Raw genomic sequence first — 133,398 nt, 5'->3', positions numbered from 1 at the left:
TTATTTCATTAAGCATAACGTCCTCAGGGTCATCCGTGCTGTGGCATGACTAATGTCCTTGATAAGGAAAAGAGGAAAAAATGTTTTTTGCTGGTCCCGGATTCAATCCAGAATTCTTACTGCATTCAGTTGTCATGCCTCTTTAGTCCCCTTGAATTAGGAACAATTGCTTAGTCTTTCTTTGTTGTTCACGGTGCAGATACTTTTGGAGGGTGCAGGCCAGTTGTTTTGTAAAACGTCTCTCCGTCTGATTTGTTTGGTGTTTCCTCACAATGAAATTCAGGTTGTGCGCTTCGGGCACGTTGGGTCCTTGTGTTGCAATCACATCAGAGCCACCTGTTGGCAGTTTGTCTCATTACTGGTCGTATTAAGGTTGGTCACTCGGTTAAGATGGCGGCCAGGTTTCTCCATCGTGAAGTTACAGTTTTCCCTGTTGTAGTATCCTGGGGTGAAAGAACTGGAGACCATCTACAAACCCTGTTTCTCATTAAATTTTCACCTCCTGTTGTAGCATACATTAATGATTCTTCCTGACAGGATTGTTACTATGGTAGCTCCAAATAGTATTGTCTAATCCTATTATCCATTCATTAGTCAACATTCTACCATAAGGAAGCGCTTTCCCTTCTCCCTATGTATTTAGTTTTTTATTTACATGATTATATTCATCTGCACTTGTGGATTCTTACTTTGGGTTATGCTTATAATAGAATCAAGGAAGAATAGTTATAATTTAATAATATCATTATCTCAGATTTTCCAATGGGAGCTGTCCAAGCTTTTGTCCTTCTAATACCTTCCTCAGATCCTTTGAGCACTTCCTCACTGTCTGGAAGAATAATACTTGGGGGGCACATCATGTATCTTTTCTGCCTGAACCTTGAAACCGGCCATTTCTCTTTGGAGTTCTGATTCCTTTTAATGGAGCACAGTATTCAGAACCTCCAGATTTGGGCACTAGGTAGGCATCAAGTCCCTCTTAGTGGGTAGAATGGGAGATGCCAGCATTATCTATATGACACTTAGCTTTTACAGATGACTTCTCACATTTCTGGTCCTCAGTTGACTGCTGAGCTACAGATGTTAAAATCATGAGTTCATTCTAGGAAGTGGACTATAGGTGACTGATTTTCTTTTTTTCTTTGGCCACAGGGCATGTAGGATCTCACTTCCCTGATCAGGATTGAACCCTGCACTGGAATTGCAAGGACTTAACCACTGGACTGCCAGGGAAGTCCCTGGATGGTCCAGGGTAATCACCCATCTCAAGATTCTTAATTAATCACATCTGCAAAGTCTCTTTGGTTTTAGTTTGTCAGAGGGGTTGGGAGTGGGCTAGGGTTGGCGGGACCTCTAGCAAATGTACAGGTTGTCAGTGGGCATCTTTGGAGGCCCATTATTCTATTCCCTGTATTTTATGTGTTGTTATTAACAAATAATGAACACAAATTATTGTGGTGATAATGTCAAGGCTGTATATTGTCACCCTGCTTATTTAACTTATATGCAGAGTACATCATGAGAAACGCTGGGCTAGAAGAAGCACAAGCTGGAATCAAGATTGCTGGAAGAAATATCAATAACCTCAGATATGCAGATGACACCACCCTTACGGCAGGAAGTGAAGAAGTAATGATGAAAGTGAAAGAGGAGAGTGAAAAAGTTGGCTTAAAGCTCAACATTCAGAAAACTAAGATCATGTCATCCAGTCCTATCACTTCATGGCAAATAGATGGGGAAACAGTGGAAACAGTGGCTGACTTTATTTTTCTGGGCTCCAAAATCACTGCAGATGGTGATTGCAGCCACGAAATTAAAAGACACTTGCTCCTTGGAAGGAAAGTTATGACCAACCTGGACAGCATGTTAAAAAACAGAGACATTACTTTGCCAACAAAGGTCTGTCTAAGCAAGGCTATGATTTTTCCAGTAGTCATGTATGAATGTGAGAGTTGGACCATAAAGAAAGCTGAGCGCAGAAGAATTGATGCTTTTGAACTGTGGTGTTGGAGAAGACTCTTGAGAGTCCCTGGGACTGCAAGGAGATCCAACCAGTCCATCCCAAAGGAAATAAGTCCTGAATGTTCATTGGAAGGACTGATGTTGAAGCTGAAACTCCAATACTTTGGCCACCTAATGCGGAGAGCTGACTCATTTGAAAAGACCCTGATGCTGGGAAAGATTGAGGGCAGGAGGAGAAGGGGATGACAGAGGATGGGATGGTTGGATGGCATCACCGACACAATGGACATGGCTTTGGATGGACTCTGGGATTTGGTGATCGACAGGGAGGCCTGGCGTGCTGTGGTTCACGGGGTCCAAAGAGTCGGACAGGACTGAGCGACTGAACTGAAAAACAGTTATAAGAAAGAAAGACCAAAGAGACTGCTGCCCTCTCGCTCCTTCCTCAAGTCTTGATGAATCTGCCACCAGCTCCTGAAGCGTCCAGCCACTTTGGCAGAAGAGACAGCAACTTGTGACAAAGAGTCCCAGTCTGGCCTCAGAGGCGAAGCCCCAGGGTCACTGCTGGGCTGAAATACTCCAGACCCCTAGAGGCTCTCCTTTCAACCCCCAGCTCCCCAGTGGCCGCCTCTTCTCCTGTCTCAGATTCATGTCAGGGGAGCATTTTAGAGGCAAACTCAAGACCCTGAGGGGCGCCTGGGACTGGGTTTCTATCTGAGTGGCTGCGTTGCGAGCGCAGCGTGGAGTTTAACCTGTCCCAGCGCCCTCCGTGCACAAGGCGTCTACACGCGTCTACACTGCTGTCTTCCTATGCAATCCCTCCGCTGGCTCTCCTGGGCCCATCCGGCCCGGCTGGGGCCCCACGTCATCCCGGGGCCCCCAACAGCCCCCCACTGTAGCTCCCCTCCGCCTCGCTGCTGCTTTCTCCGCTACCCCCATTCCGCAGTGCTCCGGACGCTGCTGTTTGCTTTTCTCCCTCAAACAAACATTGTCTTTCCGTGAAACTCCCGCCCCCGGTCGCCCCTTTGATTTCAGCCAGTTCGTCTGGGAGAGACTAGAGGGTTCCGCTGACTCGGCGCCCCTTTCCCTGCGACCCTCCCCCACTCCCGGGAGGCCCTCGGGGGCATCGCGCCCACGCGAGGACACCACCTCCCTCGGCCCCAAGGCGCCCGCGGGTCTCCTTTCTCCTCCCGCAGCCGGGGGTCGGCAGCCACCCCGGAGCGACCCGATCCTGGGGTTGCCGCGGCAACCTGCGCCCTCGAGAAGCCTCTTCTGGACTGAGGGTCCGGTTACGGTTGGTTCCGGGAGTCTCCCGGGACGGCTGGGATGGCGCCTGGGGTCAAACGCCTTCGTTAGCGTCGCTGTCCCCCTTTCCCGGTGTCCGCAGCCCTTGGGGCTTGGCAGGGGGGAGAGGGCCCCCTGTAGCGGGCATCCAGCCCCCCCGGGGGACGCGGCTAGAGGCTCCTCACCCACCCTCTGCCGCCCCCAACCCCACCCCACCCCAGCCCACCCCATGGCGGGGAAGAGAGAAAAAGGAAAAGGGAGCCTTGCAGAAAAGGTGACCAAGAGCAGGAGTCTGTTTCTAAGGCGATTTTCTTGTACTGAGAACTGTTAGACCATGTACATCCCTCCAAGGACCAGAATACCCATCTGCAGTACTCAGAGGACAATTAGGTTTAACCTCTTTCCTGAGACATAACTCACATAACCATGCCATTCATCCACCCAAGTGTCCACTTCAGCGGTTTGTACCTTCACAGAGTTGTGCCCTCACCATCACCATCAATTTTATAGGATTTTCCTTCCCATGAAAAGAAATCGATACCCACTAGCAGTGGCTTTCCATTCCTCCTTTCGCCCGCTAGCCCCTGGCAACCTCTAGTCTACTTTCTGGGTCTATAGATTTGACTTGTTATTCAGTCTCTGTTGTGTCCGACTCTCTGTGACCCCATGGACTGCAGCATGCCAGGCTTCCCTGTCCTTCACCATCTCTTGGAGTTTGCTCGAACTCATGTCCATTGAGTCAGTGATGCCATCCAACCGTCTCATCCTCTGTTGTCCCCTTCTCCTCCTGGACCTTTTATTTAAAGGAGATCATATAACACGTGATCTTTCGTGGCTGCCTTCTGTCACTGAACACAATGTTATCAAGGTCCATTGATTCTGTAGCATGGAACAGCACTTCCTTCCTTCCATCACCAAATCATCTTCCCTGGTGACTCAGGCGGTGAAGAATCTGCCTGCAATGCAGGAGACCAGCGTTTGATCCCTGGGTCAGGAAGATCCCCTAGAGAAGGGAATAGCAACCCACTCCAGTTTTCTGGCCTGGAGAATCCCATGGACAGAGGAACCTAGAGGGCTGCAGCCCATGGGGTCACAAAGAGTTGGGCACGACTAAGCGACTAACACACATAGAATATTCCATTGTATGGATACAGAACCTTTTATTTCTCCATTCATTAGTTGATACACATTTGGATAGTTTCCACTTTGGGGATATTATGAATGATGCTGTTATAAAAAACATTTGTGTATACATTTTTGTGTGGACATGTGTTTTCAGTTCTCTTGCCTATATTCCCAGGAGTGGAATTGCTGGGCTCTATGGTAACTCTGACATTTCAAGGAACCACCAAAGACCTAATTCTAGATATCTGGGGAAGGTGGGGCAAGGTCAAAAAGCAGATGAATAGACCTGCCACAGCACAGAATAAATGACCTCCCAGGTGTTGACAGAGAGCCTCCTATATGGAAAGCCTACTCTACGGGGACCTACGAGAGGAATAGCTCACTAGACTGAGAGGCATAAGACCCAGGTCAGGGAGGGTTCTGCCTAGTGTCGGCATCCTCCTCCCGGTGTTGGGGAGGGGGCAGACACCCCAACTCTCAGCTGTCACCCTTTTACACACAGAGGGCAGAAATCCACAGGAACGCCCAGCAGTGGCTGGTTGGAGAGGGGGGTTCTGGTAAGGGCATGGGGAAAGCAAGCTGAAAGCTGAAATAATATTTGCCTCCACCTCCAGGAGACTTTGCAGCAGGGCGGGAGCTCAGCATGAGTGAAAGCCCAGCTGTGGGAGAGCGCCTGATGCACTTGGCCATGGGAAAAGGAGGACCGGAGTGGGGGAGATGGGCCAGGGGGTGGGGAGGGGGAGACAGTCCCGGAAGGCAGACTGGGACCTGACTCGGATGCCGCACTAGGGAGTTTGAACTTGGATCTTTAGGTCCTGGGAGCCACTCCAGGACTTGGAGCTGGAGGGGGTGGTCAGCCCATGACCTGGAGCCCAGCCTTGGGAGGAGAAGAGGGCAGGGGGCTTGCCATCAGGAGAGAGGGCAGGAAAACATGGGGGCAAAGACCCGGGAGGGAGGGTGGGGAAAGTGAGGAGGAGGCAGATGGGGACCGGCACAGCCTGGGGGGAAGGAGAGCCACCTGAAGTCATAAAGGTTTAGTCGTTTATTTCCCAGGGAGAAAGAACGGCTGTGACATTGGCAGCGCCCAGGGCACATACGGTCCCGGTGGTGCTAGTGGCAAAGAACCTGCCTGCCAGTGCAGGAGACACAAGAAACGCAGGTTCGATCCCTGGTTTGGGAGGATCCCTGGAGGAGGAGATGGCAACCCACTCCAGTATTCTTGCCTGGAAAATTCCACTTCAAAGGAGCCTGGTGGGCTATAGTCCATGAAGTACAAGGAGTCGGGCACAACTGAGCGCACATGCACACACGTTTGTGTCTCCCAATTGAGCTACAATAAGAAAACAGCTTCAGATGAAAACTCAGATTCTCCTGGTTTGGGACAAAGTCTTTACTATCCATCTGCATCGAGGGGGGCAGGAGTGCCCATTACGTGGGGCACCCCCTTCTGTGGCACACAAAACACCCCGAACCCATGCCCAGCCCCACATTTGCAAACCCCTCCAGGCTCCTACTGGACAACTATTTAAGGGTCACCTTTGGATCAGCAGAAATGTGAAAAAAAATATTCATCTGCAGAAGCATGCTTTTTCTTTCTTCTTTCTGCGATCGTCTGTTTCTGCAGCTCTCCTCTCTGCTCCCCTGTTTGTCTGCAAGCACTCAGAAGTCCAGCTGCCCAGGATCTCTGCAGCTCCTGTTCCCAGGGCGCTGTCATTTCTTCTCCAGCACTAAGGTTCAAGCACAGGTCAGGGGGCTGCAGAAAGGACCCCTGACTCAAGGGATCAGAGGAAAAAACATTCCCTAAGGATGGATGAAGGCAGAAAAATCTGGGCTGGAGGCAACAGAGGAGCAAGGCAAAGCACTTCCAGGATGCCGAAACTCTTGCTAAGGTTCGAGGCATGCTTCATTACCTACCCTTGGGGGTCAACTTCAAGGTCAGAGAAGACTGCTAGTGCAAAGGCTTTGCAGTGGAGGAGGGGAGCGTGATGAACTTGGTGAGGGTGAGTAACCGGGCAGGTGTGGGGGCAGTTCCCAACTTCAATGGTTCTGCATGGTGCTTTCTTCCCAGGGAATTTTTGGAATTAGCCCAAACTAATTCCAAACGCTAATTTGTTCTAGGTCGCTTCAGTCGTATCCGATTCTTTGCAACCCCATGTACTGTAGCCTGCCAGGCTCCCCTATCCATGAGATTCACCAAGCAAGAATACTGGAGTGGGTTGTCATTCTCTCCTCCAGGGCATCTTCCCGACCCAGGGATCGAACCTGCATCTCTTACGTCTCCGGATTGGCCGGCATATTCTTTACCACTAGTACCACCTGGGAAGCCCAGACTGTAGAAGTGGTCAGATGTCAGCATAGCCCTGGTCCTCACCCAAGTATTCCTCCTTAGGGCCAGACTGTGACAAGCTTTGGCAGCCCGCAGTGACGAGAGGGCCAAGTCTGAGCGGTGGGCACAAAGATTATCCCAGCCTTCTCTGTACCTTCAGCTCCAGGGACCTTCCAGCATCACAGTCCCAGTTCACTTTTATGTTCAGCTTTGCCCGCATCCTCTTGGGAATGGGATCTCATCATTATTCTACAACATTGTGAAATGTTTAGACATCAGGAAACCTAAGGGAGTTGACATACAATTAGATAATAATAGTACATTTAAAAATAGCTGATGGATTCGCATTACTTTTCTCTCAGTTGATGGTTAAACACTCCATAAAAATTGCAGGGTCAGATTTCTCTGGCTCTTCTATGAGTGGTTTCTGATAGTTTTAAATAAGGATTAACTGCATCAAAGCTGGACTGAATGCAAGCTTCTAATCCAAAATAGATCTTTAGTCTGATTTCATCCAGGTTACAGTTTCAGAGCTGAGAGCTAATTTAATTCATGTTTACATGAGCTTTAAGCATTATTTCCAACAGTGTGGTGCACTGTGACACTCACGGGCCCACAGACAGGGTCCTGGGTCCTCCTTCCTTTGCAGTATGATGTTGCTGCTCTTCCCTAAATCAAGAGAGGAGACCTCTGTCTCCACCCCTTTGACTCTGGACGGATCTCCTGGTTTACTCTGGCCAATAGAATGCAGCAGAAGTGACTTTGTGCAATGTTGGAGCTAGGCCTTCAGAGGGATTGTAAATTTTGTGTTCAGTGTCGTGGAACAGCCAGAGACCATGTGGAGAGAGAAGCCCATCCCGCAGCCCAAACAAGGTCCTGGGATCTGAGGCCACCTGTGACTCCAGCCTCAGCATCTCCAGCAGCAGTCTGACCCAGGGAGACCAGCAGAAGCTTGACAAACAATACCTTGTTGCTTTAAGCCGTTACAACTAGGATCCTAAATGGTGGCAAGATGCAGTCCTTTTCTATAAAAATAGACCTCAGTCCTAAAAACATTTCCCCACTTTGCTGTAAGGTAAAGTAGCGTTTTCACCTTTGAAAGAAAGAAAGAAAGCTACCAAGTGGAGTCATTCAAGAAGGTCTGTGCCTTCTGGTTTGAATGCCAAAATATAATAATATTTATTCATTAAAAAAAAAATTAAGATTTATTATTCAGACTAAGAGCTATTAATTGTTGTAGTGAAAGTGTTAGTCCCTCAGTCATGTCCGACTCTTTGAGATCCCACAGACTGTGGCCCGCCAGGCTCCTCTGTCCATGGGGTTTCCCAGGCAAGACTATTGGAGTAGTTTGCCATTTCCTTCTTCAGGGGCTCTTCCCAACCCAGGGATCAAATCTGGGTCTTCTGCATTGCAGGTAGAGTCTCTTACCATCTGAGCCACCAGGCAATAGTTAGGGAGAAAGAAAAGGAAATTGGGGAATGGGTTCCATGACGGCCCGGTCAGTGTTCTGCTGGCTTCCAACTCGAAGGATTTGGAGCCTGCCCTCCTGGCACCTGACTTTGAATGCGCAGAACTGGGCTGTCCCTTTCTGCCCTCTTTCCACGCTGGTAGATACTGCACCTTCACCCTGACACCGTGACCTTTCTCACTTGCAGGAATTTAAATTAAAATGCATCTCCCAATACCTGGTTCATTGGCCAGATAGATGCACGACATGCCAAATGCTGAGAGGCGGGAGTTTGCAGCAGAGAAACACTTTACTCACGGGGCAGTCAAGCGAGGAGAGTGGAGAACAAATCTTAAATCTGCTCCCCCCAAAGACGAAGGGCTGGGGATTTTATGGGATAAGCGAGGAGGCTGGCCTGAGGTGTGGGGAGAGATGATTGGAGGCAAGAAAAAGGTGACCTAATTGGTGTTCTACGAAGGCGTAACTGAGTTACGTACTTCTTTATGGGATGCATGTTCAGGATACGTCAGTGTTAGCCTGATCTAAGGGTGGAGTTCTTGGCTCTCTGACCTTAAAATTCATGCTTTTGACTCGAAGGCTCAATTGGAGGATTAGTGGTCCCAACCAGCCTTAATTCATTCAAAGTTGGAGAGCTATCCAATTCCTGAGAAACAACTTAAGTGCCCATTACCATAGTGAGACCGTGGGTCAGAGTTATCATCCAAAGGGAGTGTTAGAGCGATCTTGTGACATGTTGTCTAAGCTACATGGAGCTTGGGGGAAGCACAATTTATAAAAAGAGTTAAAGCGAGGTATGTCAGTTAAGACAGGTTAGAGAATGTTACTTATTAAACAAGTTATAGTTTAAGGGCTATAAGTGAAGACTGCTTCCCCTGTTTCAGGATTTCAGGAAGGACCTCTTTACTATTTCACTGAAAAAGAAACATGATGATAATACTCCTTTCATGGGATTCTCTTGAAATTAAGGACTTTGTTAACAGGATTTATTCAATTGTTCGCCAGAATACTGGGCAACAAATACTTACAGAAAAATATCCAGGTAAGGAATTATTGCTATTTTTATATTTGTCTCCTTATACATTTTCAATTATTTTAAGTGTACATACTGTAAAATGCACATTTGCTTTTGGTACACAGCTGCATGCATTGTATCATATGTATAGACATGTGTATCCACCACGATCAGGATAGAAAACATTTCCAACACTGCAGAAAATCCTCTTGGGTGCCCTTTCATGGTCAAACCCTCTCCCAGGCCCCAGCCTCTGGCAACCACTGACTTGTTCTCTCTTCCTATGGTCTTGCCTTTCCAGAATGAATAGCGTGGAATCATGTTCTGTGTAACTTTTTGAGACCGGCTTCTTTCACCTATTCATATGGAATGAAGCCTCTATATAAATCTGAAAGGACAGGATTCAGAGGATTTGGGTTTGGTCGACATGTGGGGGTTGGAGAGAGTGCCTGAAGCATGGAAGTTCACTGCCTGCCCCCGTGCCTTGCCCTACGTATCTCTTCTTCTGACTTGATTCCTAATACGCCAGTAATCTTGTGAGTAAGTGGGTTTTGCTGAGTCCTGTGAGCTGCTCTAGAAAATGAATGGAACCCAAGGAAGGGGTCACAGGAACCTCTGATTTATAGTCAGTTGTTCAGAGGTACAGGATACAACCTGGACTTGGAACTGGCATCCTGAATTGGAAAGGTCATTGGAACCTCCCGTTTGTAGCCAGCTGATCAGAAGCACAAGTTTCCACTGGAGTCTGAGGTGGAGAGTGGTCTGGTGGGACAGCCCTTTACTTATGGAATCTGCTTCGATCTCCACGTAGACTGAGTTGAATTCTTGGACACTCTACAGGCACCCAAGAATTGCTTGTTGACATGGGGAGGCATCCACACACAGACGTGCACACACACATTCAGACTGGGTCCAGGAACCCTTTGCAAGATGTGTAAATAATATGTTCCTTCTTATGAGTAGTATTCCCAAGTGAAAAAGTACCATTGTTTGTTTATCTGTTCACTCATTGAAAGGTATTTGTGCTGTTACCAGCTTGGGGAAATTATGAGTTGAGCCGCTGTAAATGTTCCTTTACTTAGATTCATTAACTGTAATGCTATTTATTTCAAAACTACTTTATCAGCAGAAATGTGAAACTGTAGTTTATGATAGTTAATTTTATCTGGTGTTTATTCTAGTAATTTGGAGGGTTAATTAACATTTCTTTAGCATTCACTTTTATTAAATAAATATATAATAGTTTACTAAATAACTACTATGGCTTACTATGGGCTTCCCTGGTGGCTCAGATGGTAAAGAATCTGCCTGCAATGTAGGAGATCCAGGTTCGATCCCTGGGTCAGGAATATCCCCTGAAGAAGGGAATGGCTACCCACTCCAGTATTCTTGCCTGGAGAATTCCATGGACAGAGGAGCCTGGCTGGTTACAGCCCATGCGGTCAGTTGGACATGACTGAGTGACATCTTTATGACTTACTATGTCCCCACAAATTAAGACAACTCAAGGTAAAGATCAAGTGAATATAATGCTGCTGCTGCTAAGCTACTTCAGTCATGCCCAACTCTTTGCGACCCTATGGACCATAGCCCACCCAGTTCATGCTTACTTGTACCACATGGTACAAGATATTTAGTAAAGGAAACAAGTGACTAAACTTAAAATGACTCACCATGGGGCATCTACCATTATGTTCCCCCTGCTGTCCTACAACATGAAGTTCTTCAAACAACCTATGAAGACTCTTGCCAAAAATGTTTAACCTAAACCTCATCAACCCTCTAAACTTACCCTACAGTTTACAGGAAATGGGGGGGGGTAGTTAAATGTATACTGCATTAGTTAACTATTGCTGAGTAACTAATTACCCTAGACCTGAGCTACTTAAACAACAATGAACAGGGATTTCCCTGGTAGTTCAATGGTTAAGACTCCACACTTCCAGATTCCTTAAAAAACTGGAAATAGAACTGCCATATGACCCAGCAATCCCACTCCTGGGCATACACACTGAGGAAACCAGAATTGAAAGAGACACGTGTACCCCAGTGTTCATCGCAGCACTGGTTATAATAGGCAGGACATGGAAGCAACCTAGATGTCCATCAGCAGACGAATGGATAAGGAAGCTGTGGTACATATACACCATGGAATATTACTCAGCCATTAAAAAGAATGCATTTGAATCAGTTCTAATGAGGTGGATGAAACTGGAGCCTATTATACAGAGTGAAGTAAGTCAGAAAGAAAAACACCAATACAGTATACTAAAGCATATATATGGAATTTAGAAAGATGGTAACGATGACCCTATATGCAAGATAGCAAAAGAGACACAGATGTAAAGAACAGAGTTTTAGACTCTGTGGGAGAAGATGAGGGTGGGATGATCTGAGAGAACAGCACTGAAACATGTATATTACCATATGTGAAACAGATTGCCAGTCCAGGTTCGATGCATGAGACAGGGCGCTCAGGGCTGGGGCACTGGGATGACCCTGAGGGATGGGATGGGGAGGGAGGTGGGAGGGAGGGTCAGGATGGGGACACATGTACACCCATGGCGGATTCATGTCAATGAATGGAAAAAAGCACTACAATATTGTAAAGTAATTAGCCTCCAATTAAAATAAATAAATTTTAAAAAAAAGACTCCACACTTCCAACGTGGGGGACATGGGTTCAACCCCTAATCAGAGGACTAAGATTCCACATGCAGCACAGCAGGTCCAAAAAAAAAAAAGTAGTCTGCAACAAAAATGAACAATATCTCACACAGCAGTCCAAGAGAAAACAAGGAGAGAATCACAGTGTCTCATATGACCTAGTCTCAGCACAAGCTGTCACTTCTGCCATATTCCATTTATTAAAAGTGAATCCATGAGGATGGTGACTGCAGCCACAAAATTAAAAGACACTTGCTCCTAGGAAGAAAAGCTATGACAAGTTTAGACAGTGTATTAAAAAGCAGAGACATCACTTTGTTGACAAAGGTCCATATAGACAAAGCTATGGTGTTTCCAGCAGTCAGGTATGGATGTGCGAGTTGGACCATAAAGAAGGCTGAGTGCCAAAGATTTGATGCTTTTGAACTGTGGTGTTGGAGAAGACTCTTGAGAGCCCCTTGAACTTCAAGGAGATCAAACCAGTCATTCCTAAAGGAAATCACCCCTGACTAGTCATTGGAAGGACTGATGCTGAAGATGAAGCTCCAATAATTTGGCCACCTGATATGAAGAGCCAACTCATTGGAAAAGACCCTGATGCTGAAGTCATAGAAGTTATTTTGAGGACAATTATGCTTAGTGAAATAAGTCAGAGGAAGATACATACTTATGCTATTACTTACATGTGAAATCTAGAAAGTAAAACAAATTGTTCAATCTAACAAAAAAGGGGAGGGGCAAATGGGTAAAGGTATTAAGAGGTACAAATTAATATGTATAAAATTAAATAATAGGGAAGCCTGGCATGCTGCAGTCCATGGGGTTGCAAAGAATTGGATGCAACTCAGCAACTGAACAACAAAGATAAAATTAATAAACTACAAGGATATATTGTACAGCACAGGGAATATAACCAATACTTTATAACAGGTATAAATGGAGCATAATCTTTAAAAACTGTCAGTCACTATGTTGAACATCTGAAACCTAGGCAATATTGTAAATCAACTCTCCCTCAGTTTTAAAAACAGAGGACATAATGACATGATGTCTACGAAAGACTTGTTTTGGATATAAAAACATGAAGATGATTGAAGTAATGGAAGATAATATATGCACCTTGCTAATTTAAACTTTAAAAAACTGGTGTTGCTATATTAATGTTACTCAAGTAGATTTCAAGATAAAGAGTTTTGCCAGAGATAAAGAGACCTATTTTACTATGATCAAAAGATTGTCGATAGAAAAACATGAAAATCCTAAGTGTGTGTGCATCTAATAAAAACAGCTTCAAACACAAGAAGTCAACATTGAAAGGAGACACAAACAGATCCACAATAACAGTTGGCGAGGCCCTCCCAGGTGGTGCTAGTGGTAAAGAACCCGCCTGCCAATGCAAGAGACATAAGAGATGCGGGTTCAATCCTGGGGTGGAGAAGATCCCCTAGTGGAGGGAACGGCAACCCACTCCAGTATTCTTGCCTGGAGAATCCCATGGACAGAGGAGCCTGGTGGGCTACAATACACAGGGTTTCAAAGAGTTGGACACGGCTGAAGTGACTTAACACACACAGTTGATGAGACTGACATGAACATCTCTTTCTCAGGATATTTATCTACTGAAAGAAAAGAAGTAAACAAAAATTAGTAACAGTATAGAAGACCTGAATACCATTATCAGCCAATTTGATCTAACAAACATTTATAGATTGCAAAAAGAAAAACAACATAAAAGAAAAAACCCATAAAAGCCATTTTGAGTACACTTGGAAAACTTACATGTGAAATAATTAGTGTCCAATTCTTTGCGACCCCATGGACTGCTGCACGCCAGGCCTCCCTGTCCTTTACCAGCTCCTGGAGTTTGCTCAAACTTATGTGCAATGAATAATTTTTCATACTTTCAGATATTTTCAAAATAAAAATAGGTAAATATATTAGGATAGTTTGGTGCCAAGGAATGAGGGTCTCAAATTCAAGACTGAGGAATGAGGTTGGCATCCTTGGTTTGCCGGAGAAAAGGGAGACCCTCTACTTTTTAAGTATATGCTCTTTTTTGTCTAATATTCTGGCAAGTGGGTGCCACGTTAGCTTCAAGGAACTCTCCTCCTGAAAGAGACACAGGAAGAAATCTCAGCTGTGTGTGGTGGGCTTCCTCTGTGAAAGCAGGCAAGAAAGCCACTCTGGAGGACTTCAGGACATGCAGAAGCAGCAGAGCCAAGCAGAAACTGCTGTCAAGGAGAAAAGCAGAAGTTCCAGGACCTTCCATGAAAGTCTGAGATGGAGGAGGGGTGGAGGGAAGGAGGTGGGGAGGAAGAGCCCCCTCAAACTTCCAGCCGGGGATTTCAAAGAAAACCACCAAGAAGCCTCTGTTAGCCACTGAATTGAACTGAACTGAGGTACAGCAAGGCCAACAGAGCAGAATATAAGTGCCACTGAAAACACAGCTTTTTATACTCCTGCATCCCAAGAGAAAGGAGCTCACCACACACCCTGCACCACTGGTGAGTTCTGTTTGGAATCACCTGAGTCAGTTAGGGGGCAGAGGGAGCAAATGGAACATGTGGGCAGGAGCCTTTATTGTGGTTTCTACGGAAAAAACAGGCAAAGCAGGGACAGCAGGCTTGGGATTGGCTAGTCTGAGTAATTTCAGTGGGTTCTGGGGCACTGGGGCTATCTCTAGGTGTCTGGTCCCTGGCCATGCGGTGACTAATGCAGGTAGACAGTGGTCCAGAGTGTGACAGCCTGATGGAGGAGGTGGTTGCGGAGTGGGCTCTGGATTAGTTGGTTTGTCTATGAAAGGCATGTTCTTTCTTTTTTATTTTTAATTTATTATACAATTTTTAAAGAGTCTAAGAAAACTAAGATCATTCAGAAAAATAAGATCATGGCATCTGGTCCCATCATTTCATGGCAAATAGATGGGGAAACAGTGGAAACAGTGGCTGACTATTTTTGGGGGCTCCAAAATCACCGCAGATGGTGACTATAGCCATGAAATTAAAAGATGCTTACTCCTTGGGAGAAAAGTTATGACCAACCTAGACAGCATATTAAAAAGCAGAGACATTACTTTGCCAACAAAGGTCTGTCTAGTCAAGGCTATGGTTTTTCCAGTAGTCACACATGGATGTGAGAGTTGGACCATAAAGAAAGCTGAGTGCCGAAGAATTGATACTTTTGAACTGTGGTGTTGGAGAAGACTCTTGAGAGTCCCTTGGACTGCAAGGAGATCCAACCAATCCATTCTAAAGGAAATCAGTCCTGAAAATTCATTGGAAGTACTGATGCTGAAGCTGAAGCTCCAATACTTTGGCCACCTGATGTAAAGAACTGACTCATTGGAAAAGACCCTGATGCTGGGAAAGATTGAAGGCAGGAGGAGAAGGGGATGACAGAGGATGAGATGGTTAGATGGCATCACTGACTCAATGGACATGAGTTTGAATAAGCTTCGGGAGTTGGTGATGGACAGGGAGGCCTGGGGTGCTGTAGTCCATGGGATCGCAAAGAGCTGGACACGACTGAGCTACTGAACTGAACTGAAGGTCAAGCTTCATTTACAGTTATTACAAAATACTGATTATATTCTCTGTGTTGTACAAAAGGTCCTTGTAGCCTATCTTAAGGGCCTCCCTGGTGGTTCAGATGGTAAACAATCTGCCTGCAATGCAGGAGACCCGGGTTTGATCCCTGGGTCAAGATCTCCTGGAGAAGGTAATGGCTACCCCCTCCAGTATTCTTGCCTGGAGAATCCCATGGACAGAGGAGCCTGATGGGCTACAGTCCATGGGGTTGCAAAGAGTAGGACACAACTGAGTGACTAACACTTTATGTGGCTTCATATCTTATACCCAATGGTTGTAATTCCCCATCCTCCATTCCTGTATTGCCCCTCCTCCCCTCTCTGCTGGTAACCACCAGTCTGTTCTCTATATCTGTGAGTCTGATTCCTTTTATTAGCTTGTTGCATTTTTTTAGATTCCACATATAAGTAATATCATATAGTATTTGTCTTTCTCTGTCCAACTTATTTCACTTCGTACAATGCCCTCCAAAGCCATCCATGTTGCTGAAAATAGCAAAATTTACGGCTGAGTAGTATTTCATTGTATATGCAGCACATCTTTATCCATTCATCTGTTGATGGTCAGTTCAGGTGCTTCCATGTCGTGGCAATTGTGAATAGCACTGCCATGAACATTGGGGTGCATGTATCTTTTCAAGTTAGTGTTTTGCTCTTTTGGGTTATACTCTATATCTAGGAGTGGAATGGCTGCATCATATGGTAACTCTATTTTTGATTTTTTGAGAAACCTCCATACACTATTCCACAGTGGCAGCACCAATTAACATTCCCATCAACAGCATACGGGGGTTCCCTTTCCTCCACATCATGGCCAACACCCGTTATTTGTGGTCTTTTTGATGATAGTGGTTCTGACAACTGTGAGGTGATATCTCATTGTGGTTTTGATTTGCATTTCCCTGATGATTAGTGATATTGAGCATCTTTTCACACGTGTCTGTGAAAGCTGAGTTCTATTCCCCGGGAATTGGCTAGCCTTGGGAGGGGCAGTCTTTCCAGGCCCCAGAGATCAGTTCAGTTCTGTTCGGTCACTCAGTTGTGTCTGACTCTTTGGGACTCCATGGACTGCAGCACGCCAGGCTTCCCTGTCCATCACCAACTCCTGGAGTTTACTCAAACTCATGTCCATTGAGTCGGTGATGCCATCCAACCATCTCATCTTCTGTCATCCCCTTCTCCTCCTGCCCTCTATCTTTCCCAGCATCAGGGTCTTTTCAAATGAGTCAGCTCTTCACATCAGGTGGACAAAGTATTGGAGCTTCAGCTTCAGCATCAGTCCTTCCAATGAACACCCAGGGCTGATTTCCTTTAGGATGGACTGGTTGGATCTCCTTTCAGTCCAAGGGACTCTCAAGAGTCTTCTCCAACACCACAGTTCAAAAGCATCAATTCTTCGGTGCTCAGCTTTCTTTATAGTCCAACTCTCACATCTACATATGACTACTGGAAAAACCATAGCCTTGACTAGACAGACCTTTGTTGGCAAAGTAACATCTCTGCTTTTTAATATGCTGTCTAGGTTGGTCATAACTTTCCTTCCAAGGAGTAAGCATCTTTTAATTTCATGACTGCAGTCACCATCTGCAGAGATTTTGGAGCCCCCCAAAATCAAAACATCTTAATACACATGGTTAATACACATAGTGACTTTAAAGTTTTAGTGTGAGGGTCAGGAATCTGGGCGTGGCTTAGCTGGGTGGCTCTGGCTCAGGGTTTCTAGGTTACCATCCAGATGCTGGCAGACCGCGGTCATCTGAAACTGGATGGGGCCGCAGGATCTGCGTCCAAGATGGCCCAGGCATCTTGTTTTCTCTCTGTTGGAAGGAAGCCTCCATTCCTTGCTGACTTTGGCCAGCAGCCTCGGTTCTTCACCACATGGGCCTCTTCAGAGGGCTGCTGGCTTCTCCCAGGGCAAGCGATCTGACGGTGAAAGAGATAAGCCACAAAAATCAGTTAATATCAGAAGTGACATACCATCACTTCTGCCATGTGCTGTTAGTCAGACAGACTAACCATTGTGAGGGGAAGGGCTGGACACAAGATGAATCCCAGGCAGGCGGGATCTCCGTGTGCCAACTTGCAGACCACCATGGTCCACCAAAGATTTGTATCCTTCCCACGTGTAGAATACAGTCAGCTCCTCCCAGAGTCCCCAGAAATCTCACCCTGAGATAGCATCTGCTCAATGTCCGCAATCTCACAGTGCACATCAGGTCCGGATGTTATCATAGTTCCTTAAATCCAATTGCTCCATTCCAGTTCTTCTTGCTAAGTTATCTGCTCCACCCTAACCCCCTCTGTATTAGTCAGCTCAGGCTACTGAAACAAAATCCCACAGACTGGGGGGCTTAAACCACAGACATTTATGTCTCACATTTCTGGAAGCTGGAAATCCAAGATTGGGGTACCAGTGTGGTTAGGATCTGGTGAGGACTCTCCTCCTGGCTTGGAGCTGGCTTTTTAAAAGAAAAAATTTTTTATTGCCTTTTTACTGTATCCTCACACGGAAGAGAAAGAGACAGAACTAGTTCTCTGGTCTCTTTACAAGGATACTAATCCTATCACGAGAACCCCACCCTCATGGCCTCATCTAAACCTAACTACCTCCAAAATCCCCACCTTCAAATACATCACACTGGGAGTTAGAGCTTCATAATGAACTTTAGTGGGCCACAGATATCCAGTTTGTACACCCTGCCCTACTGAACATACAGTGGGACAGACACGGAATAACCGCTCTGGAAAATCCTGCTCATAAAGGGAGAAGATGAGAGCATGGAGCAGTTGCTGGTCCATACAGGTTCCAAGCCAAGCAAGTTCCTCAATTATGTCTCAGGGTTTGGGAACCATACTCCAAGGCTCTGGACAGGTATACATATAGCTGAGTCCCTTCGCTGTTCGCCTGAAAACATCACAACACTGTTAATTGGTTAATTGGCTATGTGTGTGTGTGTTAATCGCTCAGCTGTGTTCGACTCTTTGTGACCCCCTGGACTATAGACCCCAGACTCCTCTGTCCATGGAATTCTCCAGGCGACAACACTGGAGTGGGTAGCCACTCCCTTCAAGGGATCTTCGTGATCCAGGGATCAAACCTGGGTCTCCTGCTTTTGCAGTCAGATTCTTTACTATCTAAGCCACCAGAGACTATACCCCAATACAAAATAAAAAGTTTTTTTTACAAAAGGGAGAGGATGAGAGTTTGAAGCAGTTGCTGGTCCATGAAGATTCCAAGCCAGGCAAACGTCATAAGTTCCTTAATCATGTCTCAGGGCTTGGAAACCATACTCCAAGGCTCCTGACTGCCCTCTGGGCTCTTGGTCTTTCCCTGTGACTCATCCTTCCTTTTTCATGAAGGTATCATGTGTTAGCAGCTGGGGAATATTCTCAGCCTGCTTCTTGTCAGTAGAACTTTGAAGGTCCAAAGACCTCCTTCTATCTTGCACTACCCCTGTCCCTTTCAGTCCAAATCAGTAACGATTCTGTGCATGTAATTCTCACAAAATCTTTATGGATTCTCTGCTAATCTCCATGGGATTTCTTCCATTAGACAAAGGCAACACTTCCGAATCTCTTCGAGATGAGACCTTCCCACAAAGACAAGGCTTCTGAAGACAGCTGAGGGGCAATGAGCTGGAGCTTCTGGGAGCACTAGGAAATTTTTTGGCTGCACCGTTTGGCATGCAGGATTTTAATTCCCCGACCAGGGATTGAACCTGTGCTCCCTGCAGCGGAAGCTCAGAATCTTAACCACCAGGAAGTCTCAAGGATCACCGTCCTTTGATCACGAGGGTCTGTGAGTGTCTTAGGCCACTGGGGCTGCTGTAACGAAACACCACAGACTGGGTAATTGATGAACAACAGATATCTGTTTGCACAGTTCTGGAGGCTGAAGGGTTGAGTCCAGGGTACCAGCTTGGTTGGCTTCTGGTGAGGGCCCTCCTCCAGGTCGCAGACGCCTCCTTGTGCCCTCACAGGGTGAAAAGGGCTAGAGAGCTCGGTGGGGTCTGTTTTATAAGAACGCTAATCCCATGCAGGGGGCTCCACCCTGTCAACCACAAATTCACACTGGGCATGGTGCTTGCTGGACTTCCCTCATAACTCAGCTGGTAAAGAATCTGCCTGCAGTGCAGGAGACCCTGGTTCGATTCCTGGGTCGGGAAGATCCCCTGGAGAAGGAAAAGACTATCTGCTCCAGTATTCTGGCCTGGAGAATTCCATGGATTGTATAGTCCATGGGGTCCCAAAGAGTCGAACACGACTGAGCGACTTTCACTTTCATGGTGCTTGCCATCTACCTCCTCAAGGATTAGGTCATGTACCACTGCAGCTGCTGACCTCCAATACCCCTGGAAGGGGTTCAGGGTGGAGAGCAGAAATGAGGCACTCTGTGCTCCCAGAACACTGGCAGGATGGGTCTTCAGATAATCTGATATTCTTAGGAGCTGACTTTATGAGTCCAATTGTTGTATCTCCTCATGTCTAGAAAAGCACTAAAATCCTTCATGGAGATGACTGTTTCTCATGACTAGCAGAAGCTTCATGAGACCAGTAGAAACATTCTAAAAAGTAAACAGGCTTGATCGCATATGTTCTCAGTTCAGTTCAGTTGCTCAGTCATGTCCAACTCTTAGTGATCCCATGGACTGCAGCACGCCAGGCTTCCCTGTCCATCACCAACTCTTGGAGTTTACTCAAACTCATGTCCACTGAGTCGGTGATGCCATCCAACCATCTCATCCTCTGTCGTCCCCTTCTCCTCCTGCCTTCAATCTTTCCCAGCATCAGGGTCTTTTCAAATGAGTCAGCTCTTTGCATCAGGTGGCCAAAGTATTGGAGTTTCAGCTTCAGCATCAGAACAGTCAGGACTGATTTCCTTTAGGATGGACTGGTTAGATCTTGCAGTCCAAGGGACTCTCAAGAGTCTTCTGCCTTCACCTAAATCACACATATACCGACCTTCCCCCCTGCCTCTTTGGAGCAGTTTCCCAGAGCTATCTGAGGTGCTATCTCCCAGGCTGCAGTCCTCATTTTGCCCCAGATAAAACTTAACTTGAAACTCTCACGTGCATTTTTTAAGTTGACCTAAGCACCCTCCAAATGCCCCACCTCCTAATGCCATTATGCTGGGGGGTTGGGATTACAATGTAGGAATCTGGGGGAGACAGGAGCATTCAGGCCACAGCAGTGAGGCACTTTTAATCTCATTAGAGGGCTTTATGTCTGGGGGTAGGGCTTTATGTCTTTCTGAAACCTTTCAAAAATGACTTACAGGCCCAGTCCAGGGTCTGTCACTGGACCACGGTTTTTCTGGCAGGGCTTTGAATTTGACCTTTCGCTTGGAAGCCATTCCTTGATTCTAGCATAACTTGTCTTCTGGCCGAGCTGAAAACCATCCAGTCCGAGCTCCTTTCTGCTTAACGGCCTTTCCATTCATTTCTCTCTCCCCCGACATCTTATTATGAGTAACTAGCGGAAACCAGGCAGTCCTGGCTCCAAATCTCCTTGACTAGATCACGAGTCCACTGGGTGCGTGTTCCTCCGTCCACGTGACTGCAGGCAGTGGCATCACCAGCATCTCCTTCCTCCAGTTTCTGACAACACTTCCCTCACTTTCCTGCCAGCTCTCACCTAAGTCTTTACAGGCCTTGGCTCTTTTAAAAAAAAAAATTACTTTTTTTTAAATGATTGCCTTAAAAAATAGAGGGCTTCCCTGGTGGCTCAGAGGTAAATAATCCGCCTGCCAATGCAGGAGACATGGGTTCTATCCCTGGGCCAGAAGATCCCACATGCCCTGGAGCAACTCAGCCCAGGAACCACAGCTAATGAGCCCCTGTCCTGCAACTACTGAGGCCCGAGCACCCTAGAGCCTGTGCTCCGAAACAAGAGAAGCCACTGCAGTGAGAAACCCCTGCACACAGTGAACAGTAGCCCCCAATTGCTGAAATCAGAGAGAAAAAACCCATGTAGCAGCAAAGATCCAGCACAGCCAAAAGTAAAAATAAATTATTTCCAAAACTATGTATGTATTTATTTGGCTGTGCCGGGTCTTAGTGGCGGCAACTTTGGTCTTCCTCATGGCATGCAGGCTCCTTTAGCTGAGGCATGAGAACAGGTGGTTGTGGCGTGTGGGATCTAGTTCCCTGACCAGGGATTGAACCCAGACCTTCTGCGTTAGGAATGCAGAGTCCTAGTCACTGGACCTTCCCTTGTGGCTCAGCTGGTAAAGAATCTGCCTGCAGTGCAGAAGACCTGGGTTTGATCCTTGGGTTGGGAAGGTCCCCTGGAGAAGGACAAAGGTTACCCAGTCCAGTATTCTGGCCTGGAGAATTCCATGGACTATATAGTCCATGGAGTCGCAAAGAGTCGGACACGACTGAGCGACTTTCACTTTCACTTCAGCCACTGGACCACCAGGGAAGTCTCAAGACATTGACTCTTTTATTCACAGCTTCTTCGAGGGGCTCCAGGCTTTCACCAATACTCTCAACACAGCCCACTGCCCGGTGTGAAAGCCACTCCCACATTTTGAGTTTCCGTCACAGGACCCTGCCTACAAATGGATACTCTTTAGGCTACCAACTTAGCCCAGAACTGTGCAGCTTAAAGCAGTAGAAATTATTACCTTGCAGTTTCTGAGGCTCAGGTATCTGAGTGGCTTAGCCGGTGGTTCCCATGCAGGGTCTCCCAAGAGGCTCCCGTCCAGACGTTGGTGGGTGTTGCGGTCATCTGACCCTTGACTGGGTCTGGAGCATCTATGCTTTCTTTGCTACGAGGGCCTCTCCATGCGGCTACTAGTGACTTGGCAGCTGACTTCCCCCAGGAACAAGTGATGGGGGGGAGGCGGGTGGTGCAGTGAAGACAAGATGGAAGCAGCCACGTGTCTGTTGTAACTTAATTCCAGATGAGACCGGCATCACGATTTCTGTATTCTACTGGACCAACCCCATACCATGCGAAAGGATGTGAAATCCCAGAAGCACAGAGTATTATGGATCATTTTGGAGGCTGACGGCCACACAATTATTTAGGGGCAAAATGTCATGTTGTCTATAATTTACATACTTCCGCAAGAAAAAAAAAGAAGCAAACAGTAACAATACAGTGAAGTCCCTTCACATGAACCTTCCAGTTGTAAACTTCAAAGATGCGAACGTGCATTCACATGCCCAATCATGTTAGCTGGTTCACGTGTCTGACGTACATTGGGCTCACTCCGCTCCTGGAATTTCGGGATGTCACATGCTTGCATCCTCTGCAAGGGGCTGGGCTTTTGTGTACTTAACTGCATAGTTCTGTATAGTGTACAGTATGCAGTATCTTTATTTCAGGCCCAGGATGTTAAGAAGCAAGCGTAAAAGCAGCGGAGATGTAGCTTGGTGATCGGGCGTGAGTGAAATCGTAGCTGACCCTCCGTCTCCTGTTGCTGATAATTCTTCAGCTCTGCCATCTCCCACCTTTTCTCCCTGCTCCAATCAGTAACCCCTTCTTGCCCGTTCTCTTGATGCCAGCCCGTGTGCCAGCCGTAGTACCGCACCACTGGACTTTTCAAGGTACAGTACAGTAAGATTTAAAATGTTTTCTTTATTTTTTGTGTCTGTTTTCTATGTATTATTAGTGTGAAAAGTATTATCAACCTATTATGTGCATGCTCAGTCACTTCGGGCATGTCTGGCTTTTTGCAGCCCTACGGACTGTAGTCCACCAGGCTCCTCTGTCCATGGGATTCTCCAGGCAAGAATACCGAAGTGGGTTGCCATGCCCTCCTCCAGGGGATCTTCCCAACCCAGGGATCGAACCCGAGTCTCTTACATCTCCTGCATTGCTGGTGGATTCTTTACCACTAGCGCCACCTGGAAGCTCCGGTTAATAGTACAGGAGCATACAGCCGACTGTGTTAGTCGGTACCTAGGCTAACGCTTTGGACTTGTTAGCAGATTGCAGTTACTAACATGCTCTCAGAATGGAGATCCTTTGTTTGTAGAGGCATTACTGTATGTGACGCTTTGTGAAGAATCTATGGACTGTAGCTCTCCAGTCTCCTCTGTCCATGGGATTCTCCAGGTAACAATACTGGAGTGGGTTGTCATGCCCTTCTCCAGGAGATCTTCCTGATCCAGGGATCCAACCTGCATCTCTTGCATCTCCTACATTGGCAGGCAGGTTCTTTACCACTAGCGCCACCTGGGAAGCCCCAGGGGACTTCCTGTAATTATATCTAAATCTATGGGACTTTATTGAGCTTTTCTTTCACTTTGCTACATATTCGCACATTTTCATAGTAAAAAGTAAGAGAGAGAAAAAGCCAATTTAGGTTTTCTGTGTGGGGGTGACCAGATGGCTTACTGGTTCACGAATCATCTAGAAACCAACTTTCCTTTCTACCCAGCCTTCCGACATTCAGCAGCGAAGCCTGCCCTGCACAGAGGACTCAATGCTTTCCCAGCTGGCTACCTGCAGCTGAACACACAGGGGGTGGGGGGCTGAGTCAGCAACACGGCCCAGAAATAGGAGCAGATGAACCGCAAGACGCTCTCCCCCAGGGATTCCTGGGAGATGTTCTCAACCACACCAGCACTTTTTCTGATTTTGCTTCTCAATTTCTTTAGAGGAGCAGTTACACGGAATACTTTTCCTGACCTTGCCTTCAAGGTCACTGTTGATCCCGGGGCTTTAGCAGAGTCAGCAGTCTTGTTTAACGTTGCCTTTGCCCTGCTTGTTAATTCAGCTTGGGTTCACTCAGTTCCTGGAATTTCGGTCCTGATTTCATAATAATAAATAAAACAACTTTGGAGGGATAACCAGCTGTGACGGTTGAGTCACAACTCTAATTTATTAAGGAACTCTGTGAAATCCCAGTGTTCAGTAAGAGTTCCTATAAGAATAGAGTTATAAAAGGAATTCTTTTTAGAGTTAAATATTAACTTGTGATCAATTTTCCAGAGGAGTTTGGAACTGAAATTGGTGAAGGTGAAAAACTGCCCTTCGGGGTGTGGCGAGCAGTTTGTACATTTTAAGATAGAAGCAAACATTTATGTTTAGAGTTGATCCTCAATTTGTTCTGGGTGATGATACTTTGGTGAGTTCTTTTACTTATTCAGATATTTTAAAAAATACCTACACATTATTTTGGAGAAATCCTGAGGCAGTGAAATAATTCAATTGCAGATGTTTCAGATTGGCATGTGAAGGGTTCTGTTTAATGTTAAACTGGTGTATCTCTAGCAGGACACCTTTGCAGTGGGGAGGATCAGAAGGGTACCAGCCATAGGGTGATGGTTTGCTAGCTCAGCTCTATTTCCCAGGACTCCTTTTCTTGTATGTTTCCAGTTTGATTGGGCTATTGAGTCAGGCAGTCGTGTTTGATTCTTTGTGATCCCGTGGACTGTAGCCCACAAGGCTCCTCTGTCCATGGGATTTTCCAGGCAAGAATACTGGAGTGGATTGCCGTTCCCTCCTCCAAGGGAGTCTTCCCCACCCAGGAATCGAACCCATGTCTCTTATGTCTCCTGCTCTGGCAGGTGTGTTCTTTACCACTAGCTCACCTGGGAATGATCTCTGCTGAGCTATAAGAGATATTTTATCCTGAGAGTTGCACCTGCCTTCCTCCAGCCAGGCTTTCCTTGCCAAACAAAATCGTGGAAGGTTGACACTGGCATGGCCTGTACGGGTTACCTAGTTCAATTGGGTCCTAAAGCTGGTCCTTCATAAGACTCATCTGGGGAGTATTTTTTGAAATATGGTTTCCCTAGTACCACCCTGGAAGATTCCAGTTCAGTAAATAAGCTCAGGTTTATCATCTGAATTTTATGAAGTCCTTAGGTGGTTAGAATGGTCAGCTAAGTGGGTTTGCTGGTCATTGCAATGTTCAAAGTGTGGTCTTTGGACCAGGAGTACTAGCATCATCACCTAGAATCTCGTTTTGGACACACAAATTTCTGCACCACCACCCACCCCTGCCTTGGACCTTCTGAATCAGAGGATCTGTGTTTGGGGGCCTGGCACTCTGTGCTTTAACAAACCCTCCAGGGGATTCTGATGCTTGATAAAATTTGAGAACCAAATTGATTTTAATCCCTCATTTCACAGTTAATGAAACTGAGTCTAAAGAGAAGGGACACATCTTTGGCTTAATATAAGGAGATGAGTCACTCTTTCCACTTTCTGGAAACAGTGACAGAATTTTATTTTCTTGGGCTCCAAAATCACTGTAGATGGTGACTGCAGCCATGAAATTAAAAGACACTTGCTCCTCAGAAGAAAAGCTATGACACACCTAGACAGTGTATTAAAAAGCAGAGACATCACTATGCTCAGGAAGGTCCATATAGTCAAAGTTATGGTTTTTCCAGTAGTCATGTATGGATGTGAGAGCTGGACCACAGAGAGAGCTGAGTGCTGAAGAATTGATGCTTTTGAGCTGTGGTGTTGGAGAAGACTCTTGAGAGTCCCTTGGACTGCAAGGAGATCAAACCAGTCCATCCTAAAGGGAAATCAGTCCTGAGTGTTCATTGGAAGGACTGATGCTGAAGCTGAAGCTCCAATACTTTGTCCACCTGATGTGAAGAGCTGACTCATTTGAAAAGACCCTGATGCTGGGAAAGATTGAAGGCAGGAGGAGAAGGGGGACGACAGAGGATGAGATGGTTGGATGGCATCACTGACTCAATGGATATGAGTTTGAGCCAACTCCAGGAAATAGTGGCCAGGAAAGCCTGGTGTGCTGCAGTTGATGGAATTGCAGAGTTGGACACGACTTTGTGACTGAACAACAACAACAGCAAGGAGAGGAGAAGAGTAAGCAGCCTCTTATGGCACTCAGGTATTTTGAGGAGAGAATACTCACAGCCTGTGTCTTGAGAAACCTCGGGTAACTACACTTGTGAAAGCAAAGTTGTCATCAACTAGAATATAATACATGATTCAATGAGCCAGTTTGTAGTCCAAGATGCGAAAGGAATTGTTTTTTAGGAGTGCATACTAGGGAAAATCAAGAGCTGTAGCACTAATGCAAACTTCATGGAGAAGAATTTTAAAAGCTGGAGAGGATTTGCACAAATGGAAAAAGAGAAGGCGGCTCTTTCCCCAAACCACAGGGAGGAAAAGGCGGAGAAAGGAAAATTGCAGCCAGGCTCAAGTGGAAGGTGCAAGTTAAGACAAAGAGAAAGCTTGTGGGCTGGATCTCGAGGATTGTTTTAGGAAAACTGGAGGGAAACAGTAGATACAAACTGTTCTGAATGTAGTTGTTGTTCATTCGCTCAGTCGTGTCCATCTCTTTCCGAACCCATGAACTGCAGCACACCAGGCTTCCCTGTCCTTCACTCTCTCCCGGGGTTTGCTCAAACTCACATCCATTGAGTCGGTGATGCTATCTAACCATCTCATCCTCTTGCCCTGTTCTTCTCTTGCCCTCCATCTGTCCCAGCATCAGGGTCTTTTCCAGCGAGTCGGCTCTTCGCATAAGGTGGCCAAAGTATTGGAGCTTCAGCTTAGGTAGGAGCAGAGGTGTATTTCACATTATAAGTCTGTCTTGTAAAATGTGAATCCGCCACACAACTTTGCTAGTTGGGGATGATCTGGAGACGTTTTCCCAGGTAGTAAAGAATATGCTTGCCAATGCAGGAGGCACGTGTTCGATCCCTGGGTCAGGAAGATACCCTGGAGAAGGAAATGGCAACCCACTCCAGTATTCTTGCCTGGAGAATCCCATGGATAGAGGAGTCTGGCGGGCTAACTGAGCATGCACATGCACATTGATCTGGAGGATACTTTAAAACAAAACAAAACAAAGCTACTTTTAAGTATCTGTGTCAGTTTAGCACTGGGTTGGTAAGTTTTGGCAAGACATGCATAGAGCTTCGAATATGAAATCCATCATGTTAATTAATGTTAATAAATAATAAGTCACTAATGATGCTTGGAGAGCAAAACTTAGCAAATACAGGAAAAATGATGCCTAATCAGTCACATCTAATCCTTCCTTGTAAATGGTACTTACAAGATGCTTAGAAACAGTCTTATAGAAATAATTTTGTGTTTCCATGGAAATACATGCTTGTGTAGAGGTCACCCTTCAGGCTGTCTGATTTTTGTCTTTCAGTGTCTGGGAGCTATTTTACAATTCAGTGAGTGGTATGGAAATGACAGATAAGCACATTGACCTTTGCCTCTGTCTTGTGGGAAAAAAGCCAGTTTTGCCTTCGTCTGCATTTTCCTTTCAATGTTCCTTAACTCCACATGTGTGTGGACTTCCCAGAAACTTTCTCTTGAACTAGTTTTAACATGTGCCTGGTGTTCTCATTAATTCCTGAATATTGTAAAACCTTCAACACATGTCATTTTTATATCTGTGTGAGCATCGTTTTCCCTTTTTTGGGAAATTATTCTTTAACGCTCAGATTAAGTCTCACAAACCTTATTGCTGCAGGCTTTTTATATTATTGACTCATCGTCCCCCTGTGGAAAAAAGGTCTCATGAAAAAGGTCACCCTTAATCTGAATTCACAAGTTTTCCAATTAGAAGCACCTTAATTAGCAAGGCTCTGGTCTCTCTGGCCATCAGATTTTGGATGAAATTTTTATGGGGTCAAAAAACTGCTGTTCCTTTCCCCTCTGCCACTTATTTTCTTAACCCTCATTCCTTCCTATTTTCTTTCTCAACCCTCCTCTGTGGCCAGCTGCATTGGCTATCACTCTCAGGTGACCTGACAAAAAATGGAGTAAAGGCAGAGGGCGGGAGGTCAGGTATGAATACCTAGTCACCTACTTTTTAAAACAGCCTAATTTTGATTTATATTAAAAAAGCCACCTCAGTGGCTCAGATGGTAAAGCGTCTGCCTGCAATGCGGGAGACCCGGGTTCGATCCCTGGGTTGGGAAGATCCCCTGGAGAAGGAAATGGCAACCCACTCCAGTACTCTTGCCTGGAAAATTCCATGGACGGAGGAGCCTGGTAGGCTACAGTCCATGGGGTCGCAAGGAGTCGGGGTCGCAAGGAGTCGGACACGACTGAGCGACTTCACTAAGTCACTAAAGAAGCCACAAGCGAAGAGGGCGGACAGAGGATGAGATGGTTGGAGGGCATCACCAATCCAATGGAGGTGAACTTGGGCAAACTCAGGCAGATAGTGTGGAGAAGGAAATGGTGACCCACTCCGTATTCTTGCCTAGAGGATCCCGTGGTCAGAGGAGCCTGGTGGGCTGCTGTCCATGGGGTCGCACAGAGTCGGACACAACTGAAGCGACTTAGCATGCATGCATGCCTTGGAGAAGGAAATGGCAACCCACTCCAGTATCCTGCCTGGAGAATCCCAGGGACAGAGGAGCCTGGTGGGCTGCCGTCTATGGGGTCACACAGAGTCAGACACGACTGAAGCGACTTAGCAGCAGCAGCAGCAGCAGAGGGATAGTGAGGGGCAGGGAGACCCGGCGAGCTGCACAGTCCATGGGGTCGCAAAGAGTCAGATACGACTTAGCCACTGAACAACAACAAAGGAGTCACAGGCCTCCGGAACCAGGAACACATGTAAATTTCAGGGGCTCGCGGTCTTCATCCTCCTGGTCGTCCTCCCTCCTTCCCCCATCCCTCCCCGCTCCTTCCCCCATCCCTCCTCCCTCGCCTGTCCCCCCTCCCCCTCCCTCCCCCTCCCTCCAGGCCTCCCCGCCCCGCCCCGCCCTCCGACCCGGGCCTTCCCGCAGGCTGGAATCCTGGACTGCCACTGGCCCGCCGGGATCCCGCCGCGCTTCGTCACCGCGTCCGCTTCCGTCTCGGCCGAAGGCGCCTCCCCGCTCGGCTGGTCCCCGACCGGCTCCCCTGGGTCCCGCAGGGCTGCGGCGCTGCCTGTCCGGTCACCTCCTCCTCCTCGCGGGGTGGACAGCGGTCTTCAGGCGGCCGGAGGAGGTAAGTGTACTTTGCTGACCCGAGGACTGCGCTGCAGGTCGGCGCTGCTCGGACTTGGGTGCGTGCGCGCGCGCGCAGGAGGCAAAGGAGGTCTTTGGCTGTGTGCACAGAAATGAACCCATCCAAGTCCACTCTCAGCACCTGCTTTCAGCAAAGCAGGACATTGTCCCTTGCAGGACCGCCACCCCGCCATCCTGCTTTGGAGTGTTACCCTGTACTACACTTTCACCATACATTTTGAAGAGAAAGTTGAACTCATACTTTGCATAAATTTGTAGTCTTTTTTTCCCCCCATGAAACACCATGTCACAATCCTTTCCTACATGCTATTAAGTACTCTTCGTGACTGTGTGCCTACAGTTGAACATTTTGGTTGTAAAGTTCTTCCTACTCATGTAAAAGTACGCGGAAGAGAAATGAGCATACCGGTGTCCAGTCCGTTCTCCACACTTTGAAGCATTTATTAAGGTGTGATGGAGAAGGGAATGACAACCCACTCCAGTATTCTTGCCTCGGAAATCCCATGGACAGAGAGGGGCCTGGCGGGCTACAGTCCATGGGGCCGCAGAGAGTCGGACACGACTGAAGCGACGTAGCGCGATGTTAAAAGAGATGGGGGCTGGTCTGGGAGTGCGGCATCCTGCGTGCCGGCTGGGTCCTGCCAGCAGAGACTGTACAGTTCCCACCGGGCCACATGTGTCAGGAGGCGAAGCCCAGGCCGTGCTGACACTGGGCCCTGTAATTTAGGGCCACTTGCTGATGGGAATGCCACCTGTTGTTTTCAAAGCCCATTTAAAGTAAGGTGGTCAGAAGTGAGTCTTGTGGGTATCGGGGGGAATGCCATCTGGGCTTCGCCACAGTCCAAGAAAAGGCCAAAGGCAGGTGTCTGGTTGCCAAGTTCACAGGCCAATCTAGCCGCATCCCATCTTATTTTCTAGTTAATGTTCTCAAGACTGTGTAACCCTAGGGAAGACGCAGCCCTGATTGTGTGTGTGAGTTAGTCGCTCAGTCATATCCGTGTAGCCCACCGGTCTCCTCTGTCCAAGGAATTCTCCAGGCAAGAATACTGGAGTGGGTTGCCATTCCCTTCTCCAGGGGATCTTCCAGACCCAGGGATCGAACTCGGGTCTCCTGCATTGCAGGCTGATTCTTTACTGTTTGAGCCACCGGGGAAAGCCATGATTACTGAAAACCAACAATAACTGGAGGAGTTGATGTTCACAGAACCATCTCTAAGGATAGAGACTGAAGATCGATTACCCTGCAAGTGCCAACGTTTACCCTTAAAGGAAGCACCCCAGCCTTTCCCAGCAGCCACCTTCATGGTCCTATAACATTCCTGTGTTGCTTTTGATGCCTTTGCAGGGGTTTCCATGTCTAAATCTCTGAGGCTGCTGGCACTTTATCCCTTGACTTCTTTGCTAGTTACATTTCCCTCGATGCCCGTCTGCTTCACTCCTCGAGACCTGCTTCTCTGTCTCTGTTAGAGAGTCTTCATTGCTTTGGGAAGTGTGACTCCTGAGTTATTTAAATCCTTGGGAATATGAAAGCAGGAACCCACACTAGCTTTACCATCCATTTCTCTCGCCTTCTGCTCTCCAGTGAGAAAAGGAGAGTGTTCAGTTACACAGTTAAAGGATACTTTTCCATGAAAGGCAAAATCATGACTCTGGTACAAACATGAGCATGTGCTAAAGACTGTGGTTTATTCATTCAAGAGGGAACTAGGCAGGTGTGATCATTGCTTCAAAAGAAGAAGTCAAGAAGCACACATTTGTATGGAGTAAAAGAATGCCTCCGGAAGGTGCATCTTAGGGGAGGAGGACAGCAGCCCCTTGGACTTTGCAGATGGAACACACCTCAGGGATCCCCGTGGGTCTAGACTTGGTGGGGACATTTGGTGTGTGAAGGAGGACTGGAGGGCGTTAAAGAAAAAATTATTCATCCGTGCTGCTTGTTAAAAAACGGTAAGGTGGGTTTATTCAGGACCATCGTGATAGCTGTAGGGACCCCTCCAGCGGGATTTTGCAGTAGGAGAGAGGCAAGGGGCTTTAACTCCGAATGTCATGAAAAGTGGGAATTTCTAACCAGGGAGTAGAGTAGGGGTCAGTGGACGAAAACCAGGGGATTCTGGTTTAAGCTGACCTAGCAGGATTCTTGCAGAAGACGAGCCAGGGTGAGCAGACATCCCCTGGGGGGCGGTGGAGGAGGAGGAACCGAGTCAGATACGGAGAGTGGGGGCTGAACCGACTTAGCCCGCAGTCTTATTTTTTTTTCCATTTATTTTTATTAGTTGGAGGCTAATTACTTTACAATATTGTAGTGGTTTTTGCCATACAATGACATGAATCAGGGAGTCTTATTAACACTGAACGAAGCCCAAAGTCAGAGCCTGGCTGAGAAGAGAGGTCAGAGGGTCCGTACTGGAGTCGGATCAAGGAGAGCATCTTTATCAAGGGATGAGAAAGCCGGTCTGTAGAGGGTGGCTCTTGCAGTCATTCACAGTTGTGTGGGATCATGCATGGATGTGGTGGGTAGATTGTGGGTTTCAGTGCTGCATTTTGGGTGGCCTTGCCAAAAAAAATGTGCCCCTCAGGGTCTCCCCTGCTGGGGTCTGTCCTGGCCACCCCTGGTGTCATACAGAGGACTCCAGCTTCTGGAGACGTCCGCGGTGAAGACCACAGACCTGATCTTGGCGTGGCTGGCGCGTGTGGCCAAGCCCACCTGCCTTGATCCGGAAAAGCTCTTCTTGGTAGGTTTTGTGAGGCCCCCACCATAGGTGTAAGCCCACAGTCCGATCCCCTTACAGGAGGAAACCTTATCACTCACCATGACCTTGTCATGTCATGGGAGGAACTCTGTTTCAGTGGAAGAACGCCTGCCAGCGGTAGCACACCCTTCTGGGCTGTGTGGTTCCAGCCTGTTCCCTGTATTTGAGCTGTTCTGCAGTTCTGTGAACACTGGGGGTAGCTGATAGGTTTGTAAGTTCTGACCTGTCTGGTGATAAACTAACTGGTTTCCTCCCCTCCTGGGGAAAAATCGATTTGGTCTCCACGTACAGTTGATCTCAAGATCCCTCTCCTGGGTAGACATCTGTGCCCTTTCCTTTTCCCCTTAGGCCCAGTTACAGCATCTGCTCTATTTCCTGTTATTACACGAGTAATACACAAGCCTTAACGTGAAGTCATTTTGATAACTCTTGGGGAGTCATAATAATTTTCATTTGTTTCCTGAAAATTATGCTGTAACAAGTGTGTACTTGGGGGTAGGGTGAGGGAAAGGCCCAAATCCTAAAGTGTCTGTGCAGAAAATTTATGTCTAGTACAGTCAGTCGAGTGTCAAGGGCACGTTTCCCAAGGCTCTTGTCGGCAGGGAGACTGTCTGCCCTGCCCGCCGTGGCCTTGGGCTGGGGCACACAGCCTGGGCGGGCTGCTCTGCCCCGGGAAGGCTCTGGCTGGAGTCCAGCCTTCGTGTGTGGCCTGGCCAAGCCTTCCCTGGCCACCAGCCCTTTCTGCGGGAGAAGGACCTTTCGGGATCAGCCCAGAGAGTGGCTCTTCTGGCTGTAAACATTCCCTTTGGAAAGTGGATAGCGGGTTGAAAGTCAAGTATAAAGATTCTGATTCGAGGTTGCTTCTTCTCTGCTGCCTTGCATCCTCATTGGAAAGCCCAGGTAAAAAATCTGCCAGAGGAATTGCTTCTCAAGAAATTGTGTGCACTGGGACATGAAATACACTGCTCTTGATTGCTCTGACTTCTCTTACTAATCTTCGTTCTATAATGTAATTTATGGAAGCAAAGCTGTGAAAGATACAGTCAGATTTTTCTACGATCCAACGACTAACTGTTCGTATTTTTTCTGGTTTCCAGAGCTCTGCTTAGCATGCAATCTTGTTGTTGTTGTTGTTTTCAGTCTGACTTTTTGCAACTCTCCGTGACATTTCCCAGGCAAGAATACTGGCGTGGGCTGCCGGGGGATCTTCTCCGGGGGATCTTCTCGACCCAGGGATCAAACCTGAGTCTCCTGCATTGGCAGCTAGATTCTTTCCTACCGAGCCACCAGGGAGGTCGTCAAATGACTAACTCTTAATTTCTCTTTCCTTAAAATGTATTTATTTCTAGTTATGAACATTTAGAATCTGGTAGAAAGTACAGGATATAAAGTAACAGCCACCTATAGTTACATGACCCAGATTTAAGATATGAATATTTTGTCCTATGTACTTGAAACCAGAACTTAAAAAAGAAGGCAATTTTGCTTGTTTATTTGATTTTGGCTGTGCTGGGTCTTCGTCACTGCACAGGATTTTCCATCGGCGCCGCGAGTGCGGGCTCCTCTCTAGCTGCACTGGGAGGGCTTCTCGCTGTGATGGCTTCTTGTTGTGGAACACAGGCTCTAGGGTGCTCGGGTTTCAGTCGTTGCAGTCCGTGGGCTCAGGAGTTGCAGCTCCTGGGGGCCACAGCACAGGCTTAGCTGGGTTTGTGTGCACGGGTTTAGCTGCTCCGCTGCATGTGGGATCTACCTGGATCAGGGATTGAACCTGTGTCTCCTGCATTTTCAGGCAGATTGTTTACCACCGAGCCACCAGGGAAGCCCCAAATCAAAGCTTTTTGAGGAAATAAGATGTGCCAACTACAGTTAAAACCAACAGTCATCCATCCCTTACCCCCTGACAATAACCACTGTGTGATGTGTGGTGTGTTTTATTCCCATGTGTTACACTTTTCCTACAGTGTATTTGTTCATAGAGTATTATTATTTGGAGGTCTTAGTATTTATTTAGCATCAAAAAACCATTGTCTTTTTATAAAGCGTTAGATTTCGAGATTGAACATTTTGGTACATATGTATGGAGTTTGTTCACTGAACTTACAGTGTCCTTTATTAGAATGGATTAGCTTCCTGCAGCTGCTATAACAAATCACCACAAACTGGGTGATTTGAGACGACAGAAACTTACTCTCTCATTGTCCAGAGGCCAGAAATCTGAAATGAAGATGTTGGCAGGGCCATGCTCTTCCTGAAACCCGTGAAGGAGAGTTTTCCCTTGTCTCTCTCCTGGCTTCTGGTGGTGGCTGCGTTCTTTGGTGTTCCTTGGCTTGTAGATGCCTCACTCTAACTTCTGCCTGTGTTGTCCCATGACTGTCTCTCCTGTATGCCTATATCTGTACCCAAATTTATTTCTCTTCTAAGGACACCCATCATTAATTATAGTAACACCCACCCTCCTCCAGGATATTGTTGTTCGGTCCCTGACATTTTATGACCCCGTGGACTGCAGCACGCCAGGTTCTCTGTCCTTCACTATCTCCTTTGAGATAGCCAACTCCTTGAGTTGGCTCAAACTCATGTCCATTGAGTTGGTGATGTCATCCAACCATCTCATTCTCTGTCGTCCCCTTCTCCTCCCGTCTTTCCCAGCATCAGGATCCTTTCCAATGAGTTGACTCTTCCCATCAGGTGCCTAAAGTGTTGGAGCTGCAGCTTCAGCATCAGTCCTCCCAATGAATAGTCAGGGTTGATTTCCTTTAGGATTGACTTCCTTGCTGTCCAGGGGACTCTCAGGAGTCTTCTCCAGCACCACAATTTGAAAGCATCACTTCTCTGGTGCTCAGCCTTCTTTATGGTCCAGCTCTCACCTCCATACATGATTACTGGAAAAACCATAGCTTTGACTATATTGACCTTTGTTGGCAAAGTAGTGTCTCTGCTTTTTAATACACCATCTAGGTTGGTTATAGCTTTTGTTCCAAGGAGCAAGCATCTTTTAATTTCATGGTTGCAGTCACCATCTGCAGTGATTTTGGAGCCCAAGAAAATAAAGTCTGTCACTGTTTCCATTTTCCCCCATCTATTTGCCATGACGTGATGGGACCAGATGCCATGATCTGGATTTTTTTGAATGTTGAGTTTTAAGTCAGCTTTTCCACTCTCCTCTTTCACCTTCATCAAGAGGTTCTTTAGTTCCTCTTCTTAACCTGGTTACCTCTGCAAAGACCTTATTTCCAAATAAGGGCACTTTCACAGGTTCTGTGGGTTCAGAATTAAACAGTATCTTTGGAAGGGGACATGATTTAACTCATGACAGTGAGTAAATGACAGTGTATCCCATTCTTCTCCTGATGGTCCTTAGATTGCTTGCATAGGTTGCTTGAAATTATTGCCACATCTTGATGGCAAGAACAGTTTTCCACATCCTCTGTGGGTGTGTGCGTGTGAGCACATACACACATATGCATGAATTTCTCCAGGGAATACACCCAGTGGGGAATTTCTGGGTTGCAGGGTGCGTTCATTGTTGCCTTTGCTGACCTGCTTCCCAGAGTGTGTAGCAGTTTTTACTCCCTTCCTCCTCCCTACATGGGCATCAACTCTTGGTGCTAAAAGACTTAATGCTGATCTGCAGGAGGTAAATGGTATGTTGTGTTGTTCTTAGTATAATTTCCTTAAATACCATTGAGGTTGAGTATATTTTCATATGTTTATGGACCATTCAGGTATATCCTGTTGTGAACTGCCTATTCATATCTTTGGAACATTTTCTATTGGAAGTTGTCTTTTTCTTGTTAATTTCTAACAATTCCTTATGTATTTTATCTGGATACTACAGCCTCTGCTTTGAAAAGAGTAACTTCGTTTAGTCTGTATCTTGTTTTCCTCACTTTTTTTTTTAATGAAACCTTTTATCTTACAGTGTTTAAAATTTTAATGAGAGTTTGAAAGCTTTTTGTTGTGGAACATCTAAAGGGTGTATAAATGTCCAGAGACTAGTACACTAGACACTCCTGAACCCCTCACTTCCAGCACTGTCAGAACTTGGACACTCTCTGCCACCTTCACGGCCTACTGGGAAAGCCCCAGACTTCTGGTCATTTTACTGGTATGTGTGTTAGCATGTTGCTATAAAAGATAGGACTCATTAAAACTGAAACAATTGCTGATGTAATGCGATTCCTCTTTCCCTTCCTCCCCCCCACGCATTAAAAGGATTCTCAATATCATCAAATACCCAGTCAGTCGATTTTCCCCAGTTTTTTTTTCAAATATTTGTTTACTTATTTGGCTGTGCTGGGACTTAGTTGCAGCATGCGGGATCCAGTTTCCTGATCAGGGGATTGAACCCAGGTCTCCCGCATTGGGACTTCGGAGTCTTAGCCACCGGACCACCAAGGAAGTCCCCTCAGTTTCTCATAAGTGTTTTTTAGACTTGGTTACAGCAGCACCTTCTTGCACTTAGAACAGTAGACAGCACCTCAGCACTTCCCATGAAACCACCAGCAAAAAAGCACAGAATTACAAAAGACGTGGCCCTAAATAGACCACGAGAAGGACGCTTGTTTACAGCAGGAGAGCTGAAGCAGGAAGTGAGTGCAGCCTTGTTCAAACTTGGCCGGGAACGCGCATCTCAGTGGCTCAGATTTATTGCAGCCCTACACAGACCTGCAGATGACGCAAAAGCCCTGCAAGTATTGATTTTGGCCTTCCGAGTAAATGTAGCAAGCAGGCAAGTTCATGAATATAGAATCTGCAGATCATGAGGTCTGACTGTGTATGCTGATCGCTCTCAAAGGCATGCCTTCAGCTTGGCCCCCTGCCCGGAGCGCGTGGGTTGTTATCCAACTTTCTGCTCAGGGTGTCTCATAGCCATTTCAAACTCTCAGGCCCCAGGCGGAAGTCCTGGTCTCAAACCTGCTCAAGAAGTTTTCAATAAAACTTCTGTCCTTTCCCAGTTGCTCAAGCAAAAGACCTAGTCACCCCTGACTCTTTTTGGTCAAGTACCCTACCCATGCCATCTGTCAACAAAACCAGTTGGCTGCACCTGGAAAATCTACTCAGCCCCTGACTTTTCTCATTCTTTTCTCCATTATCCCTCTTGCAGCAATAATTTGGCTTTTCTTCCATATGAGATGGGAGCTATCGGAGGATCCTGGGAAGAGGAATATCCCCCACCACCCTCCCTGATCTTTCTGTTCCAGTTACACTGTTCCTTGTCCTTCGAAAACTGAAAGAAAGGGGACCTCCCTGGTGGCTCAGGGGTAAAGGATCTGCTGGTCGATGCAGGAGACACAGGTTCAATATCTGATCTGGAAACATCCCACAGATACCACGGAGCAACTAAGGCCGTGTGCCGCAACTGTTGGGTCTATGTTCTAGAGCCCAGAAGCCACAACTACTGAGCCAACGTGTTCTAGAGCCTGTGGTCCACAGGAGAAGCCAATGCAATGAGAAGTCTGCACACTGCAAGCAGAGAAAAGCCCATGCAGCAGTGAAGACCCAGCACAGCCACACACGCGCACACGCACACACACACACGCACGCACACACACACACACACACACAAACCGAAACACACACACACACACACAAACCGAAATCAAACTTGTATACTGATCACCTAGATTCAACAAGTGTTTGCAGTTTTCCATAACTGCTTTATGTGTCTATGTGTGTCTGTGCATGTCTGTTTGATGACTATTTGAGGATAAACTGCAGATATTGACACTTCATCCCCTACTTGAACATACATCTTCTAAAACTAAGAATGTTCTCCTGCATAACTATCACACCGTAGAAATTTAATATTAATTCGTAATATCAACTATCATCCATATTCATTTCGTTGATTGTTCCCCAAATGTCTCTTATAGCTCTTCTTTTACAAACGATTTTATTTATTTCATTTATTTTTAATTATTTAAATTTTATTTCTTTATTTTGTTTATTTTTGCTGGGTCTTCGTTGCCGCTCGGGCTTTTCTCTAGCTGTAGAGAGTGGCGGCTACTCTTTGTAACGGTGTGCAGGCTTCTCTTGCCGTGGAGCGCGGGCCTAGGGGACGCGGGCTTCAGGAGTCGAGGTGCGTGGGCTCAGTAGTTGTGGCTCCCGGCCTCTAGAGCGCAGGCTCTGTTGTGACGCATGGGCTTAGTTGCACTGAGCCGTGTGGGATCTTCCTGGATCGGGGATTGAACCCGTGTTTCCTGCATGGGCAGGTGGATTCTTTACCGCTGAGTTACCAGGGAAACCCTATAGCTGTTCTCAATTTGGAACCAGGATGTAGTCAAGATTCACACAGTGCATTTGGTTTTATTTCTCTTTAATCTCTTTTAACCTCCTGCTGCCTCATCCTTTATTTTTTCTTTTCCATTGATTTCTGAAGTTAGGAATGTTTCCCTCTCTTTTATTCTGTATATTTGTCAGTTTTTTTTTTCTGTTTCCAAATATAATAGCATAAAGTTGTTCATACTTACCATCTATGAGTTTCAAAAGGAAAAATATGTACTTTTTTCCATTCCTTGTGCTATTATGTTGTAGTTGTTATGTGTCTTTATCATTCTGTCCTTTTTACTGGTTTCCTGGAGATATACCTATTTTATAACTCTTCAAAAAAACTCAGGTTTTAATCATTTTCTGTTTTCTTCATTGTTTATTTTCATCTCATTATTTTCTTCTTTGGGGTTCATTCTGTTTTTCCCCCTTGCTTTTTTTTTTTTAAGCTGAGCTTTGCTGCACATGGGATCTTAGTTCCCTGACCAGGGATTGAATCCAGGCCCCCTGCAGCTCAGAGTCTTAACCACTGGACTGCCAGGGAATTCTCCTCTCTCACTTCCTCAGTTGGATTCTTAGCTTATTTCTATTCTTTCCTCTTGTCAATTACATGCACTTGAAGAGGATCAGAGAATGCCATCCTCAGATATGGCACTTAGGCATACTGATTATTTCAAGCTAAAGGCAATTGAGAAACAGCAGATGAAAAAAGACTTTTCACTACCACTTTCTGTTTTTCTGCCTAAAATTAGGCCATAACTCCCCTCCCCCCAATGAGAGGAGCAACTCTTATCAACAGAGATGAAAGAAGAGCTGTCACCAAGAGGAGTCTGCATAAACAAACTGGGCTCAGAGATCCTTATCTTTTTATCAATTCCCCATGTCTTTCCTGGTCACATCTCCACAATTTATCATCCTTTGTTAAAATGGTATATAAGCCGTGTGTCTCCTTTTTGGGCTTTCACTTCTTCTCTGCAAAGCCCCTGTATACTCATTAAAAATAGCAATAACATGTATGCTCTCTCTCCTGTTAATCTGCCATTTTTTCTAAAAGGAAAGTTTATTGAAGTATGATATATTCACTCCTTTTAAGCGTACAGTTTGATTGATGCTGACATATCAAACTAGGTCGCCAGCACCAAAACCAAGATACAGAACATGTTCATCACCCCAATAAATTCCCTGTCCCTTTGAGGTCAGTCTTCTTCCACTCCCAGCCTCTGGCAGTAGTGATTTAATTTCTTTCTCTATTATTTTACCTTCCCTGGAATGTCATAGGGGCTTCCCTGGTGGCTCAGCGGTAAGCAATCTGTCTGCCAATGCTGGAGATGCAGGTTCAGTCTCTGGATCAGGAAGATCCTTTGGAGTAGGGGCTGGGTGCCTACCCCAGTATTCTTGCCTGGGAAATCCCATGGACAGAGGAGCCTGGTGTGCTGCAGTTCATGGGGTCGGGCTGCAGAGTCGTACATGACTGAGCATGCATGCACATACTCTTGTGCTTCCAGTGTTTGTAATGGGAGTGGATTCTGATCAGCCTTAATCTTATTACCCAGAACTAGAAGTGATCATTGACTTCTTGCCTGAATACATTTCCCTGGTGGCTCAGTGATAAAGAATCTGTCTGCCAGTGCAGGAGATGTGGGTTCGATCCCTGGGTCAGGAAGGTTCCCTGGAGAAGGAAGTGGCAACCCACTCCAGTATTCTTGCCTGGAGAATGCCATGAACAGAGGAGCCTGGCAGGCTGTAGTCCATGGGGTGGCAAAGAGTTGGACACAACTGAGCAACTAAACAACAACATAGTTAAAATTAATTTTCTCTGTACTCTTGATTTTAGTTTACTCATTGTTTGTGAGCTTTGGCTTTGCACCACTCAGAGTGTAACGCCTGTTCTCTCTCTGTAGCCCGACCTGAGTATCTCCAATGGCTAATGAAGCCCATCCTTGTCCGTGTGACATTGGCCATAGAATAGAGTATGGAGGGCTGGGGCACGAAGTTCAAGTGGAGCACGTCAAGGCTTATCTCACCAAATGCCCCGTGGACGCTGGCAAAGCTGTGGTTGTCATTCAGGATATATTTGGCTGGCAGTTGCCCAACACCAGATACATGGCTGACATGATTGCAGGAAATGGGTACACGTACGTATGAAATTCTGTGGGTTTTTTTTGGGGGAGAGGGGGGGCTTAAATTTGCGTAAATTTCTGTATTTTGTTCCCTTCAAAGGAGACAAAACCAAAAAACCCTGACTGTGTTCCGATGTACATTATCTATTTTCTTATCTCACTGAAAAGAAAAAAGGAAGTGAAGTCACTCAGTCGTGTCCGACTCCTTGCGACCCCATGGACTATAGCCTACCAGGCTCCTCCGTCCGTGGAATTTTCCAGGCAAGAGTACTGGAGTGGGTTGCCATTTCCTTCTTCAAGGGGATCTTTCCGATCCAGGGATCGAACCCGGGTCTCCTGCTTTGCAGGCAGATGCTTTACCATCTGAGCCACCAGGGAAGCCCTTAAAATGGAGAATATCATATGATAGCCAATATCCAATGGAAGCCAACTGCTCCCAACCGTCTCTGGGCTTCAGATCCTCCTTGGTTGGCTGGCCTTGTAGACCTGCTGGATGCTGAGAGAGTTATTTCCCCGTGTGGGGTCCCAGACAGACACTAGTGCAGGACACCTGGGACAGAAGTCAGCAACTCTAAAATGGACCTATTACTTAGCTCCTGAAGCATCTCTTCCTGGGTCAACTCTCACATGCAGGGCGCCCATGGTTATCCTGGTCTAAACACAAACTATCATGTCAGAGTGAGACGTCCCTCAGCTCCCGAAGGCCATCTCTTGGCCACGTTGTGTGGCCACGACCACCTTTGGTGAATGCTGTCATCTGTTTGCTCCTCACCGTCCTGGTGTTGGCAGTAGCGTCAGTAAAGCTTACCTGATGGCTCAGTTGGCAAAGAATCCACCTGCAGTGCAGGAGACCCTGGTTTGGTTCCTGGGTTGGGAAGATCCGCTGGAGAAAGGATAGGTTACCCACGCCAGTATTCTTGGGCTTCCCTGATGGCTCAGCTGGTAAAGAATCCACCTGCAATGTGGGAGACCTGGGTTTAATCCCTGGGTTGGGAGGATCCCCTGGAGAAGGGAAAGGCTACCCACTCCAGGATTCTGACCTGGAGAATTCCATGGACTTTATAGTTCATGGGGTTGCAAAGAGCTGGACACGACTGAGCAACTTTCACTTTCTTTTCAATAAAGCTTGGAGGAGAGAGGGGAGGGATCCTTCTTTCTGTCCAGCTTCACGTAAGCCCAGCAAGCTCTGAGTGTGGCGCACTCTGATTCCCTTTGTTTTCCCAAAAAGAGAGCTGCAAACCAAAGGGAGTGCCTGCCTCATTTTCCCACCAGGAGAAACCTGTTTAAGGGCGCACGCCCACTGACATGCGATGTGGATTTCGTATTGACTGGAAGGAGGGTCTTCATTTGACTTTTCCCCTTTTTGTGCCCTCAGGTGTCTTTTTGAAGATGTGGGCTTAGTCGCTCAGTCGTGTCTGACTCTTTGCGATCCCATGAACTGTAATCTGCCAGGCTTCTCCGTCCAGGCAAGAATATTGGAGTGGGTAGCCTTTCCCTTCTCCAGGGGATCTTCCCAGGTCTCCCGCATTGCAGGCAGATTCTTCACCAGCTGAGCCACCAGGGAAGCCTTTTGAAGATGAGGCAGCTTAACTCTCCAGGGGCCACACCAGGAGTGAAAACATCAGCCATCCTGATTGCCTTCTGGGTCGGCCACACCCTGGGCTAGGGTGGGTCCTGGGCGATTGCCCTGTATCCTCCCAACAACTGCTGAGGCGGGGCTGTTGTGGTTCTCATTTTGCTGGTCAGAAAACTGACCAGCAAAGGTCAGAGGTCTCGGGCGCCCTGCTATGACCAGGAGACTGGATAGGATGGAGGCTTCTACTGTCTCAGTTCAGTTCAGTCTCTCTGCCGTGTCTGACTCTTTGCGACCCCATGGGCTGCAGCACGCGAGGCCTCTCTGTCCATCACCAACTCCCGAAGCTTACTCAAACTCATGTCCATTGAGTTGGTGATGCCACCCAACCATCTCATCCTCTGTCGTCCCCTTCTCCTCCTGCCTTCAGTCTTCCCCAGCATACAGGTCTTTTACAATGAGTCAGTTCTTCGCATCAGGTGGCCAAAGCATTGGAGTTTCAGCTTCAGCATCAGTCCTTCCAGTGAGTATTCAGGACTGATTTCCTTTAGGATGGACTGGTTCAGGTGGGTCTGTTAGCTGGAGACAGAACATAAAAATTGAGTAAACATGCCTGTGACCTACAAAGCCCCTTCATACTTGTCTATTTTCCCTTCAGAATAGTCTTCTGAGGTTGGGTGGTGGGTGCTTGGCGCCATCTTTATCAGATCAAGAAAAAGAGGCTGAAGGTGATTAAGTGACTTGTTAAGGTTCCAGGGGGGCTTCCCTGGTGGCTCAGTGGTAAAGAGTCCACCTGCCAATGTAGGAGATGAGGGTTTGATCCCTGGGTTGGGAAGATCCCCTGGAGGAGGAGGAAATGGCTACCTACTCCAGTATTCTTGCCTGGGAAGCCCATGGACAGAGGAGCCTGGTGGGCTGCAGTCCATGGTGTCTCCAAAAGGCAAATAGTTGGACATGACTTCGCGACAACAAAAGGTTTCAGGGCAGAAGGGGGCAGTACTGGGGCCTGAACTTAGATTCTTCTGACCTGATTTCAGTGTTCCTCCCACCCCACCCCCACCCCCGCAGGAGGAGGATCTGTGTTCCTCTGTCCGTGGCCGTGACCTTTAGTTTAGGAACTGGGTCTCTGGCTGGCGCCACATTGCCCAGTCCCTGGGCTGATGCTTGTGGAAGGTTGACATGCTTGACATGACCATGGAAGGCTGACATGGACTCCACAAGCCTTCTTGTCTGCTCCTCAGCCCTTTTAGAGCCTGCCCGAGACCAGACCCTCCAGGCGGGAGATTCTGCCCCGTTGGGCTCTCGGGCGGAGGCTGAGAAACTGCTTGGTCATGGTGACTGGACTGCTCGGAGGCGTGCCCGCTGGCCTGAGGCTAACTCAAAAGGCCTGCTGAGAGGTGCGGCTCCCCAGGGGTAGGAGGGCAGGCTCCTGCCACCCAGAACCTTTGTCCCAGGTGTCGCACCTCGCAGGCACTGTGCTGAGGCAGGCGTTTCAGAGGGGTTGGGCTCTGAACAGGCTGCTGGAGGCCATGCACCTGGGGTTGTGAAATCCGAGATGCTCTGGCCTGGGGCCAGCTGGCCCGTTTGCTGTGGTCGAAGTTGGCCCGGTGGCCACTGCTTTTTCTTTTCCCGTGGTCCAGAACTGCCAGCACGGCAGGTTTCGTAAGGAAGGTAAACAGAGAACAAGTCCCAACAGCTCCAGCACTAAGACGGGTGGGTCTCCTATTTTACAGAACCATCGTTCCAGACTTCTTTGTCGGGCAGGAGCCTTGGCACCCCTCGGGGGACTGGTCCACCTTCCCAGAGTGGTTGAAGACAAGGAACGCCAGAAAGATTGATAAGTGAGTTTACGAGTATGTCACCAGCCAGCGTGGCAGTCTTGGTGGAGGAAGAGGAAGCAAGAGGAAGCAAGAGGCTAGAGGGAGGGGAGGGTCTGACTTCTCCATCACGTAGGACCTTAGGGGCCACTGCTCATAGAGTCCGTCCTGAGGCAGGAAGACAAGGTCTATGCAGTGGAGGGGTAGAACCCCACAGGCACCATGCCGCCAGCAAGCTCACTTGCTTTGCCTTCTGGGAAATTCTTCATGGCTCCGATGCTGAGGGAGCTTTCTTGAAGTCCCTGGGGTTCCCTCTCCCTTGGGCTCTCGGGGGCCATAGATCAACACTCCTTCCTCCTCCTCGGGCTGCAGAACCGCTTGAAACAATGGGCAGAGAAGAGAGACTGGAGAAAACCTCAGGCCCGTTTCTGCTCAGCGGATTGGAAACAAAGCCTTGAGTGCTGTCCTCCCCCAGAGATCCTCCCCACCTCCCTGGGGAAACGGCGGGTCTTTAGACCAGACCCGCCAGACCAGGGCTGCTCTCTTGCCAGGGTCCAGGGAACAGTGGGAAGAAGAGTGTGTGTGTGTGTGGGGGGGAAATCCCCTAGATTGCAGCCTTTCATTGAATTGGCTCCAGCCAGTCCAGAAGCAAGGACCAGAGTGCTCAGCTGCCACTCGGATCCCTTCTCTGTCTGGAGGGTGAAGGATGGAGCGGGGGGAAGAGGCAGGATGTTCTCCAGGGCCAAGTTCCTCCTGAGTTAGAGACCTGAGTCCCAGGCAAATGACTCTGCCAACCACTAGGCCTCATCTCCCATCATGGGACTTTATCCTGCCACGCATGTGAGCCTCATGTTTGATAAGTTGCCCCCAAGCCCAGGCTGGGGCAAGTGCAATAACAAGGCTCCCTGCCTGTGGCTGCCTGGTCTTTGGACTCTCCGCTCCTCTAGAGCTGACTCCGGACTGCGGCCCCTCTGTCCCCTGACCCAGGGGACCCCATGCTGACCTCTGCCCCCAGCCCCCAGGGGCCCGAGAATGGAGCCAGCATCAGACAAAGGTATGGAGATGGGCATCCCGGGGATACCTTATGAGCCGTGGATCAGCCTTTGCTCAGAGTCACCTCCCTGGCCTATCCGCTGTCTGCTCCAGCTCCTCGGCCCCGCCTCACTCCCCACGCTCCCCTGGGTTCTGGACACCCCCTCTCTGGGCGCCTGTGCGGAGCAGCCGCTCTCTGTGGCTCAGGCCAGGGTCTCCCTCGGGCCCCTGCACAGTCCGTCAGGCCCGGGAGATGCTGCAGGTTGCCCTGGGAGCTCCCCGCTTGCCTGAGCATATCAGCAAGTAGCAACAACCTCAGGGTCTCACTGCAGGGGAGACCAGGGCCAGCGGCTCCCTTTGGAATTGCCTCTAGGGTGTGAAGCACCTTGTCTTGCGTCCCATCCCGGGGAATCTCACTGCAGGGGTACGGAGGCCCGGCTCCTTCACCCCAAGCTGGGGAACCTTCAGAGGTCACCCCAGCTCCAAGCTCCCTGAGGACCAGTTGAGGTTTTTGTAGAGACCGTGCCACACCCCACTTTCTGTCCCCATCCTGCTTTCTCCCTTCCCCAGGGTGGACCCCGAGATCACTGGGGACCCAAGCTCCCACACATTTATCCATTTCCAGGCCTCCCTCCCAGGGATTCAAGCTGCAAGCCAAAGAAAAACAAAATAAGCAGAAAGTTAAGAGTACATTAGAAGTTGAAACACAAGAAAACCCGAGAGCCTGGGATGTGACTGTGAAATTCAGCTTTGCGTGTAGGGCTGGGCTGGAGAGACTAGTTAGGACATTTTGAGGAAGAGCCCGTGGGGCTGCCTCCTGTGTGTGAGCTCAGATCTGGGTGGTCCTTTCTGGCAGGCATCAGAGCAGCCCAGAGGGGGGCCCTGCACAAGGGGTAAGGAGAACCGCACCTTTTCAATCAAAATGAGACATAAAATGCAAGCACTCATTTGGAAAATAGATGCAAGTCCTTGTGCCTGGGCAAGTCTTTTGTTTGAAAGAAAAGCCATCTTGAATGCTTACTGGTTAAGCAGTCATGAGATTAATTGGCTGACAGAACCTAGAAGAGGTGTTTTCTGGCTCTGAGCAGAGGTTGATCTGTAGCTCAGAAGGTATATCCCCAGGATTTGACCTCCACACCCTTGTCTGATGCTGGCTCCGTTCTCGGGCAGTGTTTGCCTCTGGATGGCAAGATGGCTGCAGCAGCTCCAGCCTCCTGTTGACTCTTTTCCTAGCAACCCAGCAAAATTCCCATTTTGTCCTGATGGTTATGACTGGCTCACAAGTCCATCCTTGAACCAATCACTGTGGCCAGAGATCGCTTATGCTTTGACAGGCCAGGCCTGAGCCACATATTGCACTCCTGGAACCAAGGCCCCCAAGGTATATGGACCAAGCGTGGGGAAGAGAGGTTCGTCTAAAGCTAAATCCTGGTGTTCCCAGGAAAGTGGGGAACACTCGCAGCAACAAAAGCAAAGATAGGTTCACTCGAGTCAGTTAAAGAATTTTTACAGAAATGCCCTCTACCTTCTTGTCCACTCTAAGACATTTATTCTTAAGATTAGAGCATTTGAGAAAAACCAAAATGACAAAAACAATGGCTTATTCCATTTCATTTTGCAGAATTACTCAGTTACTGCTCTTCTAACATTGTGAAAACTACTTGCGCCCAGAATGGTATGATAACAAATGTTTAAATATGTTCCAAGATATCTTGCGATTAAAGGAGAAAAAAAAAGTGCAAGAGAATTGTTTTCTCTCTCCTGCTCTCTCTCTTTTACCCTTAATTGCAAACAGACAGCATTTTTTTCTTATCAGAACAAGCAGAACTTTCTGGGCAGGCCTGGCAGCCCTACCTCCATTTTGGCATCTTGCGTCCAGTTGAAAAAAAGCTGTAGGCGTTCCAAGCGACCCATTTGCAAATGAGCCGCTTGCGAGAGGAGGGCCGCTGTCCGGTCCCCTCGGGCTTGCACTGTCCTTGTGGCTTGACCAGCACCGCTGGGCTCCGGGCACCAGAGGAAAGAGGCGGTGCAGAGTTCACATGTTGGGCAGGGAGCGCAAAGGTGCCAGGTCAGACCAAGCAGGAGGGCTGCCTCCTGGTTGCGGCTGGGCCCTGCTGGGGAGGAGGGAGAGGAGCTGGAGGTGCTTTCTGGGGCAGGACTTGGAGCAGGCCCTCGAGCTGAGCTGCGGTCGTTGGCTTTGATTCCGAGGCTGTGGGAGGCTGTTGCTCAAACTCGTCCTGTTTGTGCCGCCCTGCTGGGTGGTTGGAGGAGGCTGGACTTGGCAGGGATACTTCCCGGGGGATAGGGCGCTGGTTACTCATCCGCTGGGCAGGAGGACAGGGCTCTGAAGGTAGGAATCTCAGAGCCTCCTGGAACAGCTGCTGACAAAGCCCTGTAACCACTGGCACTTGCTGCCCTGCTCGCTCTCAAGGCCACACCATAACTTTATTTTTTTTGGCGGGGAGGGGTGGGGGCTGTGCCGTGCAACTTGCTGGATCTTAGTTCCCTGACCGGGGACTGAACCCCGGCCCTGGCAGTGGAGGTGCTGAGTCGTAACCACTGAACAACCAGGTTATTCCCCTTGAATAACTTTCCTTTCTGTTTCCTAGAGAGTTCGATGCAGTCTTGAAGTATCTGAAGCAACAGTGTCACGCCAAGAGAATTGGCGTCGTGGGATTCTGCTGGGGTGGAATTGCCGTTCATCACGTGATGATGAAATACCCAGAGCTCAGGGCCGGGGTGTCCGTCTACGGTAAATCTGCCGTGTGTTTTCACGCAGTGAAAGCCGGAGGAGGGCTTGAGTGACAGTGGCCGCAAGCCTCTTCCCCAGCTGAGGGTCCCGGGTGTAACACAAAACCCTGTTGTATAGAGATGTGCTGATCTTCAGGAAACGGTTTTAAAAATCTGAAGCTAGAGGCGGATGTATGTTCTATCCGACCAGAGGAAACAAGGTCCCGACAGTGTGCCTTTGTTTTTGGAAAACCCCCTAACCCAAGGTCTCAAGTTTTTTCACCTAGGATGAAGTGGATAATGTTTCTTTCCATGATAATGGTTAATATTAAACAATATCGTTAGCCACAGCTTTGAAAAGATTTTTTTTCTGAGCTATGAAATCTCAACTACTCACACATGCGTGCCCTCCTGCACACACACACACACACACACACACACACACACACACGGGTTTCCCAGGTGGCGCTAGTGGTAAAGAATCCGCCTGCCAGTGCAGGAGACGCAAGAGATGCAGTTTGATCGCTGGCTTGGGAAGAGTCCCTGGAGGAGGAAATGGCAGCCTGCTCCAGTATTCTTGCCTGGAGAATCCCCGTGGACAGAGGAGCCTGGTGGTCCATGGGATCGCAGAGTTGGACACGACTGAGCGACTGAACACATACATGAAGAAAGGGAAAACCCACTCTAAAATGTAAATAGCAACATAAACATTTCATCCAAATAGGCCAAAGGTATCACAGCAGTGACACAAGAACGTGTTATCTGTGTCAGTCAGTCAGTTCAGTCGCTCAGTCGTGTCTGACTCTTTGCGACCCCATGAACCACAGCACGCCAGGCCTCCCTGTCCATCACCAACTCCCAGAGTCCACCCAAACCCATGTCCATGAGTTGGTGATGCCGTCCAACCATCTCATCCTCTATCATCCCCTTCTGCTCCTGCCCTCAATCTTTCCCAGCATCAGGGTCTTTTCCAGTGAGTCAGCTCTTCGCATCAGGTGTCCAAAGTGTTGGAGTTTCAGCTTCAATATCTGTGTACAGAAACATTACTAAGTTAGGATGTGAAATGTTTGACTTTGGCTTGTCTTCATAGTCGTATATTTCACAGTTATGCTAGAGATTCTTATTTAGCTTAGTGGTTCCTCGCTGTGGTATTTTCACTTACTTTTAGCATTTAAAAAGCCCTTAACCTGTTAACTTAACACAAAGGTGTTAGTAAGTAGCTAGTTGCTGCTGTGCGCAATGGGGCTGGCCACCCGGGCGCTCCGGCGTGGACTGCTCGCCGGCGCCCCCTGGTGGCCGCTACTGGGAAGTGCCGACTGCGGAGCAGGGCTGCTCTCAGAGCCCTGGGGTCTCAAACCAACCAGGGTGGTCCAGCCACCCAACCTGGCGCAGAAAGCATGGCCCTCTTTCCCATGGCTCCTTACCTTCTAGAGAAGAATTGCAGCTAAAGGGAGGCTCTCTGGGTTATGAAGCTTTGCTACAGAAAATGGGGAAATTTTATCTCCAACCCCCCGACCAGGATTCTCTATGACCACCCTTGAGTCAGGCTACTTTAGGTCCCGACCTTGTGCTCTGTCCTTGGCCCACTGGGCCAGTTTAGCAAGAATCCTCCACCCTTGATACGTGATCAAACTCCTCATGTCCCACCCTCGATGTCTTGTCACCCTGGCCTGCCTCCAGCAAGGAGAAAGTGTGAGTAGCTCAGTCCTGTCTGACTCTTTGTGACCCCCAAGGACTCTCATGGACTGTACTTCTGTCCATGGGATTCTCCAGGCCAGACTACTGCAGTGGGCTGCCATTCCTTTCTCCAGGGGATCTTCCCAACCCAGGAATCGAACCCGGGTCTCCAGCATTGCAGGCAGATTTCTTTACTGTCTGTGCCCAGAGAAGCCCTGTCTCCAGCAAAGGCTTTGTCAAATGCTATCTGGCCAGAATCCCCATTCCTCTTGGTCCCTTTGTGACTTTCCCTCCCATCAATCCTCACTTTGCTTCATTGTCTGTAAATCCCTCTTGTCCTTACAGTGTGGTTGATTCTGGTCTCCCTCCCCTCTGCAAATTCTCATTGAGTAAAATCATCCATGTCGCCTTTAACAGGTGCCAGAATAATCTTTCCTTAGAACTCGTCTTGGGCTTCCCTGACGGCTCAGTTGGTAAAGAATCTGCCTGCAATGCAGGAGACCCCGGCTCAATTCCTGGGTCGGGAAGATCCCCCGAAGAAGGGATAGGCTACCCACTCCTATATTCTGGCCTGGAGAATTCCATGGACTGTACAGTCCATGGGGTTGCAAAGAGTTGGACATGACTGAGCGACTTTCACTTAGAACTCCTTTTATTTCAAAATGACAATGGATTGCAAAACTTTTACAGATTTTCCTATAGGACTGAGCACACCCACAGTTGTCTGAATCCATGAGGATTTTGACTAAATGATCTCTAAATTTCTGAAGGCACTTAAAGCTAATTATTATAAGTGACCTTCTAGGACCCGGTGCTATTCCCGGGGATTTCATACGCTTGGTCTCATTTGAGCACAAATATCCCGTCAAACACTGAAGTCAGAACCTCGGGGCTTGAGTAGACTGCGAGAAACTTCCAGAACAGCCCTGGTCAGATGGTCTAGGTTAGAAAGTTGTCAGTTCTTGGTAAATGAAGGCACACGCCAGGAGGGAGTATTTTTCAGACTGCTCTGTATCTTTACAGGCCAGGCAGCCCGCAAGGTCTACAGTCCTCATTTAATGGCCTGATTCCTGGTTAGCGAGGTGGAGAGAAGGGAGAGCTGACTCAGCAGCCTTCTCTTTGAGCCCAGTTGTATAGGCCAGGCCACTTCTGTGGAGCTGCTAAAAAGAAGAGAGAGAAAACCCCCAAAGCACATGTCTTCCTTTGAAAAATCAAACTCGTGTCATTTTCTGTGGCTCGTGTACGGGATTCACACCCTCGTGTCTGCTCCCATTCTCCAGGCATCATCAAAGACGCTGAAGACGTGTACAGTCTGAAGAATCCCACGCTGTTCATCTTTGCTGAAAACGATTCTGTGATTCCTCTCGAGCAGGTAAGCTGGCATCTTGTTTAAGAGGACGACTTGACATTTCGGGGAAGACATCCCAAAGGACTCATGTGTTGCTCCAGATATTTTTCAATGTTGAAATGTTAAAAGTGGGTTTTATTTGAGGGGGATTGTAACCCCTAGAGTGCTGCTGGTAAGCAGGCCCTGCCTCCCTGCCCCTGTGTGTAACTCACCAGTTACCATAAGTTCTCTGTCCTTAAAGACATGGCTTTGTTAAATCCAGTATGTTGATAAGGAAAAAGCAGAAGGGAACTGTGGTTCAAAGCAGTTGTTTAGAAATTACTGTGGTTATTCACAACCCTTGTTGTTGTTCAGTTGCCAAATCGTGTCTGGCTCTTTGGGATCCCTTGGACTGCAGCACGCCAGGTCCCCTTGTCCCTCACCATCTCCTGGAATCTGCCCAAGTTTATGTCTGTTGAATTGGTGATGCCATCCAAATACAATACATTATATTATAACCAATGCATTATATTAATGTTGAATATACATTTCAAACAACTTACATTTGAATCTATTGAAGTACAGATTGAATTCACTGAGTATTGTATGGTCAAATAGATTAAGTATATTTTGAGTAATATGTAGATATATTAGTATAACTTCAAAATAATGGATGTATCATTTTTATCAACATACTGCACTGAATTCTCTCCTTTGCCAGAGGTTAGGATGTTGTCTGTTATAAAACTAAAAGTGAAAACTTCATTCTAGCTCTGGAGCTTAAAGCGCAGATGTAAAAGCTCTTTGATGAGCATTCAGGGAAGGAGTGGAGACTGGAACATATTGCTGGAGGGTTAACATCCTGTGTTCATGACATCTTTTGCCAACCAGGTCTCTTTGCTGACTCAGAAGCTGAAAGAGCACTGCAAAGTGGAATATCAAATTAAAACGTTTTCCGGGCAGACGCATGGCTTTGTGCATCGCAAGAGAGAGGACTGCTCGCCTGAAGACAAGCCGTACATCGACGAGGCGAGGAGGAACTTACTCGAGTGGCTGAGCAAGTACGTGTAGCCACAGCCGAGGGCAAACTTCCTCCAAATAGCTCTCATTCGGAAATGTTCTTTGAAGTGCTTAGATCATTTTTCTTTCACTTTACAGAAAATAAATCAAGGAATCCTGAAATTCATTGTGTCATTTGAAACACAAATTCAGAAGGAAAAGTTAATGTATGAAATACTTTCATTTTTAACATGTGCCCAAGATAAGATTTTTAACAACAGGCAGTACCTGAAGGATTTGGGCGATAGAGTAATATCCTAACGATTAGCAAAAAATCCCTAGAGGTCCCCAAGGAACACGTGACTGCTCGGGTATGGCCTTCCTGGCCTTGAATTGAGCACATTCTCTAGAACAACTAAATTGGTGAAACCATGAAAAGCATGAAATGTGAACTCAGGTGGAGCAAAAGCCCACCTTCATTTTTATCTCTGTCTTTACAGGAATGAATCTGTTATGAGCATATACATATTGAGATTAAAGTAGGGTTCCACTGAACTAATTATATAAAGCTTATAAACCTGATTTTTGAATCTGTCTTTTTCTAAAATCTAATAAACAATGGATGAGAGTTGCCACCTGGCTGTCTTGCAGGCAGTGGTTTTTCAAACACGGCTGTTTTCGCGTCCTCGGGGTTGGAACTGCATCAAAAACCTCTCCTGTGTTCAACCAGGAGGCTGGCGGTGTCGAGGGTGAAGCTTGCGTGTTTACCTTGAAATTCATTAAAATGAAATCAAAGCTAAGGGACTTCCCTGGTGGTCCAGTGGTTAAGAGTTCACCTCTCCACGCAGCAGGTGTGGGTTCAATCCCTGGTTGGGGAGCTGAGATTCCCACAAGCCTTGTGGCCCCCAAAACCAGAACATGCAACAGAAGCAATATGGTAACACATTTAATAAAGGCTTTAAAAAATGGTTCCCATTAAATAAAAAAAAAGAAATCAAAGCCAAGCCCTGGCTCCTCAAGAGCCACCCCCCCGTCAAGCCTCACTAGCCGCGGGTGGCCACGGCTTCTGAGTTTTTGCATCCGTGGCTTTTCCCACGGGCCGTGGCCGCACCCTGCTGATGCCGTGAGACCTGCGGCCGTCTGTCTCGGCTGCACCCCGGAGACTCTCCACCCGGCCTGGCCCTCAGCCTTCCCTCCCACTGCGCCTGGGGTCTGCAGACACTGAAGGCTGCTTGTGTCCCCCCTGGGGCCTGGGCCCCGCAGGGGCTGCTCTGCGCCAGCTAGGGGAGGGGGCTTGCTTGAGTCCTGAGCTACGGGTGGGCTTTCGGTCCAAGGTGCACGAGCTACTGGGCCATTTCTTGTCAGGGCTGGGTTTTTTGGGGTGGGGGAAATCGGGGCCCTTCTCTTCTAGAAGACGGGAGCGAGACGATCCCTTCAGCCCCAGGGAACCTCTCTTCCTGGGCCTGCAGAGGCCCAGGGAGGGTGTGGCGGCTGATTGAAGCTCTTCCCGTAGGAGCATCCGAGGGACCAGGGCTGGAGGGCTGCAGGGCCGGGCTCCTCTGGAGAGCGAGTGGGGCCGGGGAGCAGGGGTGCCGGCCTGACCCAGCGCGGGCGGGGAGGGGAAGGGGCTCTAGAGCATTAGGAAGGGAGCTGGAAGGACACAGCGTCCTCTGAAGTCACCGAGAGACCATGCAGGAGCAGGGATACCACAGAGAAATGGGGCTGTGGGGAGCAGAGTTTGGTTTCGGTCCAGCCTGGAATATCAGGTTTTCTTGGGCTGCAAATAAGCGAAAGGGCCACGAACAACCAGTGGCTCAGACAGTCAGAGCCACGGTGTTTCCAGTGGGAATGTACGGCTGCGAGAGCTGGACCCTAAGGATGGCTGAGTGCCGAAGAATTGATGCTTCTGCACTGAGGTGTTGGAGAAGACTCTTGAGAGTCCCGTGGACTGCAAGGAGATCCAACCAGTCCATCCTAAAGGAAATCAGTCCTGAATATTCATTGGAAGGACTGATGCTGAAGCTGACACTCCAATACTTTGGCCACCTCATGCGAAGAGCTGACTCACTGGAAAAGACCCTGATGCTGGGAAAGATTGAAGGAGGGAGGAGAGGGGACAGCAGAGGATGAGATGGCTGGGTGGCGTCACCGACTCAATGGACATGAGTTTGAGTGAGCTCCGGGAGTTGGTGATGGACAGGGAAGCCTGGCGTGCTGTAGTCCATGAGGTTGCAAAGAGGCGGACACGACAGTCCATGAGGTTGCAAAGAGGCGGACACGACTGAGCGACTGAACAGTAAAGAGTGATGAAGTCTCCCCCAGACACCCTTAAATGGACCAGGAGTGGCTCAGGGCCTTCCTGATGTCAGGATGTGGTACTTGCCTGCTGCTCTGGGCCCCTCTCCTCCAGGCCTCGTGGGGAGGGAGGGAAATCCTGTCAATTTCTGTTAGAAGGGAGCTCTCCCAGAACCCAGGCCCTCCTCCCCTCAGCTGTCTTCCTGCCGTGAAGGAGGCTGAGTGAGGCTGAGTTGAAGGGGGTCCGTGGTCAGGACTGATTGGCCCCTGGCGCACCCCAGGGCCGGGCCAGTGAAGGAGGCCTGCTGGTGGGTGGGCAGCGGTGAGTGTGGAGCAGGATGAGAGTGAGGTGGGCGGGGAGGGGTCCCAGTATCCAGGCCCCTGGGTGTCAAGCTCCCGTGTGGCTTTGGGAAACTTGCCCGAATGTTCTGACCTCTGGTGGTGGTGGCGTAGTTGCTCAGTCGTCTTGACTCTGTGACCCCATGGACTGTAGCCCTGAATATTCATTGGAAGGACTGATGCTGAGGCTGAAACTCCAATACTTTGGCCACCTGATGCGAAGAGCTGACTCATCTGAAAAGGCCCTGAAGCTGGGAAAGACTGAAGGCGGGAGAAGGGGATGACAGAGGATGAGATGGTTGGATGGCATCACTGACTTCATGGACATGATTGAGTAAACTCCAGGAGTTGGTGACAGACAGGGAAGCCTTGTGCGCTGCAGACCATGGGGTCGCAAGGAGTCGGACACGACTGAGCGACTGAACTGCAGGGGGCAGGTGAGGATGCAGAGGTTCTACCCCTGCCCTCGGGAGCTCGCTCCTGCTGTGCCCGCGGCTGCTGGCAGGAACTGCTGTCACCGTCACCTCCAGGGGCCAGGCTGGAGGCCGCCCTGGAGCAAGGCCCTGGCTGAGCCCAGAGGAAAGGGCCCCAGAAGGCCCTGCATGGCGACTCAGTGCTTTGACCTGGAAATGATGCTTCTTTCTGCTCATGGGCCCGAGCTGCTTACAAGGTCCCACCGGCCACAAGAATCCAGAAGTGTGATCCTGTCCGGCGCCCAGAAAGTGCTGGTGTGACAGACGAGCACAAACTCTGTGGCTTCAGGACAAGTGTATGACCCCACGGTTCTGTGGACTGGAAGCCCAGGTTGGCTCAGCTGGTTTCTCCACTCGGGGTCTCATGAGGTCCAACTGCAGGTGCTGGCTGGCCAGGCTCTGGGAAGGATCTGCTTCCAGATACAGCTGACTCTAGAACAACAGGCCTGAACTGCATGGGTCCTCTTGCAGATTTTTCAACAGTAAACCCAACAGTACCACATGTTTGATGTTGGCTGAACGCTCAGATGCAGAACCGAGCCCATGGAGGACCGGCTGTAATTTTTTCTTGCATTTTCAACGGCATAGATGGTCAGCGCCCCCACCTGTGCTGTCCAAGGGCCAGCTGAACATCCCAGTGTCTGGGACAGCTGTTCCTTGCGGCTTAGCACCGAGCTCTCGTTTCCTTCCTCAGGGCCTGCACGTGGCCCCTGCATCTCAGGGCCAGCAGGTGGGCGTCCAGTCCTGTGCCCCTGCCCCTCTCTTCTGCTGTGGTTGCATGGGGCCCACCCACATCAGCTTTCTAAGGTCTGCTAGTTTCACTCCACCTGCAAAGTCCCTTCACAGCAGCATCTGGATCAGTGTCTGACGGCACCACCAGGCTGAACCCGGGTGCAGAATCCTGCCTACCACAGGGAGGGGGGTGGGCGGGTGAGACTCTAGGTGGGAGCACGGAAGCTGGAAGTTCTCACAGTCAGCTTCAACTGTCTTTGAAACAGGAGTCAAGATTATAGTGCAAGTATTGATAAGGCTCTTCAGTGCTTATCTTCAGAACATGTGTTGTATGAACTGGAGTTTACTTCAGGTTGGTGCAAATTATGTAGCATCTCTTGGATTTGTCGATGACCAGGACTACTCATGAAGATTAGAGGTACTAACAGAGCAGTTCTCAAACATTTTGATTTCAAGATCCTTGAATACTCGTCAAGACCTGCAAAATGCCCTACCCCCTGCCGCTTGTTTATGCCAGTCTACACTGACTGGCATTTGATGTGTTAATGTAATTTTATATTTTCCAAAGTGAAAAAAGTGAGGAGTAGCATTACTTTCCACTTTTGCAAACCTCAATGTCTCTCCTTACAGAGGACAGACAGAAGTTGTCACATATTCTTCTAACATGTGCTCAGTCCCTCAGTAATGTCCAACTCTCTGTCACCCCACGGACTGTAGCCCCTCAGGCTCCTCTGTCCACGGGATTCTCCAGGCAATACTGGAGTGGGTGGCCATTCCCTTCTCCAGGGTAATCTTCCCGACCCAGGGATCAAAATCACGTCTTTGGCATTGGCAGGCGGTTTCTTTATCACTGAGTCACCTGGGAAGCTCTATTTCTGTGTGACTGCTTGTAATTAAAGATCAAGCCATTTAACAAACATCAAATAGGGCTTCCTTGGTGGTCCAGTGGCTAGAACTCTTTCACTGCCAGGGGCCCAGGTTCCATCCCTGGCCAGGGAACTAAGATCCCAGAAGCTGAGTGGTATGGCCAGAAAACAGAAGAATAAAGAACTCGCCTCCAACCCCTGAAACACTGAATAAAGCTGGAAGTGCAGGAACTGGGAACCAACAGGAGTGCTGGGTCCTGTGTGGGCATGTGGCCTCGGGTCAAGGGCCTCACTGGCATGAGATGCTGCTGCTGCTAAGTCGCGTCAGTTGTATCCGACTCTGTGCGACCCCATAGACTGCAGCCCACTAGGCTCCTCTGTCCCTGGGATTCTCCAGGCAAGACCATTGGAGTGGGTTGCCATTTCCTTCTCTTATGCATGCAAAGTCGTTTCAGTCATGTCAGACTCTGTGCGACACCATGGACAGCAGCCCACCAGGCTCTGCTGTCCACAGAATTCTCCAGGCAAGAATACTGGAGTGGGTTGCCATCTCCTCCAGGCATGAGATGGGGGTCAGCCAAAGCACAACGGATGTAAACAAGCCATTTGGAACTGGAAGATAAAGGGCAATGTGGTATCTAGAAGAGGTGCTTTTCCTGGAAAGAATCAAAAGCATGTGAAGAACACATCTACGAGTTTGTTCATCAACCACATGGTTTCTTTCAACCAAAACCCTCCAGGAACATCCGTGGTTCCCTTTTGAGGAGTGGTTTAGTCTTCATTCAACCACAAACCACTTCACGTGGGAGACTCTGGTTCAAAGCAAGCTGTTGGATGTTCTTCACAGGCTGAAATTCGCCCTTGTAAATCAACTCATCCAGGTCAAGACAGTTATCTGAGTGGGTCTGTGTCTGCACTGAAACCAAACTTGAAATCAATGCATTCTGATGCTGCACCCAATAGGTAGTAAATTATAATTGAGCCATTTCAGAATCCATTTCACAATGAGATACGTACTAGATTGTATGTTCATCAGGAAGAACTATGTTACTGCTCACTGCCAAGTTTCCTAGTGAAACCACCAACGCATTAACATGGAGCAAACACAAAGACCCAACAGTTAAGACTGGCCAGCATCCAGGTTCCCAGGAGAAACTGATGGCTCCAAACCCTGATGGCCGAGTGCCCTTCTTCATCACATCCTCTAAGCATGCTTTTAGAAAAGCAAACACAAGCCAGCAGGGGGCAGAACAGCATGGGGAGATGGGACCCCAGGGAAGTCGGCCAGGGTCTGACGCTACTCCACTGAAGGCAGGCCGGAAGATGCTGGACAATGAGGCCATTTGTAAGATGTGAACAGTAAGAAGCCTTTCTCCATCACAGGGTGGTAGCAGGTGAAGTGCTCGGAACACAGCCTGGCCTCTGCCAAGGGCTATGCCCCTCTGAGCCAGTACTTTTTAGTTGCCAAGTCACGTCGATTTGCTTCTTGACTCCATGGACTGTGGCCTACCAGGCTCCTCTGTCCATGGGGATTCTCCAGGCAAGAAGACTGGAGTGGGTTGCCATTTCCTCTTCCGGGGATCTCCCAGACCCAGGGATCAAACCCGCAATAAGTAGAACTAATTCAATACCAACCTATCTACACATGGTAACTGCAAGGTGTTTCCTTCCACTCAACCCATGTTTTCTGTTTCACTCTAACTTCACTTGCTTTGCTCCTCTGAGAAAACCCCAACAGGCTTCTGAATGGCCCTCCAAGCACCTGCGGGTGCCGCCAGCCTGTGCCCACCCTGGCCTCCTCTGCACGACGCTGGCCAGGGCTCTGGGTGGAGCCAGGCCAGGACAATGCCAGGGGACTGTGTGACGATCACAGGGTTAAGGCTGGTCTACGCAGCACTGTGGGGCCACCCAGTCAGTATAACCTAACAGCACAGAAGACAGCCCAGTCGTGTGCTGGATACTCATCTCTGAAGGTCTCCACAATCAAAGATTCACCCATGTAGACAGATGCAGCACTTAAATAAATTTAATAGGACCAAGCCCATATTCCTCAATGTTAAAGTAAGTCTTGAGAACAAACCAAACGTTTAAAACTGTTTTTAAAAACAGGTCCTACATTAAAAAAAAAAAAAAAAAATTCAACTCAAACCCCTTCAATTAAGGCATTTGATGAATGTTATAGTGAATGTTTAACTTGAAGAGCAGAATATAAAGGCTGTTTAGAGTTCCCTTTAATATAACAAATACAAAACCTTGTGAGATCATACCTCTACACTTTCATGTCTCTGAACAAGTGAAACTATGGCTACCAAACAGCTACTGTGGTCACAGCATCTACTACAGTGTCTGATACGGGACATAACAATAAATAGCTGTAGATGCAGCACAAGACACCCATTTATTTCGTCACAGTAGTGGATGTTACTCATTTTACTCTAAATTCTCTCTTTACTCTTCAGATTCTCCAGGCTTACGGATGTCGTCAATCTTCAAAATCATTCTAACCATTTGTGTTGCAAGAGAGATCTGTTGCTTTTTGCCGATCAAGGTTTCTATGACATGTTGATGTTTCATATCTGAAAAACACAAATTCATTATTCTAAAACAGCACACAAACTTATCATTCTAAAACAGCATACTCCTAGCATTAATGGAAAGTGAAAGTCGCTCAGTTGTGTCTGACTCTTTGGGAACCCATGGACTGTAACCTGCCAGGCTCCTCTGTCCCTGGTGATTCTTTAGGCAAGAATACTGGAGTGGGCAGCCATACCCTCCTCCAGGGAATCTTCCCAACCCAGGAGTTGAACCCAGGTCTTCTGAATTGCAGGCCGAATCTTTTCTTTGAGCCACCAGGGAAGCCCGTTATCATTAATACTTTGTTCCTATTTATGAATGAGAGAAAAACTTAAAAGACATAGAACTCTGAAAGCCACTAGTCCCAGTTATGTTTTCAGAAGAATACAATTTCATTAGTTCCCAAGACATTCTGGAATGCGGGCCTGGTCACTGGAGCACTTGGAGGACAGGGAGCCCTCTTCCATGAGGGTGAGTTTCTCAGTGACTTGCTAAAGAGGGAACCATTCAGCGACGTCTCACCCCACAACGTTCCCTACGCCGTTGGTCAGTAAGACCGGAGTGAGTGAGGTGAGACAGTGCCTAACAAGGAAAGTTGCTTCAGCAAAAACCCAGACATTCAAGTTAAAGAAGTGTTAACTGTCTAAGAAGTTGCTGCTGTTACTAAATCCTCAGGTTGTTAACCTAAAATCCAGAACACATCTGCAGTTCTGAGTAAAAAAAAATATGCCATCAGATTCTGTGGTCAGGATTGAGACAGAACCCCCAAGACAGCCCAATGAGTACAGAATCTGGGGATTCACCAGGACCACCATCCCTACATGCTAGGGCTGTGCGACCTTTTCAGCAATGAACGATGGAAGTACTACAGAAGTCACAGCACACACTCCGTTTATAAAACACCCTATGATTTACGGGACACGCCCACAGCATCAGCAGTAAACTGAAAGTCAATTTCAGAGCTATTTTATATGACATACAGAACCCACACTGACATTTATGTAAAAGAAATGAGATGGGAATGATTTTCTACAATGGAAATCACCTTTGGAATAAATACTGCACTGCAGTTTTTTGTTGTAGCTTGCTAAGACCAGCATCCTAACAATTCCCCAGATAATTATATCAAACACTAGAATTCAGGACCTGGGTACCTGAAGCGTGTGCAAGAATTTAAAAAGCCAGGATGAGTTCACGGTACACATTATGTAGCAAGTAATCCCCCAGTTTAGGTCAGACCTTGGCCCAGCGCCTCACCATTGGTCCCCTTGTGCAGACAGTCGATCCCAAGGGCGGGGTTCACCTCCTTCACTTGTCTGGCCCGGACCTCAGTCATGGTCTGGATGGGGTTCATGCCGCTGTTCTCGGCGAGTGCCATGGGGATGACCTCCAGTGCATCGGCGAAGGCGCGCATGGCGTACTGCTCCAGGGTCGGGCACTGCAAGGGCACAGGGTCACGTCAGCTTTCTTGACAGAACCCCCAGCAGCTATCTGGGGACATTACAGAAAGACACCCTTGGAAAAGCTAACTCAGGACGAGTCTTCAGAACAGGCCGTAACATGAGTGCCGCTATTCATGAGGGCAAGGATGCAGAAGGTACACGTCAGAAGTCAAGAAAGCCAGTCTTCCGGCTGCACCTTTAGTTCCAACGTCCAAGCAATTCTCAATTCCAGGTAACACTAAGTGTGCAGAGATCTGTGTCAAGGCTGCAGTCTGAAAAAGGCTGACACACGCTGGCCTGTGGTAACCTGCATCCACCTCCACAGGCACAAGGATCAGCTCAGATTAAAGACCCGGCATCCAGCCCCCGCCGCACACCGCGTGGTTGGTCCCACACCGCGGTCAGAGGCCCTCACCTTGTCGGCCTCCTGGCTGACCGCCAGGGCGCAGGAGATCTCCGCAGCGCCCCCGCCGTACACCACACGGTTGTCCCGGATAAGGTTGCGGATGACACAGAGAGCGTCGTGAAGGGAACGCTTGGCCTCCTCGATGATCTGGGGAAAGCAACGCTGCCTAAGTTAACGGTTCCTATCCTCATTCTACTTCCCCCCCCCATAATGAACTTAGGGGAAAAACTCCCACAATACTGGGCAGCCTAGGCCTCACTCCAGGACGTATGACCAAGCGGTGAAGGGGGTCAAACAAAAATGACAAAGCAACACCCTTATGACGAGTCTTACCGTGATCCGCTAGAAACCTGTCCCTGGAGCGTGGAGCATGCACCCACGCTCTCCCAGGTCCCCATTTCTACCTGAGACCGAGGAAAGGCAAGTGTGCACCGTAGGCCCACAAGTGTGCACCGTAGGCCCAACAGTGGAACATGGTCTTCAGGGTTTTACACTGTGACCCCACTTTATTTTTGGGGGGGCGGGTAGCGGAGGGGCCCACACTGCATGGCTTGAGGGATCTTAGTTCCCTGACTAGGGATAGAGCCCAGGACCCAGCAGTCACGCGCAGAGTCCTAATACTGGACTGCTAATGAATTCCCAAGGTGTCCCTGCTTCTCCAAGAAAGATGACCCTGTCCTCCTCAAAGTGTCCCAGCTAAATACATTATGCGAAAAACCCAACCACATTCCAGATCAGAAAAAATGCAGGACAAAGAAGTGAGTCCTCACCATCTTATTTCCTCCTCTGATGAAAATGGTGACGGCTCTGGAGTTCTTACACTGCTCGATGACCAGCATCTTGTCTTTGGTGGTCCCAAACGAGATCTCTTTCACAAGACCTGCGAAGCCCAGCTTCTCAGCTGTGAGCTCTGAGAACCGAGGGACGATGCGGCCGCCTGTGGCGATGGCGATCAACTGCCGGGAGGAAGGGAAAGACCAGCATGGTGAGCGCGGCACTCTCAACACCAGACCACAGATGGGCCGAACGTGACCCAAGACTGGCCGTGCTCCCTAGAACCACTGCCCAATCCAGCCCAAGTATCAAGGTCCAGCCCAATGCCTTGTTCAGGGAACAAGGTTCTGAAGGGCGGGCGACCTGCCACTATGACCCTGCACACTCTCTCTCAGCTCTCCCCCTTCCCTTCGCCCCCATGAGGACCAACTAGGCTGTGTCTGCGGAGCCACAGACCATGTCTGGGCAGCTCTGAATGTTTATGACCCTGACACAGAAGTGCACAACCAGTCTCCCACCTCAGCGGGCCAACCAGACAGCAGTGAGAAAGGAAAGCACGTGAAAATGCCACACCAGAAACTCATGTACAAACAGGAAGAAAGATTCTAGCATTTTCCCCTCTTGCAGCTCAGCCCCTGGTCTGTGGAGCCTCAGCACAGCGTGGGAACCACAGCAGGGTGTGGTCACAGCGGCTTCGAGCAGAGATGCTCCACGAGCTCCAGCCATGCACGCAGTGTCCTTGCAGGGGGCTTCCTACCTCAATTTCAGGTCCTCCGACCCAGCGAACCGCCGGCAGGTCATTCTGGAGAAGTAAATGATTCGCTTCATCGTCAAAGCCCCACTGGCAAATAGCTAGGTTAGCACCAGTTTCTTTAATCTGGGAAAGAAATGCCACAATCATGTTAATAGAAGTATTCTTTGTGCTCTTCTATTGGAAAAAAGGTTGAAACCAAGGCGAGAAACATAGCTGGGTGTATAGGTGGGAGCATTAGCGTACAGAAAAGAGAAAGAACTACACAAGTGGCTGTGTCCTGTCAGCCCCAGTGAGCGTAAACCTCACTGGGAGCTGCGGTGAGGCGCACCTGCCGGATCATCTCCTCAAACTTCTCCTTTTCGTACTTCTGGAGGGCTTTAAAATCTTCCACAGATGTCACATCCAGCTTATGTTTCGTCTTTGGTTTCGGGGGCTCAAATGGACATGTGAGGATTGCAATCTTAGCATCTTCCACTTGCTGCAGGAAGAGACAGAAACATATGAACTACCTGGAGGGCTCAGGAGGGAAAAGCCTGATGCCATGGAGGCACGGCTCACCTTGGGCATCTGCGGGTGACTGAAGTCCTTGTCCACGATCACGCCCTTGATCAGCTTGGTGTCCTCCAGCCGCCCGCCCACCTTGCCTTCTACCTTGATGAGCTCGAAGTCAACATCCCTGCGCTGCATGTCAGCCACGGTGAGGACGGCGTTCACAGCAATCTCGGCCATTTGCCGGTGACAGCTGTTAACCCTGAGGGGACACACAACACTAACCTCTCATGTCCACTCAACAGTGACTGCAGCCAGAGAGAACACGTGCTGTGAACTCAGATGACACGACATACTGCGACCCACAGGTATCACGTAGAACTAACCACGTGCAGGGTCCCCAGGGGAGAGTGTCACCATGACCTGCGCTTTCAGCAGTCTGGGAAGGGACGCTTAACCCGGGTCCAGGGACCCCAAAGGGAATCATAAACTGGGATGGGAAAAAACCTGTTAGTAATAACTGAAATGTACTATTTTCTTCCATTATAAATGTACACTAAGAGACCACGAACGTATGCCAAGAACCAAAAATTTACCAAGACCACTATTTTGTAATACCACTAACACTTTCAAGCCAAAACAGAACAGGAAAGAGATGAAACCACCAAGGAGAAGCCAATCTTATCTATGGGAAGTGCACCACTTAACATCTCAAGAGACTGCTCGATAATTTCACATCTGATTCTGAAAAAACCACAAGGCAACTGTAGCCCTCCAAATACAGTGCCTGGAATCCTAAGTCACCTGGAAAGACAGCAAAGAAACTAAAATACTGTGTCCTAAGTAACTGACATACAATGCTTCACCTTATGTTGAGTGTATCTGGCCCTTGTTGGTCCACTTGAACGTTTTCTATAGTAAAGATCTATGCTTACTGAAGTTTTCTAAAGACTTGCAAATAAAGCTGAGTCAACTTAGAAAGCAGTAACACAGAATGTGTGCATTTCAAGAAAGGGTAATGCCTTCCTTCCAGGAGAACCAGAGTGCTCTTCTCGTGATAGAGGCCACCCCGGACAGTCACCCCTGCCCAAAAGTGGTCTCTGCTCAGACTTGTGACAAGAGGACAGCTGGCACCATGAAGGACAGAAGGAAGCAGCCGTCTCTGCTGCACTTGCCCTGCCCTCTAAGTTGAGCCCATGTCATCCTTTAGGGCACAAATTTAAAAACTTCCCGAACTGATGTGAATTAAGACAAACGGTGCAATAAAGTACCTTACATTAGGTTTTTACACTACATTTTAACAAGAGCCCCTAAGTCTCCACTGTTGTTCAAGTTGAGTGTGCCCCGTGGCTGAGGCGGCTGAGTCTCTGGGGGCAAGAGCTGTCTTGTTTCCCCAAGACTCAGTAGTAGGCCTGGCAAGTAATGAGTACTATGTAAATGTCAACAACAGCCAATGGAAGACAATTTCAAGACTGCCCCTTCATACTAAGTAAAATTCTGGATCATTAAATTCCCTGTCGAATGAATAAAGAGAACCTCTCCACTAAACTGCTTCCCAGCAAAGAAATGGTAGAAAGTGTTACAAAAATGAGCACTTCCCACTAGTGGGACCCCGTCCTCCCCGAGCCCACCCTGAGAAGTAAAGAACTGCACAGCTTACACAGACGTCAAGAGGGCTGAACCAAACCTGGGAATCCAGCCTCCAACAAAACACAAAATGCCCATGTTCACACCGGCAGGAAAGAGGAAGGAAACCCAGGTAACAAAGCCAGAAAGGCAGCTCATACATCAGGATGAAGCCACCGTGGATAATCCTGAGCTGTCTTTAAGACACAGCACACGAGCACTGCCTCCTGCGCGAACGCGCCCTGCAACCCCGCACTGTACACGCACACTTTGGAGCCCAGCGTGGTCTTCGCCGTCTGGATCAGGGGCTCAGTGTTCCTCATGTCGACAAGGACACTGTCGCTGATCTTGTCCAGGTGCTCGATAGCGATGCGGGCGGCCTGCTCGTAGCCGTCGGCGATCCTGATGGGGTGAATGCCACGGTCCAGCAGCTGCTCGGCCTCTTCCAACAGGGCGCCAGCCAGGACTGCGGGCGAGACAGCACACCTGGCTCAGGCAACCGCTAGAACTCAAAACACACGAGACGCTGTCCTGGACGCACGAAGGTTCCAGACTCAAGCTCAAAGTGTCTCAGAGGGGAAGGCCATCCCTAAAAATGGAGCCTCGCGTTTTGGTTCTAACACAGTTCTAACAGGTACCCCTCATAGATGGATGCTCAACTCTCAGTGACATACAGGATGCAAAGAATGTAATATACAAACCATTTTTATAAGGGAAAAAACCTTCCTGTTTCCTAGGCCAAGGATTTCTATTCAGTGAAATTCATGCCGGCATCCTATAGTAATAAAATTTGTTTACTATCCTTCCCCGACCTGTTGCCTTCTCCTCTCATTTTAGCACCACAAAAACAAGTTTGAATATTGCTGCACTCCAAGTACATCCAGAACAGTGTTTGCTTCCCAACAAATGTATAAAATACTTGCTGAATAAGTTAATTCAAATTTCAAATGCAGAAAAAGTAACACTGAGGATATTCATCTCATCAATCCTTCCAAACTTAAAAAAATTTCAAACATTCAAAAAAAATTTCAAGAGTAGTATAATGAATACAATTTACTTATTAATAATACTTTGTTGCATGTTTTCTTTACATACGCATGCTTTTTCTGTTCAATGATTTGAAAATTAGTTGCAGAAATCAGACATGTCACTCCTGAATATTTTAACATTCAGCTCCTAAGGATAGGCACGGTCTCCTGCATCGCTGTAACATAACTGTCACACTCAGGAAATCTTGACGTTGGTAAGATACTAATACATAACCCACAAATGACCCCATGTGTCCCAAACATCCTTCAGAGCTTGGAAAAAGAAATCTGGCGCCCAACCAGGTTTCACACGTTAGAGCTGCTGTCACTTCTCTTAGCTCCCTGAATCTAGATGAGCTGCCTCACTCTACTCCCCACTCCCTTCCTGTTCTTTTACATTGACACTTTTTTTTTTTTTTACATTGACACTTTTGAAGAGCCTGGGCCATTTGTCTCATATCGTGTCCTTCCACATGGATTTGTCAGACTGTCTCCCCATGATGTGATTCAGAATAAACACTCAGCAAGCATGTTAGGCCTGTAACATTCTTTGCGACCACACAGACTGCAGCCCTCAGGCTCCTCTGCCCACGGAATTCTCCAGGCACGAATACTGGATTGGGTAGCCATTCCCTTTCTCAGGGGATCTTCCCGATCCAAGGATCAAAGCTGGGTCTCCTGGACTGCAGGTGGATTCTTTAATGTCTGAGCCACCAAGAAAGCCCTTAATATTAAATAACTCCTCTCAAATGAGACAGGATATTTTGCTTTTTCTTACCAACCACTCCTGTGGTTCCATCTCCAATCTCATCATCCTGTGATTTGGACAGTTCAACCATCAGCTTGGCGATCTGGTGGTCAACATCCATCATGCTTAAGATGGTGGCACCATCATTGGTCACAGTCACGTCACCATCTTTATCCACCATCATCTTATCAAGCCCTAAGAGACAATTGTGTTTAAAATGACTGAGGGGAAAAGAAAGAACCTACATTAAACCTATGCAACAGTTACCCTTACTTCTTGACCCAGTACCTTTCTAGCAGCTTATTACAAATAATTCAACATACATGAAGGAATATCTCCATGAAGACCTTTTTAGATTGGCTAATTTAAGCAAGACATTGGAACAATTTAATGATGGCTAAAACTAGAGAAATTGAAAAAAAAAAAAAAAAATTATGGAGCATCACTAAATGTAATATCACAAAATATAATGTTGCAAAAGACAACAGCTACGATTTGGAAAATGCTAATGAAATTATGTCAAGTGGAAAAAACACACGACCTAAATTTGGATGTAGCATTATGACTTTAACTGTGTTGAAGGTCTGGGATACATCCTAAACATCTGACCATATTAGGGGGAGGATGCCCCCCTCTGTCTCCAAACTTTCTGTAAACAGATTGAATTGACTACTTTATGTTATACAACTTTCATTAAAAAACACAGAATGTTAAGTCTCTTACCATTTGGTCCAAGTGATGTTTTCATTGTATTTGCTACAGCCTTTGCTGCCATTATATGAGACTAAATGAAACAGAAAAAGCCAATATTCAAGTTAGACATAATTTTAAGTTAAGAACATATAGCTGTAAAACTCACTTATGACACAGCTTCTATTCTCTACAAAAGGCAGCAGACAGGGCCACATCTACCTGTGAAAACTGCACAACTCCTAGTGTCAGAGAAGACAATTCTTGTATAAAAAAACAGAACCAAGTGCTCTGTGTTCTCTCTATAACCCTCAACACATCTAATGAGGCAGGTTCTCCGGGCCCATTTTACAGCCAAGAGCAGGGAAAGTCTGACCCGAGAGGCCGTGCAGGACCACTGTACAAAGCTAACTCCGTGGGAGGAGTCCAGCCGTCTACACACAACACCCTGAACTGTCACGCCATGGATTAATACACTCCTCTCCCCAAAGGTCCAGTCAGTACACAACCCACAACCAAGAACTGCCCACCAAGGGGGTCAATGCTGAAAATAACAGAAGCCCGAATGCATCCTTTTTCCTTTCCATAAATTACGCTCATATTCCCTCCAAATACCTTGTTTCCTGTCTTTCTGCTCCTGCCCTCACCAACCTAACTCTGACCCACCGCACGATGCAGATTTCCAGGGTCTCTCATCACTGACCCTTCAGGTTCACCCCCCACCCAGCGGTCATCCATCTTCCGAAACCTGCTGCTTTCCTCAGTCCCCACCCTTAAATGAGTCGCCAGGACTCTGACAGGGCCAGGACTCGACTCTCAAGTCTGTAAGCTCCAGGTGTTCTTCAAAGCCAGACCTCGCTCTGTTCCAGTGAGGGCGGCTAAGGCCTGCTCCCCAACATGCCCTCTGACCCCCGAAGTCTTGATGCACTGAAGACCTCCGCTCATTAAATCCTGACCAGTTTACAAAGCAGTTTAATGCAATGTTCTTTGAGGCCTTCCCTTGCGACCCAAGCTCACAGGTTAACAAGACACAAAGTTCACTAGTTTGTAAAAATACTGGTTATTCTCAAAATACATCTTTGACTGATAGGTCTGCACAATTAAATATTTAGAGAATAATGACCACAGGCAGGTGGTTCTTAACCAGGGGCGAATGTGCCCCCAGGAGACGTTTGGCAATGCCTAGAGACATCCCTGGTTGTCACAATCAGGGAGGGGACCATAGAGGGTGGAGGCCAGGGTGCTATTAAGCACCCCATACAGGACAGACCCCATAACAAAGCAGGATCGGCCCCGAGGCCGCGGAGCAGGCTCTAGACTACTGGCTGCACTGTCAGACAGAGGTGGGTTTGAACCCTGGTCCTGTTCTTTACTAGCTCTGGGGCTACATTTCTCTCTAAGACCTGTCTCAAGAGACTGAGGATTACAAAGATGTGGCAGAGGCAAAATCACCTGTGGCTTCTGTTATCCTGGTATTTTGGGTGCATGTACTGGGTGTTACTTTCTCTGCTGGTTGCTTTCCATGAAACTCAAAACTGAACACATAACACAAGTGGTTTGAGTACCTACCATTGGTCAAAGGCTGGGTGGCCACTTCTTAGGTTACCCCATTTAATTCTTGTCCTCCACTTGACAGGGGTGTATTGGCCCCACTGGGAAAGGAGGTTGGGAAAGGATGTGTAACTTGCCCTAAGTGAAACAGCCTGGGGCAGAACTGTAGCGCTTAATTTAAGTAAAACCTCAAGACAAGGGACACCTCAGACCTGATGACACGGTCATACACACCAACTTCATGGATTCCATCCCAAACACCACCTCCTCAGGTACAGTTCTACTTAAACTGTGATTCTGTTCAAACCCCTGTCAACGGCTCCCTCCCATCCCTGAGGATAACATGGTCATGTCAAGGAGCTCAAGAACTTCCACCTTTTCCACCCTGCAGCTTAAACTATGCTAAAACCAGATTGCTGTCTCCTCCAAGGTGCCAGGCGTTCTCCTGCTCTTGCTTTCCCTCTCCCTAGCAGCTAGCTCTCCCCCATCCAGAACACTACTCCATCCCCGACCAAAAGCCAATGCTCTACCCAAAGTCCTAATGACCGCCTCTGACTTTTTACCTGCACACACGCCCTCCCAAAGCTGGTGATTCCGGTCACACACTGTCTTGTACTACGGTTACTGGTGACCACTTTTCACTCTTGCAGCTGTATTTTCTTCCTTAAAAGTGTACGTTTTTAACTTTTACGAGACCCACACCCAGGAATACGCCATGTATAAAGGGACTCAAAAATGAAATGGCTAAACCCTTAGGATGCCACGACGAAAATGACCCTCATTTCCTTTGAGGCCGTTGCAGGGACACCGACTGAAGGTTAAGAGCCAGCGTCCTAACCGCCCAGGTGACCTGAGCCATCTCTCCTGCATCCTATTGACGAAAACACTGTTCGGAATGCCTGCAGGTTGGAGAAACCAGCGAGGACGCGCCTTCACCGCCTGAGAATTCAAGCAGCCCCACCCAACTCTGAAGAGCACCCGCGGGCCACCCTAATCCACAGATGAGACTAAAGGCTTATACGTCGATTTTTCCCAGGCGCGGGGTGACGGACTGGAGGCCAAAGGGGGCTCTCTCAAGCTTCCCCCGGAGCACATGGCAGAACCCCTCAGACATTGCGCACGCGCAGAACCACCGGCTTCGGCCGCCTCCCCTCATCCCACCTACAGTGCGTCCCGGGCCCGTTACCTTGAGGGCCTCAAGTCCCATAAGACGAGACTTGCGGTCCTGATCCTTGATGATGAGGAAAGGACGGCCATATTCGTCGAAAGCGAGGGTCCCAACGGACGCCATGATGCAGCAGCAAGAGTTACTCTCCGTCAACCGGCGGAGACCACGCCGGAACCCAGAGCCCGCCTTCCTCTCGCGGGAAGGCGCAAGAGCTCGCGCAGACGCAGTGCAGGCCGCCCGAGACCTATTTTTCACTTGAGACTAGTTTAACGCCAGACAGTACCTTCTGGAAGCCACGGCCTTCGGAAACTTCTATCATTCAGGAAGCTGTGGGGGGAGGGTGGAAGTTGGAAGACACGGACGGGAACTTTAGAATCCAAAAGCCAGGAACAGATGTAAATTAGACATTCATCAAAGTTTTAAAATTGACTGTTTCTTGATAGTGTTTCCCAACGAGGAGCTCATTTACTTAGAACATTATTTTCTCCCTCGTTCCTCTCCCGGTTCTGGGAAGGTGGTAGAGCTCACCTCCGGTTTTCTAACTGCTGGAAATCTCGCGATGGACGGAGGAGGAGGAGGTGAGAGCAGCCGCGCGCGGCGGGCTCTTTGGGGCGCGGGCGCGTTTTGGGGCCCGGCGTGGGGCTCGCGGTCAGTCCCCGGAGCAGCTTGGCAGAGTTGGGCGCGGCGGGTCGGGGACCCGCGGGGGCCGGTTCATGGGCTCGCGGCCTGGCGTTCGGTGCTCAGTGCTCGCGCTTGCGGTGTACTTGGCCCTGGTTTCTGACCGCCCGGAGCTGTTCTCAAGCGCTTTATGGCGAATAACTCATTCAGTCCGGCACGATATTCCGAGATGTGGGTACTGGAGACCCGCTGTCCCGGCTGGGGAATCACAGCTCCGCTGCTTTTTCTAGCTGCGTCTTTGGGGAAGTGACCTGGCTGCAGCAATGGCAGTAATGACACCAGCATCTCTCTCTACGGGTTCAGGGAGAACCGTGCCTGACCGTTGGCAAACTGTTTAAGAGATCACATGTTTTGCACAAATACTTCGGTAACTAGCCCAGAGTTACTCAGCTTCTGAGAAGAAAATTGACCTGGCCTTACGCTGAATTTCCACTCCCTGAAGCCCGGGGTTGTGCTGCTTCTGAAAGTTTTTTCGTGGCAACCCTAGTGAAGTACCAGGTCCTCTGAATCCCTCCAGCTGCTTTTTCTTCTGAGCGCTGATTACGAGCTAATCATTTGTAGGCCTAAATTGATTTGTTGTGGGTTTCCCGCTTCAGCTGGTAAAGAATTCGCCTGCAATGCGGGAGGCCTGGGTTCGATCCCTGGGTTGGGAGGATATCCTGGAGAAGGCAAAGGCTACCCACGCCAGTATTCTGGCTTGGAGAATTCCGTGTGCTGTATAGACCATGGGGTTGCAAAGAGTCGGACACGACTGAGCGACTTTGACTCTCCAGCCTCCCACCATCCCGGCTGCCACAGAACGGGGGCTTACCCTGTTGTGTTATTCCTAGCCTTCTATTGTTTTGCTCAAATGTTGAAATGAATGCGTGGGGCTGTAACATTTAACCGTGGCCTGACAGTTAGGAACGGGTTTTGAAACCGGGGCCAGTGGTGATCATTTAACCTCTTGACCCACTTCAGTGATGTTCCAAGGACGTTTTGACTTTTGGAGTCAGGTCTCAGTTCACTTTAGTTTGGCCAGTTCGGTGTCCTTCACAGTGGTGAATCCTGCGTTCCATTTGGCTCCTTAGATTGTCGTGTAATGCAGGGAATGTCTAGTGAGGTCTGCTATGTAGTTTCTTTATTTTCTGTCAAAACGTGGGGAAAAGGTTTCCCCCGCTAATATCAGTACATTCTGTATTTCAAAAAGAAACAAGAGATGTTAGACCAGGACAGGAGAGACTTCGTCAGTGGACAAAATAACGCACGTTAAAGGGACATAAAATATATGCTGTAGTTTTTAAGCCTGTATGTAAATGAATGTACACAGTGGATAGCCCTAAAATACTGTGATGTGCAAATACAAACGCCACTTTAAACACAAATGGCAGGTCATAATCCCAGAAAGGCCTCTCCTTTCTTCCTGGCCGTTTTCCTTTGACTTGGACTTGAATAAGAACCCCGTACCTTTTTGTGTCTCCGTCACTGCCTCTAACTCTAGGTGACCCAAACCTGTCCCTGGAAATTGAGGTCTTCAACTATTATCAGAAGTCAGTATTTAAGCAAGCCTGGAGACAATGGAAGTTCACTTTTTTGAGTCTTTACTCTCAAGGACTGGCTCCCTTCAACCTCTCAACAGAAATAGCCAGTTGTCCTCCACAGCTCCCATCTAAAGGAATGTTCAAAAGAGCACATGTGACAGAAATCTTGCGTGATTTATTTATATGACAGTGAATAGAGTGAATCTTAACACTTGGCATCAAAAAGATTTAGAGATTTGTAGAAGCCGTCTTTTTTTTTTTTTTTTTTTAAATAGGTAAGAAGTGGATTTATTTAGAGAGAAACACTCCACAGACAAGAATGTTGACTGTCTCAGCAGGCGAGAGTGGCCTTGAAATATGGTGTGGTTAGTTTTGGCTTTTTCTTTTTAGTTTTAATTCTTTTAAATTATGAAAGTACGATAACATGTCTACAGGAGACTTGGAAAATACAGAACATGGTTACATGTAGTTCCACTATGTAGAAGCAGTCTTGATTTTAGTTTTTAATCTTTAGTGACTGGTTTTCACTGGTAAAAATCAGTATGTTTTTTATTGAACTGACATAGCAATATTTTGGATATATAGTTTGGATTTACATAGTAACTTCTTCAAAAGCTCATACAAATTTTTGTGATGTTGAAAGACTTCTGTAGGTGTAGAAACTTGAGACAGAAAGTGCATGATACCATTGAGGAACAGTGCTGTTGGTGTTGCCTTTGTTAAAAACAGATAGTGTATTGCCTTTGCTCAAAAAGTTTCATCCCAGTGTGATGAATAAAGTACACGTTTAGTCCAGTGGTCAAGGACTCCCACCCTGTACTCATCAAATGCTCTTCCGCTTGCCTTACCTTGATTCCCAAGGCATTCTTTTGAGAAGGTCCCCTTTTCAATACAAGCAGCCCTCCTTTTTTAAATTTTACACAACTTTGCTTTTATGAAAAACCAACATTAGTACCTGTTTTTCCCAAACTGAAGTCCAAGGAAGATTTTCACTTTCATGATAAAAGGGGACAAGGGAAGTTGCTTTCTGAGTTTGGCAGCGAGCTGTCCCAGGGGCAGCATTCACCCCAGGGGCAAGAGCACCCCGCGGGGCTCTTTCCCGGGAACCACACTCCACGTCCAGCTGCCGCATCGCTGAACCCTTTCTGTTAGTACCTGTACTCTAGCTAGCTGTGTTCTGTGCATTCCTTAGCAAGATGTGCCCTAAGGTAATTGCTTCTTTGCTTTAATGCCATTTGGCTTATGAAAGGTTTCACAGAGACACTGCTTTTGGACAGGGTGGGAGGCCCTGTACCCTTAGGTCCAGCTGAAATTCTGTTTCTACCCACACCTTCCTGGTTGCATCATTGGGATCAGCCTTTCTTCCACCTCCTCTCATGTTCCCACCGCGTTTGGTAAACGTTAGAGCGTCTCTTACCCCTTGCCTTGTAACTGTCTCAGTGTAACCCACCATTCACACAGGCTAAAGGGGTGCTCTGGAGACCAGGAGCGCTTTATTACATCTTTTTGCTGGTTAAGTTGAAGAGCACGTGTCTGCACAGGTGAAACAGTTGTTTGGGTCGTCTGATTTGAGTTTATGTAATCAGCTGCCTATTGGCTTATGCCAGTGGGAGAAACGGATCCTTTACCATCTGAGCTGCCAGGGAAGCCCAGCTAGAGAAACGGTCCATCAGCAGATAGTTGGAAAACAAAATGTGGGCTGTCCATACAGTGGAATATTATTTGGCAGTAAGAAGGAATAAAACGCTAATATGTGGTACAACGTGGATGAATCATGGGAACACTTGCTAGGTGAAGAGGCAGTCACAAAAACCATGAACTGTGATTTCATTCATGAAAGTCTTTCTTTTTTAAATTTATTTTTAATTGGAGGATAATTGCTTTATAGTATTGTATGGCATCTGCCATACGACAAGGTGAATCATACACCTGTTCCCTCCCTCTTGAACTTCACCGTCCACCCCCCACCACATCCCATCCCACCCTTCTAGGTTGTCTCCAGTACCGCGCTGAGCTCCCTGTGTTATGCAGCAGGAAAGTCTGCTTTCTTTAGAGACACTAGATTTGTGTTTGCTTAGGGCTAGAGGGGGCGGGGAGGATGAGGGTAATGGCTAAAGCATAAAGGTTCCTTTTGGAAGTAATGAAAAAGTTCTAAATTTAACTGGTGATGGTTACATGTATCTGTGAATCTACTGAAAGCCTTTGAATTAAATGGGCAAATTGTATGATACATGAATTATGTCTCAATAAAGCTTTTACAAATTATTGACCTCCTCCACACCTCCCGATGATAGTATTGCCCGGTCACTAAGTCATGTCCGACTCTTTGTGATCCCATAAACTGCAGCTTGCCAAGCTTCCTTGTCCTTCACTATCTCCTGGAGTTTGCTCAAATTCTTGTCCATTGAGTCCGTGATGCCATCCAACCATCTCATCCTATGCCATCCCCTCCTCCATTAAAATAATAGTGGCTAAAAGTCATCACTTTCTCCGGCTGTGCTAAGGGCTTTATAGGCATTGCTGATTTAACTGTCCCAGTAACTCAGGATAGTATTATTTTAAAATCTTGCAGGCGAGGAAACTTGGGCTTAGCAACAACTCATCTCTCTTTCTCTCCTTTTAACTGTCTTTCTAAATTGTGTCTGACTCTTGCAACCCCATGGACTGTAGCCTGCCAGGCTCCTCTGTCCATGGGATTCTCCAGGCAAGAATACTGGAGTGGGTTGCCATTTCCTTCTACAGGGGATCTTCCTGATCCAGGAATCAAACTGTGGTCTCCTGCATTGCAGCCATATTCTTTACCAACTGAGCTATGAGGGAAGCGCCAACAACTTGTCTCGTGCTACACAGCTCTGAGTTCTGAGACTCCAGAGCTGTGTGACTGAGATCTTTCTGATCACTGTCCTCTACAGTTGTAACACCTGCAGAAGGACTTCTTCATATGAGGCAAGGCAGATGTGCCTGCCTTTAAAAAAGAAAAAAATCAAATGCACTTCCATTAGCATGTTAAGTTCCTCCATGCAGTGCTGAAAAGTATGAATGAGAATGTACTTAAAACTCTTGCTTTCTATCAAACACCATCACTTTTCCAAACTTGACTTTTATTTTACCTCCATCACTGGCACCACGAGTAGACAGACTTCTGTTATTGTTTCTGAGTTGGTCGTCTGCCATGATACCAGGTGTGCAACTCACTCTGGGAGACCTCAGCCTTCAATAGCAGAGCCACACTGAGCTGGCGATGCTGAGGTGGTCACCATGGGCTTCCGGCCTGTCCTGTGTCCACGCTTGGGCCTCACCTCCACGGCGACAAGTTACCACGTCTCATGGGCTTCCCTGGTGGCTTGGGTAAAGAGCCCGCCTGCCAGTGCAGGAGATGCAGGTTTGATCTCTGGGTGGGGAAGGTCCCCTTGAGGAGGAAATGGCACCTACTCCAGTATTCTTGCCTGGAAGTTTCCATGGATCGAGAAGCCTGGTGGACTACAGTCCGTGGGGTCACAGAGTCAGACAGGACTGAGTGAGCAGGCACACACAGGGACGGTAAGCAGAAGTAAGTCCATGTCCTGATTCCAGCACCTGTGAGGACACTGCCTGAGCCACTCGGCGGATGTGGTTGAGTGAAGGACGTCAAGATGGGAGGCTTGTCCTGGCCCATCTGGGTGGGCCAGTGTGCTCCCGAGGAAAGGAATCCTTTCCTAAGCAGGAAAGGAGAGCAGGGGTGTCAGAGGAGGAGCCGGTGGCTGGACTGGTGTGGGGCCACTGGCCAAGGAGTGCGGGCAGCCCGTCCTACCCCAGGGCTTCCAGAAGCACTCCCACCCTGTTTCAGAATCTGGCCTCCAGAACTGTACTTTAATAAGTGTGTATCGTTTTTTAACCCGCCTAGTGTATGGTAATTTCTTATCGCATCAGTAGGAGACTAAACACAGTGACCTTTAGAACAGCTTACTATTCCCTAAACTGTGAACGCTAATGTCTTCAAATGATAAGACTCTTTTGTGCCCCTTCCTCTTACTCCATTTGTCTACAGATTCCTGTGGTTTTGGTTTTAGCACCTCAGCTAGAGTGAGAGCTGGTTCAGGGCAGGGTGGTCTTGTTACATTGGGGTTCCAGTGTTGCGCACTTTTGTGCATGCTCTGCCTGTATCCCTTTGTCTCATCCTCACAATGATCCTGTGCCCCACTTTACAGATGAGGAGACTGAGGTTCCAAGAGGTGAAGGGTCACAGCTGTTAGTAAGGGGTGGAGCCAGGATCCAGCCTCTGCTGCTGTGCCCTTACCCTCTGTGCTTTGCCCATCATTAATCCATTTCAGAATTAATTTCAAATAAATTTCAACATAAAAAATGTGAGATCCTATTACGAATACATTCTAAAGCATAAAACTCAAGAGGAGGATGTTTAAGGTACCATTTATTCCCTCAGTAATCAGTGATTAGAGTTTGTTTTATTCTATACTGTGATAGCCCTGAAATGAGTATTTTTTGGTCCTTTATGGATCTGCTATAAAATTCTTATTACCATGACTATTTAAGATTTTTAGTAAAACCAGGGTTTTGTCTCCTCTGTTAACTTCAGAATTGAATTTGTACCACTGGATTTTTGATGCCTGACCAATTTTGATGTAGAATACTTTCCTCCGATTTGAAATAGGATAATGATTAGACATTTTTATGCTTATTATGGAGTTTTGTTCTGAACCGCAAAGATACGGAGTACATAATTAATATTTTTATTAATGCATTGTTGGTTAGTTGCTAAATTTAGCTGCTAAGCCCTGTCTGAGTCTTTGTGACCCCATGAACTGCAGAATGGCAGACTCCCCTTGTCCTTCACGATCTCCTGGAGTTTGTTCAAACTCATGTCTGTTGATTGAGTCGGTGATGCCATGGGTATTGATTCATAATGGATACTGATTCATAAATAGATTTGAACACGTTATTTTCTGGGGACGACTCCTGGAGAAAAAATCAGTATGTTGGAAAGAAAAGATTTCAGTCTTCCATTCATATTGAATAATTTTCTGTTAAACACTCTAGTTGATGGACTGTAGAACTTATTGTGGAATTCTACATTTGTAATTCCAATTGTATTGAGCAAAATTAGCCTTTAGAAAGCATGAGTTTATTTGTTAATAAGAACTGTGTGGGAAAAAACATTACCTTAGATTTCTGATTTGATGTTTCATATATCTTTTTCTGCTCTCAACTCAGGGACACACCCAGCAACACTTGAAAAAGAAAGGCTGTCAGAATTTGTTCCATCTACAAGTCTTGAAGCCAACAGATTGAAGAAAAGCAGTTGGGGGGTCTTATTTACTGGCATTGTTGGGGGCACGCTGGTGGCCGTGTATGCCGTGGCCACACCATTTGTAACACCAGCCCTCCGAAGAATTTGTTTGCCTTTTGTACCTGCAACTACGAAACAGATTGAAAATGTTGTGAAAATGTTGCAATGCAGGAGAGGACCCTTGGTGGACATTGGTAGTGGTGACGGACGTATTGTGAGTTACTTGAAGATGTTTTAAGATTTATGTTTTTTTAGGTTTTATGCTTTAAAATTTCCGTTTCACTTTTCTTATGAGGCTTATGCAAAGCCTTGTTAAATTGATAGCCTGATAGTCATTTAATTTTGTGTTTGTTTGGCTGAACTACTTCAGTCCTTCAGCAGGACTTTGGGATTTATTTTTCTCAGATTTAATTGTTCTTAAAGGGGAAAGTGCTCTGGATGTCTGGTAAAAAGGAACAATTGATTGATTATTATGAACTTGTTCATTAAAAAACAGACCAACAGAAACATGTTAAGTCATGTAGTTTGACTATTTTATATTTTTTCTAAGGATGACTCCTAGGGAAGAAAAATCAGTGTTTTGGGGAAAAAAATTGCAGTCTTCCATTAGTATTGGATAATTTTCTGTAAAACCCTTTAGTTGGTATTGAATAAATTCTACTTCTTGTGGGTTCAATCCCTGGGTTGGGAAGATCCCTTGGAGGAGGAAATGGTTACCCACTCCAGTATTCTTGCCTGGAAGATCCCATGGACAGAGAAGCCTGGCAGGCTATAGTCCATGGGGTTGCAAAAGTTGGATATGATGTAGGGACTCAACAACAGTAACAACATAAGTAGGGAGTTTTCATGTCTTTTTCTGATCTTGAACACGGCCTCTCCCCGCAGGTGATCGCAGCTGCAAAGGAAGGCTTCACAGCTGTGGGCTATGAGCTGAACCCCTGGCTTGTCTGGTACTCCAGGTACCGCGCTTGGCGGGAAGGGGTGCAGGCGTCGGCCAGGTTTTACATCTCAGACTTGTGGAAGGTACGTACGGCAGAGGACGTGCTAACTTTATGATTTTTGGTTAGTATGACTGAAAACTGAATTAAAATAGAGTTAAAGTGTATATTTTAGCATTATGAAATGTGAACAGCTTTTAAATTGATAGATTTTACAAATCAGCCCTACTTTAGAGTAGAAACTTGAGGTTTATAACTTTACAGGTCATGTGACTTCTAAGGCTTTATTTACTCAATTTAAAATGTTCTCATTTCTCTTTATTATGCAGTGATAAGATTTTTTTATCTCATTTGTAAGTCTTCTACGTTGTCATATAGGCATTAACTTGTTAATGTCATTCTTGGTAAATAGTTGTGTGTGTGTGTGTATTTATATGCACATATGAATATGTGTGTCTAAGTGTGTTTGAGACTGTGTGTCTGAGTTTGTGTATGTATGTTTATGTGTGTGTGTATATGTGTGTGCGTGCTAATGTGTCAGTGTGTGGGTTCATGTGTGTATGTGTATATATACCTAGGGAGAGACAGAAATAGTGCAGGAGAAAAGAAAGGACCCACCAACCATGCTGTGATGCTCCTTTGTGTCTTCATAAAGTATAAGATATTTCCAAGTTTACTTGTTCTCTAAAAAGTGCCTGGTAATTTTGCTTTAGGAATGCTCCATAAAATGCTTTTTCTTAAATAAGAATTTTCCTTTGTAATAGTGTCATCAGTAGCTTATAAAAATTCACTTGACTTTTGTTTGCATTGTTTTTTATTCCATATATACGTAAATGATCTCTCTATAGAGTAAATAAAACTTTTATTGGGTAATAAGCATTTTGACTGGCGAAGCACTTTTCCCCCCAGTTTTCCAACTAAAGACCATTTTATTGCCATTTTTACTTAGTGTTTTAGAGAAGAGGAGGGGGACCAAAATTCTAAGGATGACTCCGCAGGAGAAACGTGGTTCTGAAAAACCTTGAGTTCTCGATAAGCTTGTTTCGTATAGAGCAGAGTAGAAAGTGGGCCGGGGTGCAGATGGCCCAGTCTACCAGGGTGACCACCAGTGGTCACTGTTGAGTCCCTGCCTTTCTGACCGTCTATCTTGGTGGCCCTGTGTGGAGTGGCTGTGAGGATGAGCTGGGATAGCTTCTGCGGAAACTTCTGGAAAACTGTAACAGATGAGCTAACATGGGTGAAAGTATTAACACGGGAAATCTTAAAAAGGGCCACTCTTTGTGAAAACCCACTATTTTTTTGAACTTTCTATTTTGATTTGGGGTATGTATGCTGGAAAAGATTGAAGGCCGGAAGAGAAAGGGGCAACACAGGATGAGATGGTTGGTTGGCATCACCAACTCAATATACACGAATTTGAGCAAACTCCGGAAGGTAGTGAAGGACAGGGAAGCCTGGCATGGTGCAGTCCATGGGGTCACAAAGAGTCAGACAGCTTAGCACTGAATAACAACAATGGCTGATTAACAGTGTTGTGATAGTTTCAGGTGGACAGCAGAGGGCCTCAGTCATACATGTACATGTATCCGTTTCCCTCCACACTCCTCTCCCATCCAGGCCACCACATGACACTGAGCAGAGTTCTTGTGCAGTACAGTAGGTCCTTGTTGGATATCCATTTTAAATATAGCACTGGGTACACGTCCACCGCAAACTTCCTAACGGCCCCTCCCCGGTGGCAACCAGAAATTTGTTTTCTAAGTCTTTGAGTCTCTTTCTGGAAAACCAACTATTTTTTGAAATGGGAAATTGCTACTCATTTTGAAATAAAGCTTAAGCTGATGTTTGACTTTCCAGAATTAATCTGTGAATTGTTTTCTCCCTTCCCTTCAGGTCAGTTTTTCGCAGTACTCAAATGTTGTTATCTTTGGTGTGCCCCAGATGGTGAGTACGCCCTTCCTGCCACCCGAGTGTGTTTTTCTAGGTTAGGAGGGGGCTTCTGGCCCGAACAGACCGTCTCTCTCTGGCCTGCTCTCCCATGTGCAGAATGACAGATCATTGGTTTAACAAAGTACTTTAGGGCCTTAATAGTTTAATCATAAAAGATTCAGTCTTGTAGTTTAAAACTTCTGCTTTAGATGAAGGTGTCAGTGATCTACCGAAGTCCTAGCAATTCGAGTCTGAAAACTGCTTTATGAGCTCCTGGTGTCTAATGTGAGTAGGTTTTCACGGCTGCTTACTTACTATATCTGGCTGAAAACACTTGGGAAAGTTAATGGAATGGGGCGTCCCTGATGGCTCAGTGGTAAGGAATATGTGTGCGATGCAGGAGACATGGGTTCAATCCCTGGGTTGGGAAGATCCCCTAGAGAAGAGAATGACTACCCACTCCATTATTCTTGCTTGGGGAATTCCATGGACAGAGGGGTGTGGTAGTTTATAGTCTATGGAGTCACAAAGAGTTGGACACAACTGAAGTGACTTAGCACACACGCACACGCGTTGACTAGTTTCCGTTGACCTCACTTGGCTGATTTGTGTTGAATTCTGACTCTGTACTTTCGAAAGTGAAAATGTTGCAGCATTGGACTGCAAATGGTCCTCAATTTAGCCTTTGGAAAGATGATGAGAATGGGAGGCTTTCATTGTAATTGTTGGTTTACAGACTGTAGAAAGAAATCCCCGTTCACTTTTCAAGCTCTATAATTGTAGGCATAGTAATCCTGGCAAATACTGTTTTTTTTGCTGAAATGCCACTAAATAAGTGATATGGTTTTTATTAAGAAAAAAAAAAGAAATGGGCTTTTTTTGTTGTTATGCTTTCTTATTCATATCTTAATTTTTCCTTAAGCTATCTCAGTGCTGGAGAAAATTTTTTCTTACTATTAGAATTTTCGGTGAAATGTTTTTTTCCCTCTTTCTCTCTTTTTTTTTTTAAAAAAAGTATTTAGAAGTGCTTTTGTTAGATATTCTTGAAAGTGATAGGATTCTGTATGTTCATAATTCTCAGCAAGCCTAACATGAAGATGAAACCTGGGTGTCTATACTTTTGTTATAGAAATGAAAAGAGATAGAAAGGTATGATCTCTGATCATTTAAAAAAAAACACCAAAAAACGTATTTGGTATCAGAATTGCTATGGAATTTAATGGTTTTTTCCTTACTTATTGTGAAGTTTGAGCATTCTTTTGGGATAATTGGCATTTTGAAGCAAAGAATCTTAATTTAAAATCCATGCTTTATACAAATAGAAAGCTGACACATGTTCGGTGCTGTCTTGAGAAGCCCCCAGGTGCTGTCCAAGCCGGGGGCAGCATTGGCCTCCGGGCTCCAGCTCCTCGGGCTTCTCACCACGTTTGATGTGTAGTCAGTTTTGGGAACGGTTCACCCAAGGGAAGAGTGTTATTTTGATAAATACTTTTGTGATTATGGGCCATTCTTCTGTACACAGAGAAGCCTTAAATAAGGCGCAGCATTTCACGGTTCCCAGTTAGAAGGGAGCAGCTGAAATGCACAAAGTGCCCACGTCTCCTGGCACGAGAGGGATTCAGCCAACTTGAGTCCTCCACGCAGGGGGACTGATCAGGGCACGGAGGCCGGTCTGGGAGGCTCAGCTTCCCGGGTGGAGGTCCCTGCTTTCCGCCCTCCCCAGGCCTCGCCTGTGTGGGGACAGTGAGAGGAGGGGACTGCCGGGGGAGTCAGGGGGCCAGGTTGGCTCTTGGGCGTCCTCTGGGGCCCTGGAAAGTTCTTTAGGCTGTCTGGGCCCACTATGCTGTCTTCTGTTAGAACGCATTTCCCTTCTCCGCTCACTGGCCAGTGTCCCGGCAGGGGCTTGGGGGATGGACAGAGCCAGCATGGCAGGAAGGGTTTCCTGTGGCAGGTTGGGCGCACGTGGGCCGTTAAGAAGCCGGAGCAGGTGTTGGGAGCATCAGAGGGCGAGATCCCGGTGTTACGTGGTCTCCCTCTGCTTCCGGTGCCAGACTGGCGGTCCCTCACAGCTCTGCTTCCGGTGCGGGACTGGCGGTCCCTCACAGCTCTGCTTCCGGTGCGGGACTGGCGGTCCCTCACAGCTCTGCTTCCGGTGCGGGACTGGCCCTTCCTCACAGCTCTGCTTCCGGTGCGGGACTGGCCCTTCCTCACAGCTCTGCTTCCGGTGCGAGACTGGCCCTTCCTCACAGCTCTGCTTCCGGTGCGGGACTGGCCGTTTCTCACAGCTCTGCTTCCGGTGCCCTACTGGCGGTTCTTCATACCTCTGCGTAGCGGCGCTTGGCTTACAGCGGCCCGAGCCTGCATCACGCGTGTGTGTCCAGCGAAGCAGGAGTAAGAGTGCCATTGGACCTGGCAGGCCAGTGCCTGGATGGGAGATATCCATGCTTACCATGAACACATGCGCCAGCAGTGCTGGACAGATGGGTCGTGTTCTTGTTGAAAACCCTCCCATGACTTCGTCCTGCTTTAAAGCAGCGACGGTAAGGCCCACCTTCCATCTGGCCTGGGCGCCCGGCCGCCCCAGCTCACTGTGCACTGGCTCTGCCCTCCTCTTGGCTCCTGGACCACACTGTGTGGGGCCGTGTCCTCCCCGAGACTCCAGTCCCCCCAGCTCTGGGCCTGGTTAGTGAACCTCTGCTGACCACTCAGAGGTTAGATGTTTCTTTCTCCGAGAAGCCATCCTTGATTGCCCTTGATGACCCCTGAGACCACGATTTCCAGAGCTTGTTCCCTTCTCTGGGGACATGTGGCTGCTTTTCTGCTTGTGTGATGGCTTTGGTGGTGTTGGTCGTGTGCACTGCGCTGTGAGCTCAGGGACAGGGCGGACCTGTTGAGCTCTCTGCCAGACTCCCAGCTCCTGGCACAGAGTGATCACCTAGGGAGTGTTTGTTAAAGGAATGGATGAATATCATATAAACATGCGCCTTAAGTACACTGTTTCCATGGGCAATTAAGTTTCATAACTTCAAAGGATGACTCATTTAATTTTAGTTACGAATTCTGTTATGAATCCATGAATGAAAATACTGTCTCAGTGTTCTGCTAAAGAAATAGGATTCATGACCATGAATCCTACATTCAGTCATTCCTTAAACAAGTGTTTATTCAGGGCCCACTAATTATCAGTCCCTGTTCAAGTACTTCAGTGAATAAAGAGAAAAAAGAAAACATCCCTGCCCCAAGGTATTTACATGCTAGTTGGGAAAGTAGGTATTCAGTGAGATGGCAGTGTAGACTCTGTGGTACAGTAAGGGGGGTGGGTCAGTGCTGTGGGCTCACCAAAGCGTGAGAGGGAGACCGTCCTTGAAGAGGGACATTGGAGGTGAGGGGGAGCCGTGCGGCCGTCTCCAGAAGAGTGCTTCAGGTTGAGGAACAGCCACTGCGAAAGGAAAGGTGCTGAGGGGTGTGTTCCCGTGGGTCCAGAAGCAGTGAGGAGGTGGGGGTGGTGGGAGGGGGTGAGCAGAGGTGGCGGGGGAGAGATATGGGGGACCAGGTGGGAAGGACAGGGCCTGCCATGGGGAGTAGAGGGTGGGGCACATGCTGGGGGACGGGTCTGAGCTCTTGTGGGCATCCAGGCCATCAGTGGGGGAAGCCAGTGCCAGGGTGGAGAAGCTGGTGACAGGTGGTCAGACTCTGGATGCTCCGTGAGGACAGAAACAACAGGATGAGCTGGAGATCCAGTGGGGGGCACCCTGGTTTCAACTTATATTTAAAGTTTTGAAGAGGTAATTAGAATAGGATGAGTTTCATGTCACTTTGAAACGTATAATTGTATGAATAATTTTGAGTTTCATTAGGCAGTCATGACACATCGTGGCTTCTCTTTGTGTAAGATATCAAGACCTAGGTTTGTTGCATATTTATGTATAATTTAGTCCGTTAATTTCTTATGATTGAAATAGAGCCTTTCATTCATAGGTTTATCTTGACTTAGCATATGACAGTCATTTGGAAATAAAAGATCTGTAAAAGAGAAAAGAAGAATAGTAATCTGAATAACTTTACAGTTGTCCTTTATATGAACAAAATTACCATATGAAACCCTTGACATTTTGGAAAAACACATATTGTCTTATTCTTTGCTTATTTAATTTTTCCCTCAAGGAACAAAATTTTTGCTTTTTTTTTTTTTTTTTAAGGAACAATCTTTTGCTAGCTGTTAAAAAAATAAAAATATTTCATCCTTAGTGGAATTTATTCATTGTTATCTTGATATTGATTCTAATAAAGAATCGCAATTTTGGCTCACTTCAGCCACAGGTCATGTAGAGGAGTTTTTTTTTCCAAACTGCTTTTTAAAGACACAGGTGAGGAATCAAACTGTTGTAGAAAATTTGTTCGTCTTAATTTAGTAGATTAATTAATTAATCTCTGTCTGTGCCGGGTCTTTGTTGCTGTGCTTGGGCTTCCTCTGGCTGCGGCGAGCGGGGGCTACTGTCCAGTTCAGGGCACAGCGCCTCATGGCAGTGACTTTCTTTTTGTGAGCACAGGCTCCAGGCGCGCAGGCTTCAGTCGTTAAAAGCTCACGGGCTCAGTAGTTGTGGAGCATGGGCTTATTTGCTCTGTGGCATGTGGAATCTTCCTGGACCAGGGATCAAAACCCGTGTCCCCTGCATGGGCAGGCAGAGTCCTATCTGGCACATACAGTCTGGGACACGTGTGGGTTGACACATGTAGGCATGTCAGGTGGGCAGCGGCACATGCCCAGAGGTCTGGGCTCAAGGCAGGGGGCTCACTGGGGCATCAGCGCCCAGGAGCTGAAGCCAAGTGGGGACTGAGATCACCCGGGAAGGGGCCAAAGCCTTGCTGGACCTGAGCCATCAGGGGAAGTCCTGCTCGATTACTTTTAAAGAGAGTAGCTTTTGCACAGGTCTTGGTTTCTAAACATCGCTTCTCACTCAGAGGAACCAGGAACGTTTGAGAAGTGGCTGATCCCAGGGCTGGGAAGGGAAGGTGTGAAAGCCTGGAACATTTAGTTGAGTCTGAATGTGGTGAGGAAGCACTCAGAAGGTTTGGTCAGGGCACATGCACGGGAGAGGAGCCAGCTTGAGGGGCTCCCGATGACCAAACCGGACAACTTGAGTGTTAGAAGAAACGAGGACGACAGCGGATCATAACCCGTTGATGAACCCAGGAGTTCATGCTTACAGTGATGGAGAGAGCTCTTCCTTGAGATTCTGACTGTTGATCTGAAAGCAAGGATGGGCTTGGAAAGTTGCCGCTTTCAACCTGTATAGTGAAATTGACTCTGGCACAGTCGTCAAGAATGCAGCACTCAGTGGGGGACAGTTAGACGCGTAACAAGACATTTGCATCTTCTCAAGGTGTCTGCCCACAGTATCTTGTTCATTTTAAAGAAGGAATAGTAACCACCCTGTGGAGACACCGAGATACCTCCTTAGCTGAGGGGTGCATCACCCTCAAAGCAGAAGGACCCCATGGGCTCAGGACTGTGGAGTGTGCAAAGTTCACAATCTCTCTGCTGGGTCGTTGCCTTGGACGCACACACCACTCATCACAAGACACCAGAGGGACCAGCCTGTGTCCTTTTTTTTTTTTTTTTGAGTTAAAATTTTATTTGGAGGCAAAATGAGGACTGTAGCCTGGGAGACAGCCCCTCAGATAGCTCTGAGAAACTACTCCAAAGAGGCAGGGGGTTAGGTTAGCATTTATGTGATTTTGGTGAAGGAGGAATACTTACAGTCAAGCACATATGTTTTTTGCAGAAGCTTTCTGCTGGTCACGAGACACATTCATCACCATGAAGGATTTTAGTGCCTTTTTAGATATGAGGAGATGCAAGAATTGGGCTTATGAAATCAGCTCCTGAAGATACCTATCTCTCTGAAGGCGTGCCCTGCCAATTTTTCCCCGAGCACAGAGTGCCTCTTTTCTGCTGTCCGTCCCTTCAGGGGGTGTTGGTGGTCAGCAGCTGCAGCAGCGTGTGATTTAACCCTTACAGAGGTAGATGGCAAATGCCAATTTGTAGTTGACAGGGCCTACTTATGGTCATAAATTCGACCATCCTTTGGGAGGCATTTCGTGACCATTTAACCTAACGATGCTGGGAAGGCTCATTCCAAGGGCCAGCGAAGGTTTTGCAGACGGGTCACTCAGTGTGCCCCTACTGGACTAGGTCTGTCGGCAGTAACCAGAGGGCTCTGGGCCGGCTGTCTCACTCAATCTTACATGGTCCGGGCAAAATTCCCTCTTGTATCTTGCCATGTTTAGAGTTACACCATTACAATCATTGATCATATACAGGATTATATGTTTGATCAACTGCTTCAAGTCGACTGGCCTGTGTTCTTAAAGGAGGTTATTGTCACGAGAGACAAAGAAAGGCAAGAGATTGTTCCAGATTCAAGGAACCATTACAACCCAGGTCGCAGTGCGCGACCCTGGACTCGGGGACAGTGTGAAGGACACTCCTGGGGCATTTGATCGGGTGCTGTGGGGATGATTGTTGCTGGGATACAATGTTAAGTTTCCTGAATTTGATAACTGTGCTGAGGCTCCTCAGAAAACACTGAGGTACCAGGGAGTAAAGGGGCATGGTGTAGGCAGCCTGCTCTCAGATGGATAAGAAAGAGTGTTCTGAGAGAGGGGGGCATAGAGCAAGTCAGATAAAGCAGCTGTGACAAACTGCTGAAAACTGGTGAGCCTGGGTAAACGAGTACAGCAGTTTTTTTGCTCTATTCTTTTTTTTTTTTAATTTTTAAAATTTATTTATTTTTTTTTTTATGCTCTATTCTTGTATCCTTTCTCTAAGTTTGAAATTATTTGAAAATAGTAAAAGAATAGAGAAAAATATATTTAGGAGGTGAAGGTGGTAATATATTTTTAGGACCTGAAGATAAAATTTTAAGTGGCTGTTAATTTGCTAATGTAATCACAGTGTCAGTACTTTTAGTAAACATTGAAACTCTTTCTTCACAGATTACTCATAAAATAATGTTAAAGTGATACATAAGAGAGTTTTACTTTTTGTAAGTTGACTATAAAGACATTAATTATTGGTATATTATGGATATCTTTTTAAAAGAATTGTAAAATGATCATATTTCAAGTTGGAAGAAAGTGTATTTTTTTTCATCATCTAATTCTACCATATTTCATTAGTTAAAGTGGAATTAGTTACCATATTTCATTAGGGAAGTGGGAATCTGATACACATTTGCTAAAAAGGGCACATTTTATATTTGATGATAGAAGATAGTCTTAAAACGGTGGTTCATGTGACGTCTGTATTTTGGTGGATTGTCGCCCAGGAGTGGTCTGTTTTACAATCAGTAATCTGGCACAGATATTTTCAGGGACACTACAGAAGGACCCTGGGGAGTCCCTTCCCGTGACCCCCTGCTCCCTGAAATGACGCTGTCGTTCCCACAGATGGCGCAGCTGGAGGAGAAGCTCGAGGTTGAACTCAAGGACGACGCGCGGGTCATCGCTTGCCGGTTCCCCTTCCCGCACTGGACGCCGGCGCAGGTCACGGGGGCGGGGCTGGACACGGTGTGGGCCTACGACGCGCGCTCTTTCAGGGGAAGAGATGGGAGGCCCTGAAGACCCGTGCACTTCCCGTCGGTCATTCCCGTACAGGCTCTACCCAGAGTTTTCTGAGGTGTTGGAGTCTTTGATCTTCTAGACACTTAAGGCTGTGTCTTCAGCAAAGATTATGTTTTTCACCACTGTGGAATGAGAAATGACAATTACTTTCCCTGACTTTGGTAGAAAATAAGCAGAAGTTGAGGCCAGCAGGTAGATGAAAAGCCCCTTTGCATGGTGTGTGCTGACAGCACTTGGACGTGCGAAGATTCGAGTAAGCTGTGCTCACGCTGATGGCTGGGAGAGACGTTAGCAGCTCTGCAGATTGTAAAGGATATGATTTGATGCCACAGATGACAAGAAATAATTTTTAAAGAGGGAATGTATTGTAAATGCTTGCTGTTTCCTATAACTTTATTCATACTTTAGATTTATCACTTTTTTTTTCTTTCTGTACTTCAGGACAAGATTAATTTTCTAAAGGTTTAGAGAAGTGTTATATTTTATAACACTTTTTTTGGAATAACTTGTTCCAAGGCTATTGGATTACTATATTTTGTCAATCTTAGATGTGTATGTGTGTGTAAATCTGTACATACATGCACATTTTAACATTTCTGAATTGTGACATACCTTCCAGTTGATGGTGTTTTGTAACCTAATTGGCAGTGTGGTATTGCAGGGCACAGTTGTATGTCAGCCACTGTTGGCAGAGTCTCAGATTGATGAGCTGTGGTATTCAGAGAAGATACATGCTGTGGTGGAATAGCTGGTGTTGATTTGATAGTGAAGTAAACCATCCTGAGCTTTGGTGCAAGGCAGACCTGGGTTCAGAGCCCCACTTCAGCAGCAGCAGGGCCTTGAGATCGCTGTCATTGGGGTGGTGATGTGCTGAACATGGCACTGGGGTCTGACCTGTAGAACTCTCAGCACGGAGTCTGAGGCCTGTAAGTGGTGTTTATTATTTCAGACACTAAAGAGAAGCTTGTTAACAGAAGCTGCAGATTATTTCTGCTAGTCACCTCTTTATTTTATGAAAGCCGCCATTTATTTAATATTTCTCATTTGTGAGAAGAGACTTAACTGAGTTAGATAAAGACACATCAAGAAAACCTTTGAATGTTAGTAGATAGACTTCAGATATCTGAAAAATGAATATTGACTGGTGGCTCGCACAATCCCCGTGTATCACAGAAAGGAATTAAACTCCTAGTAATACATCTGAAACCTGAACACCAAACCATCTTGAGAGGTTTGATAAAATGAGATGGTTTGCATTTTTAACTAAACTGATACAAATACGATCAGTTTGATAATCTTCATTTTCATGAGCAGCAAGTGGAGACTCATTCATTCAACAAATGCTTATTGACTGTCTACTGCGTAATAAACTTTTCTGATTCAGTGGTCGGTGACGTGCAAGTCCCCAGATCTTATGGGGTTTATGTTCTAGAAGAGAGACAAACAGGTGAGTGAATGTTACCGTGTGTGAATTCTCCGTAAGACATAAGCAGTGTGATGGTATAACAAGAAGCGAGTGTGTCTGGGGTGAGGGGGTGGGATATTGTGGACGTTTGTCAGAGCGTACGGCAGAGTATGCAGAGCATACGGCAGGAGTCTCCTTAAGTCTCGACAGGCGGACAGACCAGAAGCACACCCCTTGGTTGTGTGGCGTGTCTTGTCCCCCACTGGGGCCGTAGCGTGGTGTTTGTTGCTCAGTTGCTAAGTCCTGCCTGACTCTAGCCTGCCAGGCTCCTCTGTCCGTGGGATTTCCCAGGCAAGAATACTGGAGTGGACTGCCATTTCCTCCTCCAGGGGTCTTTCTGACCCAGGGATCAAACTGTGTCTCCTGCATTGGCAGGCAGATCCTTCACCGCTGAGCCACCCGGGAAGCCCTCAGGATACCTTGTTAAGTGATAAACCCATGTTGTTCTTAAGCTGCTTTCGCGCGGGTGCTGTGTTATTTGCAACCTCAGCAGTCTGATGGAGACAGGAGGGGTGAGGCTGTACCTAGAGGGGGAGCGCCTGCTGGCAAGGTTGGAAGGTGTGTCTGGAATGTCCCAGAGGGATGACGAGCCCCCAGAAACTCCCACCCATTCCCAGAGTGGTGTTTAGGAATCGTACCAAGTCACGGGGTCAGTGACCCTGGACCCGGCCTTCACAGCCGACATCCCATGAGAGCGTCCTATTGGGGATGTGGGCAGCAGAGCCTCTCCTGTATCCCTGCCACCGGGGAGTTCTGTTGGGGGAGAGATGAGTTCTCAGGCTTGGAAAGGACTTGGGGAAAGGAGGGAAAGAACTCACCTTGGACTGCCCTTCTTGGCAGGTAGAGGAGCTATTTTATGGGCTGCATGTCTGTTTCCTGTGTTGAAATCCTAACCTCCCCAGTGTGTTGGTATCAGGAAGGGGGACCTTGGCTTTAGGTCTTGAGGGTGGGTTCATGCCCTGATGAAAGAGACCCCAGAGTGCTCCCTCGCCCCGTCCACCACAGAAGGTCACAGCGGGAAGAGAACCCCCACCAGACCCTGTGTCAGCCAGCACCTTGATCCTGGACTCCCCAGCCTCCGGGACAGTGAGGGGGTAGATGCTTGGTGTTCCAGCCCCTTACTGTGGCATCCGTCAGAGCGGCCTGATCTGACTGAGACCAGCCGGTGCTGAGAAGAGCCGTGCCAGCCATACCTAGACCCATCTGGGCTCCAGCCAACATTTCCTTAGCCCTGGCGAGGAAGGGAAGTGAGAGGGAGCCTGGCTTCAAGAGGACTCTCCTGGGAACCCGCCGGGAAGGGCGGGAAACCAGCCCACTGCGCTGAAGGGCAGGGCTGAGTAAGCTCCCGGTGGTTGGAAGCTGTGGGTGGACGCTCTGCGTGAAGGCGGCCTCCCTGGCCGGGGTCTTCTCTCTGGATCTCCCCTCCTGACGCTCATGGGGGAAGCTTTGAACACAGTTTGTCCCTGGACTAATGTGGGTGATAGAAAGAACTGGGAATAGAAAAAGGAACAGAAGAAACTGCTCTGATAAGCAGAGTGAATTCTGGATGGTATAGGGTCTTGAAAACACATCCGAAGAGGGGTCGTTCTAGAGGTGGTGATGTGGGCGTCCCTGATGGCTCAGTGATAAAGAATCCGCCTGCCAGTGCAGGAGACACGGGTTTGATCCGTGGCCCGGGAGGATCCCACATGCCAAGGGGCAGCTAAGTCTGTGTCACAGCTGCGGAGTCCATGTGCCAAGACCATGAGCCTGCGTGCCTGGGGCCTGTGAGCCACAGGAGAAACTACCTCTGAGAAAGCTGCACACCCCAACTGGGGAGGAGCCCCTGCTGGCCGTAACTAGAGAAAGCCCACACACAGCAACGAAGACCCAGTGCAGCCAAAAAATAAGTAGATTTATATTAAAAATAGGAGGCTGTGGTATTTACCTTGGATGAGAGATGGTTCGGAGGAAAGATCTTTCAAAGTTTGCAGGGTTGCCAAGCAGCAGCAGAAAGGAAAGTGACAACACGCCCATGCGGTTTCCATGCGCTGGAAGTGTCGTGCTCTCGTCTTCAGGGAGGTGGCGTTGTATTTATTTTTCCTTTTTAGCCACGGGGGGGTGTGTGTGTGTGTGTGTGTGATCATTAACTTGCTCAGTTACAAACTGCTCTGGTGTGTGTGTATGTGTGTTTATGTGTATGTATGTGTGTTATCATTAACTTGCTCAGTTATAAACTGCTCCGGTGTGTGTATGTATGTGTGCATATGTGTGTATGTATGTGTGCACACGTGTGCATGTATGTATGTGTGCGTGTGTGTATATGTGTGTGTGAGTGTTCATTAACTTGCTCAGTTACAACCTGCCCCAGTGTGTGTGTGCATGTGCGTGTGTGTGTGATCATTAACCTGCTCAGTTACAGACTGCCCTGGTGTGTGTGTATGTATATGTGTGTGATCATTAACTTGCTCGGTTACAACCCGCCTCGGGAGCCCAGGGTCTTACTACGGTCGGCTGCTTCTCTGCAGTTCGACCTGTTCCGTGGCTCCGAGGTGTGAACTGGGGTCATCAGGTGGGAGCCGAACAGGTGTGACGTTCACGCTCAGGATGAAGTCCTTTCAGTACCTGGTGAGTCGCTGGTCCCTAGAGATGCTGGAGCCGAGGCAGGCCGGCCACCAGGTGGAGATGTTGCAGAAGAAATCCGTCCTCCAGCAGACTTGAGTGCTGAGACGACCTGGGCTGATGATGAGTTCCCCAGGTCTGACGGGGCCGCCTGCATCCTGTCTGCCAGCCTCCGGGGGTCTGGGCGGCATCGAGACAGGCTTCAGCCATGAAGGCGAGTCACACAACTCCACAGAACTCAGCACCCCAAACACAACTACTTCGGGATGTACTAACAAAGTGGTTGAAGGGTTGGGGTGCAGATGGGTGAAGAGAAACACACCGGGGTCTCCAGCTAGGAAGCGTGCAGGACCAGAGAAGGAGGTTGGAATCTATAACCCATCAAGGGCTCAGCTGGAGAGAACGTGGTTGAGTTCACTGGGCACTGCGTAACCCGGGGGAATGTTTCTGAAGCCTCTGGTGGAAACAGGTCACTGATGACCCCTCAACCCCTTCTGATACTGCCTGACCTGGGACCTTGACCCAGGAGCAGCCTTCTGAAGACCAGGAACCCCCTGACCCTTCCCCAGCTTGTCTGACCAGGGTTGGCATCTGGAACGGCTGGCTGGTAGACGAGCTGAGCTGTGCGGTTTTGTGTTGAGAATTTTAATTGGGGAACAGGAGGACTGGGGACCGCCAAGTGGGAGTTCAGGTCAGGAAGCTGAGGCCAGAGGACCTAAAGACGAGGCAGGCTTCTCTCTGGTCAAGGGCTCAGTGCAGGGGACTGGCCATGGTCCTGGAGGGTGGGGGGCGGTGGGAGCTCCTGCCAGATGCCTACCCTCAACCACTGGCCGCCGGGTGGCTGGAGGAGCTGTCACTGTCCCTGGGATGTCCCAGCTCCCTCATTGGATTCAGCTGAGTGTTGGTTCCTTGAATAACTCCATTTAGGAACGGGGTTATTTTGTGACGATTGAAAATACCACTTGTCATAGTGGGTATTAAACACAAGGAAATAATCTTCCCCCAAGATGTTGCAAGTTGTATCGTTGTCATTTAGTCGTTACCGCGTGTCCGACTCTTTTGCAACCCGTGGACTGTAGCCCCCCAGGCTCCTCTGTCCATGGGATTCTCCAGGTAAGAATACTCGAGTGGGTTGCCATTTCCTTCTCCAGGGGGTCTTCCCGACCCAGGGATTGAACCAACGTGTTCTGCATTGGCGGGAGAGTTCTTTACTGCTGACCCACCAGGGAATCCCACAAACTATAAACTTACTTGGAAGAAGTGGATATTTGTATAAACATAAGAAAATTTCCATCTAAGTAACACAATATAGCTCAGGTGGAAAACTTCAGTGGCCTGGGATCCTTTTGGACAGGACTCCGTCTCCCTTTAGAGGGGAGTGTTCCTGTAAAAACACCAAGTTATGATTGTATTGGAATTGTCCCACTTGTGACCCTGTGGACTGATGCAAATTGAATGTGAACAACAAAAAAAATCCCATTGCATTTTCTAGGTGAGGGGGATTAGATGTCTTTTTCTAACTTAATATTATGGTGGTGAACGTTATCTGAGAAGAAAGGATAAAACAGTAGCTCGTCAATCACTAGCTTTAATTCAAGGATGCGAGGGAGGAATCAAGTGATTTTTCTTCTCTGTAATATTGTAGAATGAGCAATTGGGCAGCCGAATTACTTTTCCTAAGAATGAATGCAAACGTCAGATGATTTCCCCAAAAACTCCATCTGCATCCCACACTTGGTGGATGCATTCACGTGGTGAGATCTCGTAGGGTTTGCTATAAATACAGCTTTGCTGTGTTGTCCATGCAGAGCATGACAGCTGAAGAAGGGACAGTGCATCACAGGACATTAGGCGAAAGGCCAATACCGAGTAGCTGACAGTCAGCAAAATCGTGAGGCGCGTGAGGCTGATGGCTCGCGGTCTTCCCTTTACCTCCCCCCGTGCTGACCTTGTCCCAGGCTCTAATCCTTTACTCTTTAAAAGAACATAATGTACTCAAAATTTTTATTTATTTTCAAGTGGACCATTTTAAAGTCTTTATTGAATTTGTTACAATATTGCTCCTGTTTTACATTTTGGTTTTTTGGCTGTGAGGTATGTGGGGTCTTAACTCGACAACCAGGGATTGAATCCACACTCCCTGCATTGGATGGCGAAGTCGTCACCCCTGAACCTCCAGGCAAATCTCTGCCCGCCCCCCCTTTTTTGCACATTTCTTCGCACTTAAAATTTCTTTCTTTTTTAAATAATTGAAGTATAGTTGGTTTACAATGTTTTAGTTTCAGTACAGCAAACTGATGCAGTTATACATGCATATATATATTTTCAGATTCTTTTCCTTTATAGGTTATTGCAAAATACTGAGTATAATTCCCTGTGTAACACAGTGGGTTCTTGTTGTTTGTTTATTTTATATAAAGTACTGTGTTAATCCCAAGCCCTAACTTACCCATACCCCTCATCGCTTAACCCCCTTTTTTTTTCTCGCATCTCTGCTTTTAAGTGTTATATTTTCAAAGACACTTGTATTTTGTTAAGGAGAGTGTTAATATAAATTTGAATTTTAGTAAGGCTGAAAGAGATGAATTTGTAATGGAGACGTGTCAGATTGCTTGCTTCCACCTGCCCTTACCCCGGTCTAACCTAAACTACTCAGTTGGTGCGTTCGTGCAACTTGGAAACCAGAGCATCCACAGAAAGAATCACTGCTACCTGGGGAGACCGTGCAATTTGGAAACCAGAGCATCCACAGAAAGAATCACTGCTACCTGGGGAGACTCCCAGGGCTGCCCAGACTGGCAGCTCAGTGGCGCTGGAGACTGCCCGGGAGAGAGTCATTTATACAAACAGCCTGGGAATGCTGCTCTGGGGGAACCGCATAGCCACGATGAGCCCCCGAGGGCCTCCACTAACCATTGGAGCCTGGGACAGCGCGAGCCCCGGGTCACTGCAGACGCTGCTGTTACAATTTCTTGAAATACAACAGGAAGGACTCCAGGTTGAGAGCCACGTCCCTTCCAGCCGAAGCTTCCAGTTCTACTCTGATTATTCAAAGCTAAGCTCCCCTTGCAGGAAAATCCGATATGAGCCAGCATGACTTCCAGTCATGCCCTCCCCTCTGCACCCGTGGTCCGCCAGCCGACTGGTGTTAGAGCAACAGGGACTGCTGCAGCGCGGAGTGTTGCCAGGTGTAACCAACAAGAGGCGGACGGCAGGTTTGTTTCTATTCATGTCATCATGGGGCATTCACGCACCCCCACATGCCTTCTTGCTCCAACATACACTCAGACACACTCATGCATATCCTACCTGAAGTAAACTATGAATATATGAGAAACTGGTAGTAGCTTTTGAGTCTCAGGAGGGTGGGTGGCGTTTGGAACTTGATGTATGAGGAAGACATCTTTCGTTACATATTTTAAAATACATATATATGTTTGCGTTTTACCATACATATAACTTTTTAATGAAAAGTTAAATTTTACAAGTTCATACACATAGATTAGCTCTGATTCACATGCCAGACACCACTTTTTAGAGCTCATTGGAGAGAGAACGGCTCAGCAGTGTGGGACTGAAGTGTGCTGGGCTGTTGCGAGACTCCTCTCTCCACGGGATTCTCCAGGCAAGAATACTGGAGTGGGTTGCCATTTTCTTCTCCAGGGGATCTTCCCAACCCAGGGATCGAACCCCTGGTCTCCTTCATCTCCTGCATTGGCAGGCGTATTCTTTGCCACTGAGCCAGCTGGGAAGCCCATGCTGGTAAATAAGAGCAGAAAATTGGAGAACTGGACCTCCCAGGGCAAGTCTGCTGGTTGTCAGAGGCAAGCTTTTGTGAAGATGGAGAACTCACTCTCAGTGGTTTGTGTTGGTTACATCCTGTTTGTGAGGTTTTTTTTTCATCTTCAGGTTTTTCCTTCTTTCCTCCCTGTTATATGTCTTTATCATAAAATTGAAAGCGAGAAACATACGATTTGTGAGATTTTAGGTCAGCAGTCCCCAAAACTAGACACGAAGACAGGAGGCGGGTGGGCGAGGCGGTGGACTCAGTGGGCGAGGAGGAGAGCGGGCAGGCCTGGGCAGAGCCTCCCTCTGCTGGACCAGCCCTCCCCTTCCTCCCCGCCCCTCCTGGCCACTGTAGGTCGCGTCCAGCCCCTCCTCTCCCCTTCATTCTCGTTGTCCTTTCTCGCTGCCTCTGGGAGATGGCTGCTAACTCCCAGAACAGGTCATGCCCAACTGGCCCTGTCGCTTTCTCTTTTGTACCATCTGAAAAAGGGACATCCTGGGTAGATTAGCAAGTGTCACACACGAACAGTGCTGAATGGAACGTTTAGGTTATTGATTCTAAGTGACTGTAAGTCCTGTCTGAAGCATTTCCTCTGTGTCTAGGGAGCCCTGAGGGCATGATCCCCAGGGCTGGAGGTTCGCTCCCAGCCCTTCAGGGAGCCCCATTTACCATGGACACCCCTGTTAGAAATGCCTTCCGTAAGCCTGGCTGAAACCTGGCTCCCGGGCATGTCCCACGCACTGGTCTAATTTTACGCCCTGGGGACCACCCTGATCATATCTAGGGCTTCCTCCATGGGTTAGAGCTTCAAAGATTTGAAGGATTGTCTCCCGTTCCCAGTTTATCCTCTATTCTCATAGGTCTTGGTAAAAATTAACTTCCCTGGGCTGGTTACTGCCCTCTTAAGAAGCTAGATTCGGTGTGATCTTTCTGAAGTGTGGCTACTGGACCCAGACATGGCCCCCGGCATGGCCGGATCAGCGCAGAAAACAGGCTCCTTCCTTATCTTCAAATTAGCTGAACATGTGACACTGTCACTCATGTGGACTTTTTAGTTTTGCTCGTTAGTCATGATCTGTCCCCAGTTATACAAACCACATTCATGGGGTTTAAAATTTTTAAAAAAAAATTTAATTAGAGGATACATTACTTCATGACTTAGGGAACCCAAAGCCAGTGCTCTGTGACAACTTGGAGGGATGCTGTGGGGAGGGAGGTGGGAGGGGGCTTCAGGAGGGAGGGGACACTTGTATACCTATGGCCGATTTACATTGATGTATGGGATTTTTTTGTGTGTGTGTGACCCAAGTGGGGTTTCGTTTGTGAAGCCAATGAATAACCTTAGATACATTCCGAAATCTTTTATCGAGTTTGATTTGCCCGCCTGCCAGGGGTTTGAAGGGACCGCTGGACCCTCATCTCCGCATCCGTCCTCTGGTTGCCCACAGCCACCTGCAGCTGCGACAGCCAATCCATCAGCGTTCGCATCCGCCCTGGGGGAAGGGCGCGGGCAGAGCCTCCCAGTGAGGCAGAACCCTGAAGCCTCCCCTCCCGGAACCCGCGGCCCCTCCACCTGGGCTCCGTCGCTGTGCCCCAGCTGGGAGGGCAGTCCGGGCATATCGTCGGTGGTTGGTCCATATATATTTGTGGAATAAATGGGCAAATGAAGGGTGTCAGGGGAGGCTGGGCCCCTGGCCCCTCTGTCTTACCGGAGTGCTCTGTTTTCCTTTATCCCAGTGGTGTTGGCTTCCTGGATAAAAATGAAAACTTGCTACCCTGCCAGGGTTCATTCCTAGCCATCCACATTGTCTCCTGTAGTCTCTACTGTGTTTTTTTGTGTGTGTGTTTTTTTTACATTTTTTTCTTTTATTATGTACTATCTCACATTTTTCTTTAAGAAAAAACAGGTTTCCCGAGGTCTAGTAGATATTCAACCCTCTCCCCCCAGACAAAGCGCAGGACATACTTGACGTACACAGTTTGATGAGTTTGGACATGTGCACATACCTGTGGAACCATCACAGTCAAGGTAGTAAACATATCCATCACCTCCAAGGCTTGTTTCTGGTTCTTCTGTATTGTGTAGTTGTTGTTTTGGTGGGAAGAGCACTTACCGTGACGTCTACCCTCCTAACGGACTGTGACGCATACAGTACTGAATTGTTCACCCTAAGCACTGTTTTGGGCAGTAGACTTCTAGAATTGACTCATCCTGTACAACTGAGACTTTATACCCATTGAAGGTGAAGGTCTCCCCTTCACCTCTCCATCAAGCTCTTGGCAACCCCCACTCTACTCTCTGCTTCTGGGAGTCTGCCTCTTTTAAATTTCCTATGAAAGTCCAATCATGAAATATCTGTCTTTCTGTGCTGCAACAGTGTCCTCCAGATTCATCCATGCACTCACACACGGCAGGGATCTCTGCTTCCTTTCTGCTGGGGTGCATAAACCTCCGCCCAACTCTTTTCTGAGGTCTAGCTCTTGTCAGTCTACAGTTTCCAGAATCGACCTTCCTCCTCTTTTCAGGACTAATATCTGCCACTGCCAGGAGATAGCCATCTCTCTCCTGTCGTACACAATTTCTCCAATATCCCCAGGGATAAAGTCATTTCTGGACAATATTTTATTCTAACATGGATTCATTAAGAGCCGTTAACTCACCCGGCTGTCTCTCTGTATATTAAAAAAGCCCAAGTTGGATTACATTTTGCTATCCATTCTGATTTTTAAAACTTTTTCTTTTTGCGTTTATATATAAACTATATATAGTTTGATGACTATAGAATTCTCACAGTGCTGGTTTCTTTCTGAGTAAATGAGTCTAAATTTGAAATTTCTAATGAAAAATTTTTCTTAGTATAATCGCTAATTGAGATAAGCTTTACCCCTATGAACAATTTTTCATTTATAGTGTCTCAGTGCAGAAATCTTAAGTATTTGGGGAGTGGTGGATTCCAAAATAAAACAATGGATTTCACATTTACCACATGATTCTGCTTGTATTTACAATTTACAAATCACTTTCTGGGTAGTGGACTTCCCAGGTGGTGCTATTCCAGGTAATAATTTTTTTTTTTTTTAATCTCTTTTCTCTCTTCCCTTGGACCCTCACCTTCATCTTACTTTTTGTCTTGTCTCTTGCATCTTGGAACCTGGCATTTGCTGTGTCCTCTTTCTGTTCTTGAAGGGGTCTTTTCCTTCCACATTTTAATGTTTCCACATACAGTTTTTGATCTCGAAATTCACGCTGTAACGAAGTCTCTTGATGTTTTGTTTTGTTCGCATTTAACTAGGTGTCATCTTGTTTCTTCCTGTTTTATTTCGTAGCCTGTCTGCTGACGCAGCATCACTTTTGTTTCCAGTAAATGAAAGGAAAACATTTCCACCCACTTAGTAGTTAGGCAGAGAGAAGGAAAAAAGCCTGAGTGCTCAGCAGTTCTCTGAGATAAGTACGCGGTGGATTTACATTTTATTCTGTTTCACTCTTTGGTTCATAGGTCAGTGTTTTTTGTCTTCAGTAGTTTGGTGATTGTCTGTTAAGGATTTTACCTGATGCTTTTTAAGACATCGATTTTGATCCTATTTAAGAAGAGTTTCCATTAAAACAGAAAGTTCTGATTTTTTTTCAAGCATAAAGAATTACTTTGCTAAAGAATGCAATGGATTATGTTTAGAGCAATAGGAACAAACAAATATTTCAAATTATCCATATGACTATTGGTCAAATCTTACAAACTGCTAAGCAAACATGCAAATAATTCAGATGGACTGTGATGAATTCTGCCCCAGAAGAAATGAACTATTGCTAGAAATAAGACAAGGAAGAGGATTTTACTGCTTGATTTGTATGTGAAGGGAAATGATGAAGGATGGTGATTTGCTATTTACAATTTTTCCCCCACAGCAGGAGAAAGTTTCAAAGTGGATTTGATATGTGTTTTTTTTTTTTTCCTTTCAGTTTTCAATCCTTTGTTCAGAAAAACCAATATTCTGGCCTAAGGAAATAGAAATAACTTCCAAGGGCAGGCCAATAATGATACCATATAAAAGAACCGTTTAGAATGTTTTGACCTAATGTTTTAAGGTGTTAATGGTAAAATATTAAAGCTATACACATAAAAATTTGCAGTATAATTTACAGAAAAAGAAAAGACTTTTTAGTTTACAGGGCTGTTAGTTTTGACAAATACATGAGGGTCACATAATTACCACACAATGAGATATAGAATAATCCCAGTATCCACAAAATTCCATTGTGCCTCTCTGTGGTCAGACCCTCTCCCAACCCCTGCTTCCTGGCAGCCACTCATCTGCTTCCTGTCCCTCTATTTTCCACAATATCCTATAGATGGAGTCTTATAGGACGTAAGGGCTTCCCAGTTGGCGCTAGTGGTAAAGAGTCCACCTGCCAATGCCGGAGACACAAACGACGTGGGTTCGATCTGTGGGTTTGATCCCTGGGTTGGGAAGATCCCCTGGAGCAGGAAGTGGCAACCCACTCCAGTATTCTTGCCTGGAGAATCCCATGGACAGAGGAGCCTGGTGGACTACAGTCCTTGGGGCCATAAAGAGTGGGATACAACTGAGCGACTGAACACATACAGAATGTAAACCTTTGAGTCTGGCTACTTTAACTTAGCATTATGCATTTGAGATTCATCTGTGTCGTGTGTTTATTAATCTTTATTGCTGAGTAGGGATCTGTTGTATGGGATGCATCTGATTTTATCATTCCCCAGTAGAGAAACATTTGGATTTTTTTTGCAGTTCTTGATGATTATGAATAAAGTCACTGTAAACATTTGCATAGTGGTTTTTTTTTTTTGAACACAACTGTTTGTTGAAGTTGGGTAAATACCTAGAAGTAGAATTGCTGGGTATATGCTATGTTTTAAGAAACTGCCAGGCTGTGCATATATTAATTTTGTCCATGTTCCCACCGGCAGCTTTGGAGAGTTCTGGTAGCTTGCCGCCCTCATCAGCGCTTGGTTATCTGAGTTTTCTCCCCTTGTTCAAATGAGTTTGTACTGGTTTCTTATTAGAGCATCATTTTGCATTTTTTAAAATGATGTCATGGGGAGCATCTTTTCATAATCTTATCTGCTATCCATAACATATCAGTTCTTTAACCAAGTGTCTATTCCGGTCTTTTGCCTGTTTTTAAGTTGGGTTGTTTGTTTACTTATTACTGAGTTTTGATAGTTCTTTATATATTTAGGATACAAATATATATGAGATGTGTTTCATCAGACATGTGTTTTGCCAATATTTTCTTCTAGTCTGTGGTTTTTCTTTTTTTCTTCACTTAGCAGTATATTTTGCAAAGCAGTTTTTAATTTTGATGAAGTCCAACTTAATCTTTTATGAGTTGTACTTTCATGTCACATTTAAGAAATCTTTCCTGAAGTCACAAAGATTTTCTCCTGTGTTTACTTCTAGATGTATTAGAGTTTTAGGTTTTATGTTAAGGCCGATGATTTATTTTGGGTTAAATATTGTGGAGTAAGGTATGGATTAAGGCTTATTTCTTTGCATGTGAAAGTGTGAAAGTGTTAGTTGCTCAGTCATGTCCAACTCTTTGTGACCCCGTGGACTGTAGCCTGCCAGGCTCCTCTGTGCATGGAATTCTCCAGAAAGAATACTGGAATGGGTAGCCATTCCCCTCTCCAGGGTATCTTCTCGACCCAGGGATTGAACCTAAGTCTCCTGCATTGCAGGCAGATTCTTTACCATCTGAGCTACCAGGGAAGCCCATTTCTTTGCGTGTGTGTGTGTGTGTGTGTGTGTGTTAGTGGCTACCAGGGAAGCCCATTTCTTTGCATGTGTGTGTATGTGTGTGTGTGTGTGTGTTAGTGGCTGAGTCCTGTCTGATTCTTTGTGACCCCATGGATTGTAGCTCGCCAGGCTCCTCTGTCCATGGAATTCTCCAGGTAAGAATACTGGAATGGGTTGCCATGCCCTCATTCAATGGATCTTCCAAAGCAGGGATTGAACCCAGGTCTTCCGCATTGCAGGCAGATTCTTTACTGGCTGAGCCACCAGGGAAGCCCTTCTTTGCATTAGGCCATTCAGTTATTCCAGCAGCATTTGTTGAAAAAATTGTTCTTTCTCTTTTGAATTGTCATGGCATTTTTGTTGAAAATAAATTGACAAAATAATATGTGAGTCTCTTCTGGACTGGGTATTTTCTTCCACTGATTTATGTATCTGTTCTTTCTTTAATTTCATACAATCCTGAGGACTACAGCTTTATGATAAGGTTCAACTTTGTTCTTTATAAAAATTGTTTTGGCCATGTGGGTCCTTTGGCTTTTCATGTAAATTTTAGAATAAGCTTGTCAATTTCTACAAAAAGGTCTACTGGGATTTTGAAGGGATTTTCATTAAATATACAGGTTAATTTGGGAGAATTGATGTCTTAACAATATTGAGTCTTCCAGTTCATGAACACAGTATGTCTCACATTTGCTTAAGTGTTTACAATTTTCATCAGTATTTTGTAGTTTCCGGTGTACTGATCTTCTGCAGATTTTGTTGGATTTGTACCTAAGTATTTCATGTTTTGGAGTGCTATTGTAAATAATGCTTTAAAGATGTCAATTTCCAATTTTTTTTATTGCTAGTACATAAAAGTACAACTCATTTTTACATATTGACCATGACCTTGCTAAACCCACTTATTAGTTGTTATAGCTCCTTTGTAGATTCTTTGGGATTTTTAATGCACAGAATCTTTTTTATTTTGGTTATTTCTTTTTTTACCATTAAAGAAAAACTTTTTATTTTGTCTTGGGGTATAGCTGATTCCCTGGTGGCTCAGACAATAAAGAATCTGCCTACAATGTGGGAGACCCGGGTTCAATCCCTGGATTGGGAATATCTCGGGAGAAGTGAATGGCTACTCACTCCAGTGTTCCGCCTGGAGAATCCCAAGGACGGAGGAGCCTGGTTGGCTACAGTCCAGGCTTTCAGACCCCATGGGGTCGCAAAGAGTCAGACAGGACTGAGTGACTAAGCACACACTAGACTTTTATCAGATGTATGATTTGTAACTATTTTCTCCTTTTCTGTGGGTTGTCTTTTCACTTTTTTGTTTTATTTTTTTGAGGACTCTTCTCCTTTAGGAGGCCCTGCTCATTGCGTGCTTACATGATTGCCTTTTCTTTTTCCAGGTGCGTAGGGGCAAAAAGAGAGGGAGGGAGCGTGAGAACTGTCTCTCCTTTTTTTAAAAACTATTTGTTTGGCTGTGTTGGATCTTAGTTGCGGCTCGTGGGATCTTCCACTGCGGTGAGGCTGCTCTTCCTCGCGGCCCCCACCCTTTTCTCTAGTTGCGGCATGGGGGGCTCTGGAACCCGTGGGCTCAGTAATGGTTGAGATCTTAACTTTTTTCAACAGTATTTTATAGTTTTTCATGTTCAAATCTTGCACTTTTTTCTTAAGAGTATTCCTCTGTATTTCTTTTCTATGCTATTGTAAATGGAATTGTTTCCTTAATTTCCTTTTCAGATTGTTCATTGTTAGTGTATAGAAAATGCAGTTGATCTTGTACTTTGCAACCTTTCTAAACTTGTCTGTTAGCTCTGATAGTGTACTTGTGAATACCTTAGGGTTTTCTGTGTACAAGGCCATATCATCTAATCTGCATATTTCAATTTCTTTTTCTTGTCTAATTGCCCTGGTTAGAATGTTCAGCACAGTGTTGAAGAGAAGTGGTGAGAGGGGAGGTCCTTGTGTTGTTCCTGGTCTTGGGGGGAAAGCTTTCAATCTTTCAGCATTAACTATAGTAATCTGTGGGCTTTTTGTGTAGAGATCATTTGTCAGAATGAGAAAGCTTCCTTCTGTTCCTAGTTTAATGAGTATTATGATGAAACGTGTTAGCTTTTGTCACATGGTTTTTCTCTATCTATTCAGGTGATCTTGTGATCTTTGTTTTTAGTTCCTGGATTCAGTTTCCTAGTATTCTGTTGAGGAGTTTATAGGGATAAACTATAGCCATAAGGAATGATTTGTGGTTTTCTTTTCTCATGATGTCTTTATCTGGTTTTGGTACCAGGGAAATGCTAGACTCATAGAGTGAGTTTGGAAGATGTTCCTTTCTCTTCTATTTTTCCGTAGATTTTGTGAAGGACTTACATTAATTCTTCTTTAAACATTTGATAGGATTCACCAGTGAAGCCATATGGTTACCCGATACTTTAGAAGAAAATAAAATCTGTTTTATTTTTACATACATTCTGTATTTAGGTTTAAGGCTTCCCTGGTGGCTGAGCAGTAAGGAATCTGCCTACAAAGCAGGAGACCTGGATTCAATCCCTGTGTTGGGAAGATCCTCTGGAGAAGGGAAAGGCTACCCAGTCCAGTATTCTGGCCTGGAGAATTCCAGGATTGTATAGTCCATGGGGTCACAAAGAGTCAGACATGACTTTCACTTCACTTCACTTTAAGATAAAGCAATTTAAAATTTCTGTTGTTTCCAAGCCTTTTATAGCTGACATTTTGTTCTTTAAATAATTAATTGTGATTTAACAAGGGTGATTTCACCTTAAGACTTTAAGTAACATTTGTGTTTAAGAGATTTGGTACCATCAGGAATCAAGGAAGATGAACATGTAAATATGATCCTAAGAAAATTTGCTAATTGCTAATTTGATGATTTTTTGTAATTCATCTTATCATTGTCTCTCCTTTAAAGAAAACCAGTTACAATGAAAATATTCTTAGGTGAATAAAAACGTTTCCTTTCCCATGTTTAAAAAGTCAACAAAAAGTTTAACTGTATTACCCCCCAGTTCAGAGAATTCTAAAGCACTCTTCAGTCTGAAGGATATTCTTAGAGGTGGAAAAAAAGGAAATCATGCAACATATAGCAAAGCAAATGAAAGTCTCAAAGTGAAAAATCTGTAGTGAGATGAATCGTCAGTCACTCTGCAAGGTCTCATTCTTCCTGTTGTGTTTTCTTATTTTGGCCCAGTGACACATTCAGTGAAGGATCATGATTTTATGCAATTAATTCCATGACTATAAGTACTGAAAAGAAGAGGTTATTAAAACTCAGGAGACTTCTGAGTTCTAGTAAAACCATTAAAAAGGAACTAATGTGATAATAAAATGAAAAGCAATTCAAAACTTATCAGCCTAATAAAGAATATTACCAAATATCTTACAGTAATAAAGATCTTTGAAAATGAAACAAAGAAAAAAAAAAAGCTCACCAGCTCAGATTAACAATCTCTTATGATGGGTTTGGCCCTCATTAAATCAGCCATGATATCTTGAAGAGGGTATTTAATTACCCAGTGATTTGTAACCAGATTCACTGGAGAATTATAGGAGGAATTGTAAGCATGTTGACATCAACACAACACACAAAGTCTAGCGACACTGTCTATATTTGGTACTCACTGCCTTTTCTGTGATCCAGACAGAAGCAGTTTTTGCCTCTGCAAGGCAGTGAATTACACTTATGATGCATTGAAACAACACCATCATGCTAAGAAGGACAAGGTATTTCATCTCTATGAAGGGAGTTTGATGTCAAGAAATACACTGCGGCAGATGGCAGTACATACAGGTCTCTTCCCTTCCCCACTGTAAAAGTGGAGGGGAGGAGATGATTAAGTGTCCACCCTTGGACTCTAATCCCTGACCGCAGGAGAAAGGCTGCCTTCCCCGGAGGAGATTTGTGCCCGTTTCATCTTGTTGCCACACAGGACTGTAGAGCACACGTGATTACATTTCAAAACCGCCGGAAAGCCTGAGAGGAGCCACTGAGCAAAATGCAGGTAATCAAAATCACAGAGATGTCGGGTGCCCTCCTGCTCCAACAATATTCAACCACGAACATTCACTGGAACGACTGATGCTGAAGCTGAAGCTCCAATACTTTGGCCACCTGATGCAAAGAGTCGACTCATTGGAAAAGACTCTGATGCTGGGAAAGATTGAAGGCAGGAGGAGAAGGGGATGACAGAGGATGAGATGGTTGGATGGCATCATTGATTCAATGTGTTAGAGCAAGCTCCGGGAGATAGTGAAGGAAAGGGAAGCCTGGTGTGCTGTAGTCTGTGGGGTCGCAAAGATTCGGACACGACTTAGTGACTGAACAACACCTCCTGCTCTGTCTGCACTGCCCTCAACATCCTTACGGATTTCTCTTCATCACTTTCATTCCTGTTTCACGTCCTTCTCCCTCGTCTCCTTTTTTCAAAGTTCTCCTCCTCCCAGGACCCCTAAGTTACTTCTGGGTGCTGTCGACTGAAAACAAATGCACAGCCTAAAAGCTGTCAGTTAGGTTTTATCTGGGGAGATTACTGAGGATGGTGGCCAGGAATGTGGCGTCTCAGGTAGCTCCGAGGATGGCTCCAAAGAGGAAAGGGAGGAGCCAGGATACACAGTTTTGGTAGAAAAAATAAAAACAACCCACATAGAACATCAAAAGACAATGTATGACAAGACCCACTGAAATGTTGTGAAGTAATTAGCCTCCAACTAATAAAAAAATTAAAAAAAAAAGAACATCAAAAGATAGCTGCTAATCACAAAAACCGGATATCTCAAGTTAACAATTTTAGTGCTTTTCTACGTAAGGGAAGATGCGAGAGTCTGGCTCATTGAGATAACTCCTCTGATGTGCTCCTTCACTATCTGTGGTCAGTATCCTGTTTATTTCCATCCTGAATCCCCCTCAGGGCGCACTGTCAGGCGGCTGCAGTGACTAATGGCTTGATGACCGCACCATCCTTTGTTTACTGAAACGGCTGGTGACACTCTTTGTCCACAGGATCTCAGAAATCTCACTGTTTTTGACTCCGCTCTCACAAAAACCATGCTTATGAGCTTTTCCATAGCAATCTCCAGTAATTATAAAACTGGAACAGAGTTTAAGAAAATTTAATCAACCCCCCTCTGGTTAGATGAGAGAGAACCAAGGAAGTGTGCCCCCGGTCACAGAGAGGTGGCTGGACTGGAGTGGGAACACAGGGTCCTTGGACCTTCCTAAATGCCTGATGACTTGGTTCACACCAGGCTGCTCAGAGCAATGCTGGTGTGTTGTCCAGGCTCTCAGATGTTTTTTTCAGAAGTGTGTGTGCTTAGTCGCTCAGTTGTGTCCCATTCAGCGACCTTGGGCTGCAGCCCACCAGGCTTCTCTGTCCTTGGGGATTCTCCAGGCAAGAATACTGAAGTGAGTTGCCATGCCCTCCTCCAGGGGATCTTCCCAACTCAGGCATGAACCCAGGTCTTCTGCATTGTAGGCGGATTCTTTACCATCTGAGCCACCAGGGAAGCCCCTGGTGTTTCTCAGGACTGTTTTAGGAGATGTTTTTTCAGAAGTGTGTAGAGCCATGAAATTAAAAGACTCTTGAGAGTCCCTTGAACTACAAGGAGATCAAACTAGTCAATCCTAAAGAAAATCAACCCTGAATATGCATTGGAAGGACTGATGCTGAAGCTGAAGCTCAAATACTTTGGCTTCCTGATGCAGAGAGCCAACTCATTGGAACAGACCCTGGTGCTGGGAAAGATTGAAGGCAGGAGGAGAAGGGGACGACAGAGGATGAGGTGGTTGGTTGACATCACCAGTTCAATAGACATGAGTTTGAGCAAACTCTGGAGATGGTGAAGGACAGGGAAGCTTGGCGTGCTGCAGTCCATGGGGTTGCAGAGTTAAACACGGCTGAGTGACTGAACAATGTCGAGCCATTGGATGAATCCATATGGTACATCTTCTTGGAGCATCAATTCAACCAGAACTGATACTGGAGAAAAAAAATCAAGGACTGTGTTGATTCAGCTGTTAGCTCCCCCAACCTTTCTGTGGTCAGTGTGTTGGTGTTGGGCTGTGTGTCTGCAACCTTGGTTCTGTTTCTGACCTGCTCCTTTTAAGGCACTGCCCAAAGTGGGCGCCAGAGGGTTGCTGCTAGGCTGGAGGAGGAAGCAGGGTCCTCCTTGCTGCTTTTTCCTGTTAGTGACCACCCAGTGACTGACTGCCTGCTGACGGTTCCTTACCCCACAACATGCGATGTTGCAGTGATAATGATTGCAGTTTTTCCCACGTGCACACAACCTGTTTCATTGATCCCCTCAGAAACACCCACACTGCTGTTCATGTCTCCGCTCCAGAGGCCTTCATCCCCTTTGGGACTCGCTTCTCGGCTTCTAGGGTTTAATGATCCCAACCGCTTCCTTTTGTTTCCCAGCCCTGGGGTGTTTAGTTGCTTTCTGCATTACAACCTCTGGGAACCTCAGTTCAGTTCAGCTCAGTCGTGGCTGACTCTTTGCAGCCCCATGGACTGCAGCATGCCAGGCTTCCCTGTCCATCACCAACTCTTGGAGTTTGCTCAAACTCATGTCCATTGAGTTGGTGATGCCATCCAGCCATCTCATCCTCTGTTGCCCCCTTCTCCTCCCACCTTCAATCTTTCCCAGCATCAGGGTCTTTTCAAATGAGTCAGTTCTTCGCATCACTTGGCCAAACGATTGGAGTTTCAGCTTCAACATCAGTCTTTCCAATGAATATTCAGGACTGACTTCCTTTAGAATGGACTGGTTGGATCTCCTTGCAGTCCAAGGGACTCTCAAGAGTCTTCTCCAACATCACAGTTCAAAAGCATTAATTCTTTGGCGCTCAGCTTTCTTTATAGTCCAACTCTCACATCCATACATGAATACTGGAAATACCATAGCTTTGACTAGACTGGGAATCTCACTGTCCCTTATTTGCATTTTTTAGGTCACACCAGTGCTTAGTTATCAAGCTTTTATGTTAAATTCTCAGTTAAAATAATGGGTGGAGTTTGTTTCCCCTATCAGACTCTGAGTGACATAAGTACTTCAGTCTGTATTTACGATTATATTAAGCATAAATATCTGTGGAGTAGAGCACAGAAATTATTTACATTTAAAAGACAAAACAGGGACTTCTTCAAAGGACTTTGGCACCCTTTCAGAAATGCCTCCCACATTTCCTTCCAGATACCTTCCTTATCTTCTATTAGGGGTACCCTAGTGAGGAAGTCTGGGAAACATTTTAATGAGTTATTCCTGAGGGCTTTTTAATGCCAGAAGGGGGAACTTCCAGAGACTAAGACTTCATTTAAGGAGATGGAGCAGGCAGTTTGAGTGGGAGGATGGCTTTTAGCAGCGCTTTACAGATTTTACCTCTGGGCAAGTCATACTGCCTTCAGTCTTTCCCCTGCCTTCCATCTTTCCCAGCATCAGGGTCTTGAGGGCAGGAGGAGAAGGGGACAACAGAGGATGAGATGATTGGATGGCATCACTGACTCAATGGACATGAGTTTGAGCAAACTGGGAGTTGGTGAAGGACAGGAAAACCTGGCATGCTGCAATCCGTGGGGTTGCAAAGAGTCGGACACGACAGCAGTTGAACTGAGCTGAAGTCTTACTGCGATGATGAACAGAGTATGGCTTTAAATGGCATTATTCATGATCAGAAAACAGGTAATGATCAGAAAACAGCAATGGGTTGCTATCAGAGGCAGTTTTCCTGAACTCTGCATAAGTGCTCAGTCACTTCAGTATCATTCTTTGTGACCCAGACTTCGTGGACTGTTGCCCACCAGGCTCCTTTGTCCGTGGGGTTTTCCAGGCAAGAATACTGGAGTTGGAGCGGGTTGGCATGCCCTCCTCCAAGGGATCTTCCTGACCCAGGGACTGAACCCTCATCTCCTGCACTACAGATGGATTCTTTATCACTGAACCACCAAGGAAGCCTTCCTGAACTCTATAAAATTCTAAGAAAGTTTTAGCTCGAGCTGAGTGGCCCATCCCATATGGGCTGGGTAGTTCATGCGTGAATCAGAGCTTTAACCAGCTCTTGGAGGTGGGGTAAGTTGCATCTTCTGATCCAAGCCAGAGCTAAACTAGCATCTGTGGTTTGTTCTGTTCACTGATCAGCGAAGCTTCTCTTTCACATTGGAACACCCCTGCATATGCTTGGCAGGCTGGTGGTGTCTTGTTTGAAGCTCCCAGGGAAGACATCACCACGGAGCATCATCCTTCTCGAGCAGACTCCCAGTGTTCTTCTTGAAGTAAATAAGGCAAGAGAAGAGCAAGAGAGCAGACTCATTCTTGAGAGTGTATCACACATAAAATTGCTCATAATGCAGTTTAGTGTCTGGAGATAATGATCAGTCTTGCATTTCTAAAGTTGTAACCACGTGGGATGGGAGTGAGTGGGAGGGAGGTCTCAAGGGGAGGGTATACATGTGTGCATATGGCTGCTTCATTTCCTTGTATAGCAGAAACGAACACCACACTGTAAAGCAGTTCTGTTCCAAGAAACAGTTGTGAACACAATGGTAATGATGTAAATGGGTACCCAGCCTCCTTGTCCTCCAAACAGAAAACCAGGGCTTGGAAATTACACTGTGGTCAAAAGCAAAGAAAAGCCTCGCAACAGTTGGGTAAGATGTGTGGAACAGGTTGGAATCAGTGAAGCTGCACAAGTGAGTCTGGTTCGGGTCCATGGACCTTATGGAATCTAGATGAAGCTTTCTTCTGCTGTTGAGTGAGTAAATGGCATGAATATGAATGACAAGATAGTCTTTATGGGAAGAGAACTCCAAAAAAAGGGCAGCTTGAGAAGAGAAAACCCAGTCCATCCCTTTGCCTGATTAAGGCATAGAAGTAGAGAACAGAATCTGTGTTAGAAGAATTATCTACATATATGAGAACATTTTTCTATGTTAGATGCCAGGAGCCTCCTAAAATCATGGCAACACAAACTACGAAGCTCTGACATGCTAGACCTGGTTCCATAACTCAGAGATATCTTTCTGTGGTTACAGGTCATTTTTTTTTTGGATTCCATGGCTCATATCCTCAAAAATAACCAAGCCCAGAATAAATTCACCTGAGAAACAAAACTTAAATACAACCCAGATAATTCACTTACTGCATTATATTCTTAGAAATGAAAGCCATTTTCTCTCCAAATGGGTTTCAAGGTCCTCTCATTCCATGAGATGCTCCTGAAAAGTTCTGCAGTGAAGAAACCCATTTTAATTTTTGATCCATTTTTTTCAACTTTGTTGGAACACAGAATTCTATTTTTTTCATGTATCATCTCTTAAAATCCAGTGGAACCTGCATTTTAAAGATTGGGAGATGGCCTAAAGTATTCTCTTGCATATAGAACCATAGATGAAGACTGGTGTCTTCTTTTTTTAATATATAATTTATATTTATTTATTCAATTTTTGGCTGCACTGGGTTCTTGTTGCTTTGCATGGACTTTCTCTAGGCGAGCAGGGGTTACTCTTGCTTGTGGTGAGTGGGCTTCTCATTGTGCTGGCTTCCCTTGTTGTTAAACACAGGCTCTAGGCTCACGGGGCTTCAGTAGCTGCAACCTGCAGGCTCAGTAATTATGGCTCACGGGCTCAGTCGTTCTGTGGCATGTGGAATCCTCTCTTGACCAGCGATCTAACCTAGGACCCCTGTGCCAGCATGCAGATTCTTACCTACTGTGCCACCAGGGAAATCCTGGTGTCTTCTTTTTGCGTGCAGTCTTTTGGAAAGTTTATTCGAGCTTATTCTCAGGTGTCTTGATCTAAAAAAAATGAGTATGATCATCATAAGGACTGTTGACTATTATTTTTGCGGTCTCCTTCCCTGGTGGCTCAGATGGTGAAGAATCTGCCTGCTCTGCAGGAGGTGCAGGTCCATCCCTGGGTCGGGAAGATCTCCTGGAGAAGGGAATGACAACCCACTCCAATGTTCTTGCCTGCAGAATTCCATGGGCAGAAATGCCCAGCTGGCTACAGTCCATGGGGTCTCAAAGAGATGGACACAACTGAGCAACTCACACTTTGACTTTTCCAGGCACAGCGTAGGATTGGAATTCCCCAGCTCCTTGAAATTAGGTATGGCCATGTGACTCAACGTGGTCAATAAAATATGGACAGAATCATTAAGATTTAGTGCATCAATTACTACACTCGCCTGGTGGCTCAGATGGTAAAGAATCTGCCTGCAGTGCAGGAGACACGGGTTTAATCCGTGGGTTGGGAAGATCTCCTGGCGTAGGAAATGACAACCCACTCCAGTATTCCTGCCTGGAGAATTCCATGGACAGAGAAGCATGTGGGGTCCCAAAGAGTCGGACACGACTGAGTGACTAACTTTTTTCACTTTCACTTCTTCCTACCATAACAGTTCCAGATGGTGTTGTCTTTGTCAGACCCTGCTGCTGCTGCTGCTGCTAAGTCGCTCAGTCATGTCCGACTCTGTGCGACCCCATGGACAGCAGCCCACCAGGCTCCTCTGTCCCCGGGATTCTCTAGGCAAGAGTACTGGAATGGGTTGCCATTTCCTTCTCCGTTGTCAGACCTGGTCTCTTAGCACAAATGAGATGTAGCAGTGCCTGCTCTGCGCCCCCTACTGGCCAATGCATAGTGAACAGGTAATATGAGAAAACTCACTTTTTGGCTGTGGAGAGTGTGGGTCTTTTACTTACTGTAGCATAGTTTATCTTATTCTGACTGATACAGAAATTGCTACCAGGAGTTGGATGCTAACATAGCAGGAAAATTATAGTTTGTCATTGGCTTGAAGGACAAGTTGTAGGCAGTGAAGAAACTGTGATGACGTCTGGAAAGATGACAATCCTTGTTATGCAGGTGCAAACATTTTGGTTTAACTGTTGCCCACAGTTATTTGGAAGGCATATTATATGCCTAATGAATTTGCAGCTAGAAAAAGCTGCAGAAAGACGATACAGTTGACTCTTAGACAACCATGGATCGTGTAGTCCTGTAGCATTTACTGTTGAAAAATCCCTGAGCATTAGCGGACCTGCGCAGTTCAAATGTGTGTTGTTCGGGGGTCAGCTGCATTACTGACATGTTGGTTTCCACTGGCTGCACTTGACAAAGTATTGTACGAAACAAGGTCAGAAAAGAATTAGCTGGATTCCAAGCAGGAGTTCATGGAAGATTTGAGGTTTTGCAATATTGAAAAAGCTGACTGATTTTAGACTCCAAACAGCAGGAGATAAAATCAAGAAAACCTCTTAGTAATAAAAAAAAATTAAATCTGAGTCTTGCAGCCCAGGGCATGACCTCTGTGCCTACTGTTAAAAACCATTCAACTGATTATATTTCCTTGGCTATCACACCATTATTAAAACCTCTGCAAGGTTTATTTAATTTTGTAGAGTATTTACTTTTATTTATTTATTTTGGCCATGCCATATGGGATCTTAGTTCCCTGACCAAGGATCGAACCCATGCCCCCCTGCACTGGGCATGAAGAGTCTTTACCATTAGACCATCAGGGAAGTCCCAAGACAGGTGTTCAAAATAACTGGTTGGCACATGGAGTTTTCTGGAATCAAATAGATAAAAGACTGATGAAGTTGTTGCAAGAAGTATACTTCCTAAAGAATCACCAGGCCGGATTAAAATTGGATTAAAATTAAAATTGTTTAGGGCCCTTGGACCCTAAATGTTTAGGTCGGGAAGTGGGCTGAGTAAGCCATACAGCTCCCGAGCAGAGCATGTCCCCTGATGCTTACTTCAGATGGGGCAAGGACCTGCATGTGGAGCCAAGACCTGTGGAAGATGAGGGATAATGAGGCTTCTTGCAGGGAGCACATTCAGGGACCAATGTCCCCCTCCCCCAGGGTGGACCTCATAGTACTGGGTTGGCCAAAATAACAAAACTTTTGACCAACCCAATATTTGTCCAGGGGATTTCAGGACTGGTGAAGACCACTGTCATATATCTCCTGTTCTCCCTCTTTCCAAAGAGAAATGTTTGTTGGCATTGTCTGTTCCTTGTTTCCTCTTTGAAAATTGGGTGTCTGTGTCTTTTTATTTTGTGTCTCCAGAATGAGAAAAGCTGTATCTGGGACCACTTTAGTTGCTGTGTCCCACCTGCTGTCACGGGCTGAACTGTGTCCCCCCAAATCAAATGTGGCAGCCTTAACTCCCAAGGAGACCCCACTCAGAGACAGGAACTTTGAAAGAGGGAATCAAGGTTAAGTGAGGCTATGAGGTGAGGTCCAGGCTGACACGGTCGGTCTCGGGGCAGCTAGCCCTGCTGACGCCACAGCTCTCCTCCAGAGCTGTGTGAAATAAACTTCTATCGTCTAAGTCCCAAGTCTGCGGTATTTCGTCACACCAGCCAGAAGAGCCTAATATACCTTTGATGAAGGGACAAGCGTATATCACCCAGAGGTGCTGGATCAGTGACTAGATGGATTTTTATGTTGTCCTTCTTGGGGAGGGAATAAGTGAATTTTGTCTAAAGGAAGAAAACGGAGCTGACTGGCCACCAGAGAGGCAGATTACCATTAGGACTCTTCGGCCATTAAGATGGTACTTCCATGGCCCCTCGAGGATTGGCATGGTCATGTGGCTCCCTTGGCCAATCATATGTGAGCAGAAGTGACCTGGTGTTTGTCTAGGCAGAGCCCCTTAAGAGCTAATGCATGATGTGCTGATCCCCCTCCCCTCTGCCACAGCATCTGTGATGTCCCAGATGGTAGAGTGTCTGCCAACCTGTGTCCCTGAATAGTGACGACATGGAGCAGGGTCCCAGCAATCCATAATAGTCACGAGCAGGGTGAGAAATGATGTTTACGGTCGTTGAGATTTCGGGGAGTGTTTATTACTGTGGCATAGCCTAGTCTGTCTCGATTGATGTAATCAATAATATGGGTAGGAAAAATCTCCAAAATTCTCACAGAAAATTTGATTGTGTCATATGATTAATTCAATATATTGGAGCTTGCCCTTCATTAGATAAAGAAGTGGAGCTGATATTGGAGGATGCCCATCCATCACTTCATTGTCCTCTGTCTTCAAAGGTGATGCTGCTGAATGACTATAGGAAGAACATGTTTTCGGTTAATTTGTCAGTAGCGGTAATGGATTCTCATAACCATTCACTCTTCTCCACTCAGCTACCTCTAGGAAGGCAAGGGTTATATGTCTCCAGAGCCAGTCGGGGCCTCAAATCCACCGTGTCAGTTCCATTCACTTTGTGCTGCGATGAATGGGCACCAGCAGTTGACAGCAACATGGCAGAGTCACCAGGGAATCCTCAGCTTGTTTAGCTTAAACATGAACCGGACACCAGAGCACAGGGCGAGGTATGGCCTCCTGCAGATTGCAGACATTTGCAAGCTCAAAGTATAGTGCCCTGAGGAATACCTGTTGTATACCTTTGTGAATAATGAGCTTGCAAGGAAGTTTTACCGTGTGCACTGCCAATAAGTCATCAATAAAACTCTTAGAGTGTAGACTGGTGTGTTGTTATCATAGGGGTTAAGACTAGCTGAAACTCCAATACTTTGGCCACCTCATGCGAAGAGTTGACTCATTGGAAAAGACTCTGATGCTGGGAGGGATTGGGGGCAGGAGGAGAAGGGGATGACAGGATGAGATGGCTGGATGGCGTCACCGACTCGATGGACATGAGTTTGAGTAAACTCCGGGAGTTGGTGATGGACAGGGAGGCCTGGTGTGCTGCGATTCATGGGGTCGCAGAGTCGAACATGACTGAGTGACTGAACTGAACTGAAAACTAGCTGAACACATTCTGTGGAGTAGAATGCACGGTTGCCTGTTGTATGGTAGGTTGTTTGCTCTCTAACAATGCTTCAGAAAGCAGAAAACGTCAAGGGTGTGTGTGTGTGTGAGAGAGAGAGAGAGAGAGAGAGAGAGAGAGGAATCTGGAAGAAGGAAACTTTGGGGGAAGATTGCATATGAGGCTGGAGAAGGAAATGGCAACCCACTCCAGTACTCTTGCCTGGGAAATCCCATGGACAGGCAGCTACAGCCCATGGGGTCACAAAGAGTTGGACATGGCTGAGTGACTGAGCATGTATGCAGGCACATGAGGTTAGAAGGCGGAATTGTAGTCTTCAGTCAGAGCATCGTCCCTGTCTCCCGGAAGCTGTCTTTGGCCACGTTCTTCTCAACAGTGCTTCCGTGCAGTGTGGCCCTCCCACCTCTGCCCACAGCTAATTGTCCAAGGGGGCTCCTGACCCAAAGAGCCTAGAGTCTCTCTAGAGGCAGAAGTCATGAGAGATGAAGCTTGGAGTTGAGCTGACTGAGCGATCTTGCCCCTCTGGAAGGCCTGTGATGAGAGAGGGAAGAAGAAAGTGAGCTGTAGAGGGGACGGGCTAGAGACCAAGCCTGGAGGGTCCCAGGGCCTGGCTTCCCCTGGTCCTGTCCTTGACTAACTTAAAGACGACCCAGCGTCCTTATGTATGAGTTTCCTTAAGGATGAGTTTCCTGCGGCTGCTGTAACAAATGACCACAAACTGAAAGTGAAAGTTGCTCAGTCGTGTCTGACTCTTTATGACCCCATGGACTGTACAGTCCATGGAATTCTCCAGGCCAGAATACTGGAGTGGGTAGCCTTTCTCTTCTCCAGGGGATCTTCCCCAACCCAGGGATCAAACCCAGGTCTCCCGTACTGCAGGTGTATTCTTTACCAGCTGAGCCCCCAGGGAAGCCCAAGAATACTGGAGTGGGTAGCCTATCCCTTCTCCAGGGGATCTTCCCAACCCAGGAATTGAACCGGGGTTTCCTGCATTGCAGGCGGATTCTTTACCAACTGAGCTACCAGGGAAGCCCACCAACTAAGTGGTTTAAAATAACAGACATGTAGCCTTTCAGATTTCTGGAGGCCAGAAGCCCAAGGCCAAGGCGTGGGCAGGGTTGGCTTCCTTCGAGGTAGGAGGGAGGGAATCAGTCCAGGTCCCTCTGCTGGCTCCAGGGGATGGGTGGCCATCCTCGGCAGTCCCTGGTGTGGGGCTGCGTCTCGCCAATCTCTGCCTCTGCTGTTACACGCATGCTCTCTGTGTTGCTTCACACCGCCTTCTGTCTGTCTGTCTCTATGTCTCTTCTCCTCTATTTATTTTTATTTTTAAAGGTTTTTTTTTTTTTTTTTATGTGGACCATTTTTAAAGTCTTTATTGAATTTGTTACAATATGGCTTCTGTTTTGTGTTTTTTTTTTTTTTTTTTTTGCCCCCGAGACATGTGGGATGTCAGTTCCCCAACCAGGGATGGAACCTGCACCCCCTGCATTGGGGAAGGCAGATCTTAACCCCTGGACCACAGGGAAGTCCTTTCTCCTCTCTTTTTAAGGACACCAGTCATACCAGAGGAGGGCCTCTCTAATGAACTCACCTTGACTTGATCCACGTCCACCAAGACCCTATTCCCAAACAAGGTTCATTTACAGGTGCCGGGGTTCAGACCTGAACACATCTTCTGGTTGGGGGGGGGCATAATTCAACCCATAACGCCTTGTATGCATCTTTTACCTTAAGCTTCCTGGACGTGATCGCTGTCTCTTGCAGTGTCACTTAGGTTTGCAGGGAGGGGGACCTGAGGCAGACCTTGGGGGCCTGGAGGCAGAGCAGGTATAGGGGAAGAAAGTGCTGACATAAGTTATAGAACACCCCCCCATCTGTGTTCAGAGGGGATATGTGATCAGGTGCTGAATTAACAGAATGACTCAAGGGAGAGCCGTGTGAGGCTGTCTATCTCTTGGCCCTGCAGAGGAGGACAGACAGGGTTAGAGCTACTGGGACTCTTGCCTTCTGAAGAGAGAGAAGCCCAGCTCAAAACTGCTTAAGTAAAGAAGAGATGTGCGATTACTGACACGTGTAGCTGGGAAGGCAGGGGACACTGTGTATAAGGCAGAGTAAAACATAGTCAGTGCTCTGTTATGTGGGAATATCAAAGAGAGCCGGGAAATATCTTCTTACATCTAAAAATGAACAATAGCAATAATAATAATCATTTAAAAGTGTATATTTGAATACATTGTTGAATGGCCATTTTTAAAACTACATATGACACGACAGTGATTACTTCAATTATACATAATATTATAAGGGTCTAAAAAAAGAAAGGTTTTTGCTGAAATAGAAAAGGTTTCATGAAAAGTTAAAATACTAGCTATTATTTGTCTGATGAATCACATTAGCTATTTATCACAGGTCTGGGGTTGTAAAGAGTGACTTGAAGCTGGAGTTTTTCAGGGCTTGTGATTTGAAACCAGTTTCAGTGTTACTGGAATTCAAATTATCACCATTCCATGGAGGGCATCCATCAGTCGTCCAGTCTCTCGACAAGGATGAGGATGGTGACAAAATTTAAAGAATGTGGATTCTATTCCCAAGTATTCAGGGTGCCTCTTTTTTTGTTCATTCTTTTTTCATTAGAGGTAAGATATGAAAACAGTGAAATCAACCTCTTGAATTTATCAACCAAAGGACAGTAGGAACTTCAGCTCAGCAAGATAAAGAGCTAATTAAAGTACTAATCCTATGTTGGAATAGAACAGGGAGCATGTAGGTCTCCATGCAGTTCCTACCTCATCTTTGGGGTATAAGGAGAGAGTGTTAGACAGTGTGAATGGATGTAGAAAATTATTCTCAAAAGAGTAAATGGACATTATTCTAAAATGCTCTAACAAGAAGGTCAAAGTCCTCATCTCCAACTTGTTTTAAATTTCAAGAAAAATGCAAAACAGAAAGAGAGGAAAAGGGAAGAAATATGTTGTCCAGTTTGTTGATGCCTCACTGGCCTTTCATGATGATTATGTCATCTGATTAGTTAGTAGTTTCTTTTTTGAAATATGTGCACATGATAGAATATTCAAGAGTGAAAATGTCTTTGGGGTAATATAGCTCTACCTCCCACTCCTGATTTTTTAATTTTTCCTTAAAGGTGTGCTTGGTCACTGGTTTCTTATGTATACATATACCTGGCAATCTTCTTTGTATTTGCTACACAAATGGTAGCTTACAAGATAAACTAATTTGAAATTATTTTCATTGCAAATTGGTGCACATGGATCCATGAAGCACTGTGTTTTTTTTCCCCCTAAAATTGGAAATGGCACTCTATCATATAGATGCATCATGATATTTTTAATTGTCGACTATTTATATATATATATATGGTCTTTTGTTGTTAGAAATAATGATTTTTTGTGTGTATATGTTTATGAGTATGCCTGTAGGATACATTCTCAAGATAAATATGTCAGACTGGGGTCAGTAGGAAAACAGAAGCCAGTCCATGTAGTTCTGGTGTTAAAGATTTTAATAAAGGGAGTGAGGGCTTACACATCCTTGGCACACCCAGGTCAGCGAAGATTAAGTAAATGTTAGTCTCTCAGTCATATTCGACTCTTTGCGACCCCATGGACTCTAGCCCGCCAGGCTCTGGGATTCTCCAGGCAAGAATACTGGAGTGGGTTGCCATTCCCTTACTCCAGGGGATCTTCCCCACTCAGGGATCGAACCCGGGTCTCCTGCCCTGCAGGCATATTCTTTCCTCTCTGAGCCACCGGGGAGCTAAGGTTAGAGAAGATGCAAAAAGCAGTCTCAGGTTGAAGCCCCTGAGTGGGTGATCCTTACAAGCTCGCTGTGAAACTGCTGTAAGCTCCCAGAAGCCCTCACCAGGGACCTCACACTGTAGCCCAAAGTGGTGGTTCTCAAGAGGCGCCAGGAGCAAGCCTCAGGCCCCTGTCCCCCAGCCTGGCTCCACCTCTGAATGCAAAACAGTGGTGGCCCCTCCCCTTCTCGTATCCGCGAGGGCTTCTCATTGGCGGAGTAACTCAGAACCTGGGAGGGGCTTCTGGGGGATGTAGCTCCTCCCTTTTCTTTTACGATTCAGAGACTTTAGAAGGTGGTGATGAAGAGTTGACGACAGACCATTCGGTGCAAGCAGTGTGTAAGGAAGTGCCGGGTTGATGGGTATGTGAACTTTAAAAATTTAATCACAACTGCCTAATTGCTGCTCAGAGAGGCTGTACCCATTTACATCTCCGGTCAAGAGTATAAAAGAATATTTATAAGAATGCCTCTTTCTTTACACTCTTGCCAACACAACGGATTCTAAAAAAGATTTTAACTTTGCTAAGTTGATAATAGAAAATAATATTCTATTGTAGTTTCTAATTTGTATTTTTAAGTGATGAGATTATTTTTCATAGTTTTAAAAACCAGTTTTTCTTCCCTGGATTGGGAAGATCCCCTGGGAAAGGAAATGGCAACCCACTCCAGTATTCTTGCCTGGAGAATTCCATGGACAGAGGAGCCTGGTGGGCTATGTGTCCCAAAGAGTGGGACACGACTGAGTGACTAACACACTTTTTCCTCCTGCGACGAGTCTATTCATATCCTTTGCCTGTTTTTATATTATGCTGTTGCACTTTTTCTTACTGATTTATAGGAGGCTTTTGTCATGGTGCTACAAACATATAGCAGTACTGGTTTCTTTTTTGCTGTGCATAAAATTTTAATGTTCTTTATCCAGATTAAAAAAAATCTCCTATTTATAGCTTTTGGATTTTGCGTCATCCATAAAAGTCCTCCCCTACTCTGAGAACATAAGGGACTTTGCCTGAATTTTCTTCAGCAATATTTATGAATTTTTTTAAAAATGTAAATGTTTGACCCACTTGTGATTTATTTTGGTACGACAAGTGTCACAGGGATCTAACTTAATATTTTCCACATGGACTAAAGGAAAGCAGCGAGTTCTAGATTAAGCTGTATTCTTTGTAGAAGTTGTGAATTGCAGACATCCCACCAGCAAGCTCGAGTAGCCCCAGGTCAGGTAATGCAGGCAGAGGACAGGGAGAGACTTTTTTGGTGTTTGGGCAGAGCTGGAGGCAGAAGTGAGCTCCACACAGTCACAGGTGGGAGTGAGACTGGCCGAGGATGGGGCTGGCGATGTGAGGAGGAAGCAGATGGGGCCACCAGAAGGATGCTCCTTAGCGTCAGCCCAAGGTGAAGGAACGGGGCTATGAACAGACAGCTGCAGTCCCTTTGTTTTGGGAAGTCTGGCCGGGTGGGGGATTGAGGGGAGGGCAGGTGACCCAGCAGGGGAGCCTGAGTGGACGTGCCCTCCCAGCGCCAGGCTGAGCCACCGACTCGGGGCTTCTTCCTCAGGGCTGAGACAGGAGCTGCTTGCAGACAAGGGGCACATTTCACACCAGGACTCTCAGGTGCATCCCTGGAGTCAAGAGTGCAGCATCCCGGGGTTGGGGGGAGGCTGCAGGCCTGGGGTTCTGTTTCTGCTCCTGACTCAACCCCTGAGCACTTTGCATCAGACCGAGCGTCCTTGTGGGATCTGTGGCTCAATAATGAGACAATACATTCGGTGTGGCGTTTTCACGGTGCCAGGGTGTAGGTGGGCTCTCCACTCACCATCTCTTTGTGTCTTCACCTGCTGTCATCGGGCTTCCCTGGTGGCACCGTGGTAAAGAATCCATCTGCCAATGCAGGAGATGCAAGAGATGGGGATTCCATCCCTGGGAGAGGAGATCCCCTGGAGGAGGAGATGGCAACCCACTCCAGTATTCCTGCCTGGAGAATCCCATGAACAGAGGAGCCTGGCGAGCTACGGTCTGTGGGGTCGCAAAGAGTCGGACATGACTGAGAGACTGAGCACACACACAATTCTGCTACCACTGGGAAAGGCAACGTTGGGATTGGGACAGACTGGGAAACTGAGGCTTAACTCCCTCAAGGTCACAGGGATTGAACTTGAGAAGAGTGTCTCTGAGTCCACAACTGAGCTCTTAACTGCCTTGAAGTTGTGTCTGTGACTCAAGGTCAGCTGATATTTCTCTCTGCTCTTGGCTATGATTCATGTACCTGTATAAAGTGTTCCATTATAATTAAAAATGTACCTAGACATTGGGATGTATGAGAATGGAATTGCTGACATACATTCCAGTCCGAGCAAGTCAATGCCTCCATAGGTTTTAGGAACTTCTTTGGGGCAGTCATCCCCTTCTTCCCGAATTGCCTGTCCCAGCTTCTCACAGATGCCAATCTTTCCTTCAGAGGAGACAGGGCTTTCATAAGAGATAAGTTTTATTCTGAAAGCTGGACGGCTATGCGTCCTTCTGTGCCCTTCACGTCCTCTGCAGGGCACATGAAGCAGAGGTTTGATTATTTTTTCTAGAATACAGGAGGAGAAAAGGTGGCTTTTAAAGCAGTGTTTAGCTTTCACATCCACTCGCTATTTTTGTGCAATTATTTGATAAGAAAACCAAAGTGATAGGATTGACCGTGTTTCTGTGAAAGGGAGGGAACCAGCAATCCCTCAGCCCTTTCTCGGCAAACTCTGACCCTCCCTTTCACTAGCAGCGGGCTTCCCGTGGTCTGGAAACCTGGGCTGGCTACCGGGGCACCACCCCCTGGTGGTGGTACAGGGTCCCCCGCTCAGAAGGACGCTCCACTGTCGCTGTCTTAAAAGTTCTGCATGAGGAACCTTGCATTTCCCTTTTCTCATGTTTGTTTATTTTTGGTTGCATCGGGTCTTCATTGTGGCGCACGAGGTCTTTCGTTGCAGTGTGATCTGGTTATGGCACCCTGGCTCAGTAGTTGCGACCACTCAGGCTTCGATGCCCTGGCGGCATGTGGGATCTTAGTTCCCGGACCAGGGATCAAACCTGTATCCCCTACGTTGGAAGGCAGATTCTTAACCGCTGGACCACCAGGGAAGTCCCACCTTGCCTTTTCTTTCCACACTGGGTCCTGAAAATTTCATACATGTTCCTGCCTGACATGACGTGGTGAGGGGGCCTTGCAGAAACCTGGGATAGAATACTTTATTGACCTTCAGTGATGTCCTGCATTCTCCCAGGTGCAAGGAGCCAGTCTGCTAAGGTTTTATGTGGGCTGCTGCCCACATCTCTCCACAGGCACCTCTGAAACCTTTCTACCCTCTGCCCTGCTGTAACCATCCACAACCTGTAATTAAAGTAGCAGAGCTGTTATTGAGAGAGATGGGAGAACCAAGCTCTCAACTAGGACCTTTGCCCCAAACTTGCAGTTGTTTATCCTCTGAGATTCTGTGAGCCTGTCTCCTTGGGGCTCTTCCTATCTTGTGATATATGGTACCTGTCCATTAACACGGGGAGAATTTCCAGGTGGATCTTGTTTCTCCTGACAGCCTGGCACCAACGACAGCACTTAGGTGAGTGGGGTTTCAGTCCGGTTCATGTTAAATCATTTGTAGAGGCTCAGGAGATAAAACATAAGATAAACTCGTGCTTGTTGAAGCAGAGATGCCTCCACTGCTGCATCCCACCTGCCCTCCCACCTCTAGGATCCTAGGGAGAAAATCTCATAAGCTCCTGGCTTAGATCCATGTATCGTCTTTCCAGCGTCAAAACCTAAGCTTACTTAGATACCTAAGCATTCCTCAGAACACAAAAATTACCGGAAGAGTGAAGAACTCTCTATGGTGAAAGGTATTGCAGAATATTAAAATAGTTCAAGGACACTGTTCAGCCGAACAAAGGAATTGGAGAGAAGAGGCCAGAGGTGTCCCAGGACAGGGTTTCCCAACCTCTGGGATTTAAGGCGTAATGATCTGAGGTGGAGCTGATGTAATAATAGAAATAAAGTAAAAGTGACGTTGCTCAGTCATGTCCAACTCTTTGCGACCCCATGGACTGTAGCCTACCAGATTCCTCCATCCATGGAATTTTCCAGGCAAGAGTACTGGAGTGAGTTGCCATTTCCTTCTCCAGGGGATCTTCCTCACCCAGGGATCAAACCCAGGTCTCCGGCATTGCAGGCAGATGCTTTACCTTCTGAGCCACCAGGGAAGTCCTAAGTGCACAATAAAAGGTGATGTGCTTAAATCATCCAGGAACCCTCCCCTTCCCAGGTCCAGGGAAAAACTTGTCTTCCACAGAACTGGCTCCTGGTGCCAAAAAGTCTGGGGACTGCTGAACTAGGATATTTCAGCTTAGACACCCCTATAGATTCTTCAGGTCTTGAGTATCTACTTTTTCAGTCTTGTCATGGTATTACTTCATTTACTTCTTGTAACGACCGCAGAAAGCATGGTATTCCTTCATTTACTTCTTGTAACGACCGCAGAAAGTAAGGTAGTGGGGTATGGTGATCACGTGAGTGGACCAATGAATGAGCCCGCCTCATCCCTAACCTTTTAGATTCCTCCCACTCTGAAGCTGGGCTTGACCAGGCCACCAGCTTTGACCACTGGGAAGTAGAAAATGTGTCTGTTGTGCTCTGCTGTATCAGGCAGGGTTCTCTGAAGAAATAGAACCAGTAGGATATACATTGATTTAGAAGCGGAAATTTATCAGAGGATTTGGCTCATGTGGTTACAGCGGCTGAGAAACCACAGGGTCTATCTCTGCAAACTCAAAACCCAGGGAAGCCGGTGGGGTAACTCAGGCTGAGTTCCAAGGCCTGAGACGGGGGCGGTGGTGATGGTAGTGGGACAAGGTCAGCCCCTCTGAGTCTGAGAGCCCGAGCACCAGGAGAGCCGTTGTCCAAGGGCTGGAGAAGTCGGGTGTCTCCGCTCAAGCAGAGAGACAGAGAATCCACCTTTCCGCTTCGTTCAGGATCTCAGAGGAAGCCCGCCCGCCGTGGTGAGGGCCATCTTCTTTACTCCGTATACTGGTTCCAAGCGACTCTGTTCTGGAGACACCCTCACAGACATGTCGGAAACCATGTTTTCCTGGCTCCGTGGGCATCCCTTAGCCGGGTCAGGTCAATACACAAAACCGACCGTCACAGGCTGCGCTGAAAACTGCCGCTGTCTCCTCCTCCCATGCCCTCCCCTTCCGCAGCAAACACTTTCCACCCCCTTTTGTTGTTTTCTCTTGTACTTCCCTCCATAAGTCTAAATAGGATGCTTTTACGAAGCCATGAAATTAAAAGACGCTTGCTCCTTGGAAGGAAGGTTATGACCAACCTAAACAGCATATTAAAAAGCAGAGACATTACTTTGCCAACAAAGGTCGGTCTAGTCAAGGCTATGGTTTTTCCAGTGGTCATGTATGCATGTGAGAGTTGGACTGTGAAGAAAGCTGAGCGCCAAAGAATTGATGCTTTTGAACTGTGGTGTTGGAGAAGACTCTTGAGAGTCCCTTGGACTGCAAGGAGATCCAACCAGTCCATCCTAAAGGAGATCAGTCCTGGGTGTTCATTGGAAGGACTGATGCTGAAGCTGAAACTCCAATACTTTGGCCAACTCATGCGAAGAGTTGACTCATTGGAAAAGACCCTGATGCTGGGAGGGATTGGGGGCAGGAGGAGAAGGGAATGACAGAGGATGAGATGGCTAGATGGCATCACCGACTCAATGGGCATGAGTTTGAGTAAACTCCGGGAGATGGTGATGGACAGGGAGGCCTGGCGTGTTGCGATTCATGGGGTCGCAAAGAGTCGGACACGACTGAGCGACTGAACTGAACTGAACTGTACTGAACTGCTGTTTCTTCACTTTCAGCATGTATTACAGTTTTATTGCTGTTGAATTTATATTATGAAAATGCAGGACTTAGCTTGTTACATGATCATACAATCCTCACATGAACGTGTTTCCCTTTCTCATATCTCGCCTTAAAATGCTGAACACATTTTGTGTGTGTGTAATTCTCTTTTTCTCCACATTCAGGGATGGATGGGTTTAGAGATCTAGTGTTGTCATAATTTTAGCTGTGTAAATCTTGTTTACAAGTGAGACACGTTATATCTCAGTGATTATATTTCATTTCCTGTGCATTTTTTTGGTTCCTTCTCCTGGAAATTGTTTTCTCTTTTATGTGTTTCTTCATCTCTCTCTCTCTGATCTTATCTTTTCAGGCTCTCAACCAGTTTTTTTCTCCATCTTTTATTACAATTTTCCATAAGGTCAAACCTCTCAGATAACTTCTCAGATATTTGTTTGGATAAGCTTCTGAGATGTTATGGTTTTTCTCCCCCAGGTTCATTGAGTTGCAGTTGACATGTCACATTGTGTAAGTTTAAGGTGCACAACATGATGATTTGATACACTTACATGTGCAAAATGATGCCCGCAAGAGGTTCATTAACACCTCAATCACCTCACATAATTGCCATTTAAGAATTTTATTTATTCTTAATTGGAGGATAATTGCTTTATAATACTGTGTTGGTTTCTGCCATGCATCAACGTGAGTCAGCCACAGGTATGTGTGTGTCCCCTCCCTCTTGAACCTCCCTCTCGCCTCCCACCCCAAAACAGCGAGAATGTTTAAGATCTACGTTCTTAGCAAATTTCATGTATATGCTGTCAGGTGTAGTTGACTGTAGTCAACCATTAGGGCCCCAGGACTTACTCATGATTGGAAGTTTGTACCCTTTGACCAACTTCTCCTCATTTCCCCCATCCCAGCCAGCCCCTAGCAGCCAGCATCCTTCTCTCTGCTTCTGTGAGTTCTGCTTTTTTAGATTCCACATGTAAGTGAGATCAGACAGTATTTGTCTTTCTCGGTCTGACTTATTTCACTTAGCATAATGCCATGAAGTTCCATCCATCCATCCATCCATCCATCCATCCATCCATCCATTAATTTTGTTGCAAAAGGCAGGAGTTTTTCTTTTTTTTTAACAGGTGATTAACAGTCCAGTGTGTGTATGTATGTCTCACATCTTTATCTTTTCATCCATAGATGGACTCAGGTTGTTTCCATATCTTGGCCATTGTGAATAATGCTGCGGTTAAAGCAGGGGTGCAGATATCTCATCAAAATACTGATTTTGGTGATTTCCTCGCGGTTCAGTGGTTGGGACTTGGCACTTTCACTGCCGGGGTCTAGGTTCATTCCCTGGTCAGGGAACCGGGATCCTGAAAACTGTGAGCTTTGAAAATACAGCGTGAAAACTGTATTTTCCAAAAAAAGGATATCGATTCCATTTTCTGTATATTTATACCCAGAGGTAGAATCACTGGATCATATGATAATTTGAGTTTTAATTTCTGAAGAATCTGCATACTGTTTTACATAATGTACCAATTTATATTCCCAACAACAGCACAGAGGGTTTCCATTTCTACACCCTTGCCAACACTCTCCTAGGAGTTTTACAGTTTCAACTCTACATTTAAATCTTTAAAATCCATTTTGAGTTTATTTTTGTAAGTGGAAAAAGATAGGGGTTCAGTTTCTTTCTTCTGCTTGGGATTATCCAGTTTTCCCAACACCATTTATTGAAGAAACTATCCTTTCCTCATCAGTGTTCTTGGCTCCCATGTTGAATATTAGTTGGCTGTTTATCTATGGGTGTATTTCTGGGCTCTTGATTCTGTCCCACTGGTCTATGTCTATATTTTTATGCCAGCAGCGTCCAGTTTTGATTACTATGGCTTTGTAATAAAGTTTGAAAAACCAAGAAGTGTGAAACTTCCAGTTTTTCAAGATTTCTCTGACTATTCAGGGTCTTCCATTGTTCCATAGAAAATTTTTTTCTATTTCTGTAAAACGTATCATTAGAATTTTGATTGCATTGAATCTATAGATTGTTTTGGGTACTGTGGCTATTTTAACAATGTTCTTCCAATCCATGAACACAGGATATATTTCTATTTATTTCTGTCTCCTTTAATTTCTTTCATTAAGTCTTGTACTTTTCAGTGTACAGCTTCTTGGTGTAAGTTTATTCCTAATTGTTTTATTGTTTTTGATGCTATCATAAATAATATTTTGTTTATTCTTTTTCGGATATTTTGTTGTTAGTGTATAGAAGTGTAACTGATTACTGATTCGTTCATTTTGTATCCTGCAACTGTACTTGAATTTATTAATCCTAAAAGCTTTTTGGTGATCTTTAAGGTTGTCTCTATATAAAATCATGCAGTCTGAAAATAGAGACAGTTTTACCTTTTCCTCTCTGATTGGAATGCATTTTATTTCTTTTTCTTACCTAATTGTCAGTCAAGATTTTATGGTTATTTTCCATGTGGGATTATTGTAGCAACACCTGAGTGATAAAGAGGCTTTCCTCATATGTCTAGAGATCTCTGGATGGTGGCTCACTTTTAAGAATGGAGCACTGAAGATAAGAGAACATACTCTGTATGATTTTAATACCTTTAGACCATGAAATTTTTGTACCTTGTTTTATGTCTGTGAATATGTTCCAGTGTCTTCTAGTTTATAGTCTATGGGAACCTGAATAGAATTTGTATCCTACTGTTGTGTGAAAGTTGTATAAATCTTAATTATGTTGAATTGGTTCATAGTGCTTTTCAAGTCTACTATATCCTTCTACTTTTCTGTATATTCATTCTATTAATTTTTGAGAGTTGGATACTGAAACTCCAGCTAAAAATCTTAACTTATCTACTTAAAATAATTGTAATATATAGTGGAACTATATGTAACATTTTTCTTTATTTTCCAAGTCTCCTGTAAATGTGTTGTCATGCTTTCATAACTTAAAAAAATAAAGCAATTTTCTTCCCCCCCCACCCCCCCAAAAAAAGAATGAAGCACTGAAAAGGGACCTGAGACCCTGTGTGCTTAGATGGGGCCTGGAGACTTTATGGTGACTGTGTGGGGGACATAGCCAGTTCATGGGGAGCCTCCAAATGTCAGTGTCTGTAGATCTTGCCATGGTGCCCCCACTTTTCCTGGGATGTCCTTGTCCCACTGCTGCAATTTTACATCTTACTTCCTGCAGTCTCATGAACGTCTCTCTAGTATGTGCTTATATGGCAGGAAGAGTGAGAAAGCTCTTGTGTCTCTTCTTATAAGGGCACTAATCCCATTCAGGAGGGCTCCACCCTCAAGATGAAATCATCTGCCAAAGACCCGCAACCCGCCCCCCCCCCCCCAACACCATCCCTTGGGGATTAGGATTTCGACATATGAATTTTTAGGGGGCCTTTAACATTCAGCCCATAATGCATCATGGGGTAAAGAGTCAGATGTGGATACTGCTGAGCCCTGAGATGATGCTAGCTCACTTCTCATACTTGTCAGGAAGAGCTTTGCTGGTCTCCTTGCCTCTTCTTTCTTTCCTGACCCAGAGGACTCAGAGCTGGATTTAATGAACAGGAGAAGAAGCACAAGCTGAAAAAAGAGAAAAAGGGCAGCTCCCCTCCTGACTGCAGCAAAATGACCTGGGGAAGGAAAGAAACCTCAACTTGGAATCAAGGTTTGAATTTTGGTGCTTATGTGGGACTGACCTTTTATTTTGTGATTAAGGTCTTTTTAAAGTTTTTAATTTAACAGTGGCCAGAAAGTTCAGGAGACTGAGTTTTTTCCAGGAGTAGAATTGTCCATTAGCAGTTTGAAAGGGAAAATGAGAATAGATATTAATAAGTTTAAGTTGTTTTGTGATTATATCCCAGAATCTGAATTAGTTAGTTTAGTTCAGTCACTCAGTTGTGTCCGACTATTTGTAATCCCATAGACTGAAGCATGCCAGGCTTCCCTGTTCATCACCAACTCCTAGAGCTTGCTCAAACTCATGTCCATGGAGTCGGTGATGCTATCCAATCATCTCATCCTCTGTCGTCCCCTTCTTCCTCCTGCTTCAATCTTTCCCAGCATCAGGGTCTTTTCAAATGAGTCAGTTCTTTGCATCAGGTGGCCAAAGATTGGAGTTTCAGCTTTAGCATCAGTCCTTCCAATGAACACCCAGGACTGATCTCCTTTAGGATGGACTAGTTGGATCTCCTTGCAGTCCAAGGGACTCTCAAGAGTCTTTCCAAACACCACAAGTTCAAAAGCATCAATTCTTTGGCGCTCAACTTTCTTTATAGTCCAACTCTCACATCCATACATGACTATGGAAAAACCATAGCTTTGACTAGATGGACCTTTGTTGGCAAAGTAATGTCTCTGCTTTTTAATATGCTGTCTAGGTTGGTCATAACTTTCCTTCCAAGGAGCAAGTGCTTTTAATTTCATGGCTTCAGTCACCATCTGCAGTGATTTTGGAGCCCCCCCCCCCCAAAATAAAGTCTCTCAGGGTGCTCAGGTCTGGTGCACTGGCATGACCCTGAGGGATGGCGTGGGGAGGGAGGTGGGAGGCGGGTTCAGGATGGGGGACACATGTACACCCATGGCTGATTCATGTCAATATATGGCAAAAACCACTACAATCTTGTAAAGTAATTAGCCTCCAATTAAAAAAAAAAAAACCCAAAGTCTCTCACTGTTTCCATTGTTTCTCCATCTATTTGCCATGAAGTGATGGGACCAAATGCCATGATCTTCATTTTTTGAATGTTGAATTTTAAGCCAACTTTTTCACTTTCCTCTTTAACTTTCATCAAGAGGCTCTTTAGTTCTTTGCTTTCTACCATAATGGTGGTATCATCTGCGTATCTGAGGTTATTGATGTTTCTCCCAGCAATCTTGATTCCAGCTTGTGCTTCATCCAGCCCAGCATTTTGCATGATGTACTCTGCATATAAGTTAAATAGGCAGATGACAATATACAGCCTTGACGTACTCCTTTCCTGATCTGGAACCAGTCTGTTTTTCCATGTCAGGTTCTAACTGTTGCTTCCTGACCTGCATACAGATTTCTCAGGAGGCAGGTAAGGTGGTCTGATATTCCCATCTCTTTAAGAATTTTCCACAGTTTGTTGTGATTCACACAGTCAAAGGTTTTGGTGTAGTCAATAAAGCAGAAGTAGATGTTTTTTTGGAACTCTCTTGCTTTTTCGATGATCCAACAAATGTTGGCAATTTGATATCTGTTTCCTCTGCCTTTTCTAAATCCAGTTTGAACATCTGGAAGTTCATGGTTCACACACTGTTGAAGCCTGGCTTGAAGAATTTTGAGCATTTCTTTGCTAGTGAGTGAGATGAGTGCAACTGTGTGGTAGTTTGAACATCCTTTGGCATTGCCTTTCTTTAGGTTTGGAATGAAAACTGACCTTTTTCAGTCCTGTGGCCACTGTTGAGTTTTCCAAATTTGCTGGCATATTGAGTTCAGTACTTTCACAACATCATCTTTTAGGATTTGAAACAGCTCACCTGGAATTCCATCACCTCCATTAGCTTTGTTCGTAGTGATGTTTCCTAAGGCCCACTTGATTTCGCATTCCAGGGTGTCTGGCTCTAGGTGAGTGATCACACCATCGTGGTTATCTGGGTTGTGAAGATCTTTTTTGTATAGTTCTTCTGTGTATTCTTGCCACCTCTTAATATCTTCTGCTTCTGTCAGGTCCATACCATTTCTGTCCTTTATTGTGCCCTTCTTTGCATAAAATGTTCCCTTGGTATCTCTAATTTTTTTGAAGAAATCGCTAGTCTTTCCTCTTTTTCTTTGCGTTGATCACTGAGGAAGGCTTTCTTATCTCTCCTTGTTATTCTTTTGAACTATGCATTCAAATGGGTATATTTGAATCTGAATAGTTCATCCTAATAGCTACACTTATCTGAGAGTCTTTTTATTTTGCCCTTCCTCTTGAGAGGATAAAATTCTAAGTTATTATTTTTTCATCACTTCAATAATATTATTCCACTGTCTTCCAGCATCTAATGCTGTTGAAGAGGAGTCTATGCCACTGTAATTGTCATTTGTGTTTCTGAACATCTTATAAAGGAGACACTGACAGCTTCTCTTCTAGACTATCTTTTTAAGGATATTTATAGAAAAAAAACTGCTTTGGGAGATAGATATGGTGTCTTCTTCTGGAGCCACAGGTAGGTTTGTTTTAGGATCTTTAACTCTCCTGCGTGCATTGGGGTTTTTTTTTTTTTTTCCTTGTTGGTTGTAGGTGTTTCTCATTGATTTTGTGAGCTCAGCTTTGCCTTTTTTTTTTTTTCTTGGAGCATAGTGAGTACCATTTAGACAAGAAGTTTACCAAATGTGAGTAAATAATCACTTTAATGAACTTTTCTGGAGTGTTTAATTTAATTTTAAGATAATGTAATTAATCCTGGAGTTGCAGTTGTCATAGCAATTAGCTATTGATAATTCAATTTAACAGCACTGATTTTAACAAACACTGTCTATGTTTACTTCTCAACATTTATTTGAGTACTTAGTCTGTTTTTCTTAAACTTTACTCATCCAGCCTTCCTTATCATACACTCTCTTGGGACTTGCAGATGGGTGGTACTGCTGTTCCTAAAATTTTACAGTGATTCCAGTCCCATTTAATGCTCCGCACACTTCCCTTTCCCCTTGCTCATGCTAGATATGTTACATTTCCCATTTTATGACTTTTCAGTTCTTCACACTGCCCTTTATTGCTTGAAGTTCCACATTGTAATTTGAAAAGTAGAACACTAAAATATCTATTTCTGAACGATCTGCTAACTACTGGGCTGTAATTGTATTCAAAATTGATAGTTCAGCTGAAACTTTATTTTATTCAACCTGAGAGGTATTTTTGTAGCTGATTATTCTTGCTTATGGCTTTACCTAGAGCTTTTATTTCACAGTTACATTTTGTATCATGTTAAATATTTTTTCATCTATTTTTCACAAAGCTAGATAAAAATGTTAACAAAGACATAAAAGCCATATGTTAAACCCGAAATAGTTTTGGAATCAGAAATGATAGACTGCATCATCTTACTTTTATTGTTTGCTGAGATTTATTGCTGTGGAGAAGATTCAGCCCAAGACTGTGATGGCTAATACAGTTAGACCAAATTTTCAAATATCTAAAATTATGGCACTAAAACTTTCATATGCTAACTGGAAATGAAAAGGAAAATACGTTCAGATAAATGTCCTGAGGTAGGAAAGGAAATAGCAACCACACAGATGAGACAAGTCTTGCTTGTTATCTATGTTAGATTGGCTGTTCTCCTACTGAGAGCTGCTCCATCATTCGAGTCCTTCTTCCTTGAGTGATAACCCACAATACACACACTGTCACCCCAGGGAAGCCAGGAAGCTCTGTGCAAGATGGCAGAGAGTCATGCAGTTCTGTTCCTTCCCCATCCTCAACCTGGGTCCCTGGAGTCCCTGGGCTTCCTTGGGTTGGCTTTGTGGCCAAGGGAGCAGGGAACTTCCTATTTATGGGATGCGGGTCCACATATTTCATCACATTCTTCAAGGGGTCCATGATCTTCCAGATGCCAAGAGTGAAGTGTAAAAGCATCTCTCTTTTACAGAAGACTCTCTTAGAAATTATTTTGATTATTACAAAATGGCTAATGGGTATTTAAAAGCAGAAATATCACTTTGCAGACAAAAGTCTGTATAGTCAAAGCTATGGTTTTTCCCGTAGTCATATATGGATGTGAGAGTTGGGCCATAAAGAAGGCTGAGCGCCAAAGAATTGATGCTTTTGAATTGTGGTGCTGGAGAAGACTCTTGAGAGTCCCTTGGACTGCAAGGAGATCAAAGCAGTCAATCCTAAAGGAAATCAGTCCTGAATATTCATTGGAAGGACTGATGCTGAAGCTGAAACTCCAATCCTTTGGTCACCTGATACGAAGAGCTGACTCATTGGAAGAGACCCTGATGCTGGGAAAGATCGAAGGTGGGAGGAGAAGGGGACGACAGAGGATGAGATGGCTGGAGGGCATCACCGACTCAAGGGGCGTGAATTTGAGTAAACTCTGGAAGATAGTGGAGAATAGAGGAGCCTGGTATGCTGCAGTCCATGGGGTTGCAAAGAATTGGACAAAACTTAAGAGACTGATCGACAAGCAATGAAATTGATATTAAGCATATTATTAATAATAATGTATATGATTATGTGCCAGGACTGTCCTAAGCACTTGGTTAAAAAATGAAAAAATATTATGGGTAACTGCAAATGTACAACAGGGAAAGCAAAAATATGATTCTCCATGTTCTTATCACCCAGCTTCAATCACCATCAACATTTTGCTAATTGTTATTAGACTTTGAAATGCATGGCCTGATATAGTTGCCATTAGTACCCTAGGGGTAGGTACTCTTGATAAACCTTTTGTAGATGAGGATCCAGAGGCTTGGAGAAGCTCAGCTGCTGGCTGATGGTTGCACAGCTGTTGAGTAGAGTGTGGACTTTAACTAGGGGCTGGCCAGGTCTGGAGCCACCCTCATCTCTGGAGCCACCCTCATCTTAGGCCACTAGGGGTCTCCCTTCTTGAGTGACTGCTTCCTACCTTCGTGTGTGTGTGTGTGTGTGTGTGTGTGTGTGTGTGTGTGTGTGTGTGTGTGTGTGTGTGTGTAGTTGCTCAGTTGTGTCCCACTATGGACTGT

The 133,398-nt window shown here is 46.4% G+C and overlaps 3 protein-coding genes and 1 long non-coding RNA gene across 6 annotated transcripts; 2 read left to right on the top strand and 2 right to left on the bottom strand.

Annotated features, from left to right (window-relative positions):
• Window positions 1–16,960: 16,960 nt before the first annotated feature.
• On the bottom strand, window positions 16,961–28,568 carry LOC122454352. Its single transcript, XR_006273366.1, has 3 exons — window positions 27,848–28,568; window positions 22,059–22,326; window positions 16,961–17,353 (listed from the first exon to the last, which is right to left on the bottom strand). It is a non-coding gene; the product is annotated as an uncharacterized LOC122454352 (long non-coding RNA).
• A 623-nt stretch (window positions 28,569–29,191) lies between these two features.
• On the top strand, window positions 29,192–52,286 carry CMBL (carboxymethylenebutenolidase homolog). 3 transcript variants are annotated; one of them, XM_043488779.1, is made up of 6 exons: window positions 29,192–29,332; window positions 40,274–40,507; window positions 43,799–43,906; window positions 47,524–47,666; window positions 50,602–50,693; window positions 51,540–52,286. In XM_043488779.1, exons 2-6 carry the CDS (start codon window positions 40,293–40,295, stop codon window positions 51,717–51,719), a joined length of 738 nt encoding a protein of 245 aa, XP_043344714.1. In that variant the 5' UTR covers window positions 29,192–29,332; window positions 40,274–40,292; the 3' UTR covers window positions 51,720–52,286. The 3 variants fall into 3 exon arrangements, with proteins under 3 accessions (XP_043344714.1, XP_043344713.1, XP_043344715.1); XM_043488778.1 differs by lacking the exon at window positions 29,192–29,332 and adding an exon at window positions 32,830–33,002; XM_043488780.1 differs by lacking the exon at window positions 29,192–29,332 and adding an exon at window positions 36,052–36,210.
• Window positions 52,287–58,362: 6,076 nt separating this feature from the next.
• Window positions 58,363–69,889, bottom strand: CCT5 (chaperonin containing TCP1 subunit 5). The gene is made up of 11 exons (XM_043488523.1): window positions 69,621–69,889; window positions 66,917–66,977; window positions 66,224–66,388; window positions 64,685–64,883; window positions 62,861–63,053; window positions 62,631–62,780; window positions 62,306–62,425; window positions 61,545–61,730; window positions 60,784–60,921; window positions 60,184–60,364; window positions 58,363–58,928 (listed from the first exon to the last, which is right to left on the bottom strand). Exons 1-11 carry the CDS (start codon window positions 69,723–69,725, stop codon window positions 58,801–58,803), a joined length of 1,626 nt encoding a protein of 541 aa, XP_043344458.1. The 5' UTR covers window positions 69,726–69,889; the 3' UTR covers window positions 58,363–58,800.
• A 5,154-nt stretch (window positions 69,890–75,043) lies between these two features.
• On the top strand, window positions 75,044–100,233 carry ATPSCKMT (ATP synthase c subunit lysine N-methyltransferase). The gene is made up of 5 exons (XM_043488524.1): window positions 75,044–75,182; window positions 77,009–77,298; window positions 77,970–78,107; window positions 79,916–79,966; window positions 87,404–100,233. Exons 1-5 carry the CDS (start codon window positions 75,059–75,061, stop codon window positions 87,572–87,574), a joined length of 774 nt encoding a protein of 257 aa, XP_043344459.1. The 5' UTR covers window positions 75,044–75,058; the 3' UTR covers window positions 87,575–100,233.
• Window positions 100,234–133,398: the final 33,165 nt, after the last annotated feature.

Source organism: Cervus canadensis, chromosome 16, assembly GCF_019320065.1.
Source record: "Cervus canadensis isolate Bull #8, Minnesota chromosome 16, ASM1932006v1, whole genome shotgun sequence".
In the NCBI taxonomy this organism is placed as follows: Eukaryota; Metazoa; Chordata; class Mammalia; order Artiodactyla; family Cervidae; genus Cervus; species Cervus canadensis.
Note: the sequence above shows the minus strand (reverse complement) of the source record. Positions and strands in the feature narration are given on the sequence as shown.

Bases quoted from the DNA above. Each gene is read 5' to 3' on its own strand.
- CMBL (XM_043488779.1), top strand. From the start codon at position 40,293: ATGGCTAATGAAGCCCATCCTTGTCCGTGTGACATTGGCCATAGAATA. The intron at 43,907-47,523 runs GTGAGTTTACGA...TCTGTTTCCTAG, and splicing joins AACGCCAGAAAGATTGATAA to AGAGTTCGATGCAGTCTTGA. The intron at 47,667-50,601 runs GTAAATCTGCCG...CCCATTCTCCAG, and splicing joins GGCCGGGGTGTCCGTCTACG to GCATCATCAAAGACGCTGAA.
- CCT5 (XM_043488523.1), bottom strand. From the start codon at position 69,725: ATGGCGTCCGTTGGGACCCTCGCTTTCGACGAATATGGCCGTCCTTTC. The intron at 66,978-69,620 runs GTAACGGGCCCG...TGTTTCATTTAG, and splicing joins TGGGACTTGAGGCCCTCAAG to TCTCATATAATGGCAGCAAA. The intron at 60,922-61,544 runs GTGAGGACTCAC...TGCTTTCCCCAG, and splicing joins TCAGAGGAGGAAATAAGATG to ATCATCGAGGAGGCCAAGCG.
- ATPSCKMT (XM_043488524.1), top strand. From the start codon at position 75,059: ATGGGCTTCCGGCCTGTCCTGTGTCCACGCTTGGGCCTCACCTCCACG. The intron at 77,299-77,969 runs GTGAGTTACTTG...CTCTCCCCGCAG, and splicing joins GTAGTGGTGACGGACGTATT to GTGATCGCAGCTGCAAAGGA. The intron at 79,967-87,403 runs GTGAGTACGCCC...TCGTTCCCACAG, and splicing joins TCTTTGGTGTGCCCCAGATG to ATGGCGCAGCTGGAGGAGAA.